Here is a 111,503-nt window from a genome sequence, read left to right as displayed (position 1 = left end):
AAAACAGAGTGGACATCCAGCGAGGGTAGGACTGTGGCGCAATGATACATCATCTTTTCTGCATGCAGAAGGCCCCAGGTTGGGACCTCAGCATCTCCTGGTAAGGCTGCGAGAGACTCCCTTCTGAAATCCTGGACAGCCACTGCCAGGTAGTGTGGACAATATTGAGTTAGATGGAACGACTTTTAAAAGAAAGGCCACTTCCCATTCGCCCACTTGAAGGTGTACCTAGGGGTTGGTTAGGTTGGCCTCCACCAAGGGTGCAGACCCAAGTGGTGCAAAAATTGCCCCCCTTCACTGCAGCTTGGAGCGACTAGAGGCCGGACCGCTCGTCCACGCGCTCCTGGGCTACTCCCTGCTGTTCTGGGTAGCCGGACGAGGCACGCAGGCTCCTTTGGCCGCTTTGGTGGAGGAGCGCAAGGGACGCGGAGGGGGCAGAGGCGCCACTCCAGCTCTTTGCACAAGGGCGCAAGGGAGCCTGGATATGCCTCTGCCCACTCGCCCTCCAGCAGGGTGTGCACGTGTACGTGTGAACTACCGGTACCCTAGCCTAGGGCGCTGGAGAGGGAAAAACTTTCAGTTTCCCCTTTACCTTCCTTTGCCTGCCCCTCCTCCCAGGACCCTCCCCTGCAAGGTTGTGTTTGGCCTTTTTCGCTCGCTCGTAGCCGGCCAGGGGGGAGGGGGCGGGCGGTGTGAGGTGCTCCCCGGCGAATACGAGCCGAAGAAGGGCTGGCGATCGCAGCATGCGTCGGAGGCGCCTCCATTTCCAGTCCTCGACGCCCCCCACCCCCTTGCGGGCACGGGCGGGAGGGAGGGAGGGTCGTGGTGGAAGGGGAGAGGGAGGAGAAGAGAAGAGAAGAGAAGAGAAGCAGTCAGGCAGCAGGGGGTGGGGAGGAGGACGCGGGAGGCGATCCTCCTCGCAGGCCGCCGCCGCCGCCGCCGCCGCTGCGCGCGTCTTCCTGGAAGAGGCGCCCCGTCCCGGTGGTGGCACGCGCGCGCCCAGACGGCGAAGGTGGCGCCCGCGATAAGGCGGCCCCTATCGGGACCTCGCAGGCAGCAACAGCCGCCGACGGCGAGGAGGAGCTGCCGGGGAGACGGGCAGCGGGCACATCCCCAACGCCGAGAAGGGAGGGAAGGAGAGCGGGCGGCGTCAAGGCACCGCGCTGGACGCGCACCGGAGGCTCGACAGCTCGGCTGCCCGGGCGGACGCACGGACGCCGCGGCAGAAGCCCACCCGCCGCCCAGGTGCGATCCCCGGAGGAGATGTAGCAAAGGTCTGTGGCGGACGGGGGGGGCGGTCAAGGGGGGCGTCAATGCCCAGACGTCGAGGGTGCTGGTGTTTGGAGACTGGCGCCTCACCTAGAGGAGACCCGGCTGGGCACCTGTATGGAGAAAGGTGCCATAGTAGAGTCTGGAGAGCTAGAGGTCCGCGTAGGAGAGCGTTTGCAGGAGGTCCGCAGGCAGCCGGTAAAGGGTTTTTCCGTGGGATGTTTCCAGGGCATGCTATGAGGGCTCTTTTCGGCCGGACGAGAAGCTCCATATAACTCGCGATTGGTCCGGCAAACGCCTCTCTTCTGCCTTAGGACTAAAGGGTTCGCCCTGCTGAACACCTGGGACTTGCTTCCCAGGAACCAGGCAAATAATTTCGCCACACATCTCCCCCACTTCTCCCCATTATTTAACTCTAGGTGTCCTGACTTCCTGGGTGTGCTGAGCCACCCATAAGGAATGTACCGGTTCATGGGAACCCTAACAAATATACTTATTATTATGCTAGAAGTACCCAGGGCACTTTATAATCTTCATCCTGTTTGCTCTCAGGTCGGTAATTACCGCGTTCCCATTTTAAGGGTGGGGAACAGTAGCTAAGTGAGTTGCTCAAGGACATAATGAATCTGTGGCACTTCAAATCATCAAATCTAGGTGTCAGTCCAACATGAGTCGACCAGGCTACCATGCAGCAGAATGTGCCTGGTGATCTCTAGAAAGCAGGAGTAGAATGAATGGGTGGAAATGTCAAGGGCGCATATTCTGACTAAGCATCGCTGGTATCTTCCTATTGGGACAGGAGTAGCTGGTGCCCATTGGGACTGGAAGACAGGGAGCCCGAACAGTGGGTGGGACCAGAGCCAATGCTAGGCAGAGCCAAGAATCCCAGCTTTGTCCCCCCCCCCATCCTCCTCCCCGCTGAAGAGTGGTAACACTGAGATGGAGGGGATGGAAGGAGAGGTTGGCAGGCAGTAAGACCTCCCTGGACTGGTTGTAGGTAAGAAGGCAGGTATGTAGGTTGGGGCAAACTGGGGCTTGTGTGACAGCATCTTATTCACCCTGATGGACCACTGGCAAGAGCTGTGTCAGAAGAATAGGAATCTAAGAGGCTGCCTTATACTGTGTCAGACCGTTGGCCAGTCTAGTTCAGTATTGTCTACGCTGACTGGCAAAGGCTCTCTCAGCCCTACCTGGGGATTCTGGCACTGTGGGGGGTTGGACTAAATGACCCTCCTGGTCCCTTTCGACTCTGTGATTCTATGCTGGGATTGAACCTGTAGCCTTCTGGGTGCCACTGAGCTACACAACAGGAGGGTGTGGACTCTCCCTCATTGGAGGTGTTTAAAAAGACTCCAGGGTACTGCAGATTTCTGCATTAACCAGGGGATTGTGCAAGATGCCCTTCAGAGATGCTGCCAACATTAGTGTTGCCTGGATTTTCCCAGACTCAACAACTTTGGGCAAAACTTTAAAAAGCTCAACTTTTGTACCTGGATTTTAACTTTCTGAAATATGGCAACCCTATATTATGTGCCTATGAATTTATGATTACTTTCATAGCCTGCCTTTCCTGCAAGGAGCTCAAACTGGTGTCCCACTGCCGTGTTTTATCCTCGCGACAACCATGTGGCTAGGCTGAGAAAAATGCGATTAGTCCGCAACTTTATGGCTGCATGGGGATTGTCCGTTGTAGCACTAAGGTGAACACACTAGCAGTGCAAGGATTTCTGCTTGTGCAATGGGATGTTCTCCCCATCTCCTCCTCCTGCACCGAGGGCTCCTCCAAGCCCCTTGAGCAGATTTGGGGAGGGTGTGATGGTTTGGGCTGGGTGTTCATCAGTATGCGGATGATACCCAGCTCTACCACTCTTTTAAATCAGAACCAGTGAAGGCGGTGAAGGTCCTGTGTGAGTGTCTGGAGGCAGTTGGAGGATGGATGGCGGCTAACAGATTGAGGTTGAATCCTGACAAGACAGAAGTACTGTTTTGGGGGGACAGGAGACAGGCAGGTGTGGAGGATTCCCTGGTCCTGAATGGGGTAACTGTGCCCCTGAAGGACCAGGTGCGCAGCCTGGGAGTCATTTTGGACTCACAGCTGTCCATGGAGGCACAGGTCAAATCTGTGTCCAGGGCAGCTGTTTACCAGCTCCATCTGGTACGTAGGCTGAGACCCTATCTGCCTGCGGACTGTCTCGCCAGAGTGGTGCATGCTCTGGTTATCTCCCACTTGGACTACTGCAATGCGCTCTACGTGGGGCTACCTTTGAAGGTGACTCGGAAACTACAACTAATCCAGAATGCGGCAGCTAGACTGGTGACTGGGAGCAGCCGCCGAGACCATATAACACCAGTCTTGAAAGACCTACATTGGCTCCCAGTACGTTTCCGAGCACAATTCAAAGTGTTGGTGCTGACCTTTAAAGCCCTAAACGGCCTCGGTCCAATATACCTGAAGGAGCGTCTCCACCCCCATCGTTCTGCCCGGACGCTGAGGTCCAGCGCCGAGGGCCTTCTGGTGGTTCCCTCATTGCGAGAAGCAAAGCTACAGGGAACCAGGCAGAGGGCCTTCTCGGTAGTGGCGCCCGCCCTGTGGAAAACCCTTCCAGCAGATGTCAAAGCGATAAACAACTACTTGACATTCAGAAGACATCTTAAGGCAGCCCTGTTCACGGAAGTTTTTAACGTGTGATATTTTAGTGTATTTTTTGTTTCTATGGAAGCCGCCGGGTATAAATAATAAATAATAATAATAATAATAATAATTATGCACAAGGTGGGTTCTGGCAGGAAGAACATCTCATTGCAAAAGCAGAAACCCTTGCATTGACAGGACTCAGTAGATAACCACTCTGGGTATCCCAGGCCCTAAGTCCAGCATTCTGGACTACCACACAACACAGGTTCTACTATGATCATAACCTATCTTAGCTTCCTCCTAGAAAACAGAGCCCTCCAGCATAATCTAACATCCATTGTCTTTGAAGGAATGCGTGGGATAGACTGAAAACAGAGGTTGCTTCCACATGACCTGTTCATTGAACATTCATCCTGATTTGTTTGCCGGGAGATTAGACCATGTTAGCTATTTAATGAGCGTTCATTGTGTTTCGTTTGTGTTTGATAATGACATTGTGTCAAGGCAAGTGTTACTCCACACTTTCACGTACAGCTTCCCATCACTTTCCTTATGGCAAAAAGCCTGATCTTTTGGGGACGTGGGTTTGTTCCGCAAGACCAACCCGTCAAGCATAATTGCACAAACTGAGTTTGCTGGCAAGTGATTGAAATTCACCCGAAAACACTGACAGTCTGCAAGTGCCCAGAGAGACAGATCCACTTCAATGAGGCGTAGAAGAAGCAAGTGCCTACAGATGTGCTGGCTTAACTGTGTAATACTTGTATAGCAGAAGTTCTCAAACTGTGGGGAATGTCCACAGTGGTGAGTGTGGGGTCAGGCACAAGAATCTGGAAGAGGAGATGCAAACTTTCAGTGTGGGCACAAGAGATCCTGCAGTAGCAGCAGGCAGAGGCAGATAACAACATAAGAACATTTGTTGGCGTCAGCCTGTCTCAAGAGACAAGGGACTGCGCCTCTGGGGGTGAAGCCAAACCACTGTGTTTGGAGCACTGTGTCTAGTGACCTTTCCAGAATGCAAGCCTGGGCAGTGTGCATGGAGGAGGTCCCAGGTTGCCCAGATGACAAGACCCACCTTCTCAGCCTCACTGATGTGGTCCAAAGGAAAGCAGAACACTATGTTTGGCACCAGCTTGGCTGCAGGAGTTGCTGGAAGGAGGCATACAAGGTGCTGTCCAACCATCTTAGGGACTCTAGATTTGTGGAGGGTTTTCTTCTTAGCCTTTTCTTCTCCCGAAGTTATCCTGCAAGTCAATGGAGATTTAGGATAGGAGTTTTCCTTCTCCTAGGTGGCCTATCTTCCCAGGTTGATGAGACCCATCTGCTCCTCACTTCCCTCTACAACACGTGCAGAAACTGCCTTCTTTTGACTGGACTCACTATTGGTCTCATCAAGAGACAATGGCGTGCACCTCCGGGGTGAAGTCAAACCGCTGGAGAATCACAGCGCCTGCTGGTGCTGCAGAGACCATTAACTCGTAACTGCGGCCTCCCGCGTTGGAGGTGACCTTTCCAGGGCAGAAGCCTGGGCAGTGTGTATGGAGGTCCTGGACTGCCCAGACTTGTGCCCTCTCTTGGTCTCAGCTGCTGTCTATGTGCCATGTGGTTTCTGGAATTCCAAAGGGTGGGAAGGGAAAGCACACAGATAAAAGTCCCTTGATGAAACTGATGAGTCAGAGAGGTTCTTAACTTACAGCTGTTTGACAGAATTTTGTGGAAGAAGTGACAATGGGCCAAAACCAGCCGTGTGGGAAAATACTTTCTTTTCCATTTTAATCTACAAACTGGAGCAAAGCTGCTAAATTCTGGCTCAGGAAGGATGCCACACAATGGGGAAAAGCGCCAATATCAGATGGGGTGGGGGAGAGACTCATTGGACACCATTGCTTGGTGAGAGAATGAGAGGAGCCGTTTTATTGCATAGGTACCAAAAATGCTAGAGAGCTATCTGTTATCTTTCATGCAGGCATAAAATTGGAAGCATAAAGAGTCCTGAATGTTGGAAAGCTTCCCACCACTCTGAGAAATGGTGTCTTGTACGGTATGTGCATGCAAATGAAGACTTCTGGGTCCAACATTTTTCAAAGATAATTCTCTGAGGCACTTAGATGTCGAACGATACGTCCTCAACTCTGCTCCCAGAGGATGCTGGAGGGCGGAGTGTTGTGCGTTCAAGGGTCCTTGAAGAACAATGATCTTCAAACTGCCTTGGGCTATGAAATCTTCATTTCTGCGCACCTTTTGAGAATCTACCCCACACAACCCCCTGCTCAGGATGTCACAGGGCCAGATGCAAAAGGATGTTGGGATGTCAACAGAGCCAAATGCTCCCTGGGGGACAGGGAAGCCAATTGCCTACTGCACCCAATGAACAACACCAATAGGATGACTGCCATTCAAATATAAACATACCGGTACATTGGATCGAGTAAAGATCAGAGATTCTAATCGCCCAGTTTAGGTAACAGAATCCCATTTTGTTGCTTTCGTTAAACAGTCCATAGAAACTCCTGCCAATCTATTGCAAGTAATCCAGCAACTTACCTGTTCCTGTCAGGGATGGCCCATGGCAGGACTGCAAATAATACCCAAGGCCAGTCAAGTTATTTTGGTACCTGAGGCAATAAATCCCAAAAGCACCTCTTCCGTTCCCTGGGAATAGAAATGCAACAATAATAAATTGGATAACAATTTGCTGCCCTTCCATGACATCCAAAACCAACTGCTTGAAGTGGGCACCTCTCAGCTGGGCGCTGCCCTCTTTTCCTAGCTTGCCTCCTGACTTTTGATGCTACAGTCAAACCTCGGCTCCCAAACGCCTCAGTTTTGGAACATTTCAGCTCCTGAACGCCGAAAACCCGGAAGTAAATTCTCCGGTTTTTGAACACTTTTTGGAAGCCAAATGTCCGTCGTGGCTTCTGCCTGTGTGCAGGAAGCTCCTGCAACCAGTCACAAGCCACACCTCACTTGTCGAACCTTTCGGAAGCCGAACGAGCTTTCGGGACAAATTACACTTGACAATCGAGGTTTGACTGTATTTCTGAATGTGTCTGAGCTGGGGCAACTGGGGAGAGGCAGGCAGGCAGGCTAGTAGGAGAGGAGAGCAGGTGGCAATAGGAGATGGGAGGGGAGGGGGAAGAAACTTATTGCACATGGGCGTAGGACGAGAGGTGAACAGGCGGTGGGGGCGAGAGGAGTCCTGTGTCCAGTTGTGCATGGCAGAGGAAGGTGTGCTTCATAGAAGTTCTGGGATAGAGGGAAGAAGTGTGGGTGGGCTAGTGGGCCCCACAAGATTTTGTTCAAGTTGATGCCTATGACTCTGCCTAATGATAGGGCCGGTCCTGATCTTCTCATCCTGAAACTGCATTGTGGAGATAACAGTTATATCTCCCTTAGTTATGTTTTGTTTTTGTTATACTTTCTAGGACTATGTAATGATTGTGCGTTATTTGCTTTTAGTGCTGTTTGTGGTTTTTGGGTCGCAGCCCAGCTACGTTTTACTGGAGTTGTGTTGTTTCAAAGTCTCTCTATAAATAGCGCTTTTGATAACCCTGCCCTATATAAAACCTGAATTGACCATATATAAAGCCCTGCATTATGTGAAAATTGAAGTACGGACATACATACAGTGGTACCTCGGGTTAAGTACTTAATTCATTCCGGAGGTCCATACTTAACCTGAAACTGTTCTTAACCTGAAGCACCACTTTAGCTAATGGGGCCTCCTGCTGCCGCACCGCCAGAGCACAATTTCTGTTCTCATCCTGAAGCAAATCTCTTGATCTGAAGCACTATTTCTGGGTTAGCGGAGTCTGTAACCTGAAGCGTATGTAACCTGAAGCGTATGTAACCTGAAGCGTATGTAACCTGAGGTACCACTGTAAAACATTTTATTTATATGCCACCTTTCCATAGTTAAAACCATGCACATGGTGGTTTGCAGCATGAAAAAAATCACATAATTACAAACATAACAAAAGTAATTCTAAATACATTAAATAAAACATCGAAAAGAGTGCAACCAAATTGCAACAGTAAATCATAGTAAGATCTAAAATATACACAAAATTAATATAAATAACAGCAACAACTCACACCCCAACCCCCCTAAACAATACCCCAGCCTCAGTGTCTGGTCTGCAGCCTCAGCTTTTGTAGCTGGAGTCAGTCCAGGCCCCGTCCTCCCAGGCAAGGTGGGAAATGGCCTGCAAGGCAGGGAGCAGGTCTTCCAGGACTCAGCCATGTGAACAAACTCTGTGTTGACCACTCTGCAATATCCCTAGGTGATGATGTTTAGGTCTTGAACGCTTTCCCTTATCTCTACAGAGGATGTCCCCCTCTCTCTTTGATGCTTGGGCTTCTCAGATTATGACTTATTCTTTCTGTATACAGTGCTTGCAACTCTCAGGAGATCAGGGCTGCAAATCTGTAGGCTATCCCAATTTACCCTACCCATTTAATTAGGAACATGTCCCATTGGATAAATGGCACTTCTGAGTTAACACATTTAAAATTGCACTATGACAGAATTACTGGCCCAATGTCATCTTCAGAGCTTCGTGTCTGAACTGGGTTTCAGATACAATTTTTCTTTCACCAAGAACAACACTTTTACTGGCTGCAATCTATTGGCTCTCTTTAGGGAGGCCAGCTGGCCTCTTGTTCAAGGGTTTCTTATGCAGGAGTATGCAAAAGAATGAACATGGCACCAAAAATTGAATTGTTACAGATGCCACCAACAATGATATCAGAGCATGTGTCTAAAGCTGCTACTTTAAATGCAGGTGATTTGTGTGGTCAAGAGGTGCATTGCTTGTTACCAAAATACATTGCTACTTACTTTGCGATCCAAACATGCACATTGATTGATTGATTGATTGATTGATTAATTGAATAGGGTGTCAAATTTGGAAATTAGAGAGAGAGGAAACTTCCTAAATGCAAGTGGTTTGTGCCATTTTAGGTATGCTCCTTTTCTTTTGCACGCAGGAGGGAATAGATCTTCTAGGATAGTGTCTGCTGCGATACATGTTTGTGTCATATATTAAAACAAAGCATGTTTTCCCTCCTTCGGTGATCTGCTTTCATTCATTGGCAAATTCATGCGGATTTAATAGGGTAAGGCTGCTCTCCTGTACACAGTGACTGCTGTATTTTGAAAACGGCCCTCTCGGACAGACCTACCCTTGACGCGGCTGTCGCAGCCAAGTGAAAAAAATATTCCCCCATTTCCAGTGCTTGCTCTGGCCATGTGGTTTGCTAGGACCCTGTTTGTGCGAGGCTGCTGCTTGCTGGTGCTGGGTGTGTGAGACTGGGGGGTGCTGAGCGGGCTCTGCTGTGGAGCCAACTTTTCTCTTAGGCCTTCAGTCTCCAAGCAGCCACCAGCAAGGTGGAACCCAGGATTGGGCCCGGGCAGGGAGGCTCATTGCTCCGCAACCTTCCCCAGCAGCAGCAGCAGACCCCAACAGCTGCTCAAGCCATGTTGCAGGGGAAGGCCCAGGCAGGACCGGAGAGGCTGCAGCTCTTCCGCCACCGATGCAGCTGCAGTTTCCGCCGCCCGCATCCCATCTGATGCAGTTTGAGCTGCAATACGGCCAGATTTTCCCAGATATTCCATCGATTTCCGCCCGGACACTGTTTCCGACGACCAAATCCCGGCAATGTCCTGGAAATTCCATACGCATGGCAACCCAAACTAGTAGCACACACTCACCAGCTTGCCTCGGAGTAAATCCCATCAAAAGTAAAGGTACTTCTGAGTAGACATGTATACGCTTGTGGTATAAAACTGACACAGTTAATTGAATATGGTATTGTTAATTGGGTGACAGGCCTAGTTATCATGTATAGCTTCGCTCTGTGCCAAAGCAGAAATGTGTTGCAGTGAAAAAATTCTGCTCGTATTCCTCACTCTGCACATGAAAATTCTGTTGTCAACCTGCCTCATTTTCACACCGCATGTGGCTATCTTGAAGATTTAAGATTTTGGATGTTTCCAGTTTTGAAGGCATTTTCAGGATTTCTCTCCTGAAATCTGGCTTTTAGTTGGCGTGGATGAATCTGTCAATTTAACTTTCTCTGAAATTTCTAATTGTTCCAATCTATTGTTCTGTTTGCCATATTTTCATATCGGTTTGTATTTTTATTAAATTTAAAAATGTCCTTCTGAAAACGCAACAGCATTTCTCCTAATACAGTTGTACAGTGGTACCTCGGGTTACATATGCTTCAGGTTACATACGCTTCAGGTTACAGACTCCACTAACCCAGAAATAGTGCTTCAGGTTAAGAACTTTGCTTCAGGATGAGAACAGAAATCGTGTTCCGGCGGCATGGCGGCAGCAGGAGGCCCCATTAGCTAAAGCGGTGTTTCAGGTTAAGAACAGTTTCAGGTTAAGAACGGACCTCCAGAACGAATTAAGTATTTAACCCGAGGTACCACTATACCTTGGATCTCGAACGCCTTGGCTTCCGAACAAATTGGCTTCCGAATGATCAAAACCCAGAAGTGAGTGTTACGGTTTTTGAACTATTTTTGGAAGCCGAACGTCTGACGGGGCTTCTGCAGCTTCTGATTGGCTGAGGAAGCTTCCTGCAGCCAATCAGAAGCCTCCTGTAGCCAATCAGAAGCTGCACTTTGGTTTTCAAACGTTTTGGAAGTTGAATGGACTTTAGGAATCGATTCTGTTCGACTTCCAAGGTACGATTGTATACACATTTCTTTGTGCAATTTTGCCCAGTGTAGACATTTTTGCAAGCAATTTCCCCAACATTCTGCATTTTTGTATGCTATTTTCATGAACATAATGCAATTTTATGCACGTGCCCTAACATATGCCTTTTCGTAAACATTTTTTGGCTGGAGAACTACTTTGAAAATGCCAGAGAAGCGCTAGTTTTGAAGGAAAGCAACATTTCAACCACCGTAGTCTTTTGGAAAGTACAAATCAGATAGGCTTGCAAAAAAAATGTGGACCCAACCATATATTTCCACGGTCCCTAGTTTTCACTGAGGCCTTGTGTAACTTCTTTCATTTCAGTGATGAAACTAAGATTTGGGGTGGGGTGGGAAGTCTCATTTTTGAAGGTGACTTGGCAAGTTTATCTGCTATTTCTTAAACACACCAAATCATATCAGAAGCAAACCTTTGTGCCATTTCCAGCTCTGTCTTGGAGCAGGGGTGGGGAACTTTTTGGCCCAGTGGGCCAGATCTTTATCTCCCCTATCCTAACCCCATAGGACAGCTTCAGCAGGCAGGTGGGGACTACCACCTGTCTGTTATCTGATGCCACGATGATGTCAGGTGCCTTTCTTTACTTTATGTTAACCAAAATTTTTCTCTCTATTTACCACACTATTTTAGTACAGTGGTATCTCGGGTTACATATGCTTCAGGTTACATACGCTTCAGGTTACACACTCCGCTAACCCAGAAATAGTGCTTCAGGTTAAGAACTTTGCTTCAGGATGAGAACAGAAATTGTGCTCCGGCAGCGCAGCGGCAACAGGATGCCCCATTAGCTAAAGTGGTGCTTCAGGTTAAGAACAGTTTCAGGTTAAGAACGGACCTCCGGAACGAATTAAGTATTTAACCCGAGGTACCACTGTACATTAAAACACATATATTTGAACACATGGCTTATAAGGACCACCTCCATTGATTTATATGTTTAAATCAGGACTAATGGAATATTCTTATTGTTACTGTAATTGCTGGGAGTGGTGTTTTTGTTGTTTTTTAAAAAAAAGAAACATTGATATTATCTATTTATTGTTTCTTTTTTGCAATAATTTTTTAAAAGGCGTTATTTTAGTACAAAAGACTGTTGAGCACTTCTTCTTTTTGAAACAATTTTTATTTGATTTTACAAGTGAAGAATTATAACAATACAAAATACATATCCATATTTACAGATTTCCCTCCCCTCCATGTGGTCCTATTGTCAACTTTTTCAACTGCATATTATTTCAGAATCCATATCTTATATCTCACCATATTGTCCATGATACTTGCTACATTACAAGTGTTATTAGAATCCTGCTAATGTTTTTATCCGCTTACAATGGTCTCCTAGATAAATTATAAATTTTGCCCATTCTTTATTGAGCTCTGAGTACAGTGGTGCCTCGGGTTAAGAACTTAATTCGTTCCGGAGGTCCATTCTTAATCTGAAACTGTTCTTAACCTGAAGCACCACTTTAGCTAATGGGGCTTCCCGCTGCCGTCGCGCCACCAGAGCACGATTTCTATTCTCATCCTGAAGCAAAGTTCTTAACCCGAGGTACTATTTCTGGGTTAGCGGAGTCTGTAACCTGAAGCATATGTAACCTGAAGCGTATGTAACCCGAGGTACCACTGTACTTCTGAATGCCCTTTCCTCCCAATTTATTTGTCTGCCTTGCTTCTTGATCTGGATGTTCAATGAGGAATGATAGGTGCTGAGAAGCCATAAATTGAAGCAATGTTTTGGGTGTCCCATGCCATCTGTGCCTTATAATGAGTCAAACACTTGGCACATCCCACTCATCATTATCCATTCTGAGTAGCAGCAGTTCTCCAGGGTTTCAGACTGAGGATATTCCCAACCCAACCTGGAGATGCTGGGGATTGAACCTGGGACCTTCTGCATGCAAAGCAGCTTCTCTACCACTGAGCCACGCCCCTTCCCAGATCTACTACCTTCTTGAGTTGGAATTCCATCCATCACTTGTAGTGGCCAAGGAAGTGCTTGGCTCGCCCAAAGCTTTCCTCCGCAGCAGCTCCATTCCTTCAAGTCAAGTGAGGACATGACAACAATGTTTGGAACTGCAGAAGAGATCGAACTGTGCTAAATGTCAGAAAGAGTGTCTTTAGTGGAACAAGCTGCTTGGGAGGTTGTGCAACAATGTGCACCCGAGGAAGCTTCCCAGAAAGGATTGGCGAGGCGTCTCTGGTGGAAACGGAGACCAACTGCTGGCCTGTAAGCTACATCCAATCCATGAACCCATTTTATCTGGCACAATGCAATCAAAGCCTTGATAAAAATTCTGTCCACAATTATTATGCGCAAGGAAAAGAATGCTGTTTTCAAAAGGTTGGGATAGACAGATGCCCCATATTTTCGTGCCACATTTCCCCCTTGGGTACGTTTGCAATGCTGGTTGCTTTTCCATGTATAATTCAGAAAGGCAGAAGAATACTTAGCATTTGACCTTTGAGGCATTCTTTCCTCAGTCTTACCCATACGAATGATCTCATGTTTCCTGTGCAGTCTTTGGTCAGATCCACCCCATACATTTCTAGCACTCTTATTCCACTTTAATAGTCATGGTTTCCCCCAAAGAATTCTGGGAGATGTAATTCATTAAACGTGCTGGCCTCACAAAGTTACAATTCCCAGCACCTTTAACAAATTACAGTTCCCACTCTTCTTTTCAGTTCTCGCACTAGATGCCACAAACTTTATTCTAGAGCTTGAACTCTGTGAATGGGTTGTGGGGTGTTGCAAAAATACATAAATGAGGACTGAACCACTGTCTGGAGAACAGAGTGCACCCCCTTAAGATTGGATTGAATTATTATTATTATGGCAGGTTTTGAATAAATGTACACAAACTTTTTATTGATAACATATATATAGATGACTTAAGGATCTTTACAATTTTATAACATGCAGAGAATAACGTGCTAAAAAACCAGAGAGAGGAGCTGAGGGAAGTCTGGGGGGTGGGAGGGAGGGGTTTTTGGGGAGGGGGAGGGGAGAAATGGGGGGGAATGAGGATGATGTATTTTTCATTGATTGTTATTTTGAAACTCTTAATAATAATAAAAAAAGAATTATTATCCCTCCTATTTATGATGTTCAGGTTGTGAGTGCCATTTATTATGTATCCAAAATGGCGCCATCCAGCCATGCTCTGAGCGTTCTGATAACCTCAGGCTGCAGTATAGCAGGAATGGAGAAGAGTTTCCCACCAGCCTTAAAACAATCAGGTCCCCAAGGGAATCCTTGCTGAGTGATGGGTCTGAGTTGAGACAGGGATTACAAAGGCAGACCATTTTAAAGAGGAATTTGATGGATGGAAGTACTGGGAGTAGACTGAGAGATGTGTTTTTCAGACATAGTAGTCTTTGGTTCTCAACATCCCTTGCCAGTAGATGCTCCTCGTTTGCATCTTTGGGGAACCATAACGTTGCTAGTCCTTCAAGGACTGGTGTATGGCAAGGAATCTGGAATAGAAAAATGACAACTAGAAGGCAATTAATCACATGCTCTTATTGGAGAAATGGGATTGTGGAAGGACTGAAAAGAAGACCTGTGGACAGAATTGTGTAGGCATAGTATCTGTTTAATGTATTACAAACATGACTTTCACCAAGGGCCAAGAGGAAATGAGCTGGCAGAATGTAATTAATCAAGCTGTAATTTGGCCCGCATTGAACTTTGGAATGAAAAGTAGCTGATGGTAACAGCCAAATGTTCCTCAGGGAGCAACTCTTTTAATAAGCATATTTTAGGGTGTGAAGGATTTAATCTATTTCCGGAGATGGTGAGCACAGCCCATTGGGCATTAATTCTACCATGCCTGATTGAAATGAACGGTGCGATGGGCAAGAGGAGAATTTGCTGTTCTCCCAGTGAGATTGGATTATGCTTGGAGTCTTCCGTAGCACAAGGAAAGGCAGATCTATTTTTGATGTGCCATTTTCCCTCCAAATCTGTTTCCATTGCCAACTAAGTTCTGCAAAAGCAGAGCTTTCTGTTTTGGAAACTTTCTGTGCAGCTTTAAAGACAGAAGGTCTACAGTCACAATTTCTATGGTAACTCTAGGGAGGAGAGTGAAGAAAATAATTCTGTCTCAGCCACTGAGACCTTGAACTTAGTGATGGTTACAAACACTAGGTTTTGACACTTCTGCTGGAAATATGCTAAAACCGCAAAGATTTCAGAACAGTGTGATAGAGTGCGGGCTGAGTTTTGTGCATCGTTTGGGAATCCTCATCTCTCAAGACTGACGAATTGTTAAGGATAATCTTTTGTACAGTGGTACCTCGGGTTAAGTACTTAATTCATTCCGGAGGTCCGTTCTTAACCTGAAACTGTTCTTAACCTGAAGCACCAGTTTAGCTAATGGGGCCTCCTGCTGCTGCTGCGCCACCGGAGCACAATTACTGTCCTCATCCTGAAGCAAAGTTCTTAACCCGAGGTCCTATTTCTGGGTTAGCGGAGTCTGTAACCTGAAGCGTATGTAACCTGAAGCATATGTAACCCGAGGTACCACTGTACTAGAGAAACAAGTGGCTAGGGAACTGGGCCTCCCATTTTTATCCTAGGAGCTTGCTACATCCCTTCCATCCTGGGCCCTTTGGAACTACACAGTCTAACCTACCACAGGCAGGTCAGTCATTGCCAGCAGCACAAGGACACATGGCCATAGAGGCTGACCAGCTCAATATTGCCATGTACCACCAAATTGTGTGGTTTCAGAACTTTGGAAAAGGAACTATCTCTGGAACAGAAGTGCAATTCTGATGGAAGATGGGAGGAAATGCTCAATGAACAAGAAATCAACTTACGTTAATTTCTGATCTGATCTGATTGGATGGGAAGGGTCCCCAGAGAAGAGCTTTTTATTGGCTCCTTGCTAGGGGAGGGGCGGGCCAAGGAGCACATACTGGCAGCCAGCTCCCCTTCGTGCTAATAGCCGCTGCATTTAGTGCTAAAGTGAATCTAACTTGTACTACATTTGTATAAATAAGCATAAATATTTATGCAGACTTTTCAGGAAGATAAGTGTGATTGCTAGCTGTTTTCGGTTGGTTGGTTTCTGGCTAAGGGCATCACGCGATCAGGAGAAGATCCAGGGTTTTCTCAGTCATAACGCCATGCAAGCGCTTCTGTCGTCAATTTATTTCACACCAAGGTGGAAATGGCGACAACCAAGTTTGTGTCGTTTTTTTAAATAGAGCTAGTGTGTAAAAATTCCAAAGGCTGTGATATGGTATATATGTTTGCACAATTATTTTTTTTAAAAAAATATCTAAGCAAGGGTATCTGAAGAGATATTCCATGTGGCTGTGAGTGGAGATCGCGATGGTGGAAGAGCTCTTATCGGATCAGATGCATCTCCACTCTGTGCTTCACATTCTTCTCGCTGACAACAACAACAACATGATTTGCTGCCTTCCAAGATAGTTAGCATCCTGGCTCAAGATTGCACAACCAGATGTGTTACCACAGAAACAATCTAAACAGTAAAGCTCTTTTTCCAGTTCCAACCCACCCCTCCAATAATGGCGAATCAAAATGTTGCAGCCATATTTCAGCTTTCTGTATATGTGTGTTTGAGAAAGAGAGTGTAGGAGGACGATACTTTCCTACATCTGTTAACATTTTAAGGTTCTCCATACAGTCCTGGAAATTGAAATATACTGTATTAGGAACGTGATTTATATGCCCCAGAGACAGTTTTATTAAAATCCTGAGGAGTTTTTTAAAACATTTTTTTCCTAAAGAGCTGCTCATTTCTTCAGAACTGATTTATTCTAACTCACTCACAACAGGCTTAGTGGCAACGGCAGATAAAGGCTGTCTCTTTGAAAGCAAACAAAGTAGTTGAGTACTCTGAACTGTGACAGATTCTGATGCTGACAAATGTTAACTTATTAGTAATATAAAGTGAATGTATATTGAATTAAGGGAAGCCTCTCTTTTTTAACCCAGTAGTTCCCATTCTTGGGCATCCTAGTTTGCCAGAGAACTGCTGGTAGACCACACAAGGAATAAGTAAATGAAGTTTGCAATCCTAAGTACACACTGGGCTCCTCCACATGATCTGTTTATTGAACATATATCCTAATTTGCTTGCACTAAGCTTATGCAGAGGTCAATTTCAGGTCTTTATTGAGCATTTCTTCTGATTTGCTTGCGGGGTAGCTATATGACAATGAGAGTCCATCCAGCATTTATCCTGATTGACTTGTGGGGTGTTTATATGTTTTCTCATTAACCACCTGTTCATTCCCTACATTCCAGTGCTTTTTCCTGTCACTTTCCTAACCACAAAAAGCACTTCAACCCAGAACTGAAAACCATGGTTTGGAGAGGGTTTCCCACTCCACTTTGAAGATCAAGTGCTAACCATTGGCTGCTGTGGTTTGGAGGACCCGCTGCATTGAACCATGGATAACCGAACCCTAGAGAGATAAGCACTATGATGCTGACGCATGGGCCAAATTAGATGCAGGGTTTTCTATTTTGTCTCCCCGAGCACAGTGCTGCATTTTCTCCCATGTTACTGAATGCCTGCCACTCATGCCTATGGGAATAAGAGACACCGTTTGCCTGGGTGGCCAGACCTGCCCTCTGCTCAGTGCTGGCAATAGGTTATGGTGATGCTAGCAGTATGTTCCCTCCTTGTGTAGCCTTGTCTTCTGCTTGGCATTGTCATATCTGCTCCCAGACTTTTCCTAGAGAAGTTAGACTGGCTCCCTCCTTCTGCTGGCAGGCAAGGACCTTTTATTCCAAGAGGCCTTTAGGAACTGACTGGAAAGGGCTGGCACTGTGATTTCCCCTACCTTCTTGCAGTTACATTATCTGTGTTTTTAGAAATATATTTTTATATTATTTTAATTCTATTAGTGCTTCATTATTTTTAAAAATGACTATCTGTTTGGCTTTTGCTATTTTATCTTTAAGCTGCCTTGAGTCCCAATCTGGGGAAAAAGGTGGAATAATAATAATAATAACAACAATAATAATAATACATATACGTAGTTCTTGGAGTTGTTATGCTGAAAAAGCCGCATTGAGGAATATGGTATGGGCTTGTGTTGTGACCTACTGTATTATTTTTTGGACTGTAGTTGTTGTCCATAACAATATTGTACTGGTGGAAATCCTTGATAATTGCAGATGTTCATGGATTTTAAAATTATGTTCCTATAGTATGGGGGCTAACAGCAAGACGGCAGAAGTGGATTTTGTAAGTCCTTACTAAGAAATGTGTGCATCAAGCCTGGAAGGATAAACATCCACCATCTATTACGTAATGGCCTGATAGTCTCGCTGTCCTGGCTGCATTCAAGCATGTTTCCTATAAACTATAATCTTATGTGGATACCTATTTGGACATCTGGAGGGCTTATATTGATTTATATATTTAACATGGGTATTGTATCCTCGCTGTGACCTGATGATGTTTCTTGTATTATTATTTTTATTGTTGTTATGATGGTTAATTTCTTTCTTTCTTTCTTTCTTTCTTTCTTTCTTTCTTTCTTTCTTTCTTTCTCTAATAAAAGATTCATAAAAAGCAAAAAAGAAATAAGTGGCGAACTATAAATGGGACCCGTACTGGAGCTGAATTACACCCCTGCCAAGTCATATCATTAATTTATCTTCCATACTATGGGATCGCACTTTTGTGGCACTGCCGTTGGAATTAAAGCGTTTAAGATAGAGCTGATTGCGCCCTTCCTTTCTCCGAATCTCCCAGATGTTCCTTAAGGATGAGGAAATGTTTTCATTCTGAAATTGCCCGATGCTGACTCCATGTCCCCATCATTTTATTGCTAAAAATGCCTTGGGCTCGGTGTCAGCTGAAAGTTTAAGTGGCCCGCTATGCTATTTTTGGATTATTCGAGTGCATTAAGATGGATGTTTTCCATGAACAGCACGCTCCCCCCCCCAAGCCTGGTCCTCCACCAGCATATTTCTCTCTGTACTCACATAACCTCTTTGATTTACTGGTTGAATCATCACAAACTTCACAATCTCACACATGCTTCCTCCAGCATGGACAGATGGGACCAAGAAATAGACACAGCCAGATTCCAGCGTAGTGCTTAAAGGGTATATATGCCTATACCTTTTGTGTTCTCGTGAGGCTGTTTGCATTGTTCCATCCCTGCAGGTGAAACACAATACAAATAATCTCCAGCTAGTTGTATAACAGACTCTTGAAGCAGCATTCTCATTGGAAAGGCTGAGTCTTTTAAAAATAGCATCCACCTTTGCAAAGCCCATCTGGTGGTGTCTTCCCCATGGTCCGGTGGTTTGTAATATGTTACGGAACAGAGTTATGAACTAGGAAGTCTGTAGCTAAGATAAGGTGCACTGAACTTGAGCTGTTCATTTGCTGGTGGCAAGCAGTGTGGGGATAGAGTAGGGGGTCACTCAATTCTACATACCCACCCCGTAGACCAGCTGCCCAACAGCTGATCATCAACAAGCAAGGGTAGAACTTGGAGGAGCTGATAGACGATAACTTGTTAGGAACACTCCCACCCCATGGAGTTTTTAACCCGTGCTGTTGCCATCCCAGATGGGGCGGCCTCAAAGGAGATGACCCCAATGGGTAGCACTCCTTTCAGGTAGCACCAAGGCCAAAACTGTCTCCCCCGTTTGTTGTTTTCGTCTTGATGGGTATTAGGGGAGAGGGAGAATGATTGTGGATGCTCCCTCATATCAGCAGTGAGTTATAGGGGTGGGGAGCATGCAATTATCCCCCAAAATATGCTAGTTACATAGATAGCAGAAGTGATTGTGCTGCTGCTGTCCATAAGTACATGCTTGCATAATTGGAAGGTGGACTTGGCTGTCTCCATTTTGGACCTGCTAGTAGTTATTATGATCCCCATAAGTTACTCGTTTCAGTGCATATCGGTGTTTAATTGCATATCTGATCCAATGTGCTATCCTAAAATGTGAAGTGGGTTTTTTTTGGTATTTGACTTTTTGATATTTTTAGGTTGTTGTAAACTCCTTAAAGTTTTCTTTGAAATATGAAATGGTGTGTGTGTGTATATATATATATATATATATATATATATATATATATATATATAATAACAAACTGGGCAATCTTTGGCATGCCACTCTCTCTCAGTCTCTGCCTTCCATCAGCCCTTAACAACTTGGGGCCAGTTTATCTGCAAGATCACCTTACCAGATATATATGCTTCAATCTGCAGAACTGGTTCTGTTACAGGTCCTACATAATATGCCCCCCCCATTTGTTAGAAATCGATCTTTTAGTGGTGTGGCACCCACACATTGGAATACCCTGCCTATTGACATAAGGCAGGAGCCTGCTAAAAACAACATTTTTGTTTAGCCAAACCTACCTAGATGTGTAGAATATTATTTACATGTGTATTGAGCTTATCACTAAGTTGATGCAGAACCAGCGGGTGATCTGTTCTCTGCTAGGGAGCAATCTATTTATGTCCATGGAACATGTTGTGGGCTGGGTCATGATGACTGTAACCCAGTGCTAAATTTCTAAAATGGGAACTGTCAGTGCTCCAGCAGTTGGGAAGTCAAGTCCAGAGCCCTGAAATATCTTTTCCTTGATTCATGAGAATCTTTTACGTTTACTTTGTAGTACAGTACTGTAGCCTCGCCTTTGAATGACTATTTTGGCTCCTGCCGGAGTGACCTTTTTTTGGTAAAATCTTGAAAGAACCCCCAGTCTTCAGTTTTCTCCTTCCCTGCTGACAATATATTGTGACTAAATGTGCTTTACGGTGTTAGGCTGTGGGCACAGACAAAGTAACTCTGCCTAGGCAGTTGTCTCCACTAAACCCCTTTTAAAGAACCTCTAATTTTTCCAAGCAGAAAAGGAAACAATACGTAATGAAATTTTTTGGGAGGGGGGTTAACTATGTTTATATTTGAATAATTATCCAAAATGTGGGTATTTATTTGAAGAATCTGGTTGCTCTTTTTGCAGGGGTTACTGATAACAAGATTACATTTTGGCATCACTGCTTGCTGATCATAATAGGGTGAAAAAAGGTAAAGGACCCCTGGACGGTTAAGTCCAGTTGGACTTGACTATAGGGTTGCAGCGCTCATCTTGCTTTCAGGCCGAGGGAGCCGGCATTTGTCCACAGACAGCTTTCCGGGTCATGTGACCAGCATGACTAAACTGCTTCTGGCTCAACGGGACACCTAGCAGAAGCCAGAGTGCACTAAAACGCCTTTACCTTCCCGCCACAGTGGTACGTATTTATCTACTTGCACTGGTGTGCTTTCGAACTGCTAGGTTGGTAGAAGCTGGGACAGAACAACGGGAGCTCACCCCATCACGCAGATTTGAACTATTTGAAGAGGGTAATGATTTGGTGTCTTCCCCACCAGGAAATCGTGGGCATGATATTTCCAGGAGCCCAGAAGTGGAATGATTTGCTTATCTAAGAGTTTTCTTGCTTGCCGGTGTAAAGTCAGAAAAGGGAAAAGGCTCAGTGGTAGTGCAGAAAGTCTTTTATCTGGTCCATGGCATCCCAAATTAAAATACTTCAGGCACAAGGACTGGGGGGAAACCCTACCTGAGGCCACAGTCAAGACAGACAGCACTAGTCAGGCCAGTATGCTGATTCATTATAAGAAAGTCTCATATGCTTTTATCATGCCATTGGTGGAATGGACTTGCAATGCAGACAGGAGGCCATTAAATTATACATTCTTACCTTATAAGAAATGTGCATGCTAAAGATCCGTTTAACCTCACTTGGCCCCTATAACTAGATGTTGTGAGCCTCCCAGAAGCACTTAACTGCCCACTGTTGGTCTACAGTTCTTGTCTAAAATGACCTTGGTCAGATCCAGCAAGTCATTTCCTGAGATCTTGTGAACTTGGCAAGAGAGTAAGCCACTCGCTTAAGGAATTGTTTCTTAAACGCTGGTGTTGGCTTCAGAACAACGAGAGTTCAGAACAAGGCAGCCAAGAGCCTCCCTTCAGTTTCTAAACACACATTAAGGCAACCATCATTAATGGGCACGCCTTCCTCAAGAACAGGAAGGGGTCAGGGGCTTGACGCCTCTCCTTGAGCTGTAGGCTGTTGTCCCTCAGGCCAAGGCCAGATCTACTTATCAGCTTCCCTTCTGAGCTGAAGCAAGTCAATGTCCAGGTGGGCAAGCATCCTGGGCTACAGCCCTCCATTTGAAAGAGTCCTCTGCTTGAAAGGCTATCTAGCCCTTAATGGTTTAAGGCAGGGGTGGGAAATCTTAGCCACTCCCCCCCACATTCCCTCAGGGCTAAGCTGTCAGAGGGCGGATGCGACTGTGTGTGAGACTGAATCCAACAGTGGACAGGAACTAGAGCAAAAAATAGGCAGAGCCACACCTTTTCTCTCTCTCTTATAGTCACATCTGTTCTGTCTTTCCCTTTCTGTCATTCTCTTTGTCTCTCTGTTTCTCCCAATCTCTCTCTCTCTCTCGGCTGCCCTCTTCTCTTCTTGTCTGCTGGCTGGGAGAGCAACAGGTTTGCTCTGAGCCAAACTGATCCTTTGCAGAGGGTGTTTGAAATTAGGAAAAAGGGCTGCACGAGATTAGTCCAAGGGCCACATAAAATCAAATTAGCCCGAGGAATGCAGAATTGCCCGCCTGCGGTGCAAGGGAACGCAGCATGAAAACCACCACGCTTAAAGACATGCTACCCAGAATCTGGTAGCGATCAAAATTACGGTCTCAACCAAACTGAATTGTGTAATAAATGGACCTGCCCTTCTCCCTTTTGTGACACATGGAGCGGATAGCTTTCTGGATTAATTTTGAGAGATGCAACACACCTCTTTTCAGTCTGCCCACTGGTTTGGACCACGCCCCTAACAATAATAGAACTTTTGTAAAAGCGGAAAGAAACAAAATACCAAACAGATTATTGTCTTGTGAACATATTTGATTGCAGTGTGAGTCCTTAAACTTGACTCCTAGACTATGGGCATAGCCAAGGGGGGCCAGGGAGGGGCAGCTGCCCCCCCAAATCAATAAAATTCAATAAAAATACATCGCAAACTGAGATTCTGCCCCTCCCTAACAAAAGGCCTGCCCCCCATAACAAAAATCCTGGCTACGCCCATGTCCCACACTGAGCAGGCTTGAGCTGTGTGGGTCTTCCCTTTGTGCATATTAAGTGCTGACTCTCTCTCCCCCTCCCTCTGAGTTTTAAAGCTGAACCCGTGTCCATTTTGACCTTTGATATTGGGGGTGCTTGGATGCAAATGGGCCCTTCGATGTGTAGATGTAGGACAACACAGTGGGGAGGCATTTGGCGGGAAGAAAAACATGGGCAAAACACAAGAACAGAGACTCGCCTGAAACTGGCACTGAAGTGGGAAGTTCATTCTTGTGGAGTGGAAGTCACGAGAAGCCCAAGATGTTTCAATTTAAAACCTTCCTCAAGGGCAGCAGAGGCTGTGATGTTCTTCAAAGAGAAGCCTCTTGGGATCCTTCCACAAGAATAAACTTGGTGCCATTCCATAAGAACGTTCCGATTCAGTATCAGCCTGAGGATTGCTTTACTTTCGGTGTCAGCTGCAAGCAAGCAGTGGCTCTGATCCAGAGAAAGACTCTTGACCAGAGGCGGCAGCTTCTCCAGATGATAGGGGAGAGGCCCATGTGCCATCGCACAACATCCTCTGAACATTTTGGGGAGCCCCAGCCCCCTCTAAAAAATATTCAGCAGCCTGAAACTGCCTTTAGGAGTCAGCACCTACTCCTGCATCATAGGGCATTGGGCTAGACCAGGGGTCAGCAACCTTTTTCAGCTGTGAGCCGGTCCACCATCCCTCAGACCATGTGGTGGGCCGGCCTATATTTTGGAATGAATTCCTGTGCCCTACAAATAACCCAGAGATGCATTTTAAATAAAAGGACACATTCTACTCAGGTTAAAACACGTTGATTCCTGGACCGTCCGCGGGCTGGATTGAAAAGGCGATTGGGCCACATCCGGCCCCCGAGCCTTAGTTTGCCTACCCCTGGGATAGTTGATCCTTGGGGTCCCTTCCAGCTCTACAGTTATATGTTGCTAAAGACTCCTGCTTCTTGGGAGAAAAGCGATGACATACCTAGACAGCATCCTAAAAAGCAGAGACATCACCTTGCCAACAAAGGTCCGTATAGTAAAAGCTATGGTTTTCCCATTAGTGATGTATGGAAGTGAGAGCTGGACCATAAAGAAAGCTGGTCGCCGAAGAATTGATGCTTTTGAATTCTGGTGCTGGAGGAGACTCTTGAGAGTCCCATGGACTGCAAGAAGATCAAACCTATCCGTTCTTAAGGAAATCAGCCCTGAGTGCTCACTGGAAGGACAGATCCTGAAGCTGAAACTACAATACTTTGGCCACCTCATGAGAAGAGAAGACTCCCTGGAAAAGACCCTGATGTTGGTTAAAGATGGAGGGCACAAGGAGAAGGGGACGACATGGTTGGACGGTGTTCTCGAGGTTACTAGCATGAGTTTGACCAAACTGCAAGAGGCAGTGGAAGACAGGAGTGCCTGGCGTGCTCTGGTCCATGGGGTCACGAAGAGTCGGACCCAACTAAATGACTCAACAACAACAATGCCCTTGACTAACAAGCTACTGCACATGATGGTGATATAGGATAATAGGAAGCTTCCTTGTAAAGTCAGGCCGATGGCCCATCTAGATCAGTGCTGTTGACATTGGCTGGCTCTCCAAGGCCTCTTGGAGATTCTGGGGACAGAACCTGGGACCTTCAGCACACAAAGCAGATGCTGTGTCACTGAACTAATAACACACCTACGATCTTCCTGGTTTGTGGTCCTAGATTGTGGTTGGGGATGAGCAGTTCTTGTTGAAAGATGGATGGTCAGGCGACTCCCTTGGCACACATTGCAGTGTTGGCGGAGAAGGCATTTGCTACATAGCATGTACTTGGTTTGATCTCCATATCTGGTGTTGGTTGATCTGGGTGCAAAGTCTCTGAACTTGCTTCAGTTGCTGCATGCCCAGACTCAAGAGTGGTAATAGTAACTGTGCAGGTAAAAGTCAAGATAACTGTGGAAAAGAATCTGACCCAGTCAAGGAGATTTACGTGTAGATTTTCCTTATGGTTTAACAATCAGAGAACTCTGGACATTGTAGCTGTGTGGGGAATACAGTAGCAGACTTTTTAAAACTCTCAACATCCTTAACAAACAACAGCTCTCAGAATTATTTGGGGTAACTGTTAAATGGTATGGAACTGTTTTAATTGTAGGGTGAGGGTGTGGCCTTGTACCACCTTAACAGTCCTGGCTTCCCCCAAAGAATCCTGGGAAACGTAGTTTGTTAAAGGCCCTGAGAGTTGTAAAGGTAAAGGGACCCCTGACCATTAGGTCCATTCGTGGCTGACTCTGGGGTTGTGACGCTCATCTCGCTTTATTGGCCAAGGGAGTCGGTTTACAGCTTCCGGGTCATATGGCCAGCATGACTAAGCTGCTTCTGGTGAACCAGAGTTAGTGCACGGAAATGCCGTTTACCTTCCCGCTGGAGCGGTACCTATTTATCTACTTGCACTTTGAGGTGCTTTCGAACTGCTAGGTTGGCAGGAGCAGGGACTGAGCAACGGGAGCTCACCCCGTCGCGGGGATTTGAACCGCCGACCTTCTGATCGGCAAGTCCTAGGCTCTGTGGTTTAACCCACAGCGCCACCCACGTCTCTCTAATGGTCAGGGGTCCTTTATCTTTAACAACTCTCAGCACCCTTAACAAACTACAGTCCCAGAACTCTTTGGGGGGGGTGGAAAGTGGTATAATACTGCTTTGAATGTGTAGTGCAGACGGGAACATGCTTAGGAGCTAGTACTGATGGCTGTGTCTGGGCAGGTTGAGCAGCTGCCACTCCCACCAAAAGGCTCTGCATGGAACCCTCTGCACAGTGCTCCAGAGTTACTTTAATTTATGGTCCTTTCCACTGAGCCATCCCTTGTGTTTACATTTTTCCCTTTAAATGGTGTCATACATAATTTGTTCTCATAAATAAAGAAGAGAGCAGTGCTCCTCTGAATTTATTATCTATTTTTGCAGCATGCTCCTGCCAGCTTTTTATGATTATTTAAAGACACTGATAAGTGCTTACTCTCACAAATGCTATCATAACTGTACACTTTGGATCCCATTCCTACCTGCAGAAAAATAAGACCCCATAAAAGTTTACAGTGCAAACCTCTGCATGTATGCTCAGTCCTATGGAGTCCAGTGGGGCTTATTTCTGGGTGTGTATAGAAGTATAGCCATAAAGCAAAATTCTAACCATGTCTGCTGAGGAGCGAATCCTACTGAATTCAGCGAGGCTTATTTTCAGTTAAATGGGGTTAGGATTGCAGCTTTAATCTCATTCTCTTAATTTATTATGACTATATTATCACATGGTGATTTTTAGAAATATAAAGCATCTTCCCTAACAGTCAAGCCAGCCGATTCAGAATCTGCTAACTTGATCCCCTCGTTTCAAGATTAATGCGCTCTCGTTTGGTTTAAAGGAAACCCAGCACATTTTAAATGTTTCTAATCAATGATCTGACATTCATATGGCTAGAGTATAGTAAACTGATTAGATCTGCATGCTGTGAGATCTCAGTGAAGTGTGCATCTTCAGGTACGCAGAATATTCAGGTATTCAGGTATGCAGAATATTCAGGTATGCAGAATATTCCGTATTATTCCAAGTCCTTATTCAGATCCAGAGGAGGTGGGAACCCCAAACAACCAATGAGAACTAAGTATAACTAGTGGCCATATAATGCTGAGTGTCATTTAGGTAGAAGACGCAGAAGGCTGGGGAAGAGGAGAAATGGAATGAAGTGTCCTGTGCCTGGAACCCCGAATGTTTGAGCATGTCATGCTGCAACATTATGTTGCAGACGCGACTTGCAAATCCATTTGTGACCACATTTCCATACACATTCCAATATTGGGTGGGTGTTACACTAGTTTATGATATAAGTGCTTATTTTACCCTGTAATAGTATGGGAGGGAAGGAGAAGTGAACAGTACAGGCACGTATTTCTTGAGGCTCAGGTTGAGCTGGGAGACCTGATAGTCATCAATATTATTCCACATTTCTCCATCCATGTGGCTTGTTTTTAAAGAGCTAAAGTGCTGTTGGACTCTCAGGTTCCTGCGCTGTGAAGGAGCAGATGGTATTTCTCACCATCCTCTAACTAAGCCCATAGCAGAAGTAGAAGAGAGCAGGTCAGTAAATATTTTTCTTCCTTCCTTCCTTTTTTCTTTCCTTTTTTAAAAAATGAAACCTTGGAAGTAGGAAAAACCCTGATGTATCTTTCCTATAGAAGGCCATAACTAATGTGTTTTTCCATCATTCAAGCCAAATCGTGATTATAGAAGTCTTGCTCCTCCTCCCTCCGAAGCCATGGCAAAACTCCCAGGGCACTTGCTAGGATCAGGATTGGGCCGGAGAAGCAGGAATGGTGCCATTTCTATCATTATCTTAGCAGCAGCAATTTCCCCCTTCCATTATGGGAGGCACAAGCGGTCAAATCAAAGGATGGCTAAATGTGCAATTGCAGGAGCTGTGTTGATTCTGGGCAAACCTAAGCCAGTGGTACAGAGCCTGTGGCTCTGTGGATGTTGTTGGACAACAACTGTATTCAGCACCAGCCAGGATGGATTGTAGTCAGGAGTGCGCAGTGTGTTTGGGGATGGTAGCACTCACCTGACCTGGCCTGAGAGGGGGAGGATTGAGCAGGGAGATTTGGTGCAGTGCAAATACACCAGCAGGAGCATCCAGTTTCCTCCACCAATGTGCTTGCATCTCACCCAACTCCTTGCTCCTCCACCTGCTGGTAAGCACCAGCAACTCAGCCGTCAGTTGCGTGCTGCCCTCTTGCAACACCATCTGCTACTTGTTGTAGTCCAGCAACTTCTAAAGGGCATCAGGTTGGGGAAGACAGCTCCAGGGCAACCACAGCACCTCTGCTAAATGTCAAGTGCTGGACTTTGCACAGCTCCACGCAACTCACATTCTTAGTGCATCCAGCTGACCTAGGAGGCATTTTGGGACAGGGCCTTTTCAGTGGTGGTGCCAATCTCATGTCATTCTCTCTCCAAGGAGGCTCGCTTTTTGTCCTTCCCCCACTTTCCACCTTCACTTTTTAAAAATTGCTGCTGCTTCATTGGTGGTTTTATTATGATTTGCTTTGCTCTGGTTTATTGTTGTTTGCATTGTGTTGCAAACCGTCATTTGGTTAATGGGTGGCGTCTATATCTAAACACACCAAATAAATCAATTAATTTGTGCCAATTGCCCCTGGAGATAGGGTTAACAGCAAGGAAAATGTCTTGAGAGCTGCATGCAGCCTGAAAGATATGTATTTCCTGGCCTTGTTCTTTCCTAAGGCTTCTCCCCCTCCCTTGATAGTTTCCTGAAAGTATGCCCTTACTTTTAAAGGGCTTATTAGCATTCAGCCAAATGCAGTTCTGGTTCCTGCCAAGACTGAGCAGACTGTCCAGCTAGATTTTGCTGCATTCCAGAATCTGCGATTCAGGCATTTGAATTTGTCATCAGATTGAAATGGAAACCAGCGGAGGCAACAGTGGGCTCTCTCCAAGCTCGTAAATCAGTCTGCAGCAGAGTGGCTTGTTCTGGGCCTTTGGACTGAGTGGAAAGAAAACCTTGCAGGAGTGTGCCTGGAGCACCTTGTCTAGGTCTTCTGAGCAGTGACAAGATCTCGGTTTGCTATTGACCAGAGTGGAGCTCAAGGAGAGTGTGGAACAGCCCTCCAGCTTGTGCAGCTGATCTTGTGAATGCGCAGACAATGACATAGACCGAGGGGGAATGCATGTAGTTCGGGGGGAGATCACAGGCTTAGCAGGCGTAAGGTCACGAGTTCAGTTCCTGACATCTCCAGGTAGGGCTGGGGATACATTCGCGCTCAAATCCCAGAGTGCTGCTGAAAGTAATACTGAGCCGGACGGATTCACTGGCCAAACTTGGCAGAAAACAGCTTTTGTTGTAGAATTGTAGAGTTGGAAGGGACTCATCCAGCCCAACCCCCTGCAATGCAGGAATCTCAACTAAATCCTACGTGACGGATGGCCACACCTTGACTGATTAATTGGAAAGACACCTGATTTGGTATTTAAGCAAAATAAAGGAAGGAGGGAAGGCGGGAAGCCCGCAGACTGTCTTGCCAGAGTGGTGCATGCTTTAGTTATCTCTCGCTTGGACTACTGCAATGCGCTCTATGTGGGGCTACCTTTGAAGGTGACCCGGAAACTATAACTAATCCAGAATGCAGCAGCTAGACTGGTGACTGGGAGAGGCCACTGAGACCACATAACACTGGTCTTGAAAGACCTACACTGGCTCCCAGTATGTTTCCAAGTGTTGGTGCTGATTAAAGCCCTAAATGGCCTCAGTCCAGTATACCGAAGGAGCATCTCCACCCCCATCGTTCTGCCAGGACACTGAGGTCCAGCACTGAGGGCCTTCTGGTGGTTCCCTCACTGCAAGAAGCCAAGTTACAGGGAACCAGGCAGAGGGCCTTCTCGGTGGTGGCACCTGCCCTGTGGAACACCCTCCCACCAGATGTCAAAGAGAAAAACAACTACCAGACTTTTAGAAGACATCTGAAGGCAGCCCTGTTTAGGGAAGCTTTTTAATGTTTAATAGGTTATTGTATTTTAATATTCTGTTGGAAGCCACCCAGAGTGGCTGGGGAAACACAGCCAGATGGGTGGGGTATAAATAATAAATTATTATTATATAAGGAAGGTAGCTAGTGGACACCAGTGGAGACTGGTGCCCACTGGAACTGGTAGGGCAGAAGGTAGAGAGGGCAACAGTTGGTGAAGCAGAAGCCAATGACAGGTGGAACCAACTTCTTCTTCTTCTTCTTCTTCTTGTTATACTTCCTTATACCCATAGAACTCGGGGCAGTTCACAACATAAAATTGCAATACACAAAGCACAAAATACACAACAAAAACAAAGGCAATCCAATCGTCTGCCCCCCTTCCACAACACATTTAAAAGGGCATCGGATATCAATCAGCCCAAGGCCAGGTTCAAGAGGAACGTTTTCACCTGGCACCTATAGGTGTATAATGAAGGCACCAGCTATTTCAGGTTTGGTCCCCATTCTCCTCCCTGCAACCTTCTACAAAGGCGAGAGATGGAGGAGGAGGAAGATGATGGCAAGAGCCACCTTTGGACGATATGTAAGGAAGACGGCAGGCATTGCTGCAGCATCAATAGCCCTTACAGACCAAGAAACCCCTTCCTCGAATCCTCATCTCCCTCTTGCCTCGATGTCCAAACTCCCTGGATTTTTATTCTTATAGCAAAATGTTTAAACTCTGAAATATTCAAGGAAGTATTATGGAAGGAAGGGATCAGTATATCTGGAGAATCTGGCTTGGCTACAAGGGTTAGCCCAAAGGTACATGAACTGACCGCTCCAGTTTTTGGTCTCAGCCTTCGAGGCTCTGGGAGAAGCCATCTAATTAATTTTCACATCCAGTCTCTACTGGAGGCTGCTTCATTGTTTGTGGTTTGTGGATTTACTGGCAGCAAGACCGCTCTGCCTCAGGAACACTGTTTCCTAAGGATCTTCAGAACAACCTTGTAAATTTCCTTGTTCAGCAAGGATGTTATTTATACCCTAATCCAGCTGTGGTACACACAGGGCTCCTGCATGCTCAGGGATTCCTCTTATCCATCAATGGCCTTTGCAGATCTGTATGTGAGACAGATGAACTCAGGGAGACTGTGCAAAGTTTTGTGCATGCACCAAAGCTTCTGCCTGTCTTTGGGTTGTAATGCCTGTGACAGGGACAGAGCCAAATATGTGTGCAAACCGCACATGTATAGGAGCCTGTGGCAGGCTCTGCCAAGAATGTTGGCAATATTAATTTTAAGAGTATAAATTTCCTTGCAACCAAGAATGCACATGAAAGAATTTAGAAGTCTTGAATCCACGCATTGTAGATTTGTAGAATGCACACGGCTCTGGTTATATATAACTTGTTAGCTGTGCTGCAGCTTGGTTTGCTGAGTGCTGGGTGATGCTTTAATTGATTTTTGTGGGTGAGGCATAGACTTTCAGTCTAGGGTCTGGGTTTTTTTTTTACAGTCTTTTAAAAAGAAATATGCATGCTTTCTATTTTGCTAATCAGTTTTTGATGTGCGTTTTCTATTGTTTCCTCTGTTTCCCTCTGTGTTGAAGGCACCACCCTTTATGGGCTGAAAACCTGGAGAAGTTGTCTAACTTGTTTGGTGGGTGGGCTAGCTGCTAGATGGAAGTCAGGTTCTTAATTTGTCCCAGTGGGCAAGAGGGTGGTGACCAAACAAGACTCCAGAGGCCATACTCTGTTTGAAAAGATTTATTTTAAATGCATCAGCAGAAGACCAGTGAATGCATTTCAGTTTGTAAAAAAAGATATAAGCAGAATAATATCAAAGAGGAAGCAACAGCACATTGTGCGCAAATGAATCTTGGGAAATGCCAAATACAAAGTGACTATTGCATGCATAGTGTGAAATACCGTATTTTTCGCTCCATAGGGCGCACTGGACCATAGGGTGCACCTAGTTTTTAGGGGGGGAATAAAGGGGGGGGGAATTATTTCCCCCCCCCCAGCCCCAAAGAGCAAAGAAGCCAAGACAGCCAGCGGGATCCATCCCGCTGGCTGTCTTGGCTTCCTCTTTAGCCACGCGCAACCTCTCCAGCTGGGAGAGGCTGCGCGCGGCTTTGGCAGAAGCCAAGACATAGCTTCTGCAGATATGTCTGCAGATTGCGGATAGCTGCCTGAAGCCCAGGGAGCGCAGCGCGAGTTGGCGCTGCGCTCCCTGGGCTTCAGGCTGCTATTCGCAAGCCTTGGAAGCCCGGCAGGAACTCCCGCCGGGCTCCGAAGGTTTGCAGATAGCTGCCCAAAGCCCGGTGTGCGTAGCGCCACGCTCTCCGGGCTTTGAGCTGCATGGCTGCTATCCGCAAGCCTTGGAAGCCTGTGGGAACTCCCGCCGCGCTCCGAAGGCTTGCCGATAGCTTCCTGAAGCCTGGAGAGCGAGAAGGGTCGGAGCACACCGACCCCTCTCGCTTTCCAGGCTTCAGCGAAAGCCTGCATTTGCTCCATAGGATGCACACACATTTCCCCTTCATTTTTGGAGGGGAAAAAGTGTGTCCTATAGAGCGAAAGATACGGTATGCCTTTTAGTTTAAGAGACGGACATAGCTACCAATTGAAAGCCAAATTCTAGGAAGCAGGCTCCTTAGGTGCATGTTTCTACATATCAACCAGGTGTCCAAGAAACAGAATCCAGGAAAATCCAACAGAAAATTAGTAAAAATCAAATCAAATAGTAAACCTAACCTGAGAACTAAAGTAATCTATATTCAAAGTTGTCCATAGACCGAAGCTCAGGAAAAAACAACAACTAGTTTGTGTGTAAAATCTCAAGGAACAGTACGGATACAAGGGTAAAATCCTCCCAAAACAAGGAACAAATATTAAATCAATGCTGCACAGCTCAATATCTGGAAAACTCAGTACAGGAAAGCCTAACCCAGTGGAAAATTATTACAAGCAGAAATAGCAGAATCTAAAAACAGAGGGTTTTTTTCTTTGTGTGTTCCAAGCAAGATATATCTTAAGCACAAAAAGACATAAGAAAAAACTGCTTGTGTAAAAACGAGATGAAGCTAAGTTGGGAGTTCAGAGAAGAAACAAATTCTGTTCCCCAATATCCCCAAACCCCTTTCCTGCTCTCTGATTGGTTCCTTTAATGTTGTGGTGCAAATGCAGTGGCAGAAGGGCAGGACTGGTTCAACCAGTGCCATTTGAACTGTACCAACCCTCCCCTGCCCCGCCCAGTAAGCAAAAGCAGCTCACCTGCTGGGTGACTAGCATAGTGCCTTTTGCCTCACCTGGCAAGCTGCTTCTCTTTGCCTATCCACACACACACAGAGAGAGAGCATCAGTAGCACTGCATAGCATGGTGCATGATTTATTAGGATCAGCAGACAATTCTACAGTGGTGAGCCAGCAAAGAATGTTGCAAAAAGTTAGTGTGTTGCACTTGGCTGTGAAAACCTGGGTTCACCTCTGTTATGTAGTGAGTTGAATAGGATCCAAAAGGCAGCAGTCTGATTGGTCCTAGAACAATAGGATTCAGAATGCAGCAGGCTGATTGGTCCTAGAACAATAGGATTCAAAATGCAGCAGTCTGATTGGTCCTAGAACAATAGGATTCAGAATGCAGCAGTCTGATTGGTCCACAGGAGCCACCCAATCCAGCTCCAGGTGGAAGTGAATCCGCAACCTGATTGGCCTGTAGGTGAATCCTGGAATTAGCCAATCATGTGGGGCCCATTGTGTAAATAATGTATATAAAGCAGACATTCTGGGGGAACTTCCATTCCTCCTCACCACTATGAGCCGAATAAAGAGCATGAAATCCACTCTCGACTCCGAGTATATTTCAACCTCCCTGACCAGCCTCAAAGTTCACTGAGGCTGCATCTACACAGCTATTAAAAAAACGCCCAGAGAACGCTATGAAAAAACGTTTTAAAGTTCACAATGGAAAACTTCGCAGTGTTGTGGTTTCGGCTCTACAGCGCCACCTAGTGCCACAGTGTTAGAATGCATTTATAACTTCTTTTAAAAAACGAATGTAGCTGAGTCCTTAAGTATCTGAGCCTAGTCTTCTTACAAAGTGGGGTGCCCTCCACCCATGCATACCACCCTGGGCTGCAGTGCTCTGGCAGATGATGGCATTGCTCCTGTTCTGTTAAAAAAGTTCCTTATTTGTAGAATTGTAGAGTTGGAACTTGGAAGGGACCCTGAGGATCATCTAGTCCAACCCCCCTGCAATGCAGCAATAGGCAGCTGTCCCATACAGGGATCGACCCTGCCACCTTGGTGTTACCAGCACCACACTTTAACCAACTGAGCTATCTGTTAAGTTGTGGGTGAACATATCAGACGACAGAGCGATTCTTCAAACAGCTCTTGTTTATTCACAGGCCAGAACAGAACTGAACTGAAGAGTTCAGCCAGCCTGCTTATATAGAGCTCCAGTACAACGCAACTGTAAAAACTTTCTGTAACTATCCAATCACTGAACGTCACTTTCAATCCCTTATTTACATATGTGGACCTGAGTGAAAACTATCTACAGTATCCCCCTGCTGGCCCAGGGTGAGAACTTCAGTACATAACACTATCCAGGCCCTTTCTTCAATGGTTCCCAATTCATTCCCAAGGGACGGTGGTGCCTATGACAAGCAGAACCATCTAATTCCTGTTTGGTCCCCATCCTCTTCCCTGGTATGCTATGCTAAGATGAAGGAGGGAGAAAGCTGACACTCCTTGTACTGGTTGCAAGTAAGAAGGCAGGCAAGTGGGGGGCAACTAAGATTGGCAGGGCAGCTTGCCAATCACCTTAGTGGACCAGCCTCTGCTGCCTGCGTTCCTCCTCTGTCCTCTGTGAGAGTGTCTGTCTGTGTGTATTCTACAGCTGCCAGATTTACAGTTAATAATCCTCCTGTGCTTCACATGAGGCGCACTGTTATTTCTGTTTCCTTAATTTGATCTGTCTCCTGGACATCCTAGTCATGCAGTTCCCCAGCTGTAAAATGTAAAATCCTTACATGATGGCTAAAGAGGATGAGGGTGTAGTCAAAGCCTTTCGAGAAGACAAAAGCCAAGATTTTTCTTTTTTTTTAAAAAAAGCATTGTATTAGTATGTATCCAGTTTAAACAGTGCAAGATTCCGTGGTGGTGGTGTTAAGGTGGAGAGGACAGACTTTCTGTTGGAGAATAGCTTGTTTGCTGCTTAAAAAAAAAAAAAAGAAGAAGTAATGGGGCAGAGAGGTTTTCCACAACCAGGGAGGCAAAATACACAGCCTGGAAAAAGGGACTCACAAAGTATCAGGGCATTGCCATGGGAGAGATGGGCAGTACTGCAGATCACCGTTTTTTCCTCAATTTTGAAAGGGAAATGCTCTCATTCGTGAGCTTTATAGTTGTGGACATCTTTGTTTCCAAGGAAGTCCTCCCAAACTGCTGTGAAATAAAATAAGGGTGTTTAAATGTCCATTTTGTGTTGTTGTGGCAGCGGAGTAGGGGTGTGTCTCTTGCCCCCAGTGGTGTCACACCTAGCCTGTTTCCCTGGAAAATGCACACATGGTCAGTCTCCAGGTGAAGATAGAAAAGTCTTCATTACAGTCTTGGTCCCTAAAATTTGTTTCAATTTGTTGGAAGCAACTCAGAGTGCCTGGGGCAACCCAGTCAGATGGGTGGAATATAAATAATAAGCTATTCTTATTATTAGCCAGAAGGTGACAACAATGCTCAACAATCATGTCCCACAAAGCACCCCAAACTGCAATGAATGTGCTAACTGGGATTAGAAGAAAAAACCCCAAAAAACATCCCCCAAGTGATTGAAATTCTGCAGTTTCTGTGCTGGGAAAACATGATTTCCTCACAACTGAAGCAATCTGGGGAAAGAAACCCAGACCCCTGACAACCAATGAGTAACAGCTGCCCTTTTTATTGTGCAGTAAAACAATCCTCTTGTTTAACATATGGTTGAGGATGTGTTGATTCTGTCTTTCTGTAATTGTCTGCATTGGTGACCCGCAGGCATCAGAAACACAAATTCCTGGGAATCTTGACGACTCATATTTTAAAAGCCACAAGTTTCTAGTCTCTATGATTCCAAGGTAAAACAGTACAAATGGGTGTGAGATGCCACATGGCTGAAAATGGTGTGTTTACTTTGGTTAAAAGTACATGTGTGTTGTTTTAAGGGCCATGGATAGTGCCCCAGAGACAGGGTGACTGTACACCCTACTTTATTTATTTGAAGGGTTGTTCAGTCCACGTGTGGTTTAAAGGTAAAGAATCCTAAGAAGGGATTGCAGGAGGGGGTCCTTCAATAGTGAAGGTAACGGTAAAGGACCCCTGGACGGTGAAGTCCAGTCAAAGGTGGCTATGGGGTTGCGGCGCTCATCTTGCCTTCAGGCTGAGGGAGCCGGCGTTTGTCCACAGACAGCTTTCCTGGTCATGTGGCCAGCAGGACTAAACGCTTCTGGTGCAACGGGACACCATGACGGAAGCCAGTGTGCATGGAAATGCTGTCTACCTTTCCGCCACAGTGGTGCCTATTTATCTACTTGCACTGGCATGCTTTCGAACTGCTAGATTGGCAGGGGCTGGGAAAGAGCAATGGGTGCACACCTTCTTGTGGGGATTCGAACCACCCACCTTCTGATTGGCAAGCCCAAGAGGCTCAGTGGTTTAGACCACAGCGCCACCCGTGTCCCTACTTAATAGTGAACACCTGGAGAACAGACCAAGCAGGCACCCAGGCCAACTGGCCACAGCCTTTCCCATTATGGTGGTCTTCCTATTTAAATTACAGCAGTCTCTTCTAAATTTACATTTATACATATCTATGCATTTGTAAATATTATCCACATCGATGTCCTCTTTCGCTCCCTTGTTTGGTGATGCATTTCCTCCTTTTTATTATGTGTAGTGCTCTCCCCCACAGGATACAGAATTTCTTCTGTCTGCCTTCACATCCTTCACTTTCTGCTTAGCATTTGTCTTAACCACCTCATCCCTGACCAAAAAGCCAAATTTCGGTGAAAACCCAAACCTTAGGTTCAAAATACATGATGCTAACCAACACATTTCCTAGAAGTCTGCTTGCTTAACTTGCACAGGTGAGTACACATTGAGGAAAGAGGATCCCATGATTAAGAATTTGGGTTTGTCCAGTTTGGTGAGCAGTGTACATTGGTGGGTTGCAAACACACGCTCACATTTTCGGTGCCTGGTTAATACAAGTACAGTGTACCTTGGTTCTCAAACTTAATCCTTTCCGGAAGTCTGTTCAACTCCCAAAACCATTCAAAAACCAAGGTGCAGCTTCCGATTGGCTGCAGGAGGTTCCTGCACTCAAGCGGAAGCTGTGTCGGATGTTCAGCTTCCGAAAAACATTTGCAAACCAGAACACTTACTTCTGGGTTTGCAGTGTTTGGGAGCCTATTTGTTTGACAACTAAGCCATTCGAGAACCAAGGTAACACTGTAATATAGTAATGCAGTCCATGGCCAGCCAACAAGCATGTTTCTTTCCATGACTTGATGGCTGCTGACGGCTGCTGATAAATTGGTTGCTTCACACTGTGGAGTTGCGTAACTGTGCCATTCGCTTATTTGTAACAGAAGGCTGTTGAAGCATCTTGCGCAATGCCAGCACAGTGGTTTCCAAGCTTTTTAGGCCGTCTGTATTTAATATACTGTGTACCCGTCTTTCTCTCCCAGGGAGCCTGGTTTCCATATGCCCTTAGGGCTGAACTACATGTTACATACAATTGTGTGCAAGTTTCCCCAGATGGCATTTTCCCTCCCAGAGAAGCAGGGTTGAGAGGGAATGATGTGAAAGGAAGAAGCCATGGGGGAAAGAGATGCCTAGACTTTTCTCCACCTGCCTCTTCTCTTTTCCCCTCAATTATATTTTATTTATATATTATATTATTATTTATTAAGTTTCAACATTTTTAGCATTTGCAATCAAAACACAAGTTCGTCTTTTCTCTTATTTTTATCAACTTCCCACCCCGTTTTCCATGGGGCTGTTGTCTCTCCCCTTCTGCCACACCCTATCTTCTATCTATAAAATCATAACCACAGCATTATAATCTAATTACTTCCATTGCTCATAACTCAAATCCTGCTTGCGAGTCCTTCGTACTATAATATTTCTTTAACTAGTCCTGAAAAAGGCTTCCATTCTTCCATGAAACACTCACCATTAGAGTTTCTTAATTTTGTTGTTAATTTTGCCAGTTCCATAGTCCATTACCATACCTATCCTTTCTTCTTTGCTTGTTTGTCAGCCTTGTTGAGCTAAGAATGACAAGTAGGGCAGGACATAAGGAAAACAAAGGTTTTCTGCTTTGGCAAAGAAAGAGTTCTCCGCTTTGGCAAACTGTGACAGTATTGCTCATCATGACCTCATTTTCTTTTCTTGAGTGCTACTCTCAGTTTTTTTAAAGTTTTGTACAGAAATTGCAAATCAGAAATGCGGGGTGGTTCTGTGCATAAGTGCTTTTAAAGTTGTCACCCCCCCAGCATTTTATTTACTGTATGAGCTGAAGAAAACCCCCTGCAAATGGTTGAAGCAGCAGTGATGGAGGAGGGCAATGCGCCATCTTTTCCCCCAGCACCATTTTGATGTTCTAAATTGCTCTCTCTCCCTCCGCTGCTCCCAAACTAAAGAGAGGTACCAATATCATACTCATAGTGGTCGTTTAGCATGTGGGGCGGGGAGGAATTTAGATAGGAAAACGGTGCTGCAAGTAATGGTTTACCTCTCTCTCCTTGTCCTGCACCACTTTCTCCAATCAAGAAAGAGCCCATATATTGTATGACATCTCTTTTGCCCATACGATGTAAAACTGGAGCAGAGAGCCTCAGACCCTGTGGCTCTCTGTAGTCTCTCTATACGGCCCTTGGAGCTTTCCACAAGGCATACCCCATCTCTACAGGCCCTGCTTTCAACCTTGAGTGTTTTAGTCTGGCTGGATCGTGTCCTTCTACTCAAATATTTCTTACTTGTCTTGCTTGAGATTGCTGTGTGTGCAAAGGTCAAATTCACATTAATTGCTCCACCCACATTTCCTTTGATTCCACATGTGGCCTCTGAAAGCTTGTCCAGAAGAGAATGCGGCCCTCTTGCTGAGAAAGAATCCCCATCTCTTGGGGGATTATCTATCATCTATCTATCTAAAGCAATGACAAACCTAGACAGCATCTTAAAAAGCAGAGACATCACCTTGCCAACAAAGGTCCGTATAGTTAAAGCTATGGTTTTCCCAGTAGTGATGAATGGAAGTGAGAGCTGGACCATAAAGAAGGCTGATCGCCGAAGAATTGATGCTTTTGAATTGTGGTGCTGGAGGAGACTCTTGAGAGTCCCATGGACTGCAAGAAGATCAAACCTATCTATTCTGAAGGAAATCAGCCCTGAGTGCTCACAGATCGTGAAGCTGAGGCTCCAATACTTTGGCCACCTCATGAGAAGAGAAGACTCCCTGATGTTGGGAAAGATGGAGGGCACAAGGAGAAGGGGACGACAGAAAATGAGATGGTTGGACAGTGTTCTCGAAGCTACCAGCATGAGTTTGACCAAACTGCAGGAGGCAGTGGAAGACAGGAATGCCTGGCGTGCTCTGGTCCATGGGGTCACGAAGAGTCAGACACGACTAAATGACTAAACAACAACAACAATCTATCTAATCCCCATCTCCTGATGTGAAAAGGACGCCATGTGCACCCTTGTGGAGACCACTAGTAAGAAGACCTCTGTGCCTTCTGATGACTCTTGCTTCCTGACAAGCCCACAGCTGTTCACAGTTTTGCAGCACTGCCACTTTAAAGGAATAAAGGCCAGTGCCAGTGGTGCAGCCAGCCTTTCAGATTTAGGGAAAAGATGACGGAAAAGATTTCCAAAGTCCTCCTCATTGACCTTGGAGCACAGCACTTTGGAAAATCCCATCCGAGTCTATGCCAGCCCTTGAGGGAGTGAAAACATAACCCCAACAAAACAAATTAAAAATAGATGTTTTGCAAACTTTGGGCCATGATTCACTCTCCAAAGGAGATAATATTATTATGTGTTTCCACTTCTCCATTAAGAAATTCCAGGGGGTGCAGAGCTCAGCGGGTTTGGTCTTCTTTGGGTTGAGTTCACTGGAGGCTTCTGGCATTTTGCAATATTTGCATTTATTTACAAATACACAGGATGTACACAGCTGAATGGACTAATGGTCTTGCTCAGTATAAGGTAGCTTCTTATGTCCAGGAAATATTACGTTCATCTATCCCAGGGAACCATTTGGGGATGTGTGCTTTAATGCATCCCCATACTCCCAGACATTTTGCTCTGTGGGACAGTTTTTGAGGCTCTGCCTCAAATCAGATTAGGAATTTAAACATTACTAGAACTTGTGTTTATTTTTCAACAGACACATATACATTACAGTGAATGTCAGAAATTTGGTGGCTTATCAGCATTCACATGGGAATGCACACAACCCCAGAGAAATATTGCCTGAAAACTCAGAGATTCACTGGTGAACATTGGCAGTCGCCTAATATGACTGCCCACATTCCTTTATCTGTGTTCCAGATTTGAGGATACCCACACTTTATAGCACTTTCCAGGTGTTCACAAAACTCATCCACTTTTGTTGGTATTCACATGGCATGCACTTCCAAACTACAAGAAAGAAGATTCCACCTAAACATTAGGAAGAACTTCCTGACAGTAAGAGCTGTTCGACAGTGGAATTTGCTGCCAAGGAGTGTGGTGGAGTCTCCTTCTTTGGAGGTCTTTAAGCAGAGGCTTGACAACCATATGTCAGGAGTGCTCTGATGGTGTTTCCTGCTTGGCAGGGGGTTGGACTCGATGGCCCTTGTGGTCTCTTCCAACTCTATGATTCTATGATTCTATGATTCTAATGCTGGACATTTACCGTAACCGATAGTTGATGCTTGCATGGAAATAAAAATGAAATAAAACACCACTATTCAAGGAACCTCCATAAGGACTTTTGTGGTGCCAAAGTTTTTAAATAATAGGCATCTCAGCTTCTAAAGCATAGATAAGTAAATGCAATTTAATTATAGCACCAACGGCATCATTACAGTGCCAGCAATTGGATCGTCTTACAGATAGAGGATGCTGATTCTTAATATCATAGTTTTGGAATGTTTGCATAGCGAAGTATCTTGTTAGGATGACACTGCTACTGAGGTCAATGGTCTCTCTGAAAAAATGCCTGGGAGCAGAGGTTAAATGCAGAGTTTATTTTCCCAGTAGATTTAACACTGCGGTGAAAGTTAAGAGCTGAAACTTAATTAGCCCTGGTATTTAAGTACTTTGATAGTAACGGCGACCCAGTTCTGATGTTTTTGCACAACAGCAATGTCCTTGCCATTTCCTTAACATTTTATAAGCTTTAACCCTTACCATGTTGTTGTGAAAAGCCTCTGGGCAAAATCTGCCAGGAGCTCAAAATACAGTAGTACCTCGGGTTAAGAACTTAATTCGTTCTGGAGGTCCGTTCTTAACCTGAAACTGTTCTTAACCTGAGGTACCACTTTAGCTAATGGGGCCTCCCGCTGGTGCCGTGCCGCCAGAGCACGATTTCTGTTCTCATCCTGAAGCAAAGTTCTTAACCCAAGGTACTATTTCTGGGTTACCGGAGTCTGTAACCTGAAGCGTCTGTAACCTGAGGTACCACTGTATATGCATTTTCTATGTGGCCCAAGATTAACACACAGATGCACATGTGCCCATGTGTCTTGGAGAGAGAGAGAGAGAGAGAGAGAGATGAGAGAGAGAGAGAGAGAGGAAGTCTACCTGTTCTCCTCTGCCGATGCCTGCTGTTGTCGATGGCTGCAATCCAGGGAGGGGTTGTTCTAAGCTCTCAGGGACCAGTGACATCAATGAGACGTAATCAGGCATAACTTTGCTGCTTCCATGCCCAGGATGAAGGCAGCCCTCAACTCTGGACAAAGCAGTTCCTGTTCTGCCCAGGTCAGTCCTGGACATCTGGCAACCATGCACAGAGGTAGTTTACTGAACTTAAGTAAATATTATTTGAGCCCATAACTAAAAGAAAAACAACACCTAAAATGGTTTTAGGAGGTAGAAAGGCTAATGAGTCATTTTTTCCTTGCAAAACTTTTGAACTGGCAGAGCCCAGAAACAACCAGTCAAAGGGGGTAGTGTTAAAGGAAAGCAGTCAAAAGTGTAAATAATTACTAGAGGGGAGAATATATCTCGCTGTATCATCAGTATTGTCAGCAATGTGTGCACTGCAAAATTCAAGAGGACAGGTCTCTGTCCCAAGGGGCTTACAGTCTAAAAATTGACACAGTGAAGATGACAGGAGAAGGGGAGGGAGATACAGTGGTGTGTGCTGTGGCTGTATCAGCTGTAACAAGACTTGAGAGGACAGGAGTGATTTTATCCTCCAAGTGTCTTGCAGACTGACTCACAGCTATCTATGCCAAGGTTTCCAGAGATCTATCGCTGAATTCAGGAGGCTAGACGCAACTCAGAAAAGCGCAACTGAATGATTTATTGCAGATGCAATAGAGGAGGCAGCCCCCTCTTTTTTTTTGCTTCCCTTGCTGCCACATAATCGGCACCCCCACAATTGTCCATTCATGCACATCAATCTCTGACTTTTGTCTTCTGGGTTTCTGGGGGTTTCTGGAGTTTTCCCTGTTGTTATTCATTCTCTCACAGCTACAATAAACCTACCATTAAATTATGGACTGGTCATTTCTTCATCAGAGGGCGAACAGGCAAATCTAGCAGGGGATCAAATACTTTTCCCCTTCACTGTATGCCACCAATGCTGAAGGTAAGCACTGCATGCAACTTCCTGGGCTCTGCAGCATCATATCCTGAGTTATAAGCAAAAAACAAACCACAATCTAGGCTCAGACATGGTGAGGATCCAAGCTTAAGCATGGCTTCCTGGTTTGTTTCTGCCACTTGTGCGGGTGGAAGATCAAAGTGGAAACGATTCGGCAGCATCCACCGGCTTTTCATTTGCATCAAACCACGATGAACCCGCAACCCCGTTTTACAAAGTACTTCTTTTGCGAAGAAAGTAATTATTCACACAGTACACATAGGTAACTATGGCACCCACTCCCACAGGAGGCAGGGAGGACCAGCAGCCTAGATTGCTTTAAAAGGGAGTAAGACAAATTCATGGAGGAGAGGGTTATTGATGGCTATTAGGCATAATGGCTCTGCTCTGCCTCCACCGTCGGGGACAATATTACTTCTGAATACTAGTTGCTGGAAATCGCAGGGCGTGGGTCATGCTGTTGTGCTTGAATCTTGCTTGTAGGTTTCCCACAGGCATCTGGGTGGCCACCCCAAATCGGAATGCTCCTTGATTGTTCTGTGCGTGAATTGTTGTGGAATGAATGAAAATTGAACCCCCTGCATTGCAGGGGGTTGGACCAGATGACCCGGATGGTCCCTTCCAACTCTAGAATTCTATGATTCAATTCTACGATTCTAACTGACTAGCCCCCATTTCATTTCAGTGTTTTGTCTCCCCCCTGCTGAAGTTGACTGTGCACATACCCCAAGTGGAGGGCAAGGGAAGAGAAATACTTAGAGGCTTGAGCTCAGCCTGACCGGGCCAAGTGAACTTTGCAGATGGATTTCAGCAATACATCTTTGGAGGTCTCCTTCCGAGCTCCTCCCTGGCAGGGAAAGAAGCATTTGAATGGAGGCCAGATTCTATTTAATTAGGAGCAGTTGTAAATATGTTTCTGCACTTCCTTAAATTTCACCCCCCCCCAAATCTGAATTAGAGCTTCATGGAAAGGCTCACATGTTCCACATACACAGGTAACACACAGAGAGCAGAGTGGACACACACGCGTGCCAAAAGTAGCCCCTGGGATCCTCAGAAATGCCTAGGTTCAGCTCCAATTTCCCACTCATAATTTCTCCTAGGCTAGCACTGGGATCTAAAGGAACAGGGGAAGGGAAGGAGCAGCAAAGAAGCCAAGAATGTGTGGGGGCTTCTAGCTGGCTTTTGTTCAAAGAATCAGTGCGAAGGTCTTGGGGTTCACGGTGGAGGACCCAAGGCTGGTGTTATGTACTAAGGTTGGATCCTAGAACAATAGGCAAGTAGAATCCTAGAATGCAACAACTGATTGGCTTGCAGGAAAAGACCAATCAGGCTCCAGGAGGAAGTTAATCAGCCTATTAGGCTGGTAGGATCGTAGAATGCAACAACTGATTGGCCTGCAGGAAAAGACCAATCAGGCTCCAGGAGGGAAGCAGAATCAGCCAATCAGACAGGACGTATTGTGTAAATAATGTATATAAAAGCCTGAGGTTCGGGGGGCAAATGAATCACTGTTTTACAAGCCGCAATAAAGAGCATGAAATCACTACAGGACCCCGAGTATATTTCAGTTGGTGACTTCAGTAGGCACTGCAGCACCTACTCCTTTGCAAGCTCATTGTGCTGAGCTTTAACAGAAACAAGAGCCAGTGTGGTGTAGTAGTTAAGAGCGGTGGACTCGTAATCTGGTGAACCGGGTTTGCTTCCCCGCTCCTCTACATGCAGCTGCTGGGTGACCTTGGGCTAGTCACACTTCTCTGGAGTCTCTCAGCCCCACTCATGTCACAGAGTGTTTGTTGTGGGGGAGGAAGGGAAAGGAGAATGTTAGCCGCTTTGAGACTCCTTCGGGTAGTGATAAAGCGGGATATCAAGTCCAAAGTCTTCTTCTGCATGGTACTTATGATGCTGACTATATTATCCATGAGGCACAACTGTAAGACACCAATGGGAAGCAGCCTGGAGAGCTGGGCTGACACTATATAAGGCTGATGGCAGGCAATATTTTTTACAGGTGGCTGGGGGGGTCACCTTACTGCACACACACACACACACATTTGTGGGTCAGACAGGTTTTTCATGTTTTTAAACAGTTTTCCAGAAGCCTTCCTAAGGGGAAGGCCCATAGCCAGGTGGTAGAGTGCAAGGCTTGCATGCAGAAAATCCCAGTCCCTGACATCTCCAGGTAAGGATGGAGGAACTCCCTGGAGAGCCAATCAGTAGAGAGTCTGTGCTCTAAACGGTGTAGCCAGCATTGTGTCCTCCAGATGTTAAACTGCAACTCCCGTCACTCCCAAGCAGCATGGTGAATGGTCAGAGGGTGGTGGCAGCTGTGGTCCACCCTCATCTGGAAGGCACTACTGAGCTAGATAGGCCAATAATCAAACTCAGCATTTGACAGCTTCTGATGCTCTTGTATTGCAGCAGGCTGAGTGTACGCACCATAAGCTGTGATCCCAGTTTCAAACTTTCTTCAACCTTTTTAAAAAGAAGCAGTTCTGATGCCTGTTTCCAGCCTAATAGAACCTGACAGGCATTTGTCCGGTGGACCTTCTCTTCTTGGCTGCTGCACTTCTGACTTGGTGCCAAAGTCTGGGATCGGCAGAAGACGATGGTCCTGGGCGCATATGAACTGATTTTCTGGGTGCAACAGAAGCGGCCCGAAAACATTCTTTGGAACGTCAACAAGAGGGCAATGCCCTCCTTCCCCTTCCCCTTCCATTGCACTCTTCCAGAGGCAGAACACACACCATGGCAACTTTCTTGAGTTGATATTGCAAAGATTTCCACACCAGAGAATAAAACAGAGGCCTCAGGAATTTATTTATTCCCTGCACATCTGGTGTCATGGGAGCGGGGTCAGGAAATAACCACAAGGTCAAGCCTGCAAATGTCTTCTTTTAATTGCTTGTTATGCAAGGTCTTTTTTTTTATAAAAAAACCCTTATTATTAAGTGGTTTATTTACTTCAGCTTTAATGATTGCAATGATGGAATGAGTTTTCTCTGTTTTGCACCAAGTCAGCTTGCAGGCCTCGTGGGAATATCCTGCCACTGAGCCTCTTGGGCTTGCCGATCGGAAGGTTGGCGGTTTGAATCCCCGCAACGGGGTGAGGTCCCATTGCTCTGTCCCAGCTCCTGCCATCCTAGCAGTACGAAAGCACACTAGTGCAAGTAGATAGATAGGCACCGCTGTGGGGGCAAGGTAAACGGTGTTTCTGTGTGCTCTGGCTTCCGTCACGGTGTCCCGTTGCACCAGAAGTGGTTTAGTCATGCTGACCACATGACCCAGAAAGCTGTCTGTGAACAAATGCCAGCTCCCTTGGCCTGAAAGCGAGATGAGTGCTGCAACCCCATAGTCGCCTTTGACTGGACTTAACTGTCGGTGGCTCCTTTACCTTTTATCCTGCAGCCAAACCAGGTTAGCGGGTCACCAATCTATTGATCATGTCGAGCTCTGGAGATCATTAGAATTTCCCTCATTGCACGGTTGGAACAACTGAGTCCCCTTGGGGGAAATGACACATTCTATACAAATATGTGCAACAAAGCGCTGACTTGTGGTGAAAATGGTTGTGGTCACTATATAGATCAGCACATTTGCTTTCTGTTGAGAGCCTGACATTGGACGGCTGCTGAATAAAGGCAGCTGGATGGTACAATATGGGGGTCCAGGACCATTTAAACCTCAGTACCTTATTCAGACTACACATGCAAATATTTCATTTTTATAGCAGTTGCCAATGGGAGCTCCCTCTGGCCAGGTTTAAATAGCAGACATGCGGGGAGCAGATTTGACTGCAGCAGGGTGGGAGGGAGGTTAAAGCTCTTCCCTGCCCACCCCTGGCCCCTGCCCAAAGTCTCCATTCAGTTCAGGCCCCCTGCACATGCTGTTTCCTCCTTTAAAGCCCATCTACACAATTGCTAATAGCATTCAAAAAGGCATTTTGTCTGGAAGTTAGAGAAGTTCTCTTCCGGATGTGAATGGGAGCTTTGCTTGGAATGAGTGACAGGATCTGGGTGCCTCTCAATTCTTTTTTAAAGGCAAACATTTAGATTTGTTGCTTACTTTGCAGCTCAGCGCTCTCTCTCTCTCTCTCTCTCTCTCTCTCTCTCTCTCTCTCTCTGTGTGTGTGTGTGTGTGTGTGTGAGAGAGAGAGAGAGAGAGAGAGAGAGAGAGAGAGAGAGAGAGAGATCTTCATTGTCATCCTTTCACTGCATGGACTGAATTTACATGTATGTTGCATTTTAAGACGTGGGTCTAAATTCTACGCACATGCAGCACTGGGAATCCAGATTCCCCCAAGGAACAAAAGGGAGTGAGTGATGATGGGAACAGAAGCAGCAGCCAAAGGAAACCACGTTTGTTGGGGGAAGCCAACATGACCTGAGTTAGATTAATTAACGAGAGGCAATGTTGTGCTTTGGGAGCGAAAGCCTGCCAGCGACCAAGATTTTGATCCTGGCGTGGTAAAGCTATATCGGGCAACTTCTGGAAAAACAAACAAGAGTCCAGTGTAACTTTCAGTGGAAGTCTGTGCAAGCCCATTGGTGTGGATCCAGTTACAGAATTATGCAAAGCGCTGCCAGGCTGATGCTGGGGGAAGGGGTATTTTGGTGCCGATGAATAGTCTGACTTCATCTCTTTCTTCCCTTGACAGCTGGACCATTGATTGGAAATTGTAAGAGAGGCAGGGACTTCTGTTTTGCTAGAGATGCTAGCTTGGAGCAGCTGAACAGTTGCCCAGAAATGAGATCTCATGTATGTGTGCGTATTTTGGTAATAGCAGCAGTAGCAGCAACAGCAACAACAACAACAACAGTAGCTTGGTGCTGCATTGTTCCAAGCAAATGTACAGCACAGGAGTTGGGCTGTAGAGTAAGTGGTGCAACCTGGACCATGCATGTAGAGTAAAGCCATAACTCAGTGGTGGAGCACATGATGTCCATGGAGAAGGTCCCAGGTTCAGTCCTTGAATCTTCCCAGAGAATCACTGCCTGTCATCATAGGCCATCCTGAGCTATTTGGACCAATGGTCTCTCTCCACATCAACCACTTTATATGTGAATTGCATACCGCTCAACCGTCCCGGAACAGCAACGATTGAGTACAGTGGTATCTCGGTTTAAGAACAGTCCTGTTTATGAATGATTTGGTTTACGAACTGCACAAAACTGGAAGTAGTGTCCTGGTTTGAGAACTTTACCTCGGTCTAAAAACAGAATCCGAATAGTGGAAGGGCACCGGTGGCAGGAGGCCTCATTAGGCAAAGCGTGCTTTGGTTTAAGAACGGTTTTGGTTTAAGAATGGACCTCCGGAACAGATTAAGTTCGTAAACCAAGGTACCACTAAATCATGTAGTTGCTAAATCATCAACAACTACAAGCACTGTCAGTTTCCTTGGGGCAGCAGAGAAACAACACAATTACAGCTTGCAAAACAGATTAGCTGGTGCAGCTGCTGATACAATGGAGGATGTATTAAATGGGTTGTTTGTTGTGGCGGGGAAATGTAGAAAATGCATTTAGCAGACAGATCTGTAGGGGGACGATGGGAATGCAGTCAATGCACGAGCCAACTTTTGCACAATACTCCTGCAATTCTCCTTTTAAGGACAATACATGATATCAATCGATACGTAGTATCATAGAATAATAGAATCATAGAGTTGGAAGGGACCATGAGGGGTCATCTAGTCCAACCCCCTGCAGTGCAGGGTACCTTTCACCCAATATGGGGCTTGTACCTAAACCCTGAGATTTAAAAGTTTTATGCTCTACCAACTGAGCTATCCTGACTGTAGGATGTTTTTTTAAAAAAATAACCCCTTGTTCTGTACAAATTGTTGAGCATTTTATCTACTTCCTGTCTAATTTCATCTGTTTCTCCTTTTATTTCCAGAGGCAACAGACCCGCTAACCAGGAACCATGTCGGTGAAACTCACATTTGACTCCCCTGCTGATGGGAGAAGGATCAGCAGGAGCTGCTCCTTTGCTGGGTTCAGCAATGCGCAGAGCCGAAAATTAATGTGAGTCACACACTTACAAGCAACAAGTTCCTTTTTTTCCCCCTCAGCTTATTTGCGTCTTGTTGTTCTGGCTCAACCTAGCCATTCAATGCCACAAGCTGCTCTGCCATCTCACTCTTTTTAGTAGCTCCTCGTTTCCCCGCTCCCCAGAATGGATTGATAGCTCTGGGCAAGGAGGGCTAGCTCAGTGGTAGAACATCTGCTATGCATGCAGAAGATTTCTGGACCAATCCCCGGCATCTCTAGGTAGGGCTGAGACCCCTGTCTGGAATTCTGGAGAGCTGCTGCCAGCCAGTGTTGACAGTGAAGGGCTTGGGTGACCTGTCCTGACTCAGTACAGGGCATCTTCCAATGTTCCTGGGGTTTCAGTTCTTGACCATGTGCCATTTTCATGTGAAACCCCCTGCTATTCCCCTTGCAGATATGCAAGCTGAGTACAGTGGTACCTCGGGTTACATACGCTTCAGGTTACATACGCTTCAGGTTACAGACTCCGCTAACCCAGAAATAGTGCTTCAGGTTAAGAACTTTGCTTCAGGATGAGAACAGAAATCATGCTCCAGCAGCATGGCGGCAGCAGGAGGCCCCATTAGCTAAAGTGGTGCTTCAGGTTAAGAACAGTTTCAGGTTAAGAACGAACCTCCGGAACGAATTAAGTACTTAACCTGAGGTACCACTGTACTTAACAGTCAAGCAGGGTGCAAAATGTAGAGAAACCAAATGTGACAGATTCATCCATCCCCAGGCCCAGATATAACTGGATGCCAAGGCTTCCTGGTTTATTTCTCCTGCCCACTCCAGAGGAATCGTGAAGTGGGATTATCCAGGAAGCATGCAGCAGCATGCTCCTTCATCTTATCAAACCACTAAACCAGAAACCCAGTCTTATTGCAATGACTGAATGAGGCCTATGTGCTTGAATGTTGTGTTGGAGTGTTGCATCTCACGCTTGTGTACTCAAATGAATGTATGTGGAGCAGGCACAGATGCATGTGAGGGAGAGCGAAGGGGTTTGAACACAGAGAAGGTACTATTTTAATTGGTTTAAAATATTTTTCGCCTGCTCTCCAGCCATGACTCTCAGAGTGGCTTACAAGATTGACATCCAGTGCCTTTTAAAATGAAAGCAATAAACTATCTACTGCAGTCACACAATCAATCAGTAGCTGAACTGGGTTCCACACAGTCACAAAAACAAAACAAAAAGAGCCGCAAAAACAAAAATGCAAAATAAATAGCAAAAACAGGCAGACATCAGCGTAACACTCAAAATGGAAGTGTGGCTCTCAAATCGGAAGTGTAACACTCAAAACGGAGCACGTTCGGCTTCTGAAATAAGTTCGCAAACCGGAACACTTACTTCCGGGTTTGCAGTGTTTGGGTTCCAAGTTGTTTGAGCACCAAGGTACCACTGTACTTATTTTGTGGTTTTTATATTGCCATTTTATGTCATGAACTGCCCTGAGATCCGCATATGAGGGGTGGTATACAAATATAAATTATTATTATTAATTTATTATTATTATTATATATTGAATTTATATACCACCCTATACCCGGACGTCTCAGGGCGGTTCACAGAACAAAATAAAAATATAAAACCAGAATACAGTGGTACCTCGGGTTAAGTACTTAATTTGTTCCGGAGGTCCGTTGTTAACGTGAAACACTTGTGTATAAACCACGTTATAGGATGTTGCATGTGTTGTTGCCATTGCAATAGGTGATTCTTACTGCTTTACAGTTCTGGGAAATAGCAGGTTCTGCCCTGGCACTGCAGTACTGTACAGTGGTACCTCGGGTTAAGTACTTAATTCATTCCGCAGGTCCGTTCTTGACCTGAAACTGTTCTTAACCTGAGGTACCACTTTAGCTAATGGGGCCTCCTGCTGCTGATGCGCCGCCGGAGCACGATTTCTGTTCTTATCTTGAAGCAAAGTTCTTAACCCAAGGTACTATTTCTGGGTTAGCGGAGTCTGTAACCTGAAGTGTATGTAACCCGTATACAGTATGTAACACTGTATATATAATCAAAATAAAAACAGCAATCCAATAACTCTCCCCTCCCCCCAAAGAACCACATTTTAAAAGGGCATAGGATGTCAATCAAATCAACTAAAGGCCTGGTTAAAAAGGAATGCCTAAAGGTGTATAATAAAGCAATCATCATCATCATATGAATATAGTGAAAGCAAACACAGTAAAAACTGAGTTAACAACCTCGCCTAGGATAGACATATAACTAAAAGGCTTGGGCAAATCTAAAAGTTTTCATGTAGCACTAAACAGAAAATAAAGTAATCTTCCTTTCAAAGGGGTTTCATAACCTCTGATTTTGGATGATGGGAGGATATGGACTGGGTAGTCAGCATGGTGCCTTCCAGATATTTTTGGACATCAACTCCCATAATCTCTAACCATTGGTCATGATGGCTGTGGTGAGTCCAACAAAATATAGAGTGTTGGCTACCGTTTGCTAGGGCCTCTGAAGATGATCTCACCAATCTGGAGAAGGTGACAGACTCTTAGGTTTATCACACTCACCCCAAAATGCGTACATGGATTTCCACTTCCATTACAAAACCTGAACAATATCAAGCTCCAGCAAGTCCTTTCTGCATTGTGCTGGTTGTCTAAACTTCAAAAGGCGGGGAATTGGGGGGGCAGGGAGAAGAAAACCAAGCAGGCAATTGAACAAACAGATTTGAGACTGCAGTACATAGTGGGAGTTCTTGCAGGGAAAGGAGTCGAACAGCTGTTTCCAGGACCAGAGCACCTCCAGCAGAGTAAGAATGCTCCAAAGAAGCGAGTTTACATTTCCCTGAAGGCTATCCAGTTTCTATCCAGTTGTAAAGCATTTTTAAAAGCAACAACAATCAGGTCTTTATGTACTTTTGCAGGGTGGTGCAATCTTGCAAAACCGAAGTCCCATTTTAGCAAGGAAGGGCTTGCACTACGAGTAGGCTTTAGGACTTCCAGAAAACAGATGCTGCTGTTATTTATGATTTCTGCACCACTTGTAGGCAATGTTTATGGCCAGACGCTCAAACTATGATGAGTTTGGAGCTTGAACATTGCAAGATACAGGCCACAATCCAACACTGTCTTGAAAGGCACTGAAGCCAATTGACATCAACATTCTTAAGGAGGTTTAACAGTGCATTGGGTCTTGACCACAATAATTTTTGGAAGAATTCCCCCTTCCATTGCATTTAATTGTCCTTGTTTCAGCTTAAGTTGAAAATAAAAGGATAATGCACCTGGATGAGTGTTTTGATAAGGCATCATTTTTGCTAGGTCAGGATAATAGGTCCCAGGGCCCATAAGCTAAGCAGGTTGGGGTGTGGTCAGTGACTGGATCTGTGACTGCTTTAGAACTTTGGGTCCCATGGCAGGTGGTAGATAATAAGTAAGTTGATATTTGCTGCTCTGATAATAAGGTTGAAGACAGATGGAGCACCCCGTGAGCTTTCCACCCATAGTGTGAACTCAGCTTCATAGTTTGCATTACAGTGGGACGTTGGGTTACATATGCTTCAGGTTACATACACTTCAGGTTACAGACTCCGCTAACCCAGAAATAGTGCTTCAGGTTAAGAACTTTGCTTCAGGATGAGAACAAAAATCGTGCTCCGGCGGCGCAGCGGCAGCAGGAGGCCCCATTAGCTAAAGTGGTGCTTTAGGTTAAGAACAGTTTCAGGTTAAGAACGGGCCTCCGGAATGAATTAAATACTTAACCTGAGGTACCACTGTAAAGTCAAATGCTGGATTAGAGACTTGTTTCCAATGCAGGGTGGCCAGGTCCAAAAATGGCTCCCAAACCTTTAGAACAGTGTTTCCAGCTGTGGTGGGGTTTTTTGGACTACAACTCCCATAATCCTTAGCTTGTGGGGCCAGTGGTCAGGGATGATGGGAGTTGTAGTCCAAAAACAGCTGGAGACCCAAGTTTGGGACATACTGCTTTAGAAGAAGGAACTTCAGCAGGCATAAACTAAGGCCAGTTGAGTCAGCTCATAGCTACTTCTGATACTTGATTTGCCACATGGTTATGCAAAACAATGAAGGATCAACTGGCTGCCCCCCAAACATTTCTGATTATGCCGAAAGCAGTCTTCTGGGGTTAGAACTGTGCAGGTCCAGACTCTGCATGTTTACTTAGTAGACAATCACACTGAGTTCAATGGACATTACTCTGATCTTGGCAGAGAACTGCAGTATGATCTAAGCATACATCACTGAGATTCTTAAGTAAGTGACTGGAAGCTTTAATAGGATCACATTATCCCTCTCGTCAGATAACCTTCATTCATTCCTAGAGAGGGCAAATTCTAGGTACACATCAATTGCTGCATATAACGGAGGGTTTTATCTGACGTACTGTAGTGCTAAATTAAAGTCACTAAGTGGCATATTTGTTGCTGCTGGCAAAATGTTTTGCACCAGCAGAATGCTACCGCGTAAGAGAAGGGCACAAGCAGTTTGCTGATAACTTCATTGCCGAATGGATTGTGTAATTGCTTACACAGTGAGTTTCCACTACTGCAGCTTTTGCACTGGATCTCTCTGTTGCACAACCCTAAAACTCACCCATCCACTAACCAAGAGCTCTTGCACTAGCAGACATTGGAAAGAGCCCTGAGGCTACAATGGTAAATGTGCTTTCTTGGAAAATGGTGGGTCTTGCTTCTGAGTAAGCATGTGTAGGATTGAGCTCCAAGACACCACTCTCACAACAGCTGATAGAAGTAGCCAGGTGTGTCTGCTGCAGCCTTTGTTTGTTTGTTTATTAACAGGTGGGGTGGAAATCCAGTTGATTGCAAGGAGAGAATGGATGATGTTAAAGGAGGCAAGAATTTACTGAGCTTGACTTTCTGAAAAGTAAACAAATGATTAAAGGACAAGGGAGTTAGTAAAAGTCAGGTACAAATCATCAAGTATTCCAAGAGAGGGAGAAACTAGCCAGGAATCTGTCAGAAAAAAGACCACCTTCAACAGAGATTCCCTGGATTGCCTTTACTTGGATAGGTGAGCAAAGCTCAGTGGTTCAGTGGTTCTTTGTATTTACACAGCTACATAGTATTATGCTGTAAAAGATACTGAGTTTTTTTGTTCCAAGTGGGACTCTTAAATTAATGCAACTTGTTCTGTCCTGTGTTCCAAAGGAGGAACAAAAAATAAGTTGGTTTAGCAAGGAGGGCAGAAGTTTAAAGATTTAGTTTTCTTTATCTTACAGAGAGGTAAGATGACTCACTGTTTAAGTAGAGAGAATGATAGGGACTTTTCTTTCTTTCTTTCTTTCTTTCTTTCTTTCTTTCTTTCTTTCTTTCTTTCTTTTTTTCCTTGAATTTCTCTCTAGATAAATAGTGTACAACCTAATTCTTCTGAGTGGTAGTTAATGCTGGTCCTACTCAGAGTCGCCCCATTGAAGCTGAGGACATGACTAACTTAGGTTTGTTAATTTCAGTGCGTCTGCCCAGGGTCTGCGTAGGAAGGGGGGACGGTCTGCACTGGGTGCCCTCACTGTAGGGGGTGACATTTGGCACACCGCGTGTCCGCAACTCCCAAACCTACCCCAAGCCGTCGGGGTAAGTGGGGGAGCTGTGTCGCTTTGCTGGCATCATTCCCCCCTTCCCCCTTCATTTTGACAGCTTGGGGGAGCTTGGGAGTTACGAGCGGGCGGTGCGCCAAATGTCCGCCATGGGTGGCTTGTTCCGCCCCCAGCCGCAGGGCGTGCGCGCCGCTCCAGGTACCCGAGCGGCTATCCCGTACCTGGGAGGGCACCTTCCATACCACACCCCCTTGGGAGTGCGCCTCCCTGCCCTGGGCAGCGTGGGCATATGCTCCGCCGCTGGGTCTGCTCTGAGTAGGACTTAGTAGGGTGCCGCCCACTATGTTTAACGCAACATAGTCTCAATGACTTCAATGGGGCTTACTGTCAAGAAACTGTGCATTGTGTAAGTGAAACAGATGCTATTATCCATTAACATTGCAGTGAAACGCCGCAGTAGTTTAGGCTGTGATCCTATCCCCACCTACTTGGGAATAAACCCCACTGAATTCATTAGGACTTCCTTCTGAGCAGACATGGTTAGTATATTCTTCCCAGGTGGCCGTTGGTTAGGGTACAGACCAAATGGCACTGGTTAATACATCGATTGAGGGTGTGTGTGTTACCTGTGGCTCTTCAGAAGTTGATGGGACTCCAGCTCCTGCCAGGCCCAGCTAGCATGGCCAGTGGTTGGTGGTAATGGGCAATGGAAGTCCAGCAACATGTTTAGGCAAGCATTCTCTTGATTTGAATCTCCAGATCTAATTGCTGTTTTAATAGTTTCAGTGGCTACTCTGTTTCAATGAGTTTGTTCCAGTGTCCATTTTAATCATGGGTGCTTTTATTATGTGTGTATTTTGGTTATGTGTGTATGCTCTTATAATTAATTTTACACTTGCAAACTGTTTAGAAGCCATTCTGATGCCTGTATATAAATAAATATGGAGATTTTCACTTGCTCAACAGGGCTTCTCTCCCGCCTCTTTCCCATGACCCCCAAAATTGGCTAGGGGTATGGGTTGGTGAACCCCAGACCTGCATACTGTGTGGCAGGGAGAGAAAGAGGCTGGACGATTGTTCCATTTGGCGAACTGTAAAGTTTGCGAAGATGGAACATTCGTCATAGCGTGACGTTGAACTCTATCCCTTGGGTTTAAGTTAGCCATGTCCATGAATTTGAATGGCTCTACTCTAAGTAGGGCTAATATTGGATACATCCTTTGTCTTTTTTTATAGATGAATCATTCTCTCTCTCTTTGGCAATGCTTAAATGGCTACTCTACCAATACTGTTAACTCTTCTGTTCCAGGGAAACAATTTATTTAAAAATGAAATAAAATAAAAACATCTCAGGCTTTTTTTGTTGTTGTTTTTTGTTTGTTTAATGCTGCTTGCTTGCTTGCTTCTGACTGCTGTTTTGTCTTTCAGCAGGTCTTATTGTAACCAGTTAGGAAACCTTTGTGGAGGGATAGTGTAAAATTCTATCAAATAAATAAATAAATAAAATTCTGGGGGAGAACTGGCAAGGATAGGAAGGTTTAAATCAGGCTTTCTCAAACTCGGCCCTCCAGATGTTTTGAGACTACAATCCCCAGCATCCCTGACCACTGGTCCTGCTAGCTAGGGATCTTGGGAGTTGTAGGCCAAAAACATCTGAAGGGCTGAGTTTGAGGAAGCCTGGTTTAAATGCTCCAGAGGTACAGGAGTATCAGGAGGGTATCTGTAAAAAGCAACCAACGGGCAGCATGTGATTCCCCCCTGCGCTGGTTTTGGAAGATGTGTTTGTTAAGGTAGCACTGTTCTCTTCCTAACCAGAACACACTTCAACTGGGTAGTATTTAATTTTTGATTTAACATGCAGAGGATTAGGTTTTGGAATTAGGCTCGTCTTTCTAATCTTACATTCTCATCATGGGCAGTGAAGCCAAGCTATTGGTGTTCTTGTTTAAATTCATCATGGTCTCCTCTCTCTCTTAATTGCCCTTTCTGCAGGAAGTCTCTCAGCAAAGGTTCTACGAGGTCTAAAATGTCAGTGAAATCTGCCAAGACCTATCCCTCTCTGCAGAAAGGGATGGTCATCTGGGATCCCAAGCCACAACAAGTGAAGAAAGTTTTTGAAGCTTTGAAGAAAGGACTCGAGTAAGGCTTTCTCTTCTCTCCCCATCCCAGCCCATTCCTTTTATCACACTAGAATGCTGGAATTTGCTCTGTGTTAGCATTTACTCAGCTGCTGCTAAGTGCATTTAGTAATCATTATCATTATTATTTATTCAACTTATACACTGCCCTATACCTGGAGGTCTCAGGGCAGTTCACAACAAGACCACAACATATAAAATCAAGCCAAAAGCAATAACCCAATAAACACCCCCTCAAAGCCATATTCTAAAAGGGTCTTGGATTTATTCACTGTCTTCTCTGTATTAGCATTTATTCATCAGCTGCAAAGTGTTGTATAGCATAAGGAAATAGCTCACCCTGTGCTCCAGCACCCTACAGGGAGAGATGCCTTTTCTTGGTACTTTTGCAATAGCTGAATATGGTTCCTCAATATTGACAACTGGAACTTGTCTGCTTAAATGGGCATTCATGGCTGGTGGATGCTAGCTGCTAATCACATTATGCATGGGTCTGAAGAGTGACTATTTGCAGTTGGCCTGGTCAGCAAGGGAGACAAAGTTTGAGGAGGTTGTTTGTTTGTTTGTTGTTGTTGTATTTATTAGTCATATTTTCCACAAATGCAACTCAAAGAGACTTACAGGAACATTAAAAGCAATTAAAAGCAGCCTAAAATGCTCCTTGGTTACATTTATAAAAGGGCAGGTGCAGCTCAGCCCACCTGACAAAAAAGGTGATCAGCAGAAGAGGCCGCAAGCATAATTTACCCTTCAAATCAGGGTCCAAAAGCCTGGGTGAATAAAAATGGCACCTAAAAACAGATAGTGATGGTGCCAGCCATGTCTCACTAGGGAGAACATTCTGCAAATGGGAAGGCACCAATGAGAAGGCCTGTTCTCATGCTTTTGTCCTCAATATCTCTCTCTGGAAGAAGGGCCTCAGATGACAAATGCAAGGTCCAGTTTGATCCATGAGGGGAGAGACAGTCATACAATAGATTCATAGACTTGTAGAGTTGGTATTGTCCTGTGGAAGACTTTATAGAGCAAATCCAAGATTTTGAACTGGGCCTGGAAACTAATTTGCAGCCAGTGCAGTCATGCCAAGATGGCTGCTATATGGTCATACTGTCTTGCTCTGGTCAGTGGTCAGGATTCTGCACCAGCTGCAGTTTCTAAACCACCCTTCAAAGCAGCCCCACTTACAGCCTTTTGCAGTCATCTCACCTTGAGATGTTCCTGCTTACTGGGAAGAAAGAGCCTTGGGGAATTCAGTGGAACCAAGAAAATGTACACATGACCATTTAAATTGTATTTTAACCCGTATTTTAATAAACTGGTTTTTGTTTGTTTGTTTGTCCCCCCACATTACGTTTTATTGTAATTTTATTGGTGTTAGCCGCCCTGAGGCTGGCTCTGGCCAGGGCGGGCGGGGTATAAATAAAATTTTATTATTTATTATTTATTATTATTATTATTACTCAGCCATGTGGAGAATGCCCAACAGATAGTAGTCAACAAGGTAGAATCATAGAATTTTAGAGTTGGAAAGGACTACGATGGTCTTCTGGTCCAACTCATTGCAATGCAGGAATCTTTTGTCCAACGTGGGGCTTGAACTCACAACCATGAGATTAAGAGCCTCATGCTCTACCAACTTCTTGCCACCAATATCCATTGAGGGAAAGGATTGTTGTGTTATAATTAAAGGTAGCCCTGCCCTGATCCATGCCTTATACTTTTAATTTGACAAACGCTGACACCCCCCCTATATATATATATGCCAAAATCGCTAGCAATCATAAATAAATAGCTAGCTGTTCAGCTCCTGAATGGCTTTCTTGGATAATAAATTTCCTTTGATGCAGGTAGCTACTTGTTTTGTGTTATCTTTGCTTGGCTTGGGAATTTATGAAATAAGAGCAAGCAAACCTTTCGCTCCAGTAAGTTTACTGCGCTGCCGCGTTTTAGAGGTTGGAGTGCAGAAATATTTAAACTAGCTTTGGAGACCACTGTTCTCGTGTTAACTGGCAGATGATCAAATGGCTGGATTCTGGAGGAACAATGTGTCTCGGGTGGGTGGGTGGGACTGTCTTTGCAATGGTTAGAGGGAGGGGAAAATGCCCCCAAAAGTAACTTGGAAAAGGCACAGGCTACTTAACATAAACACATTGACCTGTTTAGGTTCTGCATCTTGTAAAGAAGCACTGACTGCATCCTTTTTTAAATACAAGAGGAGAAAATTGAGTTATTCATGTCTGGTCTGAATTAACTCACAAAGTTAGAGGAATGTGAGCCTAGGAGGTTTTTGCCCCCTGGGAGCTCACATGGAGTTTTGAGTCTGTAACTATTACTTCTACTTTTTGTGTGTTGGGGGGGGGTGTCGTCCCACTGGACCCAGCAGGAGCTAAGAAGCCAGAACCCTGAAGGGTAATTGTTCAGTGGCAACAGGCATTCTCCATTTCATTCCCTTGTTTCCATGGACTCTCCAAAATAGCAGGGAGCAGTGGTGTAGAAGAGGGGTAAAATGGGAGACTGAAGTTCTAGGGCTTTATTCAGCATTGCAATGACAGCATCTGTTGAGTGCCAGGGAACCCTCCTTGCTTTGGCAAATGAATGAAGTAATAAGGAGGCTTTCATGTTAACGATAGAGATGATAGATAGATATAGATAGATAGATGATAGATAGATAAATGGATTATCATAGAGTAAGGTTCGGGAATTGGATCTTTCCAGTGGTGGGTGAAGTGGATCTGGATTCCCCCCATCCTTTCCAGGCCTACTTTTACAGGTGGGCCAGACTACCCACCTTTCAATCACCTGGATGTCATAATGATATCAGGTGATTAATACCTGTTAAAGTAACCACCAATCAACCTCCTTTGAAGATGTGCTGGAATCGGAGAATGAGGAGAGTAATTAAGCAGAGGCTGGGTACTTTCCTCCTTTTCTTTGAAAGGGTTCCTACTTCAGGCTATCCAATTAAAAAAACACTTCATTCCAGGTTTATTGGCATTTCTAATTAAAAGCTGAGAATGTTGCAATACAGCTGGTTGAAGATCTTTTTTTTAAAGCTTAGTTTATTATTATTATTATTTTGCATGTTTGATTCATTCTATAAACATCTGATCTAAGCTGATCCTAATGTTTTGCTTTTCTTGGGGGCAAGTATATACATGTGTGTGAAGATGTAACCTTCCCATGCCCAATACTCTCCTGCATATCTCCCACTTCCCTAAAACATTCTCCTCTGATTTATGCATAGTGGGTGGCACTGTGGGTTAAACCATAGAGCCTAGGACTTGCCAATCAGAAGGTTGGTGGTTCGAATCCCTGCGGCGGGGTGAGCTCCCGTTGCTCGGTCTCTGCTTCTGCCAACCTAGCAGTTCGAAAGCACATCAAAGTGCAAGTAGATAATTAGGTACCACTCTGGCGGGAAGGTAAACAGCGTTTCTGTGTGCTGCTCTGGTTCGCTAGAAGTGGCTTAGTCATGCTGGCCACATGACCCGGAAGCTGTACGCCGGCTCCCTCGGCCAATAAAGCGAGATGAACTCCGCAACCCCAGAGTCGTCCACGACTGGACCTAATGGTCAGGTGTCCCTTTACCTTTACCTTTATAATAATCACATCTGATTCTTCTCTTCCTGTAGTGAATATCTGGAAATGCATCAGGCAGAGCTGGATTACCTCTCAGAATGCCACAAAGATACAAGAAGAAACTCAAGGCTGGTAAGTTGTTCTCTCTTTCTAACTTCAATAATTTGCTGGTAGACACTGTGAACAAAGAGTAGGGAACCTGTGGTCTGCCATATTTTTATAAGACTCGGTCTTGACATTTGTGGTGGCACAGAGCTGTGTGCACCACTTGTTCCAGACATTGAGCCTTAACTTCATGCTTTATACATGACCGGGCAAACAGACATCTAAACAGAAAGGATTTTCTGTTGCCCCACTCCAATTTAGTCCTAAATCATAGGAAGCACAACATATATTTCTGCAGAGCCCAACCCTTTTATCTCCTGCTGGCACTGTGGTCTAAACCACTGAGCCTTGGGCTTGCCGATCAGAAGGTCGGCGGTTCGAATCCCCGCGATGGGGTGAGCTCCTGTTGCTCTGTCCCAGCTCCTGCCAACTTAGCAGCTCGAAAGCACATCAAAGTGCAAGTAGATAAATAGGTACCTCTCCGGTGGGAAGGTAAACTGTGTTTCTGTGCGCTGCTCTGGTGTCAGTGTTCTGTTGCACCAGAAGCGGCTTGGTCATGCTGGCCACATGGCCCGGAAAAACTGTCTGTGAAGCAGACAAACGCCAGCTCCCTTGGCCTGTAAAGCGGGATGAGCTTTACAGTTGCGACTGGACTTAACTGTCAGGGGTCCCTTTACCTTTACCTTACTAGCAAAAATAGCTTGTAGAGCTGCAACAACCCTGCCTTCAAAAAAAAAAAAAAAAAAAAAGCAGTACAGCCCTTTGGACAGAAGAACTTCTCCTTGCTCCCTTCAAAGGACCCACTGAGCTCTGACAGGCTGCAAAAAATGGGTTCTTTGTGGACATCTTCCAGACCATGTGGCTCTTGGGATGGAGGCCAGAGGTTTCTCACTGCTGTGGCGGTGAAAGCTTTCATTCAAGCCCACCTGGACCACACAGCTAATAAAAGCGCAAAAACACCCTCTTGCTGAGAACTCTGGAACACAAGGAGGAGGAGCAGACTTCTGCATAAAAACAATATATTGAAACAATAAAAACAGAACTTTTTTTCTGGGGGCACTCAAAGGTTTACAGTACCAGCAACAACTACCCTCCCCAAAATGTTAAAAGTGTGGCAGTTACTGTAACAACTTCATGTTGAGTACCAGCATCTTTTTTTTCCTAACACCCCCCCCAATATATATATATATATATATATATATATATATATATATATATATATATATATATAAACTCTTTTCTAGCACTGCACTGTATGATTGTGGATGTAGTAATCTGGATGCTAAAATTTAGCACATTTCTCTTTCAGGCTTTCTACTATGATTTGGATAAGGTAAGAAATGTATTGATGGATTCTGTTTTACTTTTGTTTGTTTTTTTTAAAATCAAGCTTATTGTGTTTTATGTAAGCTACTTATGGATTTTTGCATATTTAGTAGCATACAAATATTATTAATGATTACGAAAATTGGCTTAAGGTGACTGAGCATGTGTGCACTGCAAGCAGCGCAAGGTCAAAGAGCCATATTTAAAACCATTGACAGACCTTACTCTCCCTGACTACCCTCAAATATTGGCTTGAATGCTTATGAACATTGGAGAACTCTAGTGGCATGAAGGCTGGGCCTTGGGGAGTGTGGGGTTCTGGTTGGTGCCCCTTGGCGTGTGAGCAAGGACACAAAGGAGATCCTACAAGCCTGCATCTAAAGTACCAACTTCTGAAACCTATCTGTATGCAGGGGTCAGTAATTCTGATCTGACAGGGCCTTCTTTGTGGTGGCTCTCAGACAGTGGAGCTCTCTCTTCTCGGAAGTGTGCAATGTGCATGCCTAGATGATTGTTGGCATCCGTCTGTCTGGAGAGCAATGGAAGAATGTGCCGTTGAGGGTAAAGTCAAACTGTGGGAGAGTATGTCTTTATGCTACAGATTTTTTAGGAGGCTTTAAAAATCCATCTTTCCCAAAGTATCCCCCCCTCCGAATTCTGTTATAAAAAAAATTGGTTGCTTTACTAAGCTTTTATAGCTTTTATGCTTCATCTTTAAGTAATTGTCAATGCTACTCAGTGTTAGAAACTGAGATATGAAAGCTAGGAGCTAAATCGCACCTTAAGCCTAGGTTATGGGCGCAACAATGAAATGTCTAGGTGCTTTTTTAATAAAAAAAATACAAAGCTGAAAATGAATGAACTGCAGCTAAAACCTTGTGTTCATTTTTCCCATGGTCTAGTCCTTCCCCTGCCCACCCCCCTAATATTCTTAAGAGGGTCTCTTCTCCAGTCTTCAGAGAGTAGCTGGAAGTGGGGAGGCAGAAAAAGGTCCTCCTTTCCTTCCACTCTGCAGTTTTAATCTGAAATCTTTGGTGTAGTACTGTGACCAGAGCTCAGAAACTGCTCGCTCTAATGAAATTCCCTGTCGCAAAATGTGCCTAGAACAATGGGAGTTTCAAACACTGATGCTACTGCTTCATTCACTTTGTTTATAGCTCCGTTGCTTAGAGTTTGGTGCTGATAATGCCAAGTTTGCAGGTTTGATCCCCATGTGGGACAGCTGCATATTCCTGCATTGCAGGGGGCTGGACTAGATGACCCTTATGGTCCCTTCCAACTGTAAAGGTAAAGGGACCCCTGACCATTAGGTCCAGTCGTGACCGACTCTGGGGTTGTGGCGCTCATCTCGCTTTATTGACCGAGGGAGCCAGCGTACAGCTTCCGGGTCATGTGGCCAGCATGACTAAGCCGCTTCTGGTGAACCAGAGCAGCACACGGAAACGCCGTTTACCTTCCTGCCAGAGTGGTACCTATTTATCTACTTGCACTTTAACGTGCTTTTGAACTGCTAGGTTGGCAGGAGCAGGGACTGAGCAACGGGAGCTCACCCTGTCACGGGAATTCGAACTGCCGACCTTCTGATCGGCAAGCCCCAGGCTCTGTGGTTTAGACCACAGCGCCACCCGCGTTCCCTTCCAACTGTACAATTCTGATTATTTCAGAATCTTGCATTTCTTCTACACACTGGAGGCCAGTCCATTGAAGTGAATGGGGCCCTACCCTACAACCAGTCCAAGGGGGAAGATTTGCCTTCAGCTTCTTTCTCCCCTTTAGTCTCAGTGTTGCCCCTGTAGAACTTGGGACTGAGGATGTTGCTAACAAAGCAGCATTGGTAGGATTTCCCTGTCTTGAATTCTGGCTCCTCTTCCTGTTGGTCTCCCTCCCTACCATTCCCAATGGGCACCAGCCGCCACTGCCTTTTTGCCGCCAAAGGTGGCATATAAATTACAAATAATGAAAGAACCTGCAGCTTTTTCTATCTCTCTTTGGCACTTCAGTTTTTAAGCGGTGTTGCTTTAGTTGTCAGGCTGAGTCGATCGGCTACGTGGTGGAAAGGTGACAAAGATTTAAAAAAATTAAAATAAAACCTTGCTTGGTACCGATGACAGTGGTAGTGACCAAAAATGTGGATGCAGTTAGTCCTCATTGGTATGCCAATACTGGTTCATCGTAGTCTTCTTAAAACAACAACACATGTTTAGGCAATGTCTCATGGTAACGAGTTAAATTCTTTCCCAGCATTGCAGTGTTTGGTGATGTATAAATAACCTCTTGCCCGTCTTTTTGTCCCTCCCTTAAAAGCAAATCCGCTCTGTCGAAAGGTATATCAGGAAACTGGAATTTCATATAAGCAAGGTAAGGGCTTATATTCTCTGTCTGCAAGGTTAATGCTATGATATAAACAAATGTAGGGCAGGAAAAAAAAATACTTTTTGCCATAGTCTGTTTGAAGGCAAATCACATTGGGTGCTTTCTAAAGCCACAATAGCTTTCTTTGCAAAAGGAGGAGACCTTCTTTTCTTTTCTTTTTTCTTTTGCGGTGCCTCCATACAGAGTGATTACTGAGCGCAGCCCAGGTTTAGCCTGTAGAACCAGTTTGCATGCCCTGCCAGCATATTTGGAAGAAAGCAAAACTGCTTGAGGTCGGAGAGAAGGGAAGGAAGGAGCCATTATTAGCTGCATGACAGCTAAAAGAAGGCGGTCCATCGCTCTTGAGCCAGGAGATTCCCAAAGCACAGAAATATATATATTCCTCTCTCTATTTTGCTGGATTCGTGACTAGTTCATGAGGACTAGTCTAATTCAAGACCAAGAGATTGCTCCTGTCCTATTATATTCAACCAAGAATAAATGTTATAAGTATACCATCCTCCACTATTCAGTTAACAGCAGAAACCTTTTCTGTCGAAATCTGGGTTTGACTTGCTCTGATTTCATGTAAACATTTCATTGTCTTTTGGATATACTCACTGCATTGACTCTGATGAAGTAATCTGAGGAAGAAAAGGTCTCTTTCAATAACTGTGTTGGCCATTGCACTTTGCAGCACTTTGATGGCTTCCACTCGGTGGTGCCAAGACTAAATATTCTTGTAAAGAGGCACAAAGGCAGCATGGCATCATGCCAAGTTTATCTGTCATGCAAAGAATTGTTGCGTGTCATGAGCAGGATTGTGCCTGACATCAAGAGGAATCAAATGCCCTTAACTCTTAGAGACAGGACCCGGTAGGTTTAAATGGTGCTCATCAGACCCCCTTTGTCTGACTACTTTAGAAAGCCAAATAAAGGATTTTAAAATATTTTGTGCAGAATTACCCATTGGTGCTTTTGTTGGCTTGAGCGAGGAGTATTCCTTCATTAAGGGTTTATGGATTTTATTGGCCTTAAAATTAGAGCAAACTGTGCTTTAAGGTTGCACATTACAGTGGTACAGTTGTTCCTCTTTGGCATAAGCATTTTCATTACTGCCATATGCACTCAAATTTTACAGTGGGTATAGCATCCTGTTACATGTCAGATTAATCCCTCCTTATTGCCACAGCTCTGAAAACAGGCTTTGTTTGTGGGTGCCTGAGTTGGATTTGAATGTGGACAGTAGGCCAGGTTTATTTAGGCAAATTGCCCTCTCCTCAGTCAACCAACCTCCCAGGATTTTTGTGGGATCAAAGGCCGGTTCCCACATTGTCCTGTCTTCCACATCTGCCTTGCCAACCAACCAGGTGTTCTCCAGGTATCTCTGGATTATGGCTCCTGTCTGTCGAGCTTGGTGTGCTTTCTAGAGTTGATGGGAGTTGTAGCTCAAAACACTGGAGTTTGGTGAAGGCTGCTCTGTGCCTGGCAAGATGGACTGAACCTTGGACTTTGGTGTTGTCCCAATGAATAGCATGAGCCAAGGCCTTTGCAGATTTCTTCTGCCACAAGAAAGTGGGTAGTTAGATTGCAGAAGTGTCCCAGCTCAGTTGCAAAACATTCATCATGCCTCAGGTTCAATCCGTACCATCTCCAGTTTTAAAGACCTTGGGTAGGGCCTCTGCCTGAAACCTTAGTAACACTGATGGAGTAGACCAGTGTTTCCCAAACTTGGGTCTCCAGCTGTTTTTGGACTACAGTTCCCATCATCCCTGACCACTGGTCCTGCTAGCTAGGGATGATGGGAGTTGTAGTCCCAAAACAGCTGGAAACCCAAGTTTGGGAAGCACCTTGACTTTTCCTACTTGATTTCGCTGAGTATGATCAAATCAAAGACAATACTTTCAGCTCCCTTTGATTTTTGTCGAAGAGAGCGCATGCTGAACGCTGCAATTCAGAGAGTACCTTGGATTGTAAATTTTTAAAGAAAAACTCCATTCCTATAAAACAATTGGTTTTATAAGAATGTTTATAAGAATGTTTTTACTTGCAATGTTTCCATATATGAGCTCTGGGAACGTAAGAAGCTGTGCTGGCTGGCAGTGGTTCTGTAAGGTTTCAAGCAGGTGACATTCACAGCTTTATCTGGGTAGACCAGAGACTTGGACTTTTTGCATTCAGAAGCATAACTGTAAGGTGTCAAGCATTATTGAAATCAATGGGATTTGTTGTTGTTGTTGGAATGAATTGCAATCTTTTTACCTTTCTTCCCCCTCTTTTTTAAAAAGGTAGATGAATTATATGAAGCTTACAGCATCCAGTGCAGGCTGCGAGATGGTGCTTCAAATATGAAACATGCCTTTTCCTTGTCCCCGTCCACAAAAGCATCAAGAGAGAGCCTGGTGGAACTTTATAAAAACCTTCAAGAATGCACAGAGGTACAATTACTTTTGTATCTATCAGTTCTTCGTAATCCACAGGTTTTTTGTGTGTTTTATTTTAACGTTGACATTGACTGTTCTTGAATGTCACCCTTGTAAAATCTGTCTGGAGAGCACTTATTACATTTATATTCTGTGCTGCCAAATGAGGATGCTCTGAAATGTGTGATTACATCACTCTTATCGGCTTGATGCTGGCGAGTTTGCAACGTGATCAGTATTAATTTTGCCAAGGACAATATAAAGGTGTACTAATGTATGTTTCTTTTCTACCAGTCTAATTTTCATGGCTTCCCCACAGAATCATGGGAGCTGCATTTTGGTAAACGGGCTAAGATTTGTGTCAGATAGCCCTAGTCTCCCTCTCTGCTGAATTGCAGCTCGCAGGGTCCTCTGGGGGAGACATAATTACCGTCTAAACAAATTAAACAGATTTGAATCTGTGGTGTGAATCTCCTCTTAGCTGAATTTAGGACTCTTCCAAATTCTGTCTGTTGTAAGCAGATGAAAAACACAGGAAGCATTTCTGGGGAAGCATAATAAAGGAGTTGCAAGCTTACCTGAAGAAGATTCCCCCCCAGTTTAAATGTCCAGGAATTTTATTTATTTTTTACAATTCCTTTTTGCATGGCTTGCATTGCGGTATGTGAAATGGTAATGAACTTGCTTAACTACTTCCAGGAAAGATTTTCTTTGTAGGTTGTAAATCTGCCAGCTCTTGCCTTTTCCATCCATGTCTATGCTGGGATGAGTCCAACAAGTAACTTAACAGGCAGAAAGAAACCAATCCATGTTGGTCATTTTGGGTTACATTTAACGTAGCATTCAGGAGATCATTCCATCAGTGCAACAATTCTTCTAACCACCCGGAGAAGACTGGGGGACAGTGGGTTGTGGGAGGGGAGAGAATGGGGGCGATGCTGTTGCACTTGTGCTAATTGGTGCCTAGCGCAAATATTTGACCATCACTCTGAAATGCTAACTTGTGCTCAGTGCTATTTTCTTTCTTTCAGGATATGTGTCTGATAGAGGGTACCCTCGAAGTGCATTTGGGAGAGTTTCATCTGAAAATGAAAGGTAAACTGAACTTTTTACTTAGGGGTTTGGCATCGCTGGGCATGAAGAACAAATCCTGGATTCAAGAACAGAATTGTTGCATTGCTTCTCTTTTCCACTACTGCCCCCTTGAGAATAAACCGGTGTGGTTCTCAAACCAGCCATTAGTTTTTCACTATAGATGTTGCCAAGGAGTTTGGGATGAGGCAGGTTGTTATGAAACTTCCATTGAGTCTTCCACCAGTAGTTGAATAGCATCAGACATCTTCTGAGTCAAGAAGCCAACCCACTTTTGGTGGTTCTAGTAGTAAATTGCTACCATGTAATAATCATATATAGTGGTTTAGAGCAGAGATGTGAAACAGTTTCTGGCTGGTAGGCTGAATGCTTTGGTCCTCCAACCTCCACGATTTGCACTGCCCACCTGCCAATCACTTGAGGGCACCATGATGTCAAGTGAAGCATATTTCTTTGCTCACGTGGTTTGAAATGGGTGGCTTTGCAAGTGCTGATGGTCAGCTGGTTACCAGTGCTTTAGAGTGTTCAAAGCACCCTTGTATCCTTATCCTTCTTTTGTGTAAAGGACCAATTGAAAGTGAGTAGCTGAAGACTACATGCTAGAGAGAGATGCATGTAACTTCTTGCTGACTTTTTTAAAAAATGAAAAGCAGCCAGTTCTTTTAGATTTTGGCAAAGGAAAAGGGATGGCAGGAGAAGGGTTAAGAACATACTCCCCAAAGACTCTTCTTCTTGTCTTCATTGCAGCTTGCAGTGGCTGCTTTTCATTTAAAATAAAATGTCATTTGAACATATATGCAGCTCTCTCTGTAGTGCTGTTTTCTGACCCTCATTTGTTCTCTTAAGAGGTTGTCCCGTATAAGCAAGCAGCTGGTCTGTGCTGTGATGTGGAGTTATTTACATCCATTGCAATTATCTGCTGGATATGGTTTATTTAAAAACAAACCTTGCCACCACCTCCCCATCCCAAGAGATTTGCTCACCCATAAATCTTCCTTGTGGCATTTACTTGAAGGGACGGTAACCAGAACTGTTTTGAGATCTCTAACAATTTATGTTAACGGCTTCTGTTCTCTGAGTTGATGAAATTCCTTCTGTGCTTCTTTCCAGGGTTAGTAGGATATGCACGTCTCTGCCCAGGGGACCAGTATGAGGTATAGTATTTAGCAGTCCGATTGCAAGAAGTTGCTTGAAGGTGGCAGAAGGGCTTCAGCTCAGCGGCAGGAAGACAGACCATGGGTCCATCGAATTCAGTATTGTCTACACTGATTGGCACTGGTCTTCCTGGGATTCAGACAAGCATCTCTCCCAGTCCTACCTGGAGATACCAGGGATTGAACTTGGGACCTTCTGCTACAGCCCTTACCTACATAGTAAGGCACATGCTTTGTTCGCAAACAGCTCCATGTTCCATCCTTAGCATCCCCATGTAAGGCTGTCAACTCCAGTCTGACATCCTGGAGAGATTCGGTCCATTGGTGAAGATAAGCAATGGGATCCTTCAGCTCTCCAGGTCTTGCTGGACTCCCTGACCGTTAGCTGTGCAGATGGAGGAGGATGGGAGCTGGGAGTTGGGCAACATCTGGAGGGCCACAGGCCCTCCTATTTATGGTGCATGGAAGACTGATCTAGACAACCCCTCATTTGAGTTGGTTCCTACTCCTACAGAGTAGCTTCCTATGGCCATATAAAAAGAAATCTAGGATGCTGTGGAGATGGATTGAGCCTCCAAAATACTGAATTAGGTTGTTGCCTCTGGTTGGAGGGAAGAAAGAAAGAGGAAGCATACCAACTCATATAATATGCAAATAAGTCATAGTATATTTGCATATTTTAATAGTTATAATGGTTTCTTGTTCAGCACTTCACAAGGCTGGGAATTGCCTACTGTGTACTTACCTAATTCATGATGGTTTGATGAAACTTGGATTATATGTTTAAAGGTATTTATGTGACTTGGATAGCTCAGTCGGTAGAGCACGAGGCTCTTAATGTCAGGGTTGGGGGTTTGAGCCACACGTTGGGCAAAAGATTCCTGCATTAGTCCAGGGGTTGGACTAAGTGACCCTCAGCCTTTGGCCTGATCCAGTAAGGCTCTTCTTATCAATCTTTTGAGATCCCACAAATTAAGACAAAATACATGCTCCTCCAAAACCTTGGGTTTTGTTTTTTAGGTGTTTGTACGGCTGGGGCGCCAAAAGTGGAAACTGAAAGGCCGGATTCTGACCGACGACAGTCAAACGTGGGATGAGGAGGAAAAAGTTTTCATACCCAACCTCCATGAGAAGTTTGAAATCAAGGTAATGGCACGTGTTGACTCTTGCTAGCAAAGGCAGTTGCCTGCTTCATGTTTCTCCCTAAAGCTCCTGAAACAAATTTCATAACTGTTTGCTGAAGGCCCAAATGTTAGCTTCTTTGAACCAGCCATAGCTTCACTTCCTTGCCTTTCCTCAACATTTTTTTTCTTCTGTGAGGCAACATGGTTAACTTTGGTATGATACATGCGAATCTTGAAATTCTGTTGGTATGATACATGCAAATCTTGAAATTCTGGTGCTTAGTGATCAAAGAACGGACTGGAGAGCCTGTATTTAAGACTGGGATGCAATGAACATGAATATTTGAAGTAGGACTGAGGGACTCCAGCACTGGATCCATCAATGACACAATGACATGGCACTTTGAGGGGTGTATGGCACCAGAGTAAACTGGCAGATCTTCTTGTCAATTGAGTTTGAATTGGTGAGTAGGAACTAGTGGCAGGAAGCGGTCTAGTCATCTGCCCAGAACTTCACTTCTGACAAGCTTGCATGCAGGTTCATACAGCCGCTACCTGTCAACACACCTGCCAGTTATCCAACATCCAGTGAACCTATCTTTTGTGATGAGTTACGGTGAGCCAATCAAACCGAGTGAGGGACTCACCCTAGTCACATTGTTTTGAAACCAGCTTCCTGCTTGTCAAAGCTCTGAATTTGACTCTTCCTGAAATGCACTATTCTCTGAAATGACAGTCCACTTGGAGCTTTCAAACTCTCTGAAAGAACTGTTGCAACACTCCTTGTTTGCTGGCAGTGAGAGTGCTGGAGATGGGTAGAGTCTCGTTGAGAGGAATTCCTGATCCCTCTCCAGCAGAGCTTTTGGAAATGTGTTTAAAATGTTCCTTTATTCACTTTATTCACTGCCCCCCCTCACTCCGTGTTGAGAGGTTAATTGAGATGCACTGTGCAAACACTGTGAGAAAACATGCGAGTCTTGCACTTTGCCAGTGAAGATGAGTCATCTCCAGATTCAATGAAGAAGCGATAGACTTGGCTTTTGTGTCGTTGGCAGAGCTCAGTCCCACACGTTTTAATATTTTCTTGCTTTCTTTAGCCCATAACATTTTAACCATGTTGGGGTGCATTCATATGCAGGCCCAGACAGAGGGAGGGGGCCATATGGGCCACTTGGCCCGGGCCTCCAATTCCAAAGGCGGCCTCGGTCAGCATATTCACAATCGCAGGGGATGCACTGGGGCGAACGCGGAGGTGCAAAGGCGGTGGTGGTGGTGGGCGGATTCCCTGGGACCAGGGCTGGCAGCGCAAGAGAAAAGCTTCCCCGGCGTCCAGGGCGTCCTGCTATCGGCTCCGCAGAGGAGCGTGGAACAGGCGCCGGGTGGGTGGAGGCGACCAAGGCTCCAGCAGCCAGCGCGCTGCGAACGTGATGGTGGACCATGTTTTTCATGCTGTTAAAAGTTGGTGAGTTTTTGTTTGAAATCTTGTTTGCCAAATATTAAAACCACACGTGCCTTAAAGATAAGTGTGTTGGCTTTCTTATCGCTAATTTTTTAAAAAAATGATGAAATATTGATGAAGATGTGGCCATTTGTTTAAAATTTTGTTGACTAGGCCAGGGATATTACTTACACCCAAGGAGTACATATAGCTCAATGAGGATAAAATTTGGTGGAAACCATGTTTTTTAAAGAAATAGTGGCTTATGAGCAATAGTGGCTTTCTCACAAGCATACATCTTTTTTAAGAGTAGAATAAGAAGATGGAGAAGGGATGTGGGTGGCGCTGTGGGTTAAACCACAGAGCCTAGGACTTGCCGATCAGAAGGTTGGTGGTTCGAATCCCCGAGATGGGGTGAGCTCCCGTTGCTCAGTCCCTGCTCCTGCCAACCCAGCAGTTCGATAGCATGTCAAAGTACAAGTAGATAAATAGGTACCGCTCCAGCGGGAAGGTAAACGGTGTTTCCATGCGCTGCTCTGGTTCGCCAGAAGCGGCTTAGTCATGCTGGCCACATGACCCGGAAGCTGTACGCCGGCTCCCTCGGCCAATAAAGCGAGATGAGCGCCGCAACCCCAGAGTCGGCCACGACTGGACCTAATGGTCATGGGTCCCTTTACCTTTACCTAAGAAGACGTAGAAGTTTTAATTATAATTATAATTTAATTATAATTAATAGTCAAATTTGTCTACTTAAAAATAGATTTATATACTTACTTATTTATTTATTATTTATATACAGTGGTACCTTGGGTTAAGTACTTAATTTGTTCCGGAGGTCCGTTCTTAACCTGAAACTGTTCTTAACCTGAAGCACCACTTTAGCTAATGGGGCCTCCTGCGGCTGCTGCGCCACCGGAGCCCAATTTCTGTTCTTATCCTGAAGCAAAGTTCTTAACCTGAAGCACTATTTCTGGGTTAGCGGAGTGCATAACCTGAAGAGTATGTAACCCGAGGTACCACTGTTCTTACTTATTTATAAGACTTCAGTTATCCCCAGGGTAAAAAAAGGGGGGGGGACATTATCTACCTGGCCTGGGGCTCTGCTTGGCAAGGCCCTGTTCATATGTGCTTTCTCATCAGTTCTCTAAAAAGATCATCCAGTCAGGTGTTAGCTTGCATCAGTGGAACGGACTCCCTGGGAAGGTGCTGGACTCTCCTTCATTGGAAGTTTCCAAGCAAAGGTTGGATGGCCACCTGTCATGGATGCTTTAGTTGAGATTCCTGCATTGCAATGGGTTGGACCAGATGACCCTTCATGGTCCTTTCCAGCTTTACAATTCTAGAATTATATGAAGAGCAGCCAATATGGTGCCCTCCATTTGTTGCTGAAGTACAGTTTTCATCATCCCTGACCATTGGCTATGCAGGCTGGGGCTGATCGGAACTGAAACCCAACAACTGGAAGGAATACAGTTTTTCAGATAGCTCAGACCTAAGCCGTGTAGAATGAGAGAATTATGGAGGTTGGTTAGGTTGCACTTCTGCTGTGATCTTGTTGACCCAGTGAGGGGCAAGCACAAAGTAACCCCAAGCACCTGACTGAAATGCTTCTTTACGAAACCAGAGGCCTTTCTTCTGGGCATAGTCGGCCAATTGGTGCCAAAGAAGGATAGAACTTTTTTAATGTATGCAACAACAGCAGCAAGAATACTTATAGCAAAGCACTGGAAGACGCAAGATCTACCCACTCTGGAAGAATGGCAGACGAAGCTGATTGACTGTATGGGATTGGCAGAAATGACTGGCAGAATCCGCGACCAGGGAGAAGAGTCGGCAGAAGAAGATTGGAAGAAATTTAAGGATTATTTAAAGAAATACTGTAATATTACTGAATTTTGAAGGGAGTTGGATTGAAATTAATGGTTTCTAGCTGTTATGGTAAAAGAATATGGAAGAAATATTTTTTCTTTCCCCCCCCTGTTTTAATAAGGTTTAAGCTACAATAATTTAAGAAGCTGAAAAGAAAATAAAGGGTTAATTAATTGTGAAGTTAGGAGATCAGGATTTGCTGGATAAATAATTTGATCTAGAAAACAAGAAGGGGAGGTTCGAGGAAGTCAAAGGACGATGGTTTGGAAACTAGGTTTTGAAAACTATGTGTTTTTAATATTGTCTTTTTTCTTTGTGCTTTTTTTCTCTTTTTTTTGTTTGTATAAAATGGAAAACCTTAATAAATATTCATAAAAAAAAAGAAATGCTTCTTTGCATTGTTCTATGATTCAACGTTCTGTGATTGTGGTTTTATTGCTATGCCTGCTGCTAATGCAACTACCCTCTCTGCCTTGCTCTGTGGCCTGGGCTATTGCAATTAGCCTGACCTGTCTTCCCTTAGGCCCTGGGCTGGTATTTTGGCACCATGAAGAAAGCAAGTGTGCAACTTTCCAAAGTCTGTGTGAGCGTGCGTCTTCTACCCTATCCTGTTGTTTTTCTGCAAGAATAGGGGTCTCTTATCCTTTCTTTTCCAATGCTGCCCTTCTCCTCCCCCCCCATCGGGTCTCATCCAGTAGAAATAAAGGTGGCTTTGCCATAATCTAAGCAGGAAGTTCTTATGATGCTTTGGTCTGTCTGGAAGAGTGCAAACTCATATATATTTTTTTGAATTTTTTAATTTTCAATTCAGAATCATAACAAAAATTACAAACATTGAATCCAAAATAATACTATACAAACAAAAAAACCCGGAACATACAAAAAAAAAAACCAGAAAAGAAAAAGGGAAAAAAAGCAAAGGAAACTAAACTAAACTAAACAAAAACAAAAAAGCACACATCTACAGAAAAAAACCATATCATTACGTACATAAACACAAATTGACGTCCTTCCTTTGTTCTAAGACCTCAAAAAATTTACTCTTACTGTATTGTTGTGTCTAATTAGATTACTTCCACGTTTGTACTTTTTTTTTACACCATTTTTCTTTTTCTTTAACCCTGTAAAGCATCATTCATTACATACCAATAAGTATATTGGTATGGAAACTCATAATTATATCCTGTAACCCTTGATCTTGGCGCTTCTACGAAGGGTGTCTTGATGTCTCACCCAGAGATACCTGGCAGTTCTCCTGCTTGCACAATGCAGCACTGGGTGCTCATGTTAAAAGGAAGGAGAACAGCATATTCCAAGCACATTAAGAACTCATCGCACCATCCAAGTACCTGAGAAGTCTCTCTGTGTGTTGAAAGCTTGTAATAAAAACACAGCACTGTTTGTTGTGTATGCCTTGTACCAGGGCATGTATGGGGATACAGCAGTGAACAGTTTGCACTACAAACTTCTGTATCAGTTTATCTCTCCTGGATATTCAGATTCTGAAATCTGAATATTCTACCTTGATGAAAGGGATAAGATCGATTAGAAGTCTCTTACACCCTTAATGGGACTACAGTTCCTTGGGGCTCCTGGGGAGAGGAAGTGACTTGCTTGAAATCTGTAGCATAGATACATCCTGTGTAATCTTCAACTGTTCTGAATCTGTTTTTCTCACTGGCCTGTTCACACTTAATGGCAAGCTATGATTGCTGTGAATGGGAAGCGTGTTGGTGCACAAGGATGAATTTGCATGTGTTCTGCTTTGCTTTGCTGGATGGGAATGAAACCTAAGGGCTTGCTTGGTATTGACTTCGTCTCATTTTCATCTGGGGAGAAACAAACCATGAGTGCTGATTCATGCCTACTGCTGAGCTTGTGCTCTGGTGTCTCCTTCTAGTTCAACACAGGCAGGAGGTGGGGCAGGTGCTACTTGAGCTGTGCTCAAGTTCACAGTAAACCATCGTTTGTTCAGACTAGAGATGAAGAACTCGTGGCCTTAGAAACAGAAGAAGCTGCCTTATCCATTGATTCATTGATTTAGCTCAGTGCTGTCTACATTGACTGATGGTGGCTCTCCAGGATTGCCAATTGAGTTCTCTCCCAATTCTACCTGGAGATGCAGGGATTGAACCTGCATGCTATGCCACTGAGCTATGGACCTTCCCCTCCAAAGGTCGCTGGACCACAACTCTCATAATCCATGACCATTGGCCATGGAGGCTGGGGCTGATGGGAGTTGTAGTCCAACATCTTCTGGAGAGCCATCACTGGTTCACACTATGGCTTACCATTATGTGCCAACGAGGCCACTGTGGGTACAGCCTTCTGGTATGCAGTGAACAGGTAGGGTTTGCCTGGAATTCAACCATTCTGTTCTGCTGAAAGCTGAGATGCTTTTATTTTGGGCTGTTACGCCACACATTTATTCATTTATGATAGGATCGGTGCACATGTGCCCTGGGAGATGCATGAGAATTGAAATGTCTTGGGTAGAAGACTTCGCTACTGTGCTGTAGACGGCATGTTCATGTACCAGTTTCCATACTCAGGTTGGTATGCATATAGCTACCCTTGACTGATAGCACGGTATCCTTTGTTGTTTTTGTTGTCCAGGTCACAGAACTGCGGGGACTTAGCACCCTGTTGGTTGGCATGGTGACATGTGACTGCATCGACTTCTTCACAACCCGGCCTCAAGCCATCATTGTGGATATAACTGAACTGGGCACCATCAAACTGCAACTGGAGGTCCTCTGGAAGTAAGTGTGTGCTGATTTCGCTTGCTAAGATCACAACGTGTGCTGCGCCAACTGGTTGCATGGAAAGCAGTTTTATGTGGTCCTGGGTAACATGGCCACCATTTCACTATGAAGGACAAGCTGTATAGTGAATCTGGTGGTTTCTACGTCTTTGTAAGAGAGAGAATGTGACTGTGTTCAGATGACCACATTCATCTGAGGCATGTATGAGCTTTATGTCCTTTCAATGCATGCAGACCCTTCACTCATTTCTTTGCCACAAGCACAACTTAAACCAGGGGCAGAGCAACTCAAGCTCTGTTTGTTCAAGGCTGCAGTGCTGGTGGACTGGGGTGGGGGTAGGGAACACGCCCTTCAGCTCCCTCTTCTATCCGCTGCATGTGTGAATGAGAGGAAGTGCCACCAGTGAGAATGGCATTGCTAGCCAGTAGAAAGCCCCCAAATGAGGCTTTCTAGGGAGGGATGGGGCTAAGCTGGCCTGGTAGCCAGTGGATCGCAAACCAGGCCTGCTGCCACCATATGACAGCATCAGACCCAACCTGGGCTTACTCTATGTGCCATTTTCATGCTGGCACATCAACCTGCCTGCTTCCTCCATCTTCCACCCTGACCACGTGTGGCAGGGCTTTGGATGCAGTGATTGCTCTGCAACTCTGCAAGTTTGAATGGCTTTCAAAGCCTCTGATAAACTATAATTTTCTCTTTGGGCTAAAGCAGCTTGGCGTTGGTTTATTATCCTGGCTTTCTGAAGCTGGCACCCGCTGAAGTTTGATCAGTTACTTTTGTGATTACCCAGCCACAGTCAGGGTTAAAATTTGTCCGCTGGCAAGGCAGGGAGATGGTAATACATAACCAGTAATGCATAAAATAGACTACAGACTCAGGATTGTAACTTAAACAAACAAACCCGTCATTTAAGGCATAGTATGATTATCTTTGCATAGAAGATAGTGCTATTATGAAATCGGAAGAAGATAAAAGCAACTTAAAGCAATGCAATATGGGGATATAGTGCTTTAAGTAAATAATATGGATTATGAATTGTATAAGAATAGCATTATGTTTGCGTTGGCATTGCAATCAGTTGTAGTTGGTTTTTACCTATCCTGGTTGAAGATTTGGGCTCCCAAAGCCCAACAACCCATCTTATTGGGAAACAGAATTTCTGGATTTCACAGGATGTCCTATTATCTAGGTTTCCTAGCTTGCTTAGCATTTTGGAATGAAGTTCAAAGTTGTATATCCAGAGCTCTGAAGCAGCACGTGCAGAAGAGTTAGGCAGCAAGGCTAGGAGAGAGAGAAAATTTCTGAAGACATCTTTTATATTAATCAGGAACTGGACCAATAGGGTAGAATTTTCCACCTTTCACATCAGTTTTATTACTTACATAAGTGAGCTTGTGTAAGTTGTTGATTTATGGACTACACTTTCTCCCAGATAGATTCTGATACCACTTTCAATAATGCAGGTTGTTGTTTTTCTCTTTGCATTACTTAGCACCTTATTATGCAGATCTAACGAGGTTTTTCTAAGATGTTGAGGTCTCCTTCACTGTCACTGAGAGTCAGCAAAAAATTCCAAGCACCTTACACAAAAGTGACACAGAATATTTACATTCTCAACATCCATTTTAATCCATCAAGGAGTGGCTGCTGTACAGTCAACTGAAGTTGATGTGTGCTCCAGATTAACATGCCCCAAATGGCAAAGTATGGTTTATTAGAGGCTTCCTAGTTTAATTGTGCATTTTGCACAGGCAGCAGATAATGCGCTCCATTGTGTACACAAAAGGCTTGTGCGTATCTCGCCTTAATAAACCAAGATAGAGTGTTTGAATTAGCTCTGTGTTTCAGTGCACACACTACACCTGTTTGGGACTTTTGCTGCATATATCTGAATGCATGTGAAGCCATTTCTCATAAATGGTATCTGTTGGATTATAGCATCTCACTGGGGCCTGGGGTCTGTTTGTGATTCAAAGTGCACTTCCAGCTACCAGGCTGCTGAAACAGGGCATTCCTTGAGCCCACAGAAAGTGGCCACCTCTGCTGTCTAGTAAATCTGGTGCTCAGGAAGGTTGGTGGCAGTATAGAATTATATTGGCAGTTCTCTTTCTGTTCTCGCTTGCAGGCCAAGCTCAGCTTAGGTAGGAGCAGCTGCCCCACAACACCTTCAGCTTTATAAATGCCACTTCTGGAAGAAAGGATGTTTGGGAGGAGAATATATTGCCCAGGCTGTATTGCTGTCTTCTCTCTCTCTCTTTTTTAAAAAAAGACTTTTTATTCTTTCTGCTGGTGGCAATTCTGCCAGTGGCTTTGTTCTGCCCTCCCCTTAACAATGAACTGCTCTGGGTGAACTTGAAGCTCACTTCCCTAGTTCACTGGTAATGTCTATACAAATAATGAAGAATGGAATCTGAAGATGAAACACAGCTGAGAACGAAAGCTCTTTAAGACTGCACAATAAACATTTGGCAGGTACCCAAAATAAGGGGAAGGGAAGGAGGCCACCTGAAACAAATTGTTTATACGTTCATCAGCTTTCCCATGCTTGCATCTTAACACAATGACCTGAAATGTGTGTTGTGTCAAGTTCCTACTTAGCTGTTCCAGCACAATCACTTGTCTTCCACTCCAAAAATTCACCAACAGTGGTCTTGCTTTTAAAACTTTTTTTAGGGTCATCCTTTTGTAAACTTTTTTGTGTGTGATAAATGATTTGCTATTAAAGATTGGCTTGAAATGCTAACGTTGACTGATGCTTGCTGCTGGGTGAGGCGTGTGAAGCGATTTTTTTATTTTAAAAAAACCACACTTTTTGACTAGAAAGATGGCCTTAATCTTTGTAAAAAATCTACTTTGGAAAGCAATAGTTTTTTTATTAGTTCCTGTTATTTATTAGTTCTTGGACTTGTTTCGTGTTTCCTTTTTCCTTGTGGATAAGATGTCTTTGTTTTGACAGAGTTTGTGCATCATGTTAAACCATAAACCAAATATTACCATGCGCAAGTAAGTGCTGCCCACTTTACTGTTGCTGGGGAGCACCAGTGAGGAGACTGCTGTTGCACTTGGGATCTGCTGGTGGGCTCCTCATATGCATCTGGTTGGCTACTGTGAAATCAGGATGCTGGCCTAGACAGGCCTTTGGCATGGTGCAGAAGGATCATGATCGCTGCTCCCCACTCACCCTGGGAGAAAACTAACCAGGGTGCCTGGCTTAGCATTGTGTGCAAAAATTATGGTTTGTTTTGCTTCCTCCAGAAACCATAATCTGTCACCAAGGTTTGTTTGGAGCAAATGAACTTGGATTTGATGCAACACTCAATTGGGATCATAGTTTGTTTCCTTCCAGAGCAATCTCTTCTGCATAGTAAGCCATGGTTTTGTAGTTTATTGCAGTGTGGGAAACCTTTGGCCCTTCAGATGCTGCTGAACTACAACTCCCATCGTCCCTGGCCATTGGCCATGCTTCCTGGGGCTGATAGGAGTTGGGCTGAGTCTTTTTTGCTGCATTAGCAGCACTGAAGTGAGATCCCTCCTAGGCAGTGTGTATGGAGATCCATGCTGCCCAGATGACAAGACCCCCCCCCTTGGCTGATGTGGTCCAAAGGAAAGCAGAGCAATATGTTTTGCTCCAGCTTGGCTGCGGGAGTTTCCGGAAGGAGGCATACAAGATGCCATCCACTCGCCTTAGGGACTCCACTCTGGATTTGTGTAGAGTTTACTCCTTAGCCTTTTCTGCTCCTGAAGATGTTCCGAAAGGTAGAGGGTAAGGACTGGTTTACTCTTGAAGCCTTTCTCACAAATGAGTATAGCCACAGGACAATGTGATCAGAGTTTTCCTTCTCCTAGAAGGGCTACCTTCCCAGATTGACAAGCCCTATTTGTCCCTCGAGAGCCAGTGTGGTGTAGTGGTTAAGAGCGGTAGACTCGTAATCTGGGGAACCAGGTTCGTGTCTCCGCTCCTCCACATGCAGCTGCTGGGTGACCTTGGGCTAGTCACACTTCTCTGAAGTCTCTCAGCCCCACTCACCTCACAGAGTGTTTGTTGTGGGGGAGGAGGGGAAAGGAGATTCTTGGCCGCTTTGAGACTCCTTAGGGTAGTGATAAAGCGGGATATCATATCCAAACTCTTCTTCCCTCTACAGCACATGCAGAAACTTCCTTCTTGACCGTTGGACCCACTATTGCTCTCATCCACTCAATCCACTGGAGCCTGTCTTCACATGCAGGGCAAGACCTTAATTCATTGAGGGTTTGAGACCCATTGGCTACCCTCACCCAGTTTAGCTGGTCATTTGAAGCCGTTTCCAGGGTGTGGCTGCTGTCTCATGCTGGCAGCTTCTAGGAGCCACGGTTGAGAGCTGTGTGCAGAGGGAGCAAACCAATGGTGGACAAACTGCCCAGAAGGAGTACGATATGTCCTTCCCCAGAGATACTGCCCCTCCCCTAACATCCCAAGTTCAGCAACATCTGGAGGGCCAAAGGTTCTCCACTCCTGCCTTACTGTGACATGCAAACATGGCCATTGCACCATACAAAAGCTAGACTAAACTGGGTGTGCTTGTGTGTGTGTGATCTCCCCTTTACTTCCTGGATGTTTACAGCGGGATGCTATTGTTTCTCTGTAGTGTAGGACGGATATAATTCCAGGGAGCTTCTCAGAATCGGTGCTCAGATTATGGGAGAAAAATGTAGGCCAGCCCTTAATGAAATCCACAAGTTCCATTTTCCTCCCTCCAATTTTAGCCAAATAATTGTCCCCCGCTCTCCCAATATCCTTGTAAAAACAGTAGCTAAGGGCGTGTGTGCCAGAAAAGGTAAGAGGCCTGGGTCCTTTGGCATTTCTGCTCTGACTTCCCTGCAGCTCAGGTCCCATCTCTTGTTTTCCGTATAGATTTTGCACATCTCTTTCTGGCTAAACCAGCTTTGGTAGTGACTATATTGCAAAGCCACAGTGCAGAGAAGCCTCTTTTGTTTCCTGGCTGGAGCACTGTAGCGAGCGAGCCGTTTGAGAAGCCAAACTCAGAGCAAGTTTAATTGATTCCAATTCTCCCTTTCTGTGTGCCAAAAGTTTCCACGGCACTCTTTGCAGCAACTCCTGGATCACTTGGGGTTTGCCAGTCCTTCCCTGCTGCTAGATCTGCAAATCCAGAAATGTGTGTGCCAGCTCTCCTAAGGCTTGAATTCTTTTCTAACAGGGAAACGTTTCCTCTCCAAACTTAAATGGGGACCTCTTGTGGCAACTTTGGCAATCCCTTGTACAAACACCAGTGAGTAAGGCTGCACATGGAGGATTGTCTGTTCAGAAGTTGCACAGAAGAGAAAAATTTTCGGATTAACTTTTTCTTCTTTCTTTTTGGCTGAAGCTCAGACATGCTGGGAGCCTCAATGGCACCCCTTTGGAGGCTTCACTTGGGGCAGAAACCCTGGCTAGACCTCCCCCCCAGCCCAGCTACAGCTCTGCCTAAGAAGTGCTGGGAATTCTTTTGAGGCACGGTGTCATGGGGTTCCAGGAAAATACAAATCTGTTAGGCTAACTTCTGTGCTAGGTAAATTGTGTGTGTGAAAATATATTCTGATGATATACTGGATCTGCGTGGAAATGAAAACTCCAGGGGGATTCCTGCAATCCTGTTTGTAGTGGAAAACTAACACACAAATAACCCTTATTGTTTTTCCTCCAAGAAAGAAACATTTTATTCCGAGAAACTCTTTTAATTGGGGGCATGTTTTATTTTGTGAGCTAATCCTTGGTAGGAAATCTAAAAACATTTTTGCAGTGTTTTGAGTTTGCACAATATGTTGGTCTTTCAGCAAGTGGATTCTCATGGGGCTTTGTGCAAAAATCCCCCAATAAGTTGACACCCCCCCAAAAAAACCCCAGCAGACTTGTTTGCTTGCTTGTAGCCACTTTTTTTTTAAAAAAACACACTTTCCCCCCCCGTTTTCAGTGGATATTATCTTTACACTATAAAATGACTTATTTGCAAACCAGCTGCGCTCTCTCTCTCTCTCTCTCTCTCTCTCTCTCTCTCTGTGCTTTTTAAATCTTTAAATCTCAAGAGCAGGGAGAGACAGCCTTATGTTCTGTGCAGGCCATGGAAAAAGCCCACCGGGGTTGCAACTGATGGTGGGTGGAGCCAGAGCATCGCTCACTCCATGCCACACCCCCAGGGCTGTATCCATGATTCTCTGTCCACGAGTTCACTGGTCATCAACTGTTGAACTGAGACCCATGAGTAGGTCATGGCCTGATTGAAGGTGGGTCGCAACAAGAGTATTACCACCTTGCAAAGATATGTGTTAAAAGATTAAGAAATGGGTCCCCAAATGCATGTTTGGGTTAGAAGTAGATACTGGATCTGAAAAGGTTGAATTCTGCTGCACCTAGCACAAAGAGCTCTTGCCCTTCATGATGGGTGAATTTTAATGTTGTGCACCAGCGGAATCAGGTGCAACAGCTTTGCTAGCGGAAACTTGTTTTGCACAATTGATCGTGCAACGATGTTACCACAGCAACGCCTTCTCTTGTGCAACAACGTCGTTCTGGTACAAAACATTTCACCAGCGTAACATACGTGAATGCATTGTTTTATTTTTTATGCCCCCTTTCCATAACTAAAACCAAGCTCAAGGTAGCTTACAATGCAAAAAATACAAATACAAACATAACAAAAGTAGTCATAAATTATGATTAGAGCTCAAAAAAAGTACACAGCCCAACTAAACAATTTCCACATGAATTGTAGGAGTTACAAGTAAAAAATAAAAAAGCAACAATACTCCCCCAAAACAATACCTAGATGTTGCACCCACCCCAATCCCTGAGCGACAAAGAGACCCCAGGGGTTCCAGCACTTACCCAGTTTTTGTTTTTCATGGAATGAAAGTTAATTGATGGATTTATTCACACACACAACCTGAGCACAGCATCATCCCATGTGCTCTACATTTTTGTAGAGCTGTGAAGAAGAAAGAAGACATGGTCCTGTTCCAAAGCAATAGCTGAACCAGAATAAAGAAGGGAAATGGGCACAGATCCAGTTCCCTGGCATGTTTCCCCCCCTAGAAAAGTAAGAAAATACAGGCAGCAAAACTTAGATTAGATCCAGAGTAGTGAAAGCTCCTAAATTATTTGTATAGGGACACAATAATGGCTTTATAGAAAAGGCCCTGTGTTACACACCAGAGTTCACATGGTAGACCGAGGAAACAATATACATTACAGTCGTACCTCGGAAGTCGAATGCAATCCATTCCGGAAGTCCGTTCGACTTTGAAAATGTTTGGAAACCAAGGCACGGCTTCCAATTGGCTGCAGGAAGCTTCTGCAGCCAATCAGAAGCCACGGAAGCTGCACTGGACATTCGGGTTCCAAAGAACATTCACAAACCAGAACACTCCTGGGTTTGCAGCATTTGGGAGCCAATATGTTCGAGTCACAAGATGTGCGTCAACCAAGGTACGACTGAACATTACTTCCTTACTCCCATGATGAGGGGGAGTGGCCAAGCTTAGCCTGGAAGGACAGCTTACTCTATGATATTAACTACTTCATGCATTAATTAGACGTAAGCATTTTGGTTATATGAGGTTGGTGGTCCCACATATTGAGGTTTTAACATTGAAAACCATAAAGTGCATCTTTTCTGCATATCGGTAGTCAAGTGAAGTGTATACATTTGAAACAAGCCAGTGAAATGGACTTGTAAGTAACTGTGGCGTCTGCTTTGGATGGAATATTCTCTGCCGTTCAGAGATCTTCTCTTGTTTTGTTACAAAGTGAGAAAAAGCAGATGAGTTGCTAATCTTCCTGTGTGGCACTGACTTGCTTTGACGAAGCCCAGCTGTGTGACACTGGCAAACTTAGCCAATTAAACTTCATTAGTCTTAATGCTGCGTAAGCCTGGCCTCCACGGTGGTATCGTAGCAGCACCTTCGGAGTAAAGAAGTTATTATCCGTGCTCAGGTTGTCTTCAGGCTGAGATAAAGTGGTGCCCCGAAGTCCACAAAAATAGAAGAAAGTCTGATTGAAATCCATGGGACTGAACAGCTGAAATCTGGCAGAAAATTAGCTCGTAACTGGTCTTCGCTAGGGCATTTCCACCTCCCCAAGATTGATTGTTATCCATCCAGTGCCCTTGCTAGATGGTGTCCACCATTATATTTGAATATCTGTGTTTTGGGATGCTGCTCTGAGCATCTTTGTAGGTGGTAGAGTAATATGTGCATGTAAAAATAAAGATGTATCTGCGGGGCCCTGCAACAAAATGTTGAGGTGGAGTTTGCTCCCTTCCTCAGTTTTCTACCACCCTCACCTCAAGCCGCATTCTGTGCACACTAAGTGTACTCTGGACAACACTGCACTGCTCTTGTAAGCTACTCAGAACCTTTCTTGTATTCAGTGTGAACTACAGTTCACTGCAATTGTTGGTCACTCTCTTCCTGCCCCTTTCAAACTGCAATTTGGGGACAAACACATTCATTTGCTTTGGGATTTGCATTAGTAGTTTTGTGTGTGTGATTGCTTTTTTTAAATGCTACACACGAACTTGGCTATAGCAAGAATGCTGCTCCCTTCTGCATTTTTGCAGGGTGGGGTGGGGGATGTGAACACACTTGTTTCCTGAAAGTGTCACATTTGAAAGCTGCTGCGCTAGATGAAGAATTATTTTGGATGAGTGTTCAGCTTCTGAAGAGTTAAAAGCAAATCAACGCTTCAGTTCACATGACGGCATCCCAGTGTCAGGATGTGCATTCATGCTGCTCCTTGTTTCTTTTAATTTATTTCAATCATATCTTTTACCCCCATTTTAATGAAAGCATTTTCAAGGTGGCGTTTGCAGTAAAAAAAAAAGGTGAAACAATGCTATAGGCTAGTAATGAAAATAAAATTAAAGCAAGGGACTAAACAGCAATAAATCAATAAAAGCAGCCAGTGGATAAAAGCAAGATAAATATGCTGTGTTAAAAGGGCTTGAGCAAATGAAACTGTTTTCATTTGGCAGTTAAACACACAGTAGTTGGGGCTCATTCCCCATGATGCTAGCAATGTCATGGGCGCAGTCTAATAGGTGCTCTCTTGCAAAACCATATTCTGTACTGTACTCCCAATTGCAGCAGATATCTTAGCTGGGTGAAAAAATTGTATCGCCCCCGCCAGTGTACATGACATTGGTCTTTTTCTTTTCGCTGAGGAAACGAGATATTCCTGCAACGGAACTATCTTCTGCAACAGCACTTAACAATCAGTCTGTTTAGGGAAGTTTTTAATGTTTGAAGTTCTATTCTGTTTTTAATGTTGTGTTGAAAGCTGCCCAGAGTGGCTGGGGAAACCCAGTCAGATGGGTGCGGTAGAAATAGTAAATTTGTTGTTGTTGTTTTGTTGTTGTTGTTGTTATCAAGCATTTTTCCATACAGTGGTGGTGTGCAAACATACTATGGGGGAGAGAAATGACACTTATTCAGTGGTTATGGCGCATGAAACCTTTGAGTTCTGAGTTCATCCTCTCTCTCTCTCTCTCTTTCTCTCTCCCTCCCTCCCGTAGCCCTTTTGACACTGAAAGCCTCGTCTTGTCTCCTGGATCTGCCTCCAAGTTTTCTGTGGGGAGCAGGAAAAACTCCATATATAGCTGGACCCCACCAAACACTCCCAGCTTCCGAGAGAAATATTACCTTGTAAGTATGAACGAGATGCAAAGAGCTTCTGCGCTCAAGCGCTTACCCTCCCAGCCACTTTTGCAGTGTGTCGTGACAAGCCTACCGGAAATTGTCCCACTTGCTGAAATGTATCGGGCAAAGGAAAACAGAAGTATGCTCAGTTAGCAGCCTCTGATAAATGAGTGTCAGCTCCACAATATACTAGTCTTTTCTGGCTCTTCTCAGACAGGAGCCGTGCCGTTTAGAACTGTTGCTAATTAATGAAATGAAGATGTAAAGCACCAAGGGCCTTCAAGGAGCAGAAGAAGCTTCTGGTGAGGTGGAAAGACTGAAAAAACAATCTGAAGAAGTGTGCATGCACACGAAAGCTCATACCAAGAACTAACTTAGTTGGTCTTTAAGGTGCTATTGGAAGGAAAAAAATTTTTTTGTTTTGAAAAAACAATGGGTTAGAGGTGGAATTCAATGTACATTTACATGGGGGTTACGTTCCGAGGCACCACGCCTTTAAGTGAAATGGTGTATATTGGGAACACCATTGCAAAAGCCTGCAAACACCCTCTAAACCTCTGGAAACCCTTTGAAAAACAAAACCCTGAGGGGGGAAAACAAAAAATTCACCAAACTGCACCATAACCACTCCCTTCTTGCTCAAATTCCAACCCTCCACAGGCCTTAAACATCTGTATAAAGGCTTGTGGGATTGCTGGGCGCTGTTTTTGTGCCATTTTTGTGCTCTTTTGGGGTTGTTTCTGCCCTTTTCTGTGCCACTTCCAGGTTTGCTGCAATGCATGCAAGTGCGATTGTGCATGTCTTGAACATGCACAAATGGGATGTTGCCTGTAGTGCTAAGTGGGGCATGTGCACAGGGGATGAGGGCCACTTGAGCAATGAGATGTTCCCCACCCCACTCAGTCCTCTGCCCATGCTCCCCCAATTGTCCAGTGTTGTGTAGTGGTTAAGAGCGGTAGACTCGTAATCTGGTGAACTGGGTTCGCGTCTCCGCTCCTCCACATGCAGCTGCTGGGTGACCTTGGGCTAGTCACACTTCTTAGAAGTCTCTCAGCCTCACTCACCTCACAGAGTGTTTGTTGTGGGGGAGGAAGGGAAAGGAGAATGTTAGCCACTTTGAGACTCCTTCCGGTAGTGATAAAGAGGGATATCAAATCCAAACTCTTCTTCTTCTCCAGAGCAGATTTAGGGAACGTGGGGGAAAGAGGAGAGAGTGGAGGAAGTCCCATTGCACAAGAGAACCTCATTCCACATGCACAACAAGTTAGTTGAATCCCTCCCTGGATGGGTAATTTTGCAATTGAGGGACATGGTGCAGGAAGAACTCAGCCTCTAGAGAGAAGAACTGAATTTAACACTGGAAAAATGAGAAACTGAGAGAAAATGAATGGCTCAGTGTAGCCATTGTTCAGAGATGATGGGAGTTGCAGTTCATCAATGTGTGGAAGGTCGCAGGTTCCTTTTAGGAGTTGCGCTTATTATGTGCTGTAAAAAGGCACTGATCTTGTAATTCCACCTCTCTCTCTGCCTCAGTCTGTTTTGCAGCAAGGGAAAAAACAAGCAGATATCAGGGACGAGGCCCGAGATCCCTGCATCCTGAGCTACTTGGATGACTGCGATTTTGACATGAGTCTGAGGAGCACCAGCCACAGCCTTACGGAGACGACAGAAGGCAGCTCGTTCAGCTCAGAGGACCCGAAAGGGGCAGAAAGCAGGAACGTGACGCCACCTTCGAATCAGAGGGCGCTGCCCATGCCACTGACTATCCTACAAGATGCTTGTGTGGCGGGAGAGCAGCAGGACCTTCTGCTGTGCCAAACTCCCAGCCGCAGGACTCTAGACATCCTACAAGAGACGACCCATGCTGACCCCGCTCTCGCCACACCAACGCACCCACTGGATCAGGAGAAAGTGGGGAGCAAGTCCACCGTCTGGGACAGGCGTAACCATTTAGTACAGCAAAGGAAGGTCCTCTCTGCTGGTCGAAGAGGATCGAGAGCCAATTCTGATGTCAGAGCTGGTAGAAGGACTAAGTTGATTGAGAAGACGCTTCAGGAAGTGTTGCTTTTGTTGAAATCCCAGCATCCGAGCCCTATCCAACTGGAGGAATTGGAATACCAGCTTTTCTGCATCCGGGGCAAATTAAAGGTAAAGAATTGTTGTCAATTTTTAGCTCTCGGTTTGGCTCTTATCCTTTCCACTCCTAGATTCCCAAAGATGGCAAGAACGTTTGTGCAGACACATGGATTATGCCCGAGCCATGCACAGGGGTGAAAATGTTCCTAGAGAAATGCACCCTAAAGCAGGTCTGGGGAATCTGGCTTTCTAGATATTATTGAGAGCCAGTGTGGTGTAGTGGTTAAGAGCGATAGACTCGTAATCTGGGGAACCGGGTTCATGTCTCCGCTCCTCCACATGCAGCTGCTGGGTGACCTTGGGCCAGTCACACTTCTCTGAAGTCTCTCAGCCCCACTCACCTCGCAGAGTGTTTGTTGTGGGGGAGGAAGGGAAAGGAGAATGTTAGCCGCTTAGAGACTCCTTCGGGTAGTGATAAAGCGGGATATCAAATCCAAACTCTTCTCTTCTTATTGGACTGTAACTCCCATCATCCCTGACCATTGGCCATGGTGGGTTGGGGCTAATGGGAGTTTGGGAAATCAGGGTGGTGGTGCTGGAATATTCACTGGTGATATCTGTGCTGCTGATAGCCCATGGGGATGAAAAGGGTTTCTACTGAAAAGGAAATGCAACTCATTTTGCATTTTCCAACAGCTGAAAAAGTACCAACTGAAACACTCCTCTGTGGAGAGCTTGATGGTTGAGACAGTGCTGGAAAGCTTTGACTTCCTCAATGCTGACGGCAGTGCGGATGAACTGTCATCTCTTGGGAGCGTAAGGACCCGCAGTACCAGGTAAGGCCTTCTACGTATATAAATTTGCAACCTTCTTTCCCTATCTGCAGAAATGCTGTATATACACAGCCCTGCCTCTGAGAGGTTAGAAGACTGTGAGAAAGAAGAGTGATGGCCCAACAGGGCTAGATTAAATAATTATGCTGCCTATAGTATTGATTCGAGGGAGCCTTCATGCTCTACCAACCGCTCATCTACCAACTGTGCTACTCTGATAGCTTCCCAGAAGCTTCTGGTTGACCACTCTTGTCAATCAAGGCCTTTTTGGTAGTGGCACCTGTCCTGTGGAACGCCCTCCCATCAGATGTCAGAGAGATAAACAGCTATCTGACGTTTGAAGACATCTGAAGGCACCCCTGTTTAGGGAAGTTTTTAACCTGTGACATTTTAATGTATTTTTAATCTTTTGTTGGAAGCCGTTCAGAGTGGCTGGGTACAAATAATAATATATTATTATTATTATTATTATTATTATTATTATTATTATTATTATTATTATCCACCAGGGCTCTTCTGATGTTCTGTTCTTATGCTCCTTTCACTGAATTCCTTTTTATCACTGGAATCATAACCCAGAGGAAGCATTGACCATATTTCCTCTCCAAAGCCTCAGTAAGATAGGGCTTGGTTCACCACCCATCCCCCTGCTGCCCTGCTTTATTTTCATTGTATTAATTATTTGCTTCCTTATCCTTGTCCTTAGCACCAGCAGCTACAACAAAGCCACACTTCCATCCCTGGGCTATGATACCAAAAGAGAAAAGAAGGAGTTAACCACAGGCAGTGATGACCTAGATACACTTCTAGAAGCACACCTGCAGTTCTGCAGAGCTCTTCTGCAGGTGGGGAATTGTGTTTGATTGCTTTCTCTTTTCTTTTTTAAAAAAGGGGGAATTGGAGTCTTATTACTATGATTAATCTCACGGAACGGGAGACACAGGACAGTCGGTCTTTGGAGAGAAGATTGTATTGTTTTAATGAGCACAATCAGCAAACATTTGAACCGTTTGTCATGAGTTGGGATTGGCAGGAGAAACTCAAGTTAGTTCTCATTCAAAGGCGAACCAACCCAAACACAGCCATCCTTTGAAATTCTCACTTTTCCGAATTTTGCCTTGTAGGTCTCCAAGGCATGTGTTCAGGAATGCATATACTAAGGCAACGTGTGTATGAAAATGTACATATTGGGGAAGATAACATATACAAACGGGAAAATCCACTTTGCAAAAATGTGTATTGTTGCATACGAATTAGGAGAAATTCTCACTTTAAAAAATGCTGATGAATCTTCGTGAGAACTTTTAAAAAAAATCACAACCTGATGTGGAAATGTAGATAACTGAACTTAAGGCTGGGAAAAAGAGACTGGGAGAAACCAAAATCGACAGATTGCTACATCCCTGTGACTCATGTGTAAGAAAAAGATCCATCTAGGCCAGCATACTCTTTCCCAAAAAGATGCTTCTTGTCCACTAACAAGACAGGGAAGTAATGGCCGTCTTGTGCATGCCTTGGAAGCCTAACTTTTTTGTGTAATTGGAACACTTGACTTTCCCCTTTCTCATCTGTTTTTTTTTTATAAAATTTTTTATTGGTTTTTCCACATATAATATAAAACAATACAAAAGACAAACACAAACAAACAAACATATAAACATGTATAATTTCATAGATTTTTTCATGTACCCAGTTTCAGCGACTTCCCCATGCCCCCCTTTTCTGCATCTCTGTTTTGAACTTTTTTTCCAGCAACCCCTGATCCAAATTATTATTAATTCCTTTCTTTAACCTCTTTCTTTCCTCTTATCCAATCATTTATCGCTGCAAATCTGTTATGCTTTACCCATAACATTTTAACACTCAGTAATTTTGCAAATATTTTTAAGATAAAGTTTAAATTTCTTCCAACCTTCTTCCGCCGTCTCTTTCCCTTGGTCACGGATTCTGCTCGTCATCTCTGCTAATCCCATGTAGTCAATCACCTTCGTCTGCCACTCTTCCAGTGTGGGTAGTTCTTGTGTCTTCCAATACTTTGCTAGTATTGGAAGACACAAACTCTTGCTGCTGTTGTAGCATACATAAAAAACATCCTATCTTTCTTTGACACCAATTGGCCTACCATGCCCAGGAGAAAAGCCTCTGGTTTTTTGTGAAAGGTACACTTAAGCACCTTCTTAATTTCATTATAAATCATTTCCCAGAAGGCCTTAATCCTTGGGCACGTCCACCAAAGGTGATAGAAAGTACCTTCAGTTTCATTACATTTCCAACATTTATTATTGGGCAAATGATAAATTTTTGCAAGCTTGACTGGGGTCATGTACCACCTATAAATCATTTTCATAATATTCTCTCTTAAGGCATTACATGCCGTAAATTTTATACCGGTGGTCCATAACTGTTCCCAGTCAGCAAACATAATGTCATGACCAATGTCCTGTGCCCATTTAATCATAGCTGATTTAACCATCTCATCCTGTGTATTCCATTTCAGCAGTAAGTTGTACATTCTAGACAAATTCTTCGTATTGGGTTCTAACAATTCTGTTTCTAGCTTTGACTTCTCCACCTGGAAGCCTATTTTCCTGTCCTGTTTGAAAACTTCATTTATCTGGTAATAATGTAGCCAATCTCTTACTTTAAACTTCAGTTTCTCATAACTCTGTAATTTCACATTTCCACCTTCATGTTCTACAATTTCCCAATATTTTGGCCATTTAGATTCCATATTAAGTTTTTTAACTTCCTTAGCCTCCATTGGTGACAGCCACCTAGGGGTTTTATTTTCCAACAGATCTTTATAACGAATCCAAACATTATATAATGCTTTCCTAACGATATGATTTTTAAAGCTTTTGTGGATTTTTACCTTGTCATACCAGATATATCCATGCCAACCAAATCTATTATTAAACCCTTCTAGGTCCAAAATGTCTGTGTTCTCAAGAAGTAGCCAATCTTTCAACCAGCAAAAAGCTGCTGCTTCATAGTAAAGTTTTAAGTCCGGCAGGGCAAACCCCCCTCTTTCTTTTGCATCAGTTAATATCTTAAATTTTATTCTGGGCTTTTTGCCCTGCCAGACAAATTTCGATATATCTTTTTGCCACTTCTTGAAACAGTCCATTCTGTCCACAATCTGCAATGTTTGGAACAAAAACAGCATTCTTGGCAAGACATTCATCTTAATAACAGCAATTCGGCCTAACAAGGAAAGTCTCAAATTTGAGGATATTTCCAGATCTTTCTTAATTTCTGTCCAGCATTTCTCATAATTGTCTTTAAATAGATTCACATTCTTAGTTGTTAAATTGACTCCTAGATATTTCACCTTATTTGCTACCATTAATCCAGTTTCACTCTGAAACTTCTCTCTTTCCTCCACTGTTAGATTCTTTCCCAATACCTTTGTTTTTTGTTTATTTAACTTAAAACCTGCCACTCGACCAAAGGCTTGTATTGTCTCCAAAACTTTTTTTGTACTAGTGTCTGGCTCTTGCAAAGTTAAGACTAGATCATCTGCGAACGCTTTCAACTTGTATTGTTTAGCTCCGACCTGAATCCCTTTAACCAGCTGGTCACCTCTGATCATATTTAGTAAAACCTCCAGAACAGTTATAAAAAGTAGTGGGGATATTGGGCACCCCTGTCGTGTCCCTTTTTCAATAGCAATTTGTTCAGTAACCACGTTATTTACAATTAGTTTTGCTTTTTGTTCAGAATAAATTGCACCTATACCATTCTCAAAACCTTGGCCCACCCCCATTCCTTTGAGATTCTTTTTCATAAAACTCCAAGAGATATTGTCAAAGGCTTTCTCAGCATCCACAAATATTAATACTGCCTTAGTGTTAATGTTATTCTCAAGTAGTTCCATAATGTCTATTATATTCCTCACATTGTCAGATAAGTGTCTTCCTGGGAGAAAGCCAGCCTGGTCTTTATGAATCTCACCCACCAAAACCCTCTTCAATCTTTTTGCCAAAATGTCTGCAAAAATTTTGTAATCCACGTTAAGCAATGATATAGGGCGGTAGTTCTTAATCTGATTCTTTTCCTTCTCAGATTTTGGTATAAGTGTAATATAAGCTTCTTTCCACGATTCAGGTGCCTTCTTCCCCTCTAAGATTTCATTGCAGACTTCCTTAAACGGTTGAATCAGCCAGTCTTTCAAAGCTTTGTAGTATCTGGAAGTCAGGCCATCTGGTCCTGGAGATTTTCCCAATTTCATGTTTTGAATGGCTCCCTCTATTTCTTGCTCAGTTATTTTCTGGTTCAAAATCACTCTACTTTGATCAGATATTTTTTGTAGTCCATACTTTTTAAGAAATTCTTCCATCTCTTTTTCCTCCACCGGCCCTTGTGCATAAAGTTTCCTGAAATAACTCTGAAAACAGTTTCTAATCTCATTTGGCCTAAAAATGTTCTTTCCTTCAACCTCTAAGCTTGTAACCATATTCAATTTTTGTCTTTTCTTCAATTGCCATGCCAGCAGTTTCCCACATTTATCTGCCGATTCAAATATCTTCTGTCTCATTAGCTTTATTTTCCATTCTATCTCCTGATTCATCAGTTCCATATATTGTCTCTGGTAGTACTTTATTTCTCTTAAAATTTCATGAGACTTTGGCTTTGATCTCAGTTTCTTTTCACCTTCTTTTATTTTTTCCAAAATTTTATTTTTCTTTTCATTCTGCCTCTTCTTTTTCAGGGTATTCTGCTGTATCAAAAATCCTCTCATAACCGCTTTACTTGCGTCCCAAATTGTTCTTTTTTCCACCTCTGTTTTCAGATTTATCTCAAAGTAGTCCTTAATAGATTTCTGGGCCTTTCTGTACACCTCTTCATCTCTAAATAGGGAGTCATTCATCCTCCATCTGAAGGAGCCAGCTGTTGTTGTGTTCATTTCCATCTTTACGGCATTATGGTCGGAGCAAGTTCCTGCCAAAAAAAAAACAAAAAACTTGCTCCCCTTTCTCATCTGATGACAACAGAGCCGGACAACCCTAGGTATTTTTCAGGTTGGCTGGCAGCCCTATCCCTGCATCTTTTGAACATATGAAGCAGCCTTTATGCTAGTTCGGATCACTGGTCGATCTAGCCTGGTATTGTCCATTCCAGGGGTAGCCAGCATGATGGACCACAACTGCCACCATTCCTGACTACTGACCATGCTGGTTGGGGTGGTGAAAGTTGGAGTCCAACAACTTCTAAAGAGCATCACCACACCGAAAGGGCTACCTCTGGCCCAGTCTCATTGGCAGCAGCTCTTCAGGATTTCAGGCAAGGGGTCTTTGTCAACATGCAGAGGGCCGGGAGGCCAGCTGGCTAGCTCCAGCTGGGCCGTCTCCTTCCTGGCGTCCTGCTGTGAAGACCCATGTCCTCTGCTCCAACATAAATCAGCAACCCGGGCTTCAAAGCCAGGGCACACTATCAGCAGATCAAACTGCACACACAGAATAGGTGTGAGGCTTGTGGAAGCATACTACAACTACAGATTTATTCATCATAAATCAGGACAAAGAAACATGTCGTCTCTCTCTCTCGTCTTCTCAGAGAGAAACGGAAAAAGCAAAAGCAATACACAATGGAAGTTCCCAGCAAGCTGTGCTGGAATGTAAACAGACATGTGACATGCAACAGTTCCACACGTCTGCTCCTTAAGGTGGAATGGAAATCTCAACAGTCTTTCCCAGCCGCTGCTGCCTGATCCTGTTAAGCGGCGATTCAGGTGGTTGTACATGGGACCTTCAGAGTTTCTTTCTCTGAGCTATGACCTTCTCCATGCTTCTGAGAGTGCCACACTGATTCACATAATGGATATCCAAATATTTAAAGAAAGGTTTGCCTGGCTGCTTTCTCATGCTAGGGAAGCTGTTCCCACAGGAAGGTGGTCCAGCTCTTATTTGGCGCTCTGGTAAAAACAAAACAGACACCCATCCTCTTTTAAATCTGCTTTCCTAATACATGCTCGTCAGACTATTTGCAACAGATAGTTATGTTTCCAGGGCCTGAGCAGAAATTCTCAGGAAGCCTTTGAAGGCACTTCCAGATGTTGACTTCCCTGGGGACATGACTACCCAGTGCAGAGCTGAACAAGGAAGCACTGTGATGATTGTGAGGTCCCAGGTAACTCTGGCACAGGCTGACTTCCAAAAAGTCTGTGCTCCTGGCTATATCTTTCAGCAAGTAGGCCCCTCCCAGCTCCATTGATTGCTGGCTGTGCTGTATCTGAGAACAGGGCAGCCAGCTGTTCCTTCTTTCATTCTGATCATCCCTATACAGTAGTAGCAGTCAGGAGTGGGAAGAGCACAATTCACATAGGAGAGAGAGAGAGAGAACGATTTTTGGAAGAACCCCGAAGCCTTAGACTCCCAAAGGTTCTGTTAATGCTTACTCATGAACAGATCTTCTGGCTAATAACCTTTCTCAGTCAGCAGATGTTCAATGCTCCATTACAATGTCTGTTGAGATACTACAAGGAAATGCCTTCTGGTGAGAACTCATTATATTCAGCTGTAAATGTGGGGGCAGAGCATCCCAGACAGGGGTAGGGCCAGTGTTACAGTCTTGCTCCCCATCCTCATTCAGTTATTAATCACATGGGTATGGGGGTGGGAAGTTAGAATAAGGCTCCAATAGCAAACCTATTTATTCATTTATGTCAACCTAATACTGAGCTAATCTCAGCTCACTAGTGAGTGTGCTTATATAGTTTGCATGTTTGCCAAGATATTTGTTGCCAGTGTTGGGGTTTCTGTGTGCATAGGCCCTTTTACAGGAATGTTCGCACGAGGACGTTTCTTGTTTGCACTGGCCTTTACGACCAGCTTTAGATTGCAGCTAAAAATGGAGTGATCTGTCAGTTCCAGTTCCCTCAGTTTCTCATTTTCCCAGTCTTAAGATTCAGTTCTCTACATTTGCATGACAGTTTGCAAATTGTTTTCTCCTAATAATCACATTTTTATATGCAGCTTTGAGTTATATACACATTTCTGCAAGCAGTTTCCCCAAATTTAATGCATCTTTGTGTGTCATTTTTACCTATGTGCAGTTTTTATATCCACACTTTTACCTAGTATGTTCCTTTTTGCAAACATTGGTTGGATGTAGAATTGCACTGCAGAAGTCGGATAAGTGCAAATTTAGAAAGATAGCTGTGTTTGTTTCGATTCTCATATTGTTTTGGAAAAATGCAGATTTGTTAGATTCACCTGTAAATGCGAAATGAACTGAAAAGCCTTAATTGCAGCCCAAGAGCTGCGGTATTGCAAGAGTCCTCTTTGCGCATTTCTCTGTGGTCCATAATATTGGCAGCTGCTTATCGGCATGCACTACAACAACACAGTAATTTCAAAAGGAAGGAAGTGGCTTTATTCATATCCATGCTCAGCAGAGTGCAATTAACTCACAGCTGTTGGGTTGCATTTGACAATGTGTGTCCCAGCCGCAGAGGTGGGAGGCAGGTGTTCTCCCCGATGGCCCTGGGGAAGTTTTGGATCATGTGCAGATGAACTTGGCTGCTTCGTTGCTTAGTATACAACCCTGAGCAGTAGCCTCTTCACTGCTCCCTCCTTTTGCTTCCAGAAACTTGTCCTGCCAAACTTAGCTCCAATTGTCCAGCAGAGCCTTTTGGAAGAGTTGTCACAACAGAAACATGTTCTGGAGATAATCTCTGCTCTGGCTGCTTCTGTGCCGCGGAACCTGACTTCTGTGGAAGAGAGTAAGTTAAGAGATGTCCAAAACTTTAAGGTGTGGAACAGACACTCCCAAGAATCCTCTGTTTTTCAGCCCCCGTTTAGCAGGGGGTGGGGATGGAGGACCTGTTATGACCAAGGGCAGCATTTGCTTGTGGCTAACGTTCAAGGAGCCAGTGGGATCAAAGTAAAGTGGGTGGAATAACCCCACACAGTTTCTCACACACATCCAATTCACATGCCCTCATGTGCACAGCTGGACACCAACACCAGCAAATGCATTCCTACGCGATCTGTGCATCTGTTCTTATACGTATAGCACACACCCATTCTCACTCCCCCCCTTCTCTCAACTTCTCTGTCGGACTGCAGCTTCCATCATTCCATTCCATTGGCCATGTTGACAGGGCTGATGGGAGTTGGAGTGGCTGGAGAGCCACAGGATCTTGAATTCCTTCCTTAACCAAGTGCCACTCCTTCAAATGGATCTTCCACTTCTAATTGGCCTCCCAGCTCTCACTTGTGTGCAAAACAAAAAGTCCGCATTGGACATATCACTCCCCCGCCCCGCATACCTTTGCACGTCAGATGTGACTCAAACTCTCAAGAAGGCAGATATTGATCTGGGAGCTTGGGATCAAGCTTTTATTGAGATTAGTAAAATGCTAGTGGAGTGATTTGGTGACGTATGCATCCGTCTACGTATCCCTATCTGTGCATATTTTCCTTTTGGCATGTATACTGATTAGCACAGGCTCAATTTAGGCATATTATTTTATACACATATACATATATACACACCACCCTATACCTGTAGGTCTCAGGGCATTTCACAGGATAAAATCAAAATTAAAAAAATCACAAAATGCATATTCAAAATAAAAACAATAACAACCCAATAACAGCCCCCCCCCCGATTTTAAAAGGGCATTGGAACATTTTTGCCTGGTGCCAAAAGGTGTATAATGAAGGTAAACCTCCTTGGGAAGAGCATCCCACAGATGGGGGAGCCACTGCAGAAAAGGCATACCATCTGGTATTTCACTTTTAACTTGCAAATGAGTTTCAGGCACCTTGCTGACATTCATATTATTCTTTTTTTGCAGTCATTCAAAAAGCTAAAAAGCAGAAGCGCTGCCTGAAGATTTGGAGTGAGTGCACTGAGCGGGGGAGCATTTTATTCTGTCCGGCGGAGAGATTTTGGAACCCTTTGAAATACATACTGATGTTCAAAACAAAAGAGAACTATCAAGGACACATAGAAAAAGGTAATACCTATCTACCCCAGGTGCATGAGATGCACGATTGTATTTGTGCCTTTGCTTGTGATTGCCCAGTGTTGATCACTTTTAAAATTTGGCAGCAGTTTTGGATTTCAGTTAATCCAAAGCGGTGCAATGATTAAAATATCCACTGACTGGTTAAAAGGAAAATGTATCCATTTATAAAAATGTAATCTGTGTAACAATAATTCTTCAGCATTTATAACTTGCCCCATTACTATATTCACAATTTCAACTTCCTTAAAAGACAACAACACAGCATTATTGTTTAGTTCTGAATGCAGTGAGGATAGGTTTGAAAGTGTTTAGGCAATAGTGGTTACACACAAAATATTGATCTAGATGCACCTTTGTTTTGATCTAGCAAGGATCTTCTTATCTTCCAATGTATAGGAGGAAATTCAAATATCCAAGCCCTGGCCATCTCTAGATAGAACTGCTTGCCTCACGTTTATTTTGTTTAAAACATCCCGCGCCTCATTTCTATGCACCCCCTTTCAGTTTTGCAGCTGTTCCTGGAGCAGATAGTTGGAGGCAGCCTGCTCTTTTCCTCGACGGATCTCCCAGCTGAATCAGTGACATTATTCCAGTTTTACAGCTACCTGGAGAAGCACCACGTGAACAATTTGGAAAAACACCTGGCCAGATTTGCTAAAGAAGGTAAATGAATGGCTGGTGAGGGAGACCCTATTTGAGATTTGGTCAGGTGTCTGCCAGGTTAGGAGTTACTATATAGGGTGAATCTCCAAGGCCCACCACTGGCTGTTGCATGTTGAAATGATAGCTACTTGAGAGACTGTCCTGTCCCTTGAGCCGTACCCAGCAGGTCACTGTGTTCTGTAGGAGAGTTTCACTTTCAAGTCCCAAGGCTATCAGAAGCTGCTCCAGGGCAACTCGGAGCAGGGCTTTTGATGTGGTGGCCCCTGATCAGCAGGGTTCATAGGATAAGTGCTGGCTATTTGCACTTCCTGGAAACAACTGAAGATTGTTCTAGTGTGCCACCATTTTGATTTCTCACAACAGTCTCTTCCCCAACCTGGTGTCCTCTGGATATTTTGGACTACAACTCCCATCATTTCTGACCATTGTTTGGAACTGATAGGAGTTGTAGTCCAAAACCTCTGGAGGGCATTCAGCTGAGGACGGCTGACCTAGAGCAACACAGTGATATGTGTGCTGCTATTGCTGTCTGCCACTGGTAGGCAATTCTTTCAGGGCCCACCAGGGGGCACTTTACCAAGCGCTCGTTCAAATTGGTAGCCTTGCAGGTAGCTCTTAGAGGCACATGGGTGGTGCTGTGGTCTAAACCACTGAGCCTCTTGGGCTTGCCGATCGGGAAGGTCAGTGGTTTGAATCCGCGCAAGGGGTAGGCTCCCGTTGCTCTGTCCCAGCTCCTGCCAACCTAGCAGTTCGAAAGCACACCAGTGTGAGTAGATAAATAGGCACCACTGCAGCGGGAAGGTAAACTGCGTTTCCATGCACTCTGGCACTTGTCACAGTGCTCCGTGCGCCAGAAGCGGTTTAGTCGTGCTGGCCACATGACCTGGAAAGCTGTCTGTGGACAAACTCCGGCTCCCTCGGGCTGAAAAGCAAGATGAGTGCTGCACCCATAGTCTCCTTTGGCTGGACTTAACCATCCAGGGGTCCTTGACCTTTACCTAGGAATGGAAGGAATCAAGTGAACACAAATATGAGGCAAAAACGTGATTATGGGACAGGGAGACATGATAGAAGTTTATTCAATTATGCCTAGGGTGGTCTAAGTTGATAGAGAGAGAGAGGATTTTCTCCTCCTCTTTTAACATACTGGTCCTCAGTGTCATTCAAACGTCTTCACCGTCATTGCATTGTGCGTTAAATAATATCCACAATTAATTGCCACCAGGTGTGGTCCTGGCACTCACCTAGGTGACTTAAGAGGGTGATTAAACAAATTTGCGGAGGGTGAGTCATATGATCATAGAAGAGTAGAAGTGGAAGGGACCCCCAAAGGATCATCCAGTCCAAACCCCTGCAATGCAATAATAATAATAATAATAATAATAATAATAATAATAATAATAATAATAATTTTATTATTTAAACCCCGCCCATCTGGCTGGGTTCCCCCAGCCACTCTTGGTGGCTTCCAACAGAATATTAAAATACAATAGTCTATTAAACATTAAAAGCTTCGCTAAGGGCTGCCTTCAGATGTCTTCTAAAAGTCTGGTGGTTGTTCTTCTCTTTGGCATCTGGTGGGAGGGTGTTCCACAGGGCGGGTGCCACTGCCGAGAAGGCCCTCTGCCTGGTTCCCTGTAACTTGGCTTCTCACAGTGAGGGAACCGCCAGGAGGCCCTCGGCGCTGGACCTCAGTGTCTGGGCAGAACGATGGAGGTGGAGACGCTCCTTCAGGTATACTGGACTGAGGCCATTTAGGGCTTTAAAGGTCAGCACCAACGCTTTGAATTGTGCTCGGAAAGAATCCCTGGGCAGGCTTCCGGGTTAGCGCTATCGCCTAATGGCGGATTCCCTCCGAGCTCCGGAGGGAATCGGCTCAGCAGGGGTCGGGTCCTGCCGCGGCGGCGACGCGGGGACCCTCAGAAACCACAGGCGCTGAAGCCTGTGGACCTGGTGACTCGGCGGGCACAATTTGCGCCCCCCCGACCCACAAAGGAGCCTTTTTAAAGGCTCTGGAACGGGGGACGGAGAGCGGTGCGGTGCTGTGAGTCGACTGCTTCCCCTGCTGAGTGAAGCCGCATGCCATGGATGGAGAGTGCTGACTTCTTTCTCTGAACATTTGGATTAAAAGCAACAACCCGTGAGTAACACGGAAATTGGACTTAAAAGGGAAATTTTCTTTGGGAATTAGGCACGAGCGGGTAAGGTGTAAAGAGGAAGTCCACCTACCCGCCTTGTAAACATCGTAAAGCAGGGATTTTATTACTAAGGTTGTGAGAATACCTTTCTTCTTTGTGGAGAAAAGCAATTAACTCTACGTTGGGGCAATTTAAGTGATTGTGCTGGAGGATAAGAACTAACATTGAGAACGGAATTCACCCCTCCCCCAAGACCCGGGAGCGATCGGTGAGAGAGCCTGCGGAAGAGACATAAAGACTTTGACAGCTGTTAAACTAGCTGTCAAAGTTGGGAAAAAAGGAGAACTTTGTTTCTGCTGTCTTTGCTGGTTATACTCGTTACAATTTGGTAACAAATTGTTAAAAATAAAGAAGAAAAGGCTAATTTGACTTTTGGGTTGGAACTGGAAGAGATTAAGAAACTAGAATCCCTCTAGAGGGGGTTTAGGACATTACAAAAATGGCTGTAAGTGGAAGAATACTGGCTGAACAGGAGAAGACTTTTTTTCTCTTGGGAAAGTTGCAAGAACAGAGTGATGTTTTGGCAACAAATGTGATAATACTGAATGGAACAGTAAATAAAGTTGCTGAGCTTGGGAGGGACTTGACTCAAGATTTTGCAGTTGAACAGGAAAGTTTTGCAGTTGACTTAAAAACTTTTGCAGCTGAATATGAAAAGAAATTTGAGAAATCCGAGAATGTGATGAAAGAGGAACATGATGATTCGAAGGAAAAAGAAGGAGGAGCTATAATGCCACAGATGATTGAGGAGAGCCAGAGGCCGGTTAAGATGGATATAAAGGAAAATAAGATCAGGATGATGAAAATTTGGTTTGAACTGAAGAATGGAGAATGGAGAGATCTCCCTATGTGGAGATCTGAAGACCTATGGAATACAAACTTGGCTAAAGTGGAAACTGGAGCTTTTGGGACATTTGGACTTAAGAGAAGTAGGAAACAAGATTTTGGCTCCATTTTTAAATATGGAGGCCTGGCTGGAAGAAACATGGACCTTATTGGGACAGAGCTCCTTCGAGATTCGGAGTTTAATATAAAGGACTATCAAAAAAACCGGCAGAGAGGAATTGAGAGAGAATTGAGAGCCTCGGACGTGAGGTCGCCAGGCTGACTGCAGATGGACTGATGGACTTTTTGTTGGGGTTCAAAACCGGGAAAGGGGGTGGTGGGGCTTTGGGAATCCAAAGGGTGTATAACTATATTCTGTTTTAATTAATTTGGTATTGCCACTAACATAAAAATGGGGATTTTGGGGAAGGGAATTGGGGCCGACCTTAGAAAAAGACTTTTAAGAATAAGTATTGACGTATAAAGATTGAGGTTTATAAGTTAAAATTGGTTAATTAAATTGAGGGGGTGAACCTAGAAAAAGATTTTGAAGAATAAGTATTGATGTATAAAGATTAAGGTTTATAAGTTAAAATTGGTTAACTAAAATGAATTAGATAAAATAAGGTAAAGTTTGGGGACAAGAACTTGCTGAGCTAAAAATTGGAACTGGAATACAAGAAGGGGAGGTGTGGGGAAGTCAAGGAAATTGGTCATTGACAGTAAGAAATGTAAGTTGTATGTGTGTTTAATTGTTTTTTTTCTTTATGTTTTGTTTTTATTTTTTTGAAAATTTCAATAAATATCTTTTTTTTTAAAAAAAGAATCCCTGGGCAGATGGCCATCCAACCTCTGTTTCAAAACTTCCAAGGAAGGAAAGTCTGCCAGTCAATCAGTGATTCCTAGTTAGGTTCATGGGCAACAGGCCATGATTAGCAGCCGCTGGAGAGCAACAATGAGAGGGAGTGTTGCTATCATGCCTGTGGCTGAATGCATCTGATTGGCTGCTGGAGAAAACAGGGTGCTGTGGCAGATGGAGTCTTGCTATGTTCAATCCCCAGAATTTCCCATTAAACCATAGGATTTTAGAGTTGGAAGGGACTCCGAGGGTCATCTAGTCCAAACCCCTCCAGTGCAGGAATTTTTAGTCCAACCTTGGGCAAGAACCCTGAGACTGAGTCTCACAATCTTCCAACTCAGCTGTTGGGTTGATCAGAAAGATCTTTCTCTACCTGTGACCTAGTCAAAGTTGCTAGCGCATTGGGTGGACCAGTGTCTGATTTAACAACCTTAAATGTTAATTTGTACCTGCAGTTGTATACCTTTAAACAAAAAAAGGCATTGGGGTTGTGTCCAATGAAGTTGTCCTTTTAGCACAATGTTTCTCAAGCCTGGGTCCCCAGCTGTTGTCGGACTACAACTCCTATCACCCTTGCTAGCAGGACCAGTGGTCAGGGATGATGGGAGTTGTCCAAAAACAGCTGAAGACCCAAATTTGAGAAACATTGTTTTAGTACAAAGATTTCTGCCTATGCGATGGGACTTCCTCTCCCTGCATACCTCCCAAATTTGTTGAGGAGGTGTTCCTTCAACTCTTTGGAGAAGATTTGGGGGTGGGCAAGGGAGGCCATGGGGAGAGGAAGTCCTGTTGGTGCAGAAAAGTCCTTGTGTGCAAATGCTATGACACACTGCATGCAAACTGTTGTAGAATAAGTTACCTTGACATTATACCATGGAGGGAAGAGAGAATAAATCGGAAATAGCTTTTCAGAGCCATAATCCACTTATGGTTGGGTTCCTCCTCCGCAGTGATGCTGACTGAGGACCTGCAGCGTCCTGGGAGAATGAAGAAAATAAAGAAACTGAAAGGGAAGCGACTCAGCCGACTGCAACCCCTTCCACAGACCTTACAGCTCCTTGCCGTTCTACAGCTTGATGAAAACCATCGTATGGGCAAGGCAGCCATGTTGTGTCTCTCTCGGGCGGCAGCTGATAGGAATTTCAGGGAAAAGGTAACTGGCTTTCCACTTTGCTTGGCATTCCCTCGTTTGCTGCATCCAGATAATATATGCCTATATGTATGGGAAGGGGCCATAGCTGAGTGGTAGGGGCAATGGTTTGCATGCATAAGAAGAGTCCTGCAGGACCAGGCCAAAGGCCCATCTAGTCTACCATTGTAGTCAACCAGGACTTTTGGCTGTTCCATGGCCTTCAGATGTTGTTTTGAGGCAGTGAAATACCAAAACGTTGTGCAGGGCTGAAACGCACCAGGGCCAAAACTAGGCTTTCTGTCACCTGGGGCAAAGACCTAGTTTGTCACACACACCCCACTTGTTTGTGTACATGCGCACGCACACACACACACACTTGTTCATAAAGGGCATAAAAAGTAGTTTGAAAGAGGCTGGAGAAGAGAGAGTCTCTCCAAATAGTAAAATTGTCTGTGTATGTACCTGACTTTCATTCAGCCTTAAGTAACAGATCCTTTGAGGAATTCTATGAAGTACAGTATTATGACTGTATGATATAATAATAATAATAATAATAATAATAATAATAATAATAATAATGGAAACTGTGATAATGACCAGGAAACAAACCAGCGAGTAAGTCCTATTGAACTCAGTGGGACTTACTTCTGAGTAGAAATGTTTAATATTGCAGTATAAGACTGCAGAATCTTTACACAGTTACCTGGGAGTAAGCTTCATTGAATTCAGTGGGACTTTCTTCTGAGTAGTGAAGGCTTTCAGTTTAAGGCTCGAAAGAATAAAATAAAAGAATAAATACTCCACAAGTTTCCTTAAAAAATCGCTGGCTGCTGAACCATTGCAATTAAAGAATTTAAAGTGGATTGGCTACATTTTCCTCCCAAATTACAGGAAGGGACAAAAACAAACGTGCTTCGCATGTCAGCATCACATTTCTTTCATTGCAGGTATTTTATTTTCAGTATAAAGAGGATTCGGTTTTTGTAGCTGATTGTATGCAGCAGTGCCCTCTTTATGTATTCACATGGTGTAAACACAGTTAGAGGTAGGTAGCTGTGTTGGTCTGCTGTAGTAAAAACAAAATAAAAAAAATTCCTTCCAGTAGCAACTTAGAGACTAACTAAGTTTGTTATAGGTATGAGCTTTTGTGTGCATGCACACTTCTTCAGATACAGTGTGCATGTACACGAAAGCTCATACCTATAATAAACTTAGTTGGTCTCTAAGGTGCTACTGGAAGGATTTTTTTTTATGGTGTAAACATGTATGCTGTCCTTTAGATCCAAGCACACACACACACACACACACACACACAGAGAGAGAGAGAGAGAGAGAGAGAGAGAGAGAGAGAACAAACACATAAGCAAGCAATACTCCAAAGTATCAACTTGACATTTAAATTGTTTAATCATGATAAAAGCTTCTGAGACTTTGAGGGAAGAAGAAGAAAGCAACAAAACTTCCCCTTTTCAATTTTGCTTGGAGAGCAACCTTCTCCAGGATTTCTCTTTTGCACACAATTCCCAAAACAACATTAAAAAATTCCTTCCAGTAGCACCTTAGGGACCAACTAAGTTTGTTACTGGTACGAGCTTTCGTTTGCATGCACACTTCCAGGAAAGCTCATACCAATAACAAACTTAAGTTGGTCTCTAAGGTGCTACTGGAAGGAATTTTTTTATTTTGTTCCACGTATGGCAGACCAACACGGCTACCTACCTGTAACTAAGCTCCCAAAACAGACAGGGGGAAAGGGGAAGGAGGATTGTTTCCCAGGTTTTCCTGCTTCCCTTTGCAAGTTAGCATCCTTTTGGTGCTCAGCAGCTCAAGACAAGAAGGACCTAGTCCTAGCTAGAGGCTTCACCCAGGGCTGAGACCCTGGCGAGCGCCCCCACCCCATTAACTACGGCCCTGCTCCTCACCACTGTAATTGCTGCTTGCTAGCTAGCCTGTTAAGGGACACGGGTGGCGCTGTGGGTTAAACCACAGAGCCTAGGACTTGCTGATCAGAAGGTCGGCGGTTCGAATCCCCGCGACAGGGTGAGCTCCCATTGCTCGGTCCCTGCTCCTGCCAACCTAGCAGTTTGAAAGCATGTCAAAGTGCAAATAGGTGCCGCTCCGGCGGGAAGGTAAACAGTGTTTCCGTGCGCTGCTCTGGTTCACCAGAAGCAGCTTAGTCATGCTGACCACATGACCCGGAAGCTGTATGCCTGCTCCCTCGGCCAATAAAGCGAGATGAGTGCCGCAACCCCAGGGTCGGCCAAGACTGGACCTAATGGTCAGGGGTCCCTTTACCTTTACCTACCCTGTTCTCCTCTTCCTATTCTTTCCTGGTATCTCCCAGAAACATCTGTTCACAGGTAGAGAAGCACTGGAAATTGTGGGGGAAACAGCAGAATTAGGAGGCTCCAATATCTTATGTTAGGGCACTTTGGAGCAGAGGAGGAGGGAATGTTATCCATGTCATTGAATGCGCCATTGTCTTTTGCAGGCTCTGCTTTTTTACACAGATGCCTTAAGTAACGATGATGCGAAATTGCAGCAAGCCGCATGTCTGGCCCTCAAAAACCTCAGAGTGAGTATTTTTAAATTCTTGTTCAGTGGGGTCGTTAAGAGAGGTGCATGTGCAGAGTCACAGGCAGCCAGGAGAGGGCGCAAGAGTCACCAAAAAACATGATCATTGTACAGTATTGGAAACTGGAACACAGAGAGGGCATAAGAAAACACATACAAAGACGAAAATGAAAGTTGTTAAAGGGTGAACCTAGTTGAAAAACCACCTTGAGATGTATGGATAAAGGGTGGTACACAAATGTAATTAATAATAATAATAATAATAATAATAATAATAATAATAATAATAATAAATAATAGAGCTACAGATTATTTATGAGGATTATTTATTAAATCTCCAATTTATTAGATCTCCAGTGCCACAGGCTATCCATCCATCTGAGTCAGCGCATTGATGTAAAGAGTTAGGAAGCATTCTGAAATAATTTTAACAGCTGCTCCTGCACTGCTTCTTTTATATAACAGGGTGTGGAAAGCATAGAGCAAATTGCCAGACTGTGTCTATCAGAATCAGAGGAAGTGCGGAACGCCGCCAGAGAAACGACTCTTTCATTTGGTAAGTGCTTATAACGATTCCCTGCAGATGGGTTTCAAATGAGTGAATAGTGAGCTGAAAAGCAGAAGCAACAGCTAGTTGGCCTTGGCTTAGAGAAGCATCGCCGCTTGCTCTGAGGTAGTGGTCTCCGTTTTGTTTGCCCCTGCAGCGGATCTTCTTTTGCCCTCAATTCCCAGCACTGTTCTTGTGACAGATTTCTGGAAAAAGAGCATGGCACAGCACAAATGACTCCTGCAAGGGAAGGACACACCAACAGAAACCCTTCCACCCCATTCCTACGAAACTCTGTCTCTTGTTCCTGCAGCACCAACCGCCTCTGCCCTTTTATCTTCATGAGAATTGACTTTGGCCTGCACCCTGAAGTCTTGTTAAATCATTTCAGCTCCCTGTCCACCCTTATTCAGCTTTGTCAATTGCTCTAGGTATTATATACTGCTTAAAAACCTACGCTTGGTTCTGATGCATCAGACCAATGGTCCATCTGTTCCAGCATCCTGTTGCCACAGCGGCCAACGTGATGCCCGGGAAGCCCCAAGCAGGACCTGAGTAGAAAAGCACTCTTCCCACTTGGGGTTCCCAGCAACTACTTCCCATACTGCCTCCAACAGTGGAGGTAGAAGACAGAACGTATCCATAGTGGCTTGTTGCCTTGGCTAGATGCTGTGATAGTCATCAACTTCACGGGTTTTAGAAGAAGCCTTGGACCTATTCATGGAGGAATGAATAGGTCCAAGTCTTCTTCTAAAGCCCGTGAAGTTGATGACTATCACAGGATCCTGTAGGAACAGGCTCCATGGTTTAACTATAAGAACATAAGGTGAGCCTGGTGGATCAGGCCCATCTGGTCCAGCATTCAGTTCTCACTGGCCAACCAGATGCCCATGGGAATCTCCAAAGCAGGACTTGGAACACCCTTGTGACCTTGAGAGACCTGTAGCGAAGGTGGAACAATACAGCCATTGTGGCTAATAGCTATGTGCTGATGTGACCATGTGCTATGTAAAGTAGTATTTCCTTTGGTCTGCCCTGAATCTTCTAACACTGGATATTAGCTATATTGGGTGGGCCAGGTTCTAACACTATGTGGGAGGGAGAAACAGAGAAGCCTTTCTCTCCATTCTCGTACTATTTTTTCTAAACTGAAAAGCCCCCCCCCCCCCGGTTTCATCAATGGAGTTTTCTTCCAGCTACTTCAGTCATTTGGGGGCAGATCCATACAGTGGTACCTCAGGTTAAGTACCGGTACTTAATTCGTTCTGGAGGTCTGTTCTTAACCTGAAACTGTTCTTAACCTGAAGCACCACTTTAGTTAATGGGGCTTCCTGCTGCTGCCGCGCCGCCGGAGCAAAATTTCTGTTCTCATCCTGAAGCAAAGTTCTTAACCCGAGGTACTATTTCTGGGTTAGCGGAGTCTGTAACCTGAAGCGTATGTAACCCGAGGTACCACTGTACCATACACTTAAAGCAAACAACTTCCCTCCCCAAAATCACAAGAACTGTAGTTCCCCCTACAATTTTCAGCACCCTTAGCAAACTAGAGTTCCCAGGATTCTCTGGGGGAAATCATCAGCTTGAAATGTGCAGTGAATGTTCCCTCAATCTAAGCCATGGCTCTGCTCTTGAGCTCACCCTTTTCCGTACCTGTTCCAGGTCAACAATATCCTTTTTTTGACTTTTGGATATTGCCAGGGGAGCCATTAGGCAGGCCCTAAGCCTTTTCTTCATAATAAATTCTTTCCATGTGGTTGGGAAAAATTGGTCGCAAAATTGTAAAAGTGGGAAGAGTCGTGCGCAAAGAAAACTTCGCTTATCCAACAACAGCAGTCAACCTCCTGATTTCTCCCTTTCTTCACAGGTGACAAAGGACGGCTGGCTTTTGAAAAGATCGACAAGATCTGCTGTGAGCTGAGGGATACCATGTACCAAGAAGCTGAAATAGAAATCACAGTATTTTAAGCAGTACCTTTGAGGGAGAGGCCAGATAATCTTGTACCATCTGCAATTCGGCTACAAGAGTGTGGAAAAAGCACACAAATGTTAAATCTGTCTCGGCTGGATTTAAAAACAAATTATCTCGAGAATGAGCAGAGTTTCTGCACGGTGCAAAATTTCTTTGGGTGACTCTGATCTTATAACCAGAAAGGTACTGTGTAAACCATTAAATATCAGCTCCCTCGTCTTCAGTATCACAGGAAACATTCACCCTGAACTAAGAAGGCATCCGAAAATCTTGCACTGAAGTTCTCCATTTGGAGGAGAGGAGACAGAAGCAGCTTCTTTTTTGACTGTGAGATGTTTTCTTAGGAATAACCAAGGTGTTTCAAAAAGGAGAGAAAAAGAAAACCACAAGGATGGGCCAAACTGGGATTGCAGTGAGTGGTGTTAATGAAGACTTTGCAGCCCTCTGCAACTTCAATCCAACCTGCCCCCCCCTTTTTAGGCCATAGGAAAATAACTTGCATATTTATTTGCTTAATATTGTGGACAAGGACTTCCACACAATCTCTAAAGTAATTAGCGACAGTAAATTAACCTGAAATCTTCTTTCAAAGGGCACCTTGTTCTGGCAGCGGAAGTATTGGGGTCTTAAGATAAGACTGAAAAACATGGGGTTTGTGACCCTAGAGCATTGCAGAGTTGGAAGAGGTTAACAGCTAAAGAATCCTCACCTCTTACTTCCCACCATTAAGCCCCTGAACCATTCTTCTAGTATACACACACCAGAATCTAGCGCCAGGAAAAACTGAGAAGCCAGCTATTCCCATGAGTGCTTAATTCTGGGTTTATAATCTTAACCGAGAAGCTGTTTTTAAGTGGACTGTTGCTGCAATACTAAGCACATTTACATTGATCTTTTACTGAGCTTGGTGAGATGCACATTTGAGTAAACAGGTGCAGATGCTGATGAACACCACGTACCATCTTTTTTTAACACAGGTGGTGCTGGCAGGAGCTGAATGCAGTTGGGGGTGGGGGGCAGTGGTCCTTTGCCAATTGCTGAGAACAGAAACGCTTCCATCCCTGAGTGTGTGTGTTTATATGCAGCTGCCCATCACTGGATCCTGGCCCCTTGCTTTAATGTACATATTTTATACAGAACTTTGTGCTTTTTTATTATTAAAAAAAAACCTTTTCAGTATTTATTGCTGGGGCTAGTTTACATATTGTTCTTTTTTAAAGTTTAATAAAATGTTTGAAAAGTCAATTGCATTCTTCTTCCAGTTATAATTTAAAACACAATGCAAAACACAGCATTAGAAGAGAGATGCTTTGGAGGAACGAAGGTATTCAGCAGTTTGACAGGAAAAAATATCAGGAAGGTGCTGCTCCTGGTTCTCTTGCTAATGCACAGTTGCAGTGAACCAAGTTAGGCGACGCTGATGTTGTAGGTAGGAAAGCACACAAAGGAGATGGCTTCAGCAGCAATATGAAGTTTAGAAGTTCAGGACTAGAAAGAGGAAGCGGAAGACACTCCAAGAGACATGCTTCTTTACAAAAGAATTTTATTGTTGCAGCTAAAATGAGAACTGAAAATCTTTATGGGAAATTGAAAAACTGTACAGTTTTTTACTGAAACTGTGAGGTCATTGCAGCGCCTTACACAAAAGACAATATACCTGAAAACGTATTATACCAAAACATTTAGCTTGTTCGTTGTTTTTTTTAAAGATTTTATTTTATTTTTCTTAAAAAAAACTTTTCTATGGCAATCTGTAAAAAAGAAAGACCTGATGAGTATATATTTGCTTAAGGCATATAGCAGAGCAGCTCACTAACTTTCTAACAAGTTTAAACATGGATATTTTTTTTTCCGGCCCCCGCTTCCCACCCCACCCCTGCCCCCATCCCGAGAATAGGTTAACCAATACATCCACTTTGAAATGCTACTTGTATTTACACACCCAAACTACTACATACATAGACAGGACACCAAAACAAAATGCTTACAAGTTCAGCATTATAAGCCTTATACACACCTCACCGGGCTTTTGACTAGGGCAATTCCACTGCATGTTTTCACTACAGTACGAGTCCTTCTCGAGTTCAAATAGGATAAAAAGGCAAATCACTAATACTGGCAAACCCAGGAGAGATATGGTAGCCAGTCCACCCTCCCCGTATCTCTGGCTAGCAAGGGAGATCTTTAGTTTCTTCCTCGCAGAAGGGGATAGACGTAACAGTACAATCAAGTCACTGTGGATTTTTAAGGAGAGACATTCTGAATTCAACCATTCCCCCCACAAAAAAACAACAACCCCAAGGAATAATATTACCATTCATTTATCACCTGCTGCTAAGTTCAAGAGCTTTGATTTTCATATCCTCTATATAACAACAAAGCGCAGATTTCAAATCTCACTTTGGTTCTGATGGCCTATTCAAAAGAGAGAGAGAGAGAGAGAGAAAGAGAGAGAGAAAGAAAAGCTGCTCCTTTGGGGTTTCAGACAGCAGCTCCATGGATCTGGGCACCTGTTTGCTGCAGGGAACGTGTGTGTGTGTTGTGTGTGTGTGAGAGAGAGAGGGGTGTGAATATGGCTTTGTACACCCTCTGGAATGTTTGTACAATATTTACTCAGCTTAAGAGAGTGGCATACAACCGGGTTGCACGGCAGACGTATAAAACTGAATAGAAAGTCATGCCAAGTTATTAGGCAAGATACAGGTAACCTGATGTTTGTGGGTTGTTGGTTTGTTGTTGTATTTTTTAAAAAGAGCACACCTACCAATCTATTGGCTGAACGAAGACATTTCAGCAACACTCTTGGAACCACGGCCATTTAAACAATCAGATCATGCAAATACAATCTGGGTACATCGGTAAGCAGAAATATATATATATATAACTCTTTTTCAACTTTCAAGCACATGGATTTTGACCAGGACTCTCTCTTTTTTTGGGGGGGGGGTTATACATGCATCTGAATAAAAATGTGCTAACTAATGTTGCTTCTCAACAAGAGCCTACTGAATGAGAGAGAGAGAGATGGGGACAAAGCAATCACATACTGTATAGTAAAAATACACAGATGAGCATTATATAGCTATACCATTTTCTATACTCATAATCAGTATTTTTCACGCTTGCACTATTACTGTACTACTGAAGATTGACTGCTTGAGTATTCCTCCTTTCAAATTATGGTCTAAACAGCAATCTCACAGGTAACTTTGTCTGTCTGCGTGTGTGTCTTAAGTTTCCCATGACTACCTGAAGATTATTATTGTACTTTTGAAAAGCCCTTGATGCAAAGCTTGACTTCATTTATTTTTGATCCAACCACTCCTTCCTTCCCCAAGATCCAGTGGTTCAAGGGAAAAAAACCCAAAGAGCTAAAGTTTGTGAGCGTCGTGGCGAACCAAAATAAATATGGAGTGAGAAGTCTACTCTGTTGTTGTTGTTTTTTTAAGGTAGATGGTACTTAAGTGCTATATAATTAGAATTTTGCAGAATTTTTAAAGCATTGATCAGTCACACTTGTAAGGTCAATTGTCATGATTTTACTTTGAAACAGGCTACAACTCTAATGAATGCATTTGTCTTGCTCTCTGCAGCACCGACAAAGGATTCTTCTGCATGATTATTATTTCAGTTGAATGCAGTAAGAAGAGTTGACAAAGTCCTAGCTTACTACCCCCCATCATATCATCCAGCAAAGAGACAAAATACATGATTGGTCTAAACTTTTACCCTCCTTTTAGCAGCTATGGTCAGTTAAGCTATACCAAAAACAAAAAACTCAAATCTTCATCTTCAGATGGAGCAGAACAGAACCTGGATCTGTTTTGAGTTAGGCTAGACACTCTTTTCTGCAGAGGAGGACAGACGGCTTAAGCCTGGCTACTGAACAGCATGATCTTAAGCCAAATAAAAGCCAAACTTGAAATCTTTATTCAAGGGCGGCGGGGGCGGGGGGAGGCAATAAAACTAAAAGCCACCAGCAGTGACTTGCATTTTGCAAAATGACTTGTTGATTTGGAGAGCCAGTTCATTTGCTCAGCTTTTCTCCAAAAAGGAAGTCCCCCTCCTGCCCACCCCCTGTCCAGCAATAGCTACTTGGGATTCCTTGAGATACATTTCTGCAGCA

The 111,503-nt window shown here is 44.4% G+C and overlaps 1 protein-coding gene across 2 annotated transcripts; it reads left to right on the top strand.

Moving 5' to 3' along the window:
* Window positions 1-896: 896 nt before the first annotated feature.
* On the top strand, window positions 897-108,385 carry RIPOR3 (RIPOR family member 3). 2 transcript variants are annotated; one of them, XM_053394248.1, is made up of 22 exons: window positions 897-1,245; window positions 48,015-48,142; window positions 55,683-55,829; window positions 59,458-59,536; window positions 60,819-60,842; window positions 63,140-63,193; window positions 65,476-65,625; window positions 66,642-66,705; window positions 67,813-67,856; window positions 68,877-69,002; window positions 74,904-75,049; window positions 84,601-84,730; window positions 86,258-86,872; window positions 87,497-87,636; window positions 88,340-88,478; window positions 95,221-95,356; window positions 96,437-96,598; window positions 97,115-97,273; window positions 102,106-102,308; window positions 104,779-104,862; window positions 105,327-105,417; window positions 107,273-108,385. In XM_053394248.1, the coding sequence occupies exons 2-22, from the start codon at window positions 48,042-48,044 to the stop codon at window positions 107,371-107,373; spliced, it is 2,895 nt and encodes a 964-aa protein (XP_053250223.1). In that variant the 5' UTR covers window positions 897-1,245; window positions 48,015-48,041; the 3' UTR covers window positions 107,374-108,385. The 2 variants fall into 2 exon arrangements, with proteins under 2 accessions (XP_053250223.1, XP_053250222.1); XM_053394247.1 differs by having other exon boundaries at window positions 897-1,274.
* Window positions 108,386-111,503: the final 3,118 nt, after the last annotated feature.

The sequence above is a fragment of the Podarcis raffonei genome, chromosome 6 (genome assembly GCF_027172205.1).
Source record: "Podarcis raffonei isolate rPodRaf1 chromosome 6, rPodRaf1.pri, whole genome shotgun sequence".
NCBI lineage: Eukaryota > Metazoa > Chordata > Lepidosauria > Squamata > Lacertidae > Podarcis > Podarcis raffonei.
The sequence above is the reverse complement of the archived record's forward strand: the minus strand, read 5'-3'. Positions and strand labels throughout refer to the sequence as shown.

What these genes read in the sequence shown, in the direction of transcription:
- RIPOR3 (XM_053394248.1), top strand. Translation starts at nt 48,042, where the DNA reads ATGTCGGTGAAACTCACATTTGACTCCCCTGCTGATGGGAGAAGGATC. An exon ending in CAACTGGAGGTCCTCTGGAA is followed by an intron (nt 75,050 to 84,600) that starts GTAAGTGTGTGC and finishes TCCCTCCCGTAG; the next exon opens with CCCTTTTGACACTGAAAGCC. An exon ending in TGGCCCTCAAAAACCTCAGA is followed by an intron (nt 104,863 to 105,326) that starts GTGAGTATTTTT and finishes TTTATATAACAG; the next exon opens with GGTGTGGAAAGCATAGAGCA.